Source organism: Lithobates pipiens, unplaced genomic scaffold (genome assembly GCF_037356315.1).
Source record: "Lithobates pipiens isolate NorthernLeopardFrog02 unplaced genomic scaffold, aLitPip1_a1.2 Scaffold_18, whole genome shotgun sequence".
In the NCBI taxonomy this organism is placed as follows: domain Eukaryota; kingdom Metazoa; phylum Chordata; class Amphibia; order Anura; family Ranidae; genus Lithobates; species Lithobates pipiens.
Genome location: NW_027507758.1, coordinates 150,204,449 through 150,348,627, shown reverse-complemented (window position 1 = coordinate 150,348,627; position 144,179 = coordinate 150,204,449). Strand labels below are relative to the sequence as shown.

Sequence of the window (144,179 nt, the reverse complement as noted above, 5' to 3'; positions counted from 1 at the left end):
GCCTCGCGGCCCCCCCCCACCCCAAAGCACCTTGTCCCCATGTTGATGAGGACAAGGGCCTCTTCCCGACAACCCTGGCCATTGGTTGTCGGGGTCTGCGGGCGGGGGGACGACGACAGCGGCGACAGAAGACCGGGCCACCGCCTGTAAAAGAGCTATAAGAAGGCGCGGTGGCCCAGCAGAAGAACTGAAGAGGGGGACAAGACCCCCGAAGTCGGAAGAGGCCGGCGGCGAGGAAGAAAGCCGGGCTCCTCCACTAGCAAAAGAGCTAGCAGAAGATAGCAGAGGAGTCCGGCGAGAAGACCCCCGAAGACGGAAGACCCCCGGAGCTGTGCAATTAACTATTTTTACCCTGTGTTGTGTTTTTTTTTGTACTTTTTTTTCACAGGTGACTGGGTAAGGGTACATTGTACCCCATACTCATTCACATAGGGTGGGGGGCCGGTATCCGGGGGCCCCCTTATTAAAGGGGGCTCCCGGATTCCGATAAGCCCCCCACCCGCAGACCCCGACAACCCTGGCCATTGGTTGTTGGGGTCTGCGGGTGGGGGGCTTATCGGAATCCGGGAGCCCCCTTTAATAAGGAGGCCCTTGTCCTCATCAACATAGGGACAAGGTGCTTTGGGGTGGGGTGGCCGCGCGGCCCGCCCCATGTTGAGGGCACGCAGCCTGGTACGGCTCAGGAGGGGGGGCCGCTCACTCATCCCCCCCTTTCCTGGCTGGCCAGGTAGCGTGCTCGGACAAGGGTCTGATGTGGACCGGGGGGAACCCCCACGCCGATTTTTTTGGCGTTGGGGTTCCCCTTTAAGTCCATACCAGGTGGCGGGGCCAGCGACGTCTCCTTCACGGGCCCCGCCTACCTGGAGACCAGCTCGAAATGAGCGGACTTTTCTCCGGGCGGGAAAAGTCAGTTCATTTCAAAAGTACGGCGGACTGGCATACGCACGGCCGGATTGTCCGCCGAAATGCGAGTCTGGCGGGAAGATTGGAGTACAAAACTACTTTCTAAGTCCGCCGTACTTTCGGGTCAAAAAAGTCTGCCGGAGGCTACACACGGGGGGATTGTCCGGCGGACTTGAGTTTGCCGGACTTTTCCACCCTATTGTTTAATCGTGTGTACGCGGCATAACAGTGTACATTGGCTGTCCCCTCAAAATAACTCAATACACAGCCATTAATGTCTAAACCACTGGCAACAGAAGTGAGTACACCCCTAAGTGAAAATGTCCAAATTAGGCCGAATTAGCCATTTTCCCTCCCCTGTGCAATGTGACTCGTTAGTCTTACAAGGTCTCAGGTGTGAATGGGAAGAAGGTGTGTTAAATTTGGTGTTATCGCTCTCACTTTCTGGAAATTCAATATGACACCTCATGGAAAAAAAACCTCTGAGGATCTGAAAAAAATAATTGTTGCTCTACATAAAGATGGTCTAGGCTATAAGAAGATTGCCAAGACCTTGAAACTGAGCTGCAGCACAGTGGCCAAGACCATACAGAGGTTTGACAGGAGAGGTTTCACTCAGAACAGGACTCGCAATCGTCGACCAAAGAAGTTGAGTGCACATGCTCAGCATCATATCCATGTGTTGTCTTTGGGAAATAGACATATGAGGACTGCCAGCATTTTTGCAGAGGTTGAAGGGGTGGGGGGTCAGCCTGTCCATGCTCAGACAGACGCCGCACACTGCATCAAACTGGTCTGCATGGCTGTCGCCCCAGAAGGAAACCTCTTCTAAAGATGATGCACAAGAAAGCCCACAAACAGTTTGCTAAAGACAAGCAGACTAAGAACATGGATTACTGGAACCATGTCCTGTGGTCTGATGAGACCAAGATAAACTTATTTGGTTCAGATGGTGTCAAGAGTGTGTGGCAGCAACCAGGTGAGGAGTACAAAGACAAGTGTGTCTTGCCTGCAATGAAGCATGGTGGTGGGAGCGTCATGGTCTGGGGCTGCATGAGTGCTGCCGGCACTGGGGAGCTACAGTTCATTGAGAGAACCGTGAATGCCAACATGTACTGTGACACACTGAAGCTGAGCATGATCCTCTCCCTTTGGAGATTGGGCCGCAGGGCAGTATTCCAACGTGATAACAACCCCAAAAACACCTCCAAGATGACCACTACCTTGCTATAGAAGCTGAGGGTAAAGGTGGTGGACTGGCCAAGCATATCTCCAGACCTAATCGCTATTGGGTTTCCAGACCTAATCCCCCCATCTGTGGGGCATCCTCAAACTGAAGGTGGAGGAGCGCAAGGTCTCTAACACCCACCAGCTCCGTGATGTCACCATGAAAGAGGACTCCAGTGGCAACCTGTGAAGCTCTGGTGAACTCCGCGCCCAAGAGGATCAAAGCATTGCAGGAAAGTGATGGTGGCCATACAAAATATTGACACTTTAGGCCAAATTTGGACATTGTTACCAGCGGTTTAGACATTATTGGCTGTGTGTTGAGTTATTTTGGAGGAGACCACACATTTACACTGTTATACAAGCTTTACACTCACTAATTTACATTGTAGCAAAGCATTTCTTCAGTGCTGTCACATGAAAAGGTAAATTATTTACAAAAATGTGAGAGGTGTACTCACTTTTGTGAGATACTGTATATACACCAATGTCCATAGACAATAAGAAAATAATACAACTCAGTGCACAGAATAAAGTCAAACAGAATGTTATGAAGTAGGTGTAAAAAACTGCAGCTTAAACACCAAATTCCTCCACTAATGTGATTAGTGCCAACTTCACTCCCTTAAGAATAAAGCTCACCAGATGTTGTTGCCATTCACTCTGGTATCTGGTAAAAAAAGCTTATGTGTTATATTGCAACTCTTCTATAGTCCACCAAATTTCATCCAGGTTATAACATTAATCTCCTCATGTGAGGATAAAAGCCGAACAGAGCCTCCAATAGTGTAAAACATCTTAAGGTAACCGTTTATTTATAAGTAATGCACCGAAATCATAAAAACATCTGAATCACCTTTGAATAAACAATCTCAATCATGCTGGGTGCCACCGTGCTGCGATCTCACCATCCCTTCATTCGCACTCCCACAGTTACCGTCTCGGCGTCAGGGCATAGTTGCCGTATCACCATGCTCCGATGCATTTTGTCTCTTATGACTTTGTCATAGGGGGTCTACTGTGAAAAAGTTTATTAGTACTCTACTGTAAAAATTTGATTTGTTATAGCATAGAAACATAGAAACACAGAAAAGCGACGGCAGAAAAAGACTGAGTAATCCGTTGCCCATTTTTTTTTGTTTGTTTGTTATTTATTTTATTTAATTTTTTTGTTTTATGGTTCACCTATTTTATTGGGTGATCAAATACCACCAAAAGAAAGCTCTATTTGTGTGAAAAATTATATAAATTGAATTTGGGTACAGTGTTGCATGACCGCGCAATTAGCAGTTAAAGTAGTGCAGTGCTAAATAGCAAAAAATTGCCTTTTTATGAAGGGGGTAAAATCTTCCAGAGCTCAGGAGGTTAAGGAGGAAGTGTTTTCTTTCCACCTCACTGATATTTTATAAACACTTGCCAAACGCACTGTACAGCAGGGCTTTTTTTCAGGGAGAACGTGGGGGAACGCAGCACCTCCAGCACTGAATGCATGTAATGGCATGGAGGTGTGGGGTATTCTCGAGGGTCTATTGATGTTGGCTGCTGGAGGATCTATTGTCAGGTGGGGATCTGATTTTGTGTGAGGGTCTGTTGTTGCTGGGGGGGGTCTTATGTTGCTGGAAGGGATCTACTGTTGAGGGAGTGGTCTATTTTTCTATTTTTACTGGCTACTGTAGGATCTATTGATGCTGGCTGCTGGGAGATCTGTTGTTGCTGCTGGGGGGGGGTCTAATGTTGCTTGGGTGGATATTTTGTTGTGGGTGGTTCACTGTTGCTGCAGTGAATCTATTGTTGTTGGGGAGGAGTCCATTGATGCTGGGGGAGTCTATTGTTGTGTGGGGAACTTGGTTTTGTATTTTATAAAAGGGGCAGTACTGGTAGGTGGGTAGGGGGTGGAAGCAAGGGACGGTGGTCAGAGGTTGGTAGGGGGCAGAGACAAGGGGTGACTCAGACGGGGGGAGGGGGGGATTCCTGCACCTATTCTCCAAGTGAAAAAGCCCTGCTGTACAGTAAATGTGTGATAAATGCACCATGATTGCTACAGGCGCATTTACGGAGCATTACCATAGCCTTGAATGATAGGAGTTGACAGCCTTCAATGTCTCCCGGTCTCTACACGTAGCATTGTTTTTGCCACACAACCGCGCAAAGCGACACAAAGTCTACATGTTTTTAAGTGTGAACAGCTCTGTCTGCTGATCATATTATACATTGTAGACTGCTATGCTAGGCAGTGAAAGAGTAGCAAAAACGCACTCTAAGTTGTTGTTTAGACTTGGTTTTCCATCTCAAGTGTGATGCACGTTCAGATCGCTCTTCAGACAGCAATAGACAATAGGTGAGAAGGTTTTGTATTGCCTACTCACCATCGGTTCTAACCTCCTAATTACCAGTCAGCTGTGCCATTACTGCGTGTGTTGTGCACCTTTGCGTGGTGGTCTCAGCGCAGCACAATTCACTTGAACACTTGAGTGCGACAGAGGGTATAATTTCTGCCGCAAAGAAAATCATTGTGACTGCGCCATCTGTACACCCCTGGCCGTTGCCTCAGCAGCAAGAGGTTGGGAATGTGGTAAAACGTGTCTCAATTGTTGGGTTTTACTGCACCCCAACTGCAAGTGTAAATGGGCCCTAACATAGGTGAGCACAGCCTATTGCATTAGGGCGTGCACCTCAAAGTTCAAACACATGTGTGTGTGCATATGCATTTATACTGATAGTGTCAGTAGGGCAGTAGACGGTGTCAGTCATTTTTTATATATTTTTAATTTTTTTTTACAACAACAAAAAAAAACTATTCCTTTTTTTTTATTTTTTTTTTACTTTTTTTTTTAGGAGCCCTGTTAAGGGGCTTTATTGAAATATCAGGGGTCTAAACAGGGGGAATGTCTGCCACATAGGGCACACCTGGCACACCCTGTGCGCATACCTATGGCCCTAAATGCCTATTCCTAATGCCAGTGTGAGCAAGGTCCAAATGTATTGCATACTTCTACACAACCTTTTTTTTTAAATTCTCCTAGCCGAGCTCTGCTCTTCCCACCTAAGCAATACGTCATTTGCCATTAATTCCTATGGAAGGGCAACACAACAACAAAGCCTCACCAAATTGTCAAAGTAATAGTGAACATCATTTTTTCAAATGAAAGAAAAAAGAAATATTTTCTTTGAACAGATAATTCTAGGCATAGAAGTAGGAGAAAAAAAAGGGGATTAAAAGGAATTATTTAGCGATCACTTTTATGTACAAAATAGGGATCATTAAGGATAAAAAGAGACTGGGTATTTAAGTTGTCCATAAACAGCATGGCAGCAAAGGATTATCAATAGTCAGAGAAATAGTGGCGCTTATTAACAAAAAAAAAAAAAAACAAGTCAGAGAAATAAAGTTCAGCTTCACTTTGATGTAGTAATGTCAGCGCTTTCTTTATTATAAAGATTAGAGGGTTGACCTCGTTTTGTATAGACTTTTTAGATAAAACCTTTTTGCAAGGCCTCATTAGGCGTTACTTAGCCTCATCAGCTGCCATTAAATGTTGTATTGTACACTGTGGTCATTGGCATCTGCAGAGTGCGGAATATACAGATCAGATGGTGAAAGGCGAGGTCATTCTGTCCCAGAGAGAATTGCGGATCTATTGAAAAAAAAAACACCTGCGCCAATGTGAGTACCTAGAACTGTGAGATTGATAAAAGATTGCAGCTGCTGTCTATTACCTCAAACCAGAGGTGTAAATATGAACAAATAATAACTAAACAGTGCTTGCTGTGCAAGCATTGAGGAGCTTTTAACTCTTTTCGTTGTCTTTTTTGTTTTTTCGCACACATGCTAAAATGCCTTTTTTTTACATGAAAACGCACAGGAGAAGTGAAAATAATAAACATTTATACTCGCCTATATGGCTGCAGCATTGATCTGATGCGGCAGTTGTCACCCACTGCCTCTAAGGCAGAGAACTGAGCAATCATGTGACATCTGATCGTTCAGTTCTCAGGTCTGCTTTAAGAATACAGCAGCGACTGTAAGTCATCGCTCTCTGCTCTGCCACTTCAGTGCTAACTGGAGTCCAGGGTACAGGAAGGGATGGGAGAAGCTGGCTCAGACTCTCAGGAGCATGCTGAGGGGCTGAACCAGCTGCCAATCAGGCATCTAGGCTAGATCCTGACATTATTGTCAGGATACTCTGAGTCTTGATTGCATAGCTCCCAACTGTCCCTGATACCGAGGGACTGTCCCTCACTCAGAACATCCCTCTGTCCCTCTTTCCTCCTCATTTGTCCCTCATTTTGGTCTGATCTATATAGTTGTATATAAAATGCACTTTTTATCTTTCAAGAAGTGTTTGCCAGTGCTAAACTTTTCATTCAATTTCTAAATTGCTGCATTTGTAAATTTCAAAAAGCCAGTATAAAGGAATAGTAGTGGTAAAAAAAAAAAACATTTGCAGGTTTAACTAATTTTTTTTTGTTTAATTCTCCCTTAAGAGGGGTATGGCAGGGTGTATGTCCATGCCTACATACTTTTGCTAATAGGTGTCCCTCGTTCCCATCTCAAAAAGTTGGGAAGTATGTGTTTGGCTCTGTGACGTCAGCTGACAGTGGACTTTAGCCCGCTGTTGGCCGGTTCTGAGCCAAATTAGTTCAAAAGTAAGTGCACTTCTGTGGCCCACATGAGAATTATGACCAAATAAGCTTTGGCCATACTGGTCTTTAAAACCCCCTTTGCACCGAGGGCATTTGCAGGCGCCACAGCGTTAAAAATAGTGCCTGCAATCTTCCCTCAAACAGCTGCTCCATTGTCTCCAGTGTGAAAGCCTAAGGGCTTTCACACTGGAGTGGTGCGCTGGCAGGAAGATAGGAAAAGCCCTGCCAGCAGCTTCTTTGGAGTGGTGAAGGAGTGGTGTGTTTAACGGTCCTCTACCGCTGCTCCCAAATGAAATCAATAGGGCAGCGCGGCTATACCGTCGGAAAAACGCTGATATTGCGATGCATTGCGGGCAGTTTTCAACCCTTTCTCGACCGCTAGCGCGGGTTAAAAGCATCCCGCTAGCGGACAAAATGCGCCGCAAATCCGACGGTAAACTGCCACTAAAAATAGTGCCATTTTACCGCCGACGCTATTGATGGCACAGTGTGAAAGGGGTCTTAAAACCCCAAGACATTAAATATTTGTTGAAAGCAGAAGACCCATAGAATGGTGTTTTTTTGTGGACACAAATACAATACAACCTTCACATTTTCTTTCAATTATGAGACACTGAGTTGAGCAATTAAATACCATAAATAAATATTGTATTTTAGGTACCCATGTGCACCATATTCATTAATTTGTGTGTGTGGGGGCAGGAAGGGCCTTAAAACTTTTTTTTTTCCTTTTCTAACCTTTCCATTTTTTTTATTTTCACGAAACTTTATTTTAATAGCATATATGGAGTGACAAGTACACTTTAAGGATGCATCAAGTATCTCTTGAGTCCAGATTCTGAGCAGGATGTTGGTCTGATTTCTGGGAATGTCCTGGGGAGACTGTGACTGTTGGCAACTATGCTCTTGAAATTGCTGCAACCATTGGGAGAAGTTACAGGAGGTGAAACAGACACTAAAGGTTAAGTATGCAAGAGAAGGGGGCGTGGCCGGGATGGTGGACTGAGCAGACGCAGACGTGCTGCCTGAGCTCTGCTGGTGAATCATCCGTTTAACTATCCGTTTGCGGTGCTAACTTTTACCAGAAATCCGTGTATGCCTTCAAGAAGCTCGGGGGGTCCCAGAAGGGCCAAGAAGTTGAAGTTCCTCTCGCCCGCTGAGCATTTGGAAGACCCGACACAGCGGCCTGCTTCGGTGTGCCTTAGCAATATGGCGTCGCAGACAGACTGCGTGGAGGACGCTCCACCTGGGATCCCGGAGGTGATGGAGGCTATTACGGCGTGCCAGGCTGCTCTGACGAACAAAATCGAGGCCGTACAGCTAGACGTTGGGCTGCTGCGACAGGATATCGACAAGATACGCTCCCGGATTTCGGCGGCGGAACAGCGGATTGGAGATACGGAGGACGCGGTGACCAACCATGAGGCTTCCATACGTGCGCTTCAAACGAAGGTCAGAGCATTGGAATACCGAGCGGAAGACGCCGAGAACAGGAGCCGTCGTAACAACCTTCGTATTGTGGGGCTCCCGGAGGGAGTCGAAGGTAGAAATCCGACCGTCTTTACGGAGGACCTGTTGCGTTCGGTTCTCCCGACCGCGCAGCTGTCTCCGTATTTTACCGTGGAGAGAGCACACCGGGTCCCACCGAGGCCCGGCCCGGAGGGCGCCCCTCCGCGTACGATGATCCTGGGGCTGTTGAACTTCCGCGACAGGGATGAACTTCTTCGCGCGGCCAGATTGGCGGGTGACATTTCTTATCAGAACGTTAAGCTTATGATGTTCCCCGACTATACTCTTGAGACACAGCGACAACGCAGATCGTTCAATGCGGTCAAGGCCGCCCTGAGGAGCAAGAACATTCGGTACAGCATCCTGTTTCCAGCCAAGCTACGTGTGGTTGACGGTGAGACTGTGCGGATCTTCACCAGCCCCAAGGATGCTAGTGCCTGGCTGGACACCCTTCCTCGTGGGTGAGCTGTAGCTGGAGTGTCGGGAGTTAATCTGCTTTCCATGTAAACTAGGGATGAGCTGGACATGGACTGCCTAGGGGGGAAGCTTTGCCTCTGTTTCTTTTCCCCGTTCAGTTCTGGAGGGTGCCTTACTTTCCCCCCCCCCCTTTTTGTTTTAGTTGTGGGGCCTAGCAGCCACCTCTGGATGTCCCTTCTATTTTTGTGTTCTTCCCTCCTGTTTTGTTCTCTATTTTGGATGTGCTGGGCTCCCTGGGGTGGCACTAATTACGCACTTTTGCCTGGAACTTATTGCCCCGGGGCTTTTGTTTTACTCCTGGGGGTCTCCCTGTACTTTTTCTGGCATACTGAGACATTTTCTTTTGTTTTTCTATTGTTTTTATTGGCACTTATATATTTTTATATTTTCTTATTTTTCTCCGTACTCCAGCATCTCGGGACGGAGATGTTGACTGCAGTTTTTACTCTTCCTATTCTTCCACTGTTTTGTGGTTGAGACTGGTGGTGCAACCCTGAGCGGGTGCGAACCCGCTGCCATTAACCCTATCTGAACTTGTTCATGTTGGTTATTCGGGGGTGTATGTGCCCTCCACTGTTGGGAGGTGCACGGGGAGGGGGGCGGGGGGGGGGACGCCTGTTGCGAACCATGGGTTACTGGGTTTGGGAATGTTTAAGTTTTGTTTTATTAGTTTGGTTGATTTGGGAAGACATGTGTGGGTTTTATATGTGGGCTGTTTATCTGCTAAGACGTGGAAGATCCTGATCGGATGGCGGAGCGGAGATCATGGCTGATTTGACAGTTCTTTCTTGGAACGTCCGTGGCCTCAATTCCGCCATGAAACGTTCCCTGGTATTCAAATTTGTGCACAGATACACCCCCAAAATTTGCATTTTCCAGGAAACGCATCTTATTGGTTCCAAGATCTTAGGTTTGAAGAAGGCATGGGTGGGAGCGCATTACCATGCCTCCTACTCTAGCTATGCCAGATGTGTTAGTGTGTTAGTGCACAAATCACTGGACTTTCAGCCTATGCTGATCAAAACGGATCCGGAGGGTCGCTATGTTTTGATTCATGCGCTGATTGCCGACATCCCCTTTGTTATTGTGGGCCTGTATTTGCCCCCCCCGGCAGATAGCGCCCTGCTTTACACTGTGATGAGGGTGGTGGCCCAGTTGGGGGTGGAGCGAGTGCTACTGGTTGGGGACTTCAATTTAGTTATGTCTAACACCTCGGATAGACTTCATCCCTCCCCTGTGTCCAGTTGTGGATTGTCCAACTGGGCCTCTGCATTTGGGTTAACGGATCTATGGAGGCACTTCCACCCTTCTGATGCACAGTTTACCTGCCTGTCCGCTACCTATCGGACATTGTCCCGGTTGGACATGGCTTTTGCGTCCTCCGCTGTGCTTCGGGAGACGGTCTCTGCGGAGATCCTCTCCCGGGGCATATCGGACCATGCTCCCTTGCTGGTGTCGGTTGGCGGGGGTAGGGCGTCGGGACCGAGACTGTGGAGGCTGTCGAAGTACTGGATTGAGGAGGTGGGCATCCGGGATGAGATCCTATAGGCGTTGTGTGACTTCTGGTTACACAATGAAGGTTCTGTCGACCCTTTATGTGTCTGGGATACATTCAAGGCCTGGGTTAGCGGTGAATACATGCGAAGGATTGGTAAAAGAAAGAGGGAATATGTGCAGTCTCTGCGGCAATTGGAGGAACGGGCGCGAGATCTGGAGGGGAGGTTTGTCACCAGCCCGCAGCCTAATAATTACTCCCTTTGGCAGGGTGCACTTCGGGAGTTATCGCTGCTCAGGATTGACCTGACCAAGAAGTCCATGTTATCCAGTGCCCAGAGGGTGTTCGAATATGGGGATAAAAACGGGAGGCTTTTGGCCTGGTTGGCCAAGGGACAGTGTCCGGTGACCCACATAGGACGCTTGAGGGATGCCGGGGGTGCCCCCCTGACCACCCCTGAGGCGATTAACGACCGATTTCTGCACTATTATCGGGGACTCTACTCCTCTAGGGTCGGTTACTCGGAGGCGGAGTTGGCTGGGTTCTTGGATGGGGTGGACTTCCAATGCCTGAGCCCGGCTCGGCGGGAGGACCTGGAGCGGGATATTTCTCTTGAGGAGGTGCAGATAGCGATGGGGTGTATGCAGGCGGGTAAGGCCCCGGGACTGGATGGTCTCCCAATTGAATTTTATTCTACACATCAGGAATTATTAGTCCCGCGGTTGGTCTCCCTTTTTTCCCAGTTTGCGGATTTGGGCTCTCTCCCTGAGTCCATGTCTGAGGCGGTGGTGGTGTTGGTGCCCAAACCCGGTAAGGATCCTGAGGATTGTGCAGCTTATCGGCCCATTTCGCTGCTTAATGCAGATGCTAAGCTGCTGGCAAAAATCTTAGCATGCCGATTGATGCAGGTGCTGGAGGACCTTGTCCACCGGGACCAGACGGGGTTCATGCCGGGGAAGGGCACTGATATCAACATTCGCAGGCTCTTTCTTAATTTGGACATGTCTCATGACAACGCGGGCACTAGAGTCATAGCCTCTCTGGATGCAGAGAAGGCTTTTGATTCGGTGGAGTGGGCCTACCTCTGGGAAGTGCTCCGGAGGTTTGGGCTGGGTCCTAAATTTTTAGGTTGGCTACGGTTGCTTTATGGGAGTCCGAGGGCCAGAATTCGCACGAACGACACCCTCTCCGATTTTTTTCTCCTCCAGAGGGGCACCAGGCAGGGGTGCCCGTTGTCGCCCAGCCTTTTTGCATTAGCCCTTGGCGATTTTAATTAGGGACTCAGCGGAGGTCAAGGGTCTTAGAGTGGGACCTCTGGAGGAGAAAATCTCGCTATATGCGGATGATGCCCTGTTGTATTTACAAGATGCGGGGGCCTCGCTGCAGGCTGCCCTGGATATTTTCACCGAATTTGGCAGATATTCGGGCATCCAGATTAACTGGTCTAAGTCTATCTTATTCCCTCTGGATCCGCAGGCGAGGGCGGTGCAGACACCGTCCCCGCTGGTTTGGGTAGAAGAGTTCAAATATCTGGGAGTGTTGGTCGCGAGGGAGACTCGGACATTTCGTTGGCTTAATCTTCAACCCCTGGTAGCGAAATTTAAGGACCATTGTGTTAAGTGGAAAGATTTACCCCTGTCTCTATTGGGTAGGATTAATATTTTCAAGATGATGTTCCTCCCGCGCTTTTTGTATATGTTCCGCAACTGCCCGGTGTGGCTCCCTAGTTCTTTTTTTTAGGGAGCTGGAGGGATACCTGAGCACTTTTTTGTGGAGTGGCAGGGCCCCTAGACTGGCTAGAGCTACCCTGCAGTTGCCGGTCCGGTGTGGGGGCTTGGCTTTACCGAACTTGCAGGTGTATTATTGAGCGGCGATTCTAGTGTCGGTGAGGTGGTGGTTTGAACAGTCGGGGGCTAATGCGGCGGTGGGACTGGAGGCGGCGGCCTTGGGTTCCAGGCGAGAGCTCGGGAATCTGGTGTACAGGGGTCCTAGGGCGTATCGGTCTCTTCCGTCGGCTACTGCGACCACCTTGCAGGCTTGGGCGGTGGCTAGAAGGCGCTTCATTCGGGAGGATCGATACTCGCCCTTTGTTCTGTTGTGGGGTAATCCGGGTCTTCCCCACTTCCGGTCGGTTCCGGACCCGCAGCTGTGGGCCCGGTACAATATTCGGACCCTCAGGGATATTTATGCCGAGGGGTCCTTACTGCCCTTTAGAAGTCTAGTGGAGAGATCGGGGCTTCCTGGGTTCATGCTGTTTCGTTATTATCAACTGCGACATGCGGCCAGGGCACAGTTTCCCAGGCCTATTGTGCTGTGCGCGGACCCAGGTGGAAGATGCCCTGGCGCAGGAATCTCTCAAAAAGACCCTTACCACGCTGTATCAGGTTCTGTTGCGCTCCGATTCGCCTAGGAAGAACACCCTCTGGGACAAGTGGCGGGCGGACATCCCTGGGTTGGATAGGCAGGATTGGGAGGAGTGTTTTGAGGATGGGTCCCGGCTGCTGATCTCCTCTAGGGACCGGTTGATACACACGAAATTTTTACACCGCGTGTATTTTACGCCGCAGAGGCTGCATAGAATTTATCCTCATCGGTCCCCGGAATGCCCCAGGTGTCATTACCCTGAAGGCACTTTTCTACACATGTTTTGGGATTGCCCCCGAATTGCTCAGTTCTGGAGGGATGTTTACGATTGTATAAATATTCGCCTGCAATTGGCAGTTCCTATGACGCCTGAGTTCGCCCTCCTGGGGATTCAGGAGGATGAACAGCGTCCTCGGTACAGTAAGCTGTTGCTTTCCCTCCTGGTGTTTTACGCCCGGAGGGAGATTCTCTGGCACTGGATATCGTCCTCGCCCCCTACGGTGGAATTGTGGGATGCTGCGGTTAATGCTGTCCTCCCCCTATATAAGCTGACTTATCTGGTTAGAGGGTGCCCGCAGAAGTTTGACCGGGTGTGGTTACCTTGGGTGGAACAGTTTTGAATTCCTGGGGTGTTGACGTTGGGCCTCCCCCCCCCCCTTTTTTCCCTTCCCTCCCTCCCCGCCCCCCCTCCTTCCTCCGCATTTGTATTTTTGGTAAGGATATGTTACGGGTCTGTCTGTGAGCCTGTTGTTTAGGACCATTCTCTTTTCATGTAGCTTTGCTGTTCTGGCTCGCTTGTTACGTTATGTTAATTCTGGATATCTTCTGTGCTGTACCAGCCTGCTGTGATGTCTGTATATTGCTTGCTATGTTCTGTCTTCTCAATAAAACCAACCGTGTTGTTAAAAAAAAAAAAAGTATGCAAGAGAAAGCGGCTCGCTTCTAAGAGTGCTGCCTTAAAGGAGAAGTACAGCCAAGGCTCGTTTGGCTTTACTTATGTGGATCACAGGGTTGCAGTTTGCTCTGCACTCCTGTGACCAGTTTTCAGAAGCCTGCAGTTGGCTAATGTCACAGAGCCGAACCAGGCTGGGGCAATATCACCACAATGAAGTTGGGATCTGCCCACATGCCTTGATAGACACCCGGCTGGCTGCTCCCGCCCCCCTCCACTGCCCAGTGTTCCAGTGAGTGGGTGGAAGAGCAGGCAGCTTTCTGGTCAGGGAGCCCTGAGAATTGAGCGATTGCCAATCGGCTCCCAGTCTTAGTCCTTGTACACGCGGTCGGAGACTCCGACGGAATGTTTCCGATCGGAGCGTTTTGTCGGATATTCCGACTGTGTGTGGTCTGCATCGGACTGTTTCCATCGGAATATCCGACGGACCAATTTTTCAAACTTGACGGTAAAATTTTCAGACAAAATGCTCCGATCGGACATACTCCGATCATGTGTAGCCTACTCCGACGGACAAGGTGCCACGCATGCTCACAATCAAATTCGGACACGGAAGCACTCGCTCAGGTAAAACTACTGCTCGTAATCGATATAGCACATTCGTCACGCTGCAATGTTAAAAATTCTTTCATGAAGCGCATTCTCCTGTTCTGCATGCTGCAAGAATGAACTTCTTTTGATGCTCATAGTCACACACACTTCTCCCGAACGTATTTCTTCAGTCTTTTTTACTCATTTCAGCAATACAATATTTTAAATCGTCACATCTACACATTTTGTTTTTTATTTTTTATTTTTTTGTTTTTTGGGGGAATTTTGTGTGTTTTTTTTTTTAATAAACATCTCCTTTTTTGACAGTTTGCTCATCTTTGCATTTTTTGGGGTGTGTTTTGTGTGTCAACTTACCACAACAACATTATTATCTTTTTTGTATTTTCTTTTTCTTTTTTAATCTACAGGAGGTTGTTTAGTGTTGGTGCCCCTTGTTATTCATTTCACTTTGTATTTTTGAAATGTACCTGCCTGCTCACAAATAAACTGTCCTTTTTGAAGTCAAACACATACGCAAGTATTTCTTCAAACAAAAAAAACTTTATTTAGGTGTCAGTAACAGATAAAGAGGGAGGCAGCGATGGAGAAACTGGGGAGAATAGCGAAGCCTTTGGCCCCCAGGGCACACATCAACTATTTAAACGCAAAAATTGGTGGCCTGAGGAGTACATGTCTGAGGGAGAGAAGTCTGGTCCTGAAGTCCAAGAAACCCGGAACAGCAGCAGATGACATCTATGTTCCCAGGCTGTGGTACTACAACAGGGTACATCTTCTGTCAGACCAGACTGAACCCAGGTCATCACACTCTGGTCTTCCTTCCACGCTTCCTTCCAGGCTGTGGCTGTGGTGCTGGAGGTGTGGCAGAAGGAGGAGGAGGAGGGGCATGGGCCAAATCAGACAAGTGTGTTGTTTGTGTGATTTGGCCCAACAGACCCTTGTTGAGGGCGTGTATAATTATCTCCTCACACAAGAGCTGTTGCCTCTCCTCGATTTTCTCCAGTTTGCACGCAGCCAAACCGGCAAAGGCCTCTTGATAGGTGGAGGTGGCTTGGAGGGCCGCAGAAGCCTCCCTGATCAGCCTCAGAGCCGACTCCTCCACATTCCCCCCTTTCTCGCCCTTTTGCGTGGAAGGCGGAGGGGAGGGACCTGGTATTCTGTCAGGCTCCTCCGCCCACCCACCGCCTGGCTGCCGCTTACCCCCGCCTCCTCCTGGCTGCCACTTTCCCCAGCCACCTCCTTGCTGCTCCATTCCACACCCTCCTCCTGGCTGATGTCTTCCTGTGTATGAAAAAGGGACATAGTTTTAGTTTTTGGTTCATCAAACACACACAATTTTCACATCAAGATTGTTGCAAATTGTTAACCAATAGAAAAGACTATCATTCTGAGCCCAGCATTTTTCTTTCTTGTCCCAAAGGTTTTGGCCATTACTGTCTATTGATATGTGAAACACTTTCTAAAATCAGCAATTAGTGAGCACAAATCAAGTTAACATCATTCATTTTTACTCCCAAAATATGTACAACAATACTATACCTGGCTCAAGTTGGGCTCCCCCAGTTCTTCCTGAGTGGAAGGCCCAGGTTGGGCGTCGGAAGACTCAGTGGGTGTGGAATGTAGCATAGGACGCGTGGAAGGAAGGGTAGAGAGGGATTCTCTGACCTCAGCCTGGTCTGACAGAAACTGCATCCTGTTATAATACCACAGCCTGGGGACATAAACGTCATCTGCTGAAGCTCCAGATTGCATGGACTTCAGCACCTTCTTCCTCTCCTTCAGATATGTACTCCTCGGGCCACCGATTTTCACTTTTAAATAGTGGATGTCTGCCCTGGGGACCACTGGCTTCACAAACTCAACCAGTTTCTCCATCGCTGCTTGCCTCTTTAGTCTGTTACTATAATGAGGGTGCGTCGCTTGCCACAGGCAGGGCAGCTCCCTGTATTTATCGATGAACAGAGGGAGGAAACTATGATCATTGAAACCATCCATAATATCTGCAAGACACAACACAAGACAAACCCTAATGTCAGGCTAAACTCCACTAAGGCAGGCCTCAATCTAGAAGCAGTCTAGTCTAGTGATGTACCAAGTTCAAAATGTTACCTTCGTTTGCACGATCGTCACGTCAGCTTTTCCCTCTGTTCACAGATCGTACGTACGACACACGTGTTGCATTTTATATACAATGCGCATGCGTGAAACGCCCCTGATGTTCTTTCTAGACTATTCCCCGCCCCTTCGCTTTTGGCGCAGTGGGGAGAGCACATGGCGGAGAGAACGCAGGTGCGCAATCAGAGTTCCACTAACGAGGAGGGGGGTGAGGAAAGCCCGGAGCCTGAATCGTCCCGATCCTGGAAGAGAAGATTTAAGGCCTAAAATATGTCTTTTGGAGAGATGTTGGAGATGGTGGACATATTGAAGAGGACCGACTATGATGGGAAGTATGGACCTTACCCAAACCCAAATATCAGAAAGGCCAAGATCATGACTAAAGTTGTGAACATGGGCGTCCGCAGCAGGGGGCAAGGGAGGTCAAGTGCCCCCCCTGGAATCCCCAAGGTGTTGCCGCCGCTGCCGCCATGCTGCATTTTTTTTTTCTGAGTCCGCTCTCTCCTCTGGATCACAGCGCTTGATGGCTCTGTGTTCGACGGCCTCTCTGTAACACAGTCCCGCCCCCCAGACCAGCTCATGTGATAGAGAGAATCAACGTTCCGCCTATCACATGAGCTGGTCTGGGGGGGGGGGGCGGGACTGTGTTACAGAGCTGCCGCCGAACACAGCCATCCAGCGCTGTGATCCAGAGGAGTAGATGTCCATCCGTGCCACAGTGCCTAGATAGGAGGATCGAGGGGGGAGGGGGGGCTGCAGTGCTCTCCTCTACCACTACACTCTCCTGCCCCCCAGTGCTCTCTTCCATCACCGCACTCTCCTGCCCCCCCAGTGCTCTTCTCTTCCAACACCGCACTCTCCTGCCCCCGTGCTCTCCTCCACCACCACACTCTCCTGCCCACCCAGTGCTCTCCTCCACCACCGCACTCTCCTCCCCCCCCAGTGCTCTCCTCCACCACTGCACTCTCCTGCCCCCCAGTGCTCTCCTCCACCACCGCACTCTCCTGCCCCCCCCAGTGCTCTCCTCCACCACCGCACTCTCCTGCCCCTCCCAGTGCTCTCCACCACCGCACTCTCCTGCCCCCCCATGCTCTCTTCCACCACCCTGCTCTCCTCCACCACCGCACTCTCCTGCCCCCCATGCTCTCCTCCACCACCACACTCTCCTGCCCCCCCAGTGGTCTCCTCCACCACCACACTCTCCTGCCACCCCCTCCAGTGCTCTCCTCCACCGCCACACTCTCCTGCCCCCCCAGTGGTCTCCTCCACCACCACACTCTCCTGCCACCCCCTCCAGTGCTCTCCTCCACCGCCACACTCTCCTGCCCCCCAGTGGTCTCCTCCACCACCACACTCTCCTGCCACCCCCTCCAGTGCTCTCCTCCACCATCACACTCTCCTGCCCCCCCCCCACAGTGCCCTCCTCCACCACCACACTCTTCTGCCCCCCCCCCCCCTCCAATTTTCTCCTCCCCTGTTCTTGCTGCTCTCCAGCTCTCCCCATCCTTCTCTAGCCACCATCCCAGTGCTTTCCCCCCCAGTGCTCTAGCCCCTGTTCCTCCCCAGTGCTCTCCCCCCATTCCCCCCAGTGCTCTCCGTCCCTGTTCCCCCCAGTGCTCTCCACCCCACCCAGTGCTCCCCCCCTGTTCTACCCCCCACAGTGCTCTCCACTCCCCCCAGTCCTTTCCCCTACGTGCTCTCCCCCCTGTTCTCCCCCCAGTGCTCTCCCCCCTGTTCTTTCCCCCCCAGTGCTCTCCACTCCCTCCAGTGCTCCCCCCCAGTGCCCTCCACTCCCCCCAGTGCTCTCCCCCAGTGCTTTCTCCCCCCAATGCTCTCCCCCCTGTTCTTCCCCCCAGTGCTCTTCAGCTCTTCCCATCACTCTCCAGCCCCCACCCCAGTGCTCTCCAGCCCCCCTTACTCCCCACCCCTGTTCTTTCTGCCCCCCCTGGTGTTCTCCAGCCCCCCAGTGCTCTCTACCCTCCGTGCTCTCCACCCCTGTTCTTTTTGGCTCCCCCCAGCACTCTCCACTCCCCACCCCTGTACTCTCCACTCCCCCTGCATTTTGCGCCCACCCATGTGCTCTCCACCCCCCATAGTGCTCTCCAGTCCCCCATGCTTTCCACCCCTGTTCTTTCTGGCCCCCACTGGTGCTCTGCAGCTCCCCCCCCATTGCTCTCCACTCCCCCCTGCTCTTTGTACCCCCCCCAGTACTCTCCAGCCCCCGTGCTCTCCACCCCTGTTTTTTTGCCCCCCCAGTGTTCTTCACCACCCCACACTCTTAGCCCCCCCGTGCTCTCAGCCTACTGTGCTCTCTACCCCTGTTCTTGTTGGCCCCCCCAGTGCTCTCAAGTCCCCCCCAAGCGCTCTCCGCTCCACATCCCTGTGATCTCCACTCCCCCTCGCTCTTTGCCCCCACCCATGTGTTCTCCAACCCCGCCAGTACTCTTTGCTCCCCCTTCTCTCCAACTCCCACTCAGTGCTCTCCACTTCCCCAGGACCAGAGGGCAGGCTGACTGGGGCCAGAAAATGAGGATGCCTGAAGGTGCAGGTGGCCAGGGACCACTCCATCTCACAGCAGACAGATCCTCTGGAAGGAGCACCATCTCCATCCAAAACGAGAACAGACCCTGCCTGCTGCTGCCCGTCATGGATATCCTGCTGGCATGCAAGGTACTGTACCGAGCATCAACAACACACCTTCCCACAGACAGGGACTGCAGACTGGGACATGGGGCACAGGAGGGGCTGCAATGATGGGCACCGTGAGACTGCATTCATGGCACAGTAAAGCTGCATTTGATGGACACAGTGAGGCTGCATTTGATGGACACAGTGAGGCTGCATTTGAAGGGCACAGTGAGGCTGCATTTGATGGGCAGAGTGAGGCTGCATTTGATTGGCACAGTGAGGCTGCATTTGATGGGCACAGTGAAGCTGCATTTGGTGGGCACAGTGAAGCTGCATTTGGTGGGCACAGTGAGGCTGCATTGGTGGGCACAGTGAGGCTGCATTGGTGGGCACAGTGAGGCTGCATTTGGTGGGCACAGTGAGGCTGAATTTGATGGGCACTGGTGAGGCTGCATTGAGCTCTTGCATCAAGTCTGCAGTCTCTGTCCATCTCCTGTAGCATCTGAGTCTGGAGAGGAGTCAAGAGTGGGAGCACCGCCGGGATGGGGGTCATGGGAGAAGTCAGACTTGTGTGGACTGTGGACAGGAGACTATAGGATAAAATCTCCAAGCTGGAGCCGACTGACTGAGCCCTGCACAGTGCACCTGAGAGGAGGTCAGTGAAAGCACCGCCAGGCCAGTCGGGGGTCACTGATGTAAGGGGGGAGTGAATACGATAATGTAAGGGGCACTGATATAAAGGGTTTCCTCCTTATATTAGTAACCCACCCCCCTTACCTTAGAGTATTCTTTCTGCAGAAGGTGGTCCCCCCCCCACGTTCTGAGTTTCTGGGGTCCCCCTTGATGATTGATCACTTACCACTATTAACTGGAATTTGAATATATATATATATAAAAAGCCCTATGTGATTTCATATCTATATCTAATACTCTCTTCATCAAATGTGCTTTAAAATGTATGGTTTTTCCCTTTCATGAACAAGAAAATAATGATGTTATGCTGTTGGGCTGGTATAATAATGCTGTGAGGCTGGTATGAAATTTTTTCCAGGGCTGGTTTTTGAAAGCATGGGCGTCCGCAAGGTTACTCAGGTGGCTGTGTACCATGCCCATATAGCCTAGAGAATGTACATCTTTTTACATTGCAATACATCTGTTGTTACCATATTTTTATCTTGATGAAAACAGCCTATACAGTGACAGTATGAGACCAAATATGGCCACAACAGATGTATTGCAATGTAAAAAAATTTACATTCTCTAGGCTATATGGGCATGGAACACAGCTGCCAGAGTAACTTCCAATACAAAGTGAAGATGAATTATCTGTTATATAACACATATGTATTACCAGTGGAAAGATTTTCATGAGATTGTCGAAAAGGGACGGAGCATGAGCGGCCTTGAAATGATGCCCCCCCTTGGAAAAAGTTCTGCGGACGCCCATGGTTGTGAAGAGTCTTCAGAAGAATTTTGGGGTACGACGATCCAAGGATCAACTGAGAAAACGCTGGTCAGACCTGAAACTGAGGGAGCACAATCAGTACAGAAGGATCAAGCGTGTTTTTCAAAAAAGTAAGTAGTTGTCGTGTGTTCATATGAATATTCTTGCTTGCATACTGCTCCATGTGCTTTGATTTCATGTTGTGCAGTTTAAAATGGCCACTTTCATTCGTTCGTAAGAAACATCGTTCTGCCGGTAAGTATTCCAGCTTTAGAAAGTGTCCACAATAATGTTCTCACCTTTGAACTCGGCCAAAAAACACAATTGTACAACACTTCCAAGCAATGTTTCATATTCCTATTTCTGCCCTCTGTGTGCTAATTATTCCTTTTTTACATTCTCATAGGGGAGAGAAGACTAGGGAAGTCTGAGGACACCAGGGACCCCACCCCTCCCAAAGAAGGCAAAATTCCAACACCAGAAGCAGAGGAGCAGGAGGAGGAGGAAGGAGAGATCATTGAAGTTGGACAAATTGTCACCACAACAGGTGAGTGTCGGAGACCACAGCTTCCGGTAAGCTCATCAATGTATGTCGCCATATTTATAATACATGGTGTTTTTTTTGCTTTGTTTTATAGGTGATGTGGAAGAAGAATCACATTTTACCAGTGAAAGTGCCCAGACCCTGATTGGGGAGATAATGGGGTGCAATCGGGATTTAGAAAATATACAGCAAAACATCAATGATGTTAAAAATAAAATGAAGAACATAATTGATGTTTTGGGGAGAGTGTGAAAGACCCCAAAATAGCTAGGGTTTTATTTTTTTGCTTTTAAACAACAGCTTTTGTATTTTACAAAAAGCCAAATTTGGAAGATGCACACACAGTGTGTCAACATGCGCTATCTCCCATCATGGGGGATCAATGTACGTGTTTTGTGGAAAGTGGCTGAGATGAAGGGGTTGCAGCCCCAAAACATGTACATTGATCCCCCATGATGGGAGATTTCACATGTTGACACACATGTTGTTGTGTGTATCTTCCAAATTTGGATTTTCCTGGGGTGACACCCCATGTGATGAAGGCAATATCAGCCCAGTTTGTACATACTCATGTCTGATATTGTCTTCACTTTTCAAAGTTGAACTTTGTAAGTTCCTGTGTTCTGTATGTTACGCTTTGATACATGCCTGTTTACACAAAAACACCAAGTTACCCAAAAATGACCTTAAATAATGTTTTGGATACACCCAATATGTTGGTTTGTTGTAAAACCCTTTTCTAAACTCACATGTGAATGTGCTTTGATTAAAAAGTTAAATTATCAACAATGTGTGGCTTCCTTTTTCAATGCGCAAAAGCAGTATTTGGAGTAAAATTGTTGTTTTCGGTGACAATGGGTGTTATTTACTAAAGGCAACTCCACTTTGCACTCCAAGTGCAGTTTCAGGTGCACTTTTGCAGTGCACTTGTGGTGCATAGTGGATGTGCCTTTAGTAAATAACACCCACAGTGATGTGTTAATTTTCACAATCATGCCATTTTCCTGAGCCCACATATTTCTGTCATGGTGCTGAAAATGAGCAAGATTTTGGTCAGTAATGCACTACATACATTAGTTAACAAAAACAAGGTGTGTGTGTGTAGCAGACCCACAACATAATAAGATTATCTGAAGAAGAGACTGTCCCTTCATCTCGCTCAGAACTTGGGTTTGCACTGTTGTAGAAAAAGGCACAACAACAAAAAAACATAAATTTACCTAGGAGACACCTAAAACCAAGCCAAGCAGTAAATGAAAACAAAGATTATTGGAGTTTCAAAGGAAAATTTATTTAAAAAATGCCGCTCAGACATTGTCTGGTATATCAATGGCCCCCCTACCTCATGGGCGCTTTGTTCTAATTTCAAGCAAGTCTGCATCTTAGACAACTGAGACCGCATAGTTTGCTGAATGTCTTTTTAAGAAATTGTGCAGAACACAGCAGGCCAGCACAATGTGATTTATTTTATATTCCGCCATGTGGATAGGCGTTAAAAAAAGGCGGAACCGGCTGGCCAGTATTCCAAAAGTGTTCTCCACCACTCTTCTGGCTCTGGCCAGCCAGAAATTAAAAATGCTCTGGTCCGGGGTGAGGGTCCTCATCAGGAAAGGCCGCATCAGATTGTTTGCCAGGGCAAACGCCTCATCCGCGACGAAGACGAACGGGAGTCCTTCCTGATTCTCTTCTGGGGGTGGCAAGCCCAGACTGCCACTCTGGAGACGCCAGTAGAACTCCGTCTGTGCGAACACTCCACCATCCGACATCCGTCCATTTTGCCCCACGTCCACATATAAGAAGTCATAGGTCGCAGACACCACCGCCAACATCACGATACTATTAAACCTCTTGTACTTAAAATAGTACGACCCCGAGTTGGGTGGTGGGATGATGCGGACGTGTTTCCCATCAATTGCACCTCCACAATTGGGAAAGTCCCAACGACTGGCAAAGTGGGAGACCACAGTCTGCCATTCCTGTGGCATTGAAGGAAACTGTGAAGTGAAACAAGACCAAAAATTAGTAATTTTGCAAATCAACATTGCAAGCAGATTAGACACCAACATTTTTGGCCAAGATCAGTATAACATTTTGGGAACTGAGTATTTAAAGCCTAAAGTATAAGGTCCCTATATCAGAGTCATCACCCCCCATCCCTTCCCCACCCCCCATCCCCTCCATCTGATGGGCCCTTGCTAAAAATGAGGGGGGGATGTTTTGGACAGGTAACCCTCTCCACTTGATTGAAAGCTGAATGCCTAAATAATGTGTGATACTTTGGGAAGCCCCTCCTTACTTACACTATTGGCAGCCCATTGGACAGGTAAGAGGTGTCATAATACCAAAAATTTTAAAAAATGGAAGCACATTTTGACATTCTGCTATTACATATCAAGATAATAATAAGGGAAAAAAAAGATAGCATTTGAAAGTATTGAGGCAGGCCCTTGCACTACATGCTTTGGTGAACTCGTCCATAAATGTGACCATCAAAAAGGTAGGTAGAGTGGGTATTGGGTTTGGTAAAGTCAGCAGATAGAGGATTGCTATCAGCTGACCTAGCAGTTGGGGGGAGGGGGGTTCCTAATGAGTTTGGCACAACCAAAAAAAAGTCACTCTGCATGAATTGAAGCACACACATAACATTTGTAGACATTTTAGGGGGTGTTTAGGGGAAAGCAATACTATGGAGCTGACAAAAGACATTGGTAAGTGACTAGACTATAGTTTTATGGGCCCAGAAGAGCATGGTAGGGAAGTTAGTGAGGCAAATATGCATGAGGACAAAGGGGCAGAGCATATGAATTAGAGCATATTGCAATGATGGTAATTAGGGAATGAGGAAAGAAATGCAATACATTAGCAATCATTAAATACATAGAATGTGATGTTAAAGGATAAAACTTACCTTCATATAGTCCTTCTGCAGGACCTGAATGATGGCAGAACAGGTCTCTGGAATAATGATCCCCAGAGCCTGGGGGGAGATGCCTGTGGAGAACTTGAGGTCCTGAAGGCTTCTCCCTGTCGCCAAGTAGCGCAACGTGGCGATGAGCCTCTGCTCTGGAGTGATGGCTTGCCGCATGCAGGTATCCTGTCTGGTGATATAAGGGGTCAGCAAAGCCAGCAGACGGTGAAAAACGGGGTCCGTCATCCGGAGATAATTCCTGAAATGATCAGGATTATTCTCCCGGATCTCACGGAGCAAAGGCATGTGCGAGAACTGGTCACGCTGGCGCAACCAATTCTTGGTCCACAAACGCCTCCCCTCCCTGTTCATGGACCGGGCTTGTGTCAAAGTAAGAACCCCAACACGAAGCCCCTGCACAGCACAAACTCTACGGCGAGTACGTAGACAAAACATGGTTTGAAAACGGTCGGCTGGTCAGAACGGACAACAGAAAGCACTGATAAACAGCAATGCCTGAAAGAACGACCTGAATAGCAGAAGCAAGCAGACAATAAGCAATGCAAATCAAAGCGTACTATACCAAGATATAGTCCACAATGAGAAACTAATGCTTACTGACTACACGCACTGATTATCAGATACGCAAAGACAAGCAGAAACTGAAGAGCAGTAGCGAACTGAATCACAAATCTGAAAAGCGCAAATCGTCTCTCACCAACTTCTACTAACACGCGATACACACGAGATCAGCAGAAGGAGCCCAAAGGGTGCCGGACGTGGTGCTGAACTTCCTTTTTCTAGTGCAGCTGTACGTGGCTTACGTCACCGCATTCTTGGCAACCTTAAATTCCGATAACTTGGTCTGACCGTGTGTATGCAACATCACTTCCGGACCTCGTCCGGAAATTAATTTGGTTGTCGAAATCTCCGACCGTGTGTACAAGGGCTTAGAGCTGGCGGGGCCAGATGCTGCATTGAACCAGTGCTGCATCCACCTAGGTAAGTATGATTCTGAAAAAAAAACTTCTCTTTTAACACTGATTTCACATGATCACAGCCTCAGCCTGTAATGCAGGCATTAGCGAGTGTTGTACTGTGACTGCTCCCCAAAGGCCTCATTCACACGAGGGCTGAGGTTAGGGTGACCACATTTCCAAACTCCCATTCAGGGACAATTTTGCCAAGGACTGCGACTGCGGGGGGGGGGGGGGGGGGGATTGGTTCCATTGAATGTAGTCTCGGGGTTGATGGGATTGGCGGCGAGTGATTTGTCGAGGGGAATGGCTGGTTTTAGCACTTCTATCACCCCAACACCATGCTTGAAATTTATTTCTATTATCACATTAAGGCCCCTTTCACACTGGGTAGGTGCGGGCTTCGGCGGTCAGTACTGTGGACCCCCCCCACAGTACTGACCGCCCCCTCAGTACAGACGCTCCCACTATGTAGAGACCCCCCCCCCCCCACAGTACTGACCCCTTCCACTTGTGCTAGTAGAGAGGTGGAGGTCAGAAATGTGCTGGGGGGGTGCTTTTTACCTTTTTCCTGATCACTGTCCCCCTCCTCAGTCTGTCTATATACATATGTAGCACTAACCCCTGAAGGAGCTGCTGGTTATTTTTGGGCTTACCGTTACCTTCCGTGTCTCCTTGTTGCACGTCTAGGGAATGTCCCGTGGTAGATGGCCCAGTAACTTGGGACTGACAATAGATCCAGTTGAATGCATTTTTATTTGCAAACTTCAACCATTGAACAGTCTTTCAACTTAAGATCAGAGGGTTGGGAAGGAATCCAGGTACTCCCATTGTCAAAGTCTATAGACGTTAAGGAACTTGCTTACTTTGACTGCATCCAGAGAATAGCCATTTGCAGCTGGATGAACACTCAGGTTGGACAGTCCCTCTCTCACAAGGCCTAGCAGCCAACAAGGTGCTTACTCGGGAACAAAGTCTTTGTCACAGACGTTGTTACAGAACACGTGGGAAACTAAGCTGTAGATCACTTGTAGGATACCTGGATCTTTCAGCCTGCTTGGCGATATCCACAAGACCGGATTCTCACAGTTACTTCAGCCCTACCAAACTCACACATGGTGTCCTTCTAAAGAGTCCTCCCCTCCCCTGGAATGCTCGAAGTCCAATGGGTCTCTCCCAGACCAGAGACGGCACCCATCCACCTCAGAATCCTCCTCTAGTTTCCATGCCTTGGGCTAGCCAGCCCTGAGGCATTAAAATCGGGTGGAACTGCACCCCAGGCCATAGCCTTCCTGGGGGCTGGTTAGGAGGACCAGGACCATGTAATCAGCACAGCATACTGGACCAGAACCCCGGAACCACGTGACAGCCACATCTTAAATACCCTCTCCCAGAGGGCACAGCGAGAGGGCCACTCCCACTGACCTGACTCCGAAAGAGAGCAACTTAAGCGCCTGACCATACCATAGTTCCACGCCTGCCCCCAGAGACAGCACCCCCCTGTGACCAGGCTGAACATCTCATGGCCCAGTCAGACTGACGCAAATTTAGGCAAATAGACCCAAACCAAACTGTAGATTGGGTAAAGTTTTAATCTTTGAAAAACATAGTGGGTGCTCTTCAGGAGCCCGCCACTACACATAAAATAATATAAGCTTAACAACAGACCTCAGATCAGTGTCCCTCCTCTGGCTCCTATGTACATGTAAACAGCCAAGGAGGGGCAGGCGGCTTCGACCCGCTCTGCAGTATGAGGCAGGGGTAGAGCCACGGACATCTTAACCCAGACTGCAGTACAGGTGTTCTCTCCAGCATGGTGGAGACTGGAGAGTGTTAGGCGTGGGAGGAGAAAGTTAACTTCTCCTCCACTTTGCATGCTGGGCAAAGTCGCGGCTCTGAGGTCACTGGTTGCTAAGCAACCAGTGGCCAGAGTCTCAGGTGGAGCTGATGGTGGGGTTTGCTCGCTCTGTCAATTTCATTCCGGGACACTGTATTGTCCTGGGAATGAAGGTGCCTGGGACAGACCTGCTAATTGCGGGATTTTCCCAGGCAATCCAGGACACGTGGGCACCGTACACTGAAGAGGTGGCACTGAAGGACACTGATAGGCTGTACTGGTGGGCACTGATGAGGTGGCTCTGAAGGACACTAATAGGCTGCACTGGTGGGCACTGATGAGGTGGCACTGAAGGACACTGATAGGCTGCACTGGTGGGCACTGATGAGGTGGCACTGAAGGACACTGATAGGCTGCACTGATGGACACTGATGGGTTGCGTTGGTGGGCACGAATGGACACTGATGGTCACTTATAGGCTGCACTGATGGGTTGCACTGGTGGGCACAAATGGACACTGTTGGTCACTGATAGGCTACACTGATAGGTTGCACTGGTGGGCACAAATGGACATTGATGGTCACTGATAGGCTGCACTGATGGGTTGCACTGGTGGGCACAAACAGACACTGATGGCCACTGATAGGCTGCACGGATGGGTTGCACAGGTGGGCACAAACAGACACTGATGGTCACTGATAGGCTGCACTGACAGGTTGCACTGGTGGGCATGATTGGACACTGATGGTCACTGATAGGCTGCACTGATGGGTTGCACTGGTGGGCACGAATGGACACTGATGGTCAGTGGTAGGCACTGATGAGGTGGCATGGATGGCCACTGTAGGCTCCATTTACTTGGCACTGGTAAGGCTGCATTTCATTGAGTGGGGGGTTGGCACAAAGCCTCACCCCCTTGAAATGAGTTTTTGCAGGTTGTAGGGTTGCCACCTGTTCGGGATTCACCCGGACAGTTCAGGTTTGGAATCATGCTTCCAGGTTTCAGACTGTCTGAGACCCGGACACATTATTCAGGCTGGACTAAGTCTCTCCCCTTTTCTCTCCTGCCTCTAAGTGAGTACGCTAAGGTAAATCAGGGTTCTCAGAGCACTCATTACATCAGAGCTCCTCCTTACATCAGAGTCCTCTTTGCATACCAGAGCATCCCCTATGTTAGAGTCTGCAGAGTCCCCCTTACAGTGAAAGGGAACTCTGCGAGTTCAGATGTAAAAGGGGGAACTCTGTGAGTTCAGATGTAAAAGGGGGAACTCTGTGGACTCTGATGTAAAAGGGGGAACTCTGCGAGTTCTGATGCAAAAGGGGGAACTCTGTGGACTCTGATGTAAAAGGGGGAACTCTGTGGACTCTGATGTAAAAGGGGGAACTCTGTGGACTCTGATGTAAAAGGGGGAACTCTGTGGACTCTGATGTAAAAGGGGGAACTCTGTGGACTCTGGTGTAAAAGGGGGAACTCTGTGGACTCTGGTGTAAAGGGGGAACTCTGTGGACTCTGGTGTAAAGGGGGAACTCTGTGGACTCTGATGTGAAAGGGGGAACGCTGTGGATTCTGATATGAAAGGTGGACTCTTGTGATTAACTTCATATGATTAGAAATGTTATTTAAGAGCAACATCTATGCATATTTTATGCATACTATGAAAAAAAAATTCTGTGCGACGCTGAAGTGTTTGGGTTTGACTTGAAGAAAAGGTGGCAACCCTAGCAGGTTGGGATGTCTGCATATTATTTCTCCTTTTTTATTCCAGTACTTTTATTTCATTGGAAACACACTGTATAATAGGAAGACATCCACCTCTGTATAATATAGTGTGTTATTAGAGGAAGTATAAATGAAGAGATGACAGAAAGGGAGGGATTATACAGGACATCAGTGTGTCAGGTTCTATACACAGATCTATGCTAGATGACAGTGACCCGGAAGTAGTTTGTGCCGGAAAGGGCGGGGTCTAGGTGAGCGTGTCCCCGTACATGCCGTGTCCTGTCACCTCTCCGGGATGCCATGGAGGATCGGGCGGCTGTACAGGACACGAATGGGGAATACGGAGCACAGGTCACCCCGAAGGACAAGCTGCTTCTCATTAAAGGTGCTGAGCTTCCCCCATCCATAACACTGACATATAGATTACAGCCTGGTGCCAGTACTGAGTCTGCCCACACAGCCTCTGTCCGGTTTGTACAATAAATAGGAGTCCTCGTCAGTATTACATTGTCACCAAATAAAAAGTGTAAAGTTCCATTCATATCTGTGCATGCAATTAATGTAACGTACGAAAAAAATGCACAACTGATTTGCGGCACCATTGTAAACAACAAAACACACGTAAAGCATTGCGCCCATAAAAGGTGCGGGTGTTTCTTTGCTGCATTTAACCACTTCAGCCCCAGAAGGATTTACCCCCTTCCTGACAGGCCGTTTTTTTGCGATATGGCACTACTTCGCTTTAACTGACAGTTGCGCGGCCATTCGACACTGCACCCAAACAAAATTGTCAGTTTTTTCCCCACAAATAGAGCTTTCTTTTGGTGGTATTTAATCACCTCTGTGGTTTTTATTTTTTGCGCCATAAACAAAAAAAATTGTGACAATAATCTCCCAAAAAAAGTAATAAAAACGAATTTCTTCATCAGTTTAGGCCAATTCTACATATTTTTGGTAAAAAATAAAAAATGCAATAAGTGTATATTAATTGGTTTGTGCACACGTTATTGAGTCAAAAATAGGGGATAGATTTATGGCATTTAAAAAAATTATTTTTTTACTAGTAATGGCCGTGATCTGCGATTTATAGCGTGACTAACATTACGGCTGACAGATTGGACGCTTTTGACACTATTTTGGGACCAGTGACATTTATACAGCAATCAGTGTAAAAATGCACTGATTACTGTATAAATGACACTGGCACGGAAGGGGTTAACACCAGGGGTGATCAAAGGGTTAAATGTTCCTAACTGTGGGAGGAGGGGAGTGACAGGGAGTAGAGAGATATCGCTGTTCCTGAACGCTAGGAACTAGGGATGAGCTCAGGCGCGTTCGCATGGAACACGTGCAGAGCCCGCCATGAAGTTGGTGCAGCGCTGCGCTAATCACAGGCAGTGAGACATTGCTCGATCTCTGCAGCCACACATCGGGGCAATGTCTCACTGCCTGTGATTAGCGCAGCGCTGCGCCGACTTCCTAGCGGGCTCTGCACGTGTTCCATGCGAACACGCCTGAGCTTATCCCTACTAGGTACAGACAATCTCACTCTACTGCCCTGACAGAACGGGGATCTGTTTTTTTTACACTGGCAGTCCCCCATTCTGCCTGTCTGTGGAGCAATCGTGGGTGGCCAGCGGACATCGAGTCCACCGGACCTGCTGATTGGGTCCCCCCAGCTAAGGAATGGGACAGCCCACAGATCGTTGTGTATGCGCCCGACGTACAATGACGGCGATTCATGCAGGAGAGCCAACTTTCCGCAGTACAACTGTGGCGGCTGGTCGGGAACCAGTTAATGCACATAGGACAGCCCATTCAAATGAAGCGGTTACAAAAAAAGCGCAATCGTGGAACATGGAGGCCTGATTGGGGCCTTAGAGTAGTATATAAAGGCAGGTTTACACCAGAATGCGGTGTGAGAAAGGGGACTTACATTTGCTAATCCTCCACCACACGCTAAACGCACTGCCATGCGATCTTCTGCAGGTGTCAATATATTCTTAACGACATTCAACGTGCAGATCGCAAATGTAGTGCCTTTGCCTGCATCAGATCAAATGGTATTGCAATATCATGTGATTTGGTGCTGCACAATTTTTAAAAGTGAATGGACTACTTTTTATGCGACTCCCTTGAACTTTTCAACCTTTTGCCACATTTCAGGTTTCAAACATAAAGATATAACATTTTAATTTTTTGTGAAGAATCACCAACAAGTGGGACACAATTGTGAAGTGGAACGAAATCTATTGGATATTTTAAACTTTTTTAGCAAATAAAAAACTGAAAAGTGGTGCGTGCAAAATTATTCGGCCCCTTTACTTTCAGTGCAGCAAACTCACTCCAGAAGTTCAGCGAGGATCTCTGAATGATCCAATGTTGTCCTAAATGACTGATGGTGATAAATAGAATCCACCTGTGTGTAATCAAGTCTCTGTATAAATGCACCTGCTCTGTGATAGTCTCAGGGTTCTGTTGAAAGCGCAGAGAGCATCATGAAGACCAAGGAACACACCAGGCAGGTCCGTAATACTGTTGTGGAGAAGTTTAAAGCCGGATTTGGATACAAAAAGATTTCCCAAGCTTTAAACATCCCAAGGAGCACTGTGCAAGTGATCATTTTGAAACGGAAGGAGTATCAGACCACTGCAAATCTACCAAGACCTGGCCTCCCCTCTAAACTTTCAGCTCAGACAAGGAGAAGACTGATCAGAGATGCAGCCAAGAGGCCCATGATCACTCTGGATGAACTGCAGAGAACTACAGCTGAGGTGGGAGAATCTGTCCATAGGACAACAATCAGTCGTACACTGCACAAATCTGGCCTTTATGGAAGAGTGGCAAGAAGAAAGCCATTTCTCAAAGATATCCATAAAAAGTCTCGTCTAAAGTTTGCCGCAAGCCACCTGGGAGACACACCAAACATGTGGAAGAAGGTGCTCTGGTCAGATGAAACCAAAATCGAACTTTTTGCCCACAATGCAAAACGATATGTTTGGCGTAAAAGCAACACAGCTCATCACCCTCAACACACCATCCCCACTGTCAAACATGGTGGTGACAGCATCATGGTTTGGGCCTGCTTTTCTTCAGCAGGGACAGGGAAGATGGTTAAAATTGAGGGGAAGATGGATGCAGCCAAATACAGGACCATTCTGGATGAAAACCCGTTGGAGTCTGCAAAAGACCTGAAACTGGGACGGAGATTTATCTTCCAACAAGACAATGACCCCAAACATACAGCAAAATCTACAAAGGAATGGTTCACAAATAAACGTATCCAGGTGTTAGAATGGGCAAGTCAAAGTCCAGACCTGAATCCAATCGAGAATCTGTGGAAAGAGCTGAAAACTGCTGTTCACAAACGCTCTCCATCCAACCTCACTGAGCTTGAGCTATTTTGCAAGGAAGAATGGGCAAGAATTTCAGTCTCTCGATGCGCAAAACTGATAGAGACATACCCCAAGCGACTTGCAGCTGTAATCGCAGCAAAAGATGGCTCTACAAAGTATTAACGCAAGGGGGCCGAATAATTTTACACGCCCCACTTTTCATTTTTTTATTAGTTAAAAAAGTTTCAAAAATCCAATAGATTTTATTCCACTTCACAATTGTGTCCCACTTGTTGGTGATTCTTCACAAAAAATAACAATTTTATATCTTTATGTTTGAAGCCTGAAATGTGGCAAAAGGTTGAAAAGTTCAAGGGGGTCGAATACTTTCACAAGGCACTGTATGTTGTGGAATGCTGCATTCTGATAAAAAAACAAAACAAAAAAAACAACACACATTGAAGCAAGGCTACACTGCATCTGAGCACCACAAATCCAAAACACTATTACCGTATATACTTGACAATAAGCCGACCCGAACATAAGCTGAGGCACCTAATTTTACCACAAAAAACTGGGAAAGCGTATTAATTCGAATATAAGCCTAGGGTGGGAAATGCAGCAGCTACTGGTAAACAATGCCCATCTGCAGCCTCACTGTGCCCACCTGTATCATCAGTGCTCATCTGCAGCCTCACTGTGCCCACCTGTATCATCAGTGCCCATCTGCAGCCTCACTGCGCCCATTTGCAGCCTCACTGTGCCCACCTGTACCTTTGATTACAAACAGCGGGTGTCTCCTGCTGTGTCATGCAACTGCAGTCTTAACTGTTCAGCGGCCATCCACTGTAACAAAGCCCCGCCTCCTTGTCTATAAAAGATGTAACACTGATTAGGTTTCTCAGCTTTGTATCAGAGTTCCATCTATCATGGGCGAGGAGGAGGCGGGGCTTTGTTACTGTGGACGGCCGCCATACAGTTTAAACTGCATGACACAACGGGAGACCCTCACTCAAGTATAAGCCGAGGGAGGCTTTTTCAGCATAAAAAATGTGCTGTTAAAATCAGCTTATACTCGAGTAGATACAGTAAATTCATTTTTAATATTTAAAGCAGACTCTCCCATCCATCCTTGTCTCCATGCTTTATTTATGTCCGTGGCCTTCTTGAGTAAGGGCAGGTGATTCCGGTAGAATTTGCTTTCTGGAATCCATCTACCCTTAGCTCAGGTAGGAGGGTGTGTTTAGCTGAGAAAGCCCCTCCTCCCCTCTTGAAGACTCTTGGGATATATGGCATCATTTGACTGGACCTGGAAACCAGGAAGTAACTGAAGAAATTTAAAAGAAAAAAGTTTAAAACAAGTAAATACTTTCCTATCTATTTACTAATGATAGCAGCATGAGGATAAAAACTAGTCAATGTTGACTGAGAGACTGAAGTTCTGCTTTAACACGTGAAGTAAGGCACATCAACGTGTTTGATTTAGTGCACTGCAAAAGTGTGACCCCCAGCCTAAGGGCTCATGCACACAACTGTTTAGGGTTGCCACCTAGATCAGTATATTTCTGCAGTGTTTCCGATCAGCCACATGGAATGCTTCCCTGCAGTTACGTACGGATGTGCACCCCCTGGGTGCAAACAGTCTGTGGGGGAATTTATGAAAACGAGCAACGGTGTATGGCAAGTGGTTTTGTACACTTATATATACCCAGTGAAGTGACTTGCCTTATGTGATACACAGAGATGTGATACACAGAGATTAAACAAATCCTCCTACATAAGTTGTACCTGTTTATCTACCTGTTTACTTGTTTATCTACAGTAAGGATGAGCTCCTGCGTGTTCGCGCCCTCCACGTACAGAGCCCCGACAGGAAGTTGGCAGGGCGCTGCACTAATCACAGACAGTGAGACATTGCCCCTATGTGCGGCTCAGGAAATGTCTCACTGCCTTCGATTAGCGCAGCGCTGTGCTGACTTCCTGGCGGGCTTTGCACGTGGAGTATGCAAACACTCCTGAGCTCATCCCTAATCAACAGTCTTACTTCTGGGGGGGGGGGGGAATCTTTTTTTTTTTTTAAATATATTTTATCTGAATTTTGATGAGAAATACAGAAAAGGAAGGGCAGATCATTTTGCACCATGGCATGTCTATGCCCCTGTACAGCTGCCTTTGCAGCTTAAGATTGGGGGGAAGGGGCGAAGGTGTAGGATAAAAAACAAAGCTAAACTGTCTAATTGTAAGCTAGGTCTTAAACTGAAGTTCTTTTTGTGTCCTAAGGTTCATTAATTGAAATACCTGCTGATCCTGCTAGTCAATGACCATTCCTTTGCAGAGTGACGATGCAGTGAACTCACTGTACAGGTTGTTACCTTGTGTGGTGGCATCCTGAGGAATGCCAAGGAGGAGGGTTAATATTGTTGTCACCACTAGAGTTGAGCTTAGGTGTCCTCCAAACTCATCTCTAACCCAAACGTCCACTTGTTTGTACTCCAATGACTTACGGGCTGGGTCACTCATTCCCCACCCCACAGACACGTGAGCACATTCAATCAGAGGAAGTATTGTATTCATTCATAAAATACAAAGCTTCCTGTGAATGGACGAGCAGCACTCAGCTCGACTCGATTTTGGCCTGGGATGGGAAGTCCCTGTCTGTCTGCTGGAACACAGCGCTGTATACTGTGTTTAGCTGAGGCTACATACAGTTCACATAGCATTGACAGCCGCTGCAAGTGTTGGTGAAGGAAATCGTTTATTTGGACCAAGCTTAGTCCAAGCAAACTATTTAGAGTTCACTAAAAGATGGAGTTCAGGCTTTAAATACAGAAGCCTTTGTTTGACAGCAGCACCCATGTACATAATCCTTTATACTGCACGCAAGCCCTTTTTTTGTGTTCTAAGTAAGCTTTTATGAGAGATACCAGGAGGTTCCCTCCACCAAGCACTCTATGAAAATGCTAGTTGCTTGGCTGGCTTATTGACCCTCTTGCTTTAGTGCTTTGATCCCATACCCAAAACAAATATGTAGGTAAAGACTTCTCATTATCCTGATGTGCATACTTGTTCCAGCCCAGGGAATTAGAAAATATTAAAGCCTTTGGGTAAACAGGCAGGTACCATTTTAAAGGAAGAAGTCAGCTATGACAGCTCCCAGAATTTCAGTGTTACATTTTATTTAACTGGCTTATGTATTCTGCATTTATATGCACATTTTCACTGTAATTTTTATCAAACTTTTACCAAACCAGTTAAAACATTATTCACATGGGCTCTGTGTTAATCTATGGGGATGCAGCAGCTGTACGGACACAACTGCTCATCCTAATTTGACAGGAATGCAGGGATGGGGGAATAGTTCTGAATTTAGACAGTGTGCATTTGGGGCCACTTACTGTCCCCTGCACACCTGCAAATTTGGATGAGCGGTTGTGTGTGTACATCTGTTTTGTCCTCATAGTAACACAGTCTATCTGTATGCCGATCTAACTGGAAAAACAAATGGCCCATTCACGCTGTACAGCACCTTTGTACATGAGCCCTAACTACAGTCTGACCTGTAATTTGCAAGGAATAAAAAATTTGTTGTAATCAGGGCTTTTTTTTTTTAAGGGGAACTTGGTGGAACTCAGTTCCACCACCTCTGGCTCAGACCCTTTGGTGCCTGCTCACCACAATCACTTGTAAACACAGAAGTCTGGTTTCTGTGTTTACAATTGACAGCTCTGCACTCTGTGTGTAACCCCCATGAATTCTGTATGTAATACAATCCTGATATTTAATGCCTGTTAAGACCCTTCTACTGTTTGTGAAATATGACCCCACTCACTATTTGATGTGATTTGGAGGGTGTGTGGGGGGGAGGGGTTTTGGGGGGATTGTGGTTGAGTTCCAGCACCTATTGTTTGAGAAAAAAAGCCCTGGCTGCAATATATTTCATATAGCATATTAAATCCAGTTTTTATTTTTATAACAGGAGGAATTTTTCTTGGCACTGTTGCAACAGCAGGAATGCTTGCAGGTTTTGGTACAACACTGTCTCTTGCAAAGAAGAAAAGCCCTCACTGGTTCAGTAAGGTATGTGTTGGTGCATACATGCAGGAAAGCCTGTAACACTGAAACTTTATATAAAGTGACCACTTGAAGACAAACATTTTATACCCTCTTCCTGCCTAGGCCATTTTTCAGTTTCCAGCACTTTGATATTGTGCCTGATAGGGCTGAAATAACTAATCGATTATGAAATGAATCGATTATTATTTTCATAATCGATTAATCGGCCAGTAACACAATGGGGTTAAAAAACTCAAATTAGCACTTTATAGTACAAAAAGAGCAAATAATCGCTACTGTAAATATTACTTTCACTGTAGCACAGTAAAAAAAAAAAAAAAACTCTTGCAGTAGCGATTATTTGCTCTTTTTGTACTATGAAGGTCTAATTTTTTTTTTTTAACTCCATTATGTTACTAAATGTCTTAGGCCTGGTTCCCACCTATGTGTTTTTTGGTGCTTTTTGCAGAAACGGACTACAGTTCATTTAACGTTCACATCTATGCTTTTTTCAGCTGCTGCATATTTGGAAAGGGTCAAGGAGAAGCTGCAGAAAAGCATGTAGTGCGTTTTTTCAGCAATTTGTGTTTTTAATCTGCCGAACAACAAATTGGCCAAAAGAAAAGGCATTAAAAAAAAGCCAAAATGCAAATCACAGCAAAATCATGTGTGCAAAAATCAACATGCACAGCAAAAAGCACTGCATAAATTGATCAAAAGCAAACGGCATAGGTTTGTACCGAGCCTTATTGTCAGAAACCATGAATCAGACCCAGACAGTACAATTAAATCACACTTGTTTATTAATAAAAAATAAAAAGGTAAAAAGAGTAAGCATAGTCAAAGCATAGCCAGAGTCCAGTAACCGGATTGAGTAGTAAGCCAGTCCAGAGTTCAATAACCAGATCAGCCAGGCCAGAAGTCAGGGATCCAAGTGGAGCAACAGCAAACAGGATAAGGAGTCAGAAGGGATGTTAACAAGCCAGTCTTTACGCAGGAGATGGTTTCTTGTGATGTGACCAAGGCGAAGGCAGAGATGATGTAAGCTGGACATTTTTAAGTAGGCAGGTCAGACGAGCAGGATCAGGAACAGCTGGGTAACTGTGGAGAGAGATGAGAGCTGGCAATTAGCCGACAGCTGAGCAGCCAGCACAGAGAAGGAAGGGCTAAGCCAGCCCTGACACTTATGCTGGGCACACAGATCAATTTTCAGACGAGAATATTCATGCAAAAAAAAATCTTTGTACATTCATTCGCTGAATGAGAGAATGTTTGAAATTTTCACTTGATTTTAACATTCTGTTTTAAAATGAATGTAATTTATGAATGAAAACCACATACACAGTCTGAAAATCCCTTTGACCAAGAAGTTAACTATTTCTAAATTTTCCCATCACTGTGGTTGAAAACAGACATCGATTTGACCCCACTAACCATTCGAAAATCGAACGTTCTTAAAATTACCTTTTTGTTTTGAAGGAAGACATTGTTTTTGTATGGTCAGCATATAATATTACATTTCTGTTTGAAAATCTGCAAAACAATCTTTTTTTTTTTTTGTTTAAATAAATAAAATTTGATCGGAGTCTGATTATGTTTATCAGATTCAACCTCTAAGGCCTGATTCACACTTATGCATTTTTAATGCTTTTTGCATTTTGCAGATTTGCACCACAGTCCATTTACCATGTTTTCCTATGGAACACGTTCTATAGTGCAAATCTGTAAAATGCAAAAATCACTGAAAATGCATAGGAGTGAAGCAGGCCTAATAGTATCTAGAGAATATCTCTTCTGTCTGTTATTCTCAGAGTGGAATAAAGATTTTACTCTCTAACCATATAGTTGGTTATTTATATTTACCCCTGCGCATAGAGATATTTAGGAATAAATTTCCTTTTTTTAAATTTTACATATTAACTAAATTATACACCACACTTTTTTTTAAAGATTATTAACCGATTAATCAAAACAATAATGGGCCAACTAATCGATTATGAAAATAATTGTTAGTTGCAGCCCCAGTACCTGACAAATACTTGCTCATGCAACACTGTTTCCAAATTAATTTTATATATTTTTTTTAAAAAGAGCATAGTTTTTGGCGATAGTTAATAACCAATGGATTTTTTTTATTTTGTTTCACTATACAAAGGAAAAAAAGACCAAAATAAATTGAAAAAAATCTGTTCCCCTTACTTTCTGGTTTAAAGCTACAAATAAAAATGCCAGGAACTTACCCCTTTTTTTGGAAAGTGGACTTCTCAAGGTGGCCGTTTTTTTGTTTTGTTTTTTTGTTGCCACAATTATTTAGAAATGAAAAACATGCTGGTACAGGTTACAGTAGTAATGTAGGGGGTCAAAGGGAGGAACAACTGACTGCATCAAATAATTTGATGGTGTAAAATTCTGTAGCATTTGAGATTTCTATTAATTATATCTGTGTTCAGTGGCTTGGGCAGCAGAAGAGGTTATAAGCAATTTCATTTTAGGGACAGCTTTATTTTAAAGCACAGCTAGCAATTTTAAAACACAGAAAATTTAATTTAAGATTTATATCTATAATGATATCATTCAGTTTATGAATTATATTTTTATATTACATATATCTCACACTTTATTTATATTTTTCTTACATTTACATGGAGACCAAGCTGTCTTAAAATGCAGTTACAGGGGTGGGGAGAAGCGATCCCAGAAGTGCTTACAATTGTCAGCTTTAATTATTATGATTTGATCCTCTCTCCCCAACACACCCAAAAAAATATTAATAATCTGTTGCTGTATCTGCTTTGCTTGAATTAGACTTTAAATAAGAACTAAAGACAATTTTTGTTATGTTTTAAATAAAGAAATGGAGGCTTATAACCCCCTTTCAATTTTCTTTTTGCCATCTGTGTCTCATTGGGGAGATTTCCCTTCTTATCCTATTTCATAGCCAAAACAGGGTTATCAGAACGAGTGTCCCCATTGGAAGATTTCCCCTCTATTTCTGTTCTGGTGACCACTCAAAATTTGTGATTTTCTTTCACACTCGTTGATAAAAGTCACCAGGACAACTAGAGAGGGGGAATGTTCGTAATGGGGATAGACAGCAATAAAAAACATACAGGTGCTCTAATCCTTCTCCACTCTATCAAAAAATTATTCATTACATTTTCCCTAGAAGCAATTGAGGAGCTTTAAAATAAGTCATCCACAACCTCTCTAGCTGCTTGTACTATGAAGTAATTAATTCATGGAAAACACAATAAAGGTTCTAAAGTCAGTTTCATTTGGTTTCCAACATCTTAGAAAAACCTGATTACAATAGAGGGCTGATAGGTTGTCAGGGTTTGGTTGCAGTAGAAAATATTGGAATAAGAGCTAATATTTTTGTACCTGTGAAATTGAACTGTTTGCCAACCAGCCGCTGCTGTTTCACTGAGGCAGAATGGCACGGCTGGGCGAAACAACGTTACCTTGCATCGCTTGGTCATTGAGCAGCCAAATCGTCCGGAGCTGAAGTGGTTAAAGAAACATGCAAATTCAAATTGAAAGGAAATTGCCTTTGCAATCAATAGGCCCCATGATTCTAAAAATGTTGAATAATATAACTGATATACCTGTAGGCCATTTGCTCCTCCTCTACCGAAACCTGGCTGAAACACTCCAATAGAAAGTTTTGCCCCATGCTGACCAAATGCTAAGATGCTGTAACAGTTGGACACCTGCACCCAATTTTATAGGAGCGAGTGTTCTTCTTGTTCTAAACTTTGTGTAGGTGTCTTTCCTTCTCCCCAGAAGAAGAACGCTCCTTCCTGTGATGCTAAGGTTGAGCTTCTAATGGTTGCAGCATATTAGCAACAGGGCAAAGCTATCTATAGGAGTTTTTCAACCAGTTTTCTAAGGGGGTATGCAAATGGCCCACAGGTAGGAAAAATACAAGGGGTCTTTAAAAAGTTTCCACACTATATTTATTGTAGTTAAAAAAAAAAAGTGTGGAAACTTTTTGAAGTACCCTTGTATATTATACAACACTTTTGAAAGCTGCAGAGCTTCACTTTACCTCCTAGGTCCTCTTGAATGCATAGGCAATTTTCTTTCAGAAGTGAACTTTTTAACTAAGTAACCACTACCAAGTCACACTACTCCCCATGTTGCAAGCCCTGATGAAGGGGGCAAGGCTTAGCCCCGAAATATATTGGCTCTGTATACACTTTTTCATCTGATTTTACATCGCTGTACTTGCCTCCATGGGTAATGAGCTGTGAGTTGCCCAAGCAGCCAGTGTATTGGTCCAGGGATTTCAGATCACATTCTTTCTGCAGGTCTTCTGCGACAGGTAATTCTGAATGGTCAGCGCCGGAACAGATTTCAAATACTGGACTGCGACAACCACGTTACGTTGGCACTGACAGCTCAACACGGAGATAGGTACAGCGGAAAGTGAGGGGAAGGGTGTACAGTGTACATTTATTTCTTTATCATACATCATGAGACACAGAGCCACAGTAATAACTGTATGGGCTATATAGGCCACCTTTAGGTGATGGACACTGGCACACCCTAGACAGGAAGTTTAACTCCCTATATAACCCCTCCCCTTACCAGGAGTACTTTTGGCGAGTGTCTAAGGTGTTGATCACGAGTAAAGATGTGCTGTGCTGAGCTCCGCTGGAGTAATTCTTGCTGAGGAACGCCATGCAGCAGGATCCATTCAAAGTGTCTTTTCAGGCCGAATTGAATGGTACCTGGGCCTCGTGTCAGAAGAAAAGAAGTTTAGCCTGTAACGCTTCTCCTTTTAGAGAGCTGGACCCCTGGATCCAGTACTTTGGTTTTTTTCAGCCACATTGTTTCCTGGTGGGGTGCTATATGGGTCCAAGGGTGTGGGGCCCCTGATGGTTTTCTAATGGAGCCCGCCATTAGGGGTGAAGATTGGGTCTGTTTGGTTTACCACAGAACCCTGCAGCAGGATACGTTAAGTGGGGATTCCTAAGTATTTTTTAAATTCTTATGGGTTTTCTCCTTTAACCACTTCAGCCCCGCAAGAATTTACCCTCTTCCTGACCAGAACACTTTTTGTGAATCGGCACTGCATCGTTTTAACTGACAATTGCGCGGTCATGCGACGTGGCTCCCAAACAAAATTGCCGTTCTTTTTTTCCCCCACAAATAGAGCTTTCTTTTGGTGCTATTTGATCACCCCAGCAGATTTTATTTTTTGCACTTTAACCACTTTCAGACCGGACCAATTTGCTGGTCAAAGACCAGACCACTTTTTGCGATTCGGCACTGCGTCGCTTTAACTGACAATTGCGCGGTTGTGCGACGTGGCTCCCAAACAAAATTGACGTCATTTTTTTCCCACAAATAGAGCTTTCTTTTGGTGGTATTTGATCACCCCTGCGGTTTTTATTTTTTGCGCTATAAACAAAAATAGAGCGACAATTTTGAAAAAAACGCATTATTTTTTACTTTTTGTTATAATAAACATCCCCCAAAAATATATAAAAAAACATTTTTATATAAAAAAAACATTTTTTTCCCTCAGTTTATTCTTCTACATATTTTTGGTAAAAAAAAATCGCAATAAGCAATTATTGATTGGTTTGCGCAAAAGTTATAGCGTTTACAAAATAGGGATAGTTTTATAGCATTTTTATTAATAATTTTTTATTCTTTTTTTTTTTTTACTAGTAATGGCGGCTATCAGCGATTTTTATTGTGACTGCGACATTGTGGGGGACCCATCGGACATTTTTGACACATTTTTGGGACCATTGTCATTTATACAGTAATCACTGCTATATAAATGCAGTGATTCCTGTGTAAATGAAACTGGCAGTGAAGGGGTTAACCAGTGGGTGGCAGTGTAGGGGTTAAGTGTTCCTAGGGGTGTGTTACTAACTGTGGGGGGTTGGGCTTTCATTTAGTGAACACTGATCTCTGCTCCAATCACATAGAGCAGAGATCAGCGTCACTAGTTGCTAGGCAGAATGGAGAAATGCTGTTTACTCGGCATTTCCTCCATTCGGCCGCTCCGTGAGACGATCGCGGGGATGCCCGCGGCGATCGAGTCCGCGGGTCCCGCGACCGGACTCACGTTGGTCCCGACCAGCGCGGGAGCGCGCCGCCGCCGGCGCGCTCCCGATGGCAGGGCGGCATTGAATATTGGACGTACCTGTATGCCAATATGCCTGCCCGTGCCATTCTGTCGACGTACTTCGTCGTGCGCTGGTTGGGAAGTGGATAAACAAAAAAAAGAGCGACAATTTTGAAAAAAACTCTTTATTTTTTACATTTTGCTATAATATCCCCCAAAAGTATATAAAAAAATGTTTCCCTCAGTTTAGGCCGATACGTATTCTTCTACATATTTTTGGTAAAAAAAATCACAATAATCGATTATTGATTGGTTTGCGCAAACGTTATAGCGTTTACAAATAGGGGATAGTTTTATGGCATTTTTATTAATAATTATTTTTTTTAAATGGTGGTGATCAGCGATTTTTATCATGACTGCAACATTATGGCGGACACATTTTTGGGACCATTGTCATTTATACAGCAATCAGTGCTATACAAATGCACTGATTCCTGTGTAAATGACACTGGCAGTGAAGGGCTTAACCACTAGGTGGCAGTGTAGGGGTTAAGTGTGTCCTGGGGCGTTTTTCTAAATGAGGGGGCGTGGCTGTGTGTGACACATCACTGATCTCTGCTCCGATCACAGGGAGCAGAGATCAGTGACACTGTTACTAGGCAGAATGGGGAGATGCTTGTTTACATTAGCATCTCCCCGTTCTTCCTCCCGTGAGGCGATCGCGGGTATCTCCACAGCGATCGAGTCCGCGGTACCCGCCACCCGACTCACGGAGCTTGACGCGGGGTTGCGCGCACCTGCTGGCCACCTCTTACAGGGCAACGTACAGGTACGTGATTCTGCCTGCCGACATATGAGGCGGTCGGCAAGCGGTTAAGTAAATGTTGTCATGCCTAAAGTCGCCACCGGAGGCTGTCAAGAGTACGTACCTGTTTTGTGCTTGTCAGTCTCGATATGTGTCCGTAGAAGCTGCAGGATTCCTCCAGTCCCAAGCCTCAGGTAAGATGTTGGAAGGGGGGTTTTCAGCTTCCAGAGTCATTTATTATAGAGTCTGGAAGGCATATGTTTCCTGGTGGGAATCCAGGGGTTGGCATTCCAGAAAGTATGTCATAGGTAGAATCCTTGCCTTTCTGCAAATGGGATTAGAGATGAAGCTGGCCTTGAGTGCTATCAAAGGCCAGGTCTAGGCCTTATCGGTATTGTTTCAACGACGACTTGCTTCGCATTCTTTGGTCCATAGCTTTATACAGGGGGTAACACGGCTTAGTCCACTGGTTAGGTCACCCCTGAACCCTTGGGACTTGAATTTAGTTATGTCGGCATTACAGAAACTGCCTTTTGAGCCAATATGACACATTCCCTTGGTCCTTTTGACAAGGAAGCTAGTTTTTGTGGTAGCCATATCTTCTGCAAGAAGGGTATCAGAATTAGCTGCTCTTTTTTATAAAAAGCCATAATGAATTATTCACAGAAGTAGAGTAGTATTGCGTCCTCATCCTAGTTTTCTGCCGAAGGTGCTTTCAGCTTTTCATCTAAACCAGGATATTGTTCTACCTTAATTTTTTCCAGAAAACTGTTCTACGGAAGAAAAGTCACTACATTCTTTAGATGTAGTAAGAGCAGTCAAAATCCATTTGGAGGCGACTGTTCAGATTTGGAAAACTGGTGTTTTGTTTGTGTTGCCTGAAGGTCCTAGAAAAGAACAGGCAGCGTCAAAATCTACTATTTCTAAGTGGATTTGGCAAGTAATTATTCAAGCTTATGATTTAAAGAGGAAAGTTCCACCTTTTCAACTCAAAGTGCACTTCACCAGGGCTGTTAGTGCTTTGTGGGCAGTGCATCACCAAGCCTCCATGGCTCAAATCTGCAAGGTCGCAACTTGGTCTTCAGTCCATATGTTCACCAGATTCTATCAGGTGGATGTAAGAAGGCATGAGGATATCGCCTTTGGGTGCAGTGTGCTGCAGGCAGCAGTATAGGTCCTCAGGTCTGATGGCACCCTACTTTTTGTTTGTGTCTCCCTCTCCTCAGATAGCAGTGCTCTGGGACATCTCATACAGAATAATAATAAAGAAAATAAGATTTTTATAACAGCTTACCTGAAAAATCCTTTTCTTGGAGTACATCACGGGACACAGAGGTTCCTCCCCTCTTTCTGGTTACACGTGTATTGCTTTGCTACAAAACTGAGGTACTCCCGGTAAGGGGAGGGGTTATATAGGCAGTTAAACTTCCTGTCTAGGGTGTGCCAGTGTCCATCACCTAAAGGTGGCCTATATAACCCATACAGTTATTACTTTGGCTCTGTGTCCCATGATGTACAGTGGTGTGAAAAAGTGTTTGCCCCCTTCCTCATTTCCTGTTCCTTTGCATGTTTGTCACACTTAAGTGTTTCGGAACATCAAACCAATTTAAACAATAGTCAAGGACAACACAAGTAAACACAAAATGCAATTTGTAAATGAAGGTGTTTATTATTAAAGGTGAAAAAAATCCAAACCATCATGGCCCTGTGTGAAAAAGTGATTGCCCCCTAAACCTAATAACTGGTTGGGCCACCCTTAGCAGCAACAACTGCAACCAAGCGTTTGCGATAACGTGCAATGAGGCTTTTACAGCGTCCTGGAGGAATTTTGGCCCACTCATCTTTGCAGAATTGTCCTAATTCAGTTACATTAGAGGGTTTTCGAGCATGAACGGCCTTTTCAAGGTCATACCACAACATCTCAATAGGATTCAGGTCAGGACTTTGGCTAGGCCACTCCAAAGTCTTCATTTTGTTTTTCTTCAGCCATTCGATGGTGGACTTGCTGGTGTGTTTAGGATCATTGTCCTGCTGCAGAACCCAAGTTCGTTTCAGCTTGAGTACACGAACAGATGGTCGGACATTCTCCTTCAGAATCTCTTGGTAGACAGCAGAATTCATAGTTCCTTTTATCACAGCAAGTCTTCCAGGTCCTGAAGCAGCAAAACAGCCCCAGACCATCACACTACCACCACCATATTTTACTGTTGGTATAATGTTCTTTTTATGAAATGCAGTGTTCCTTCTACGCCAGATATACTTGGACACACACCTTCCAAAGAGTTCCACTTTTGTCTCATCGGTCCACAGAATGTTGTCCCAAAAGTCTTGGGGATCATCAAGATGTGTTGTGGAGAAATTGAGACGAGCTTTGATGTTCTTTTTGCTCAGCAGTGGTTTTCTCCTTGGAACTCTGCCATGCAGGCCATTTTTGCCCAGTCTTTTCCTGATGGTGGAGGCATGAACGCTGACCTTAACTGAGGCAAGTGAGGCCTGCAGTTCCTTGGACGTTGTTGTGGGGTCTTTTGTGACCTCTTGGATGAGTCGTCGCTGCGCTCTTGGGGTAATTTTGGGCGGCCGGCCACTCCTGGGAAGGTTCACCACTGTTCCATGTCTTCGCCATTTGTGGATAATGGCTCTCACTGTGGTTCGCTGGATTCCCAAAGCTTTGGAAATGGCTTTATAACCCTTTCCAGACTGATAGATCTCAATTACTTTCTTTCTCAATTGTTCCTGAATTTCTTTGGGTCTCGGCATGATGTGTAGCTTCTTAAGGATCTTCTGGTAGACCTTACTGTGTCAAGCAGCTCCTATTTAAGTGATGCCTTGATTGTGAACAGGTGTGGCAATAATCAGGCCTGGGTGTGGCTAGAGAAATTGAACTCAGGTGTGGACAACCACAGTTATAGTATGTTTTAACAAGGGGGGCAATCACTTTTTCACACAGGGCCATGATGGTTTGGATTTTTTTTCACCTTTAGTAATAAACACCTTCATTTACAAATTGCATTTTGTGTTTACTTGTGTTGTCCTTGACTATTGTTTAAATTGGTTTGATGTTCCGAAACACTTAAGTGTGACAAACATGCAAAGGAACAGGAAATGAGGAAGGGGGCAAACACTTTTTCACACCACTGTACAATAAAGAAAATATGATTTTTATTACTGCTTACCTGTAAAATCCTTTTCTTGGAGTACATCACCTGACACAGAGGTCCCTCACCTCTTTCTAGTTACACGTGTATTGCTTTGCCACAAAAATGAGGTACTCCCGGTAAGGGGAGGGGTTATATAGGGAATTCAACTTCCTGTCTAGGTTGTGCCAGTGTCCATTACCTAAAGGTGGCCTATATAACCCATATAGTTATTACTGTGGCTCTGTGTCCTGTGATGTACTCCAAGAAAAGGATTTACAGGTAAGCTGTTATACAAATACTATTTTTTTTTCATTTTATTTGGAAAGGTTAAATAAGCATTTAGAGGAATGTAAGAGAGAACATAGTTTTCCCTTTTTTACTCATGGCCAAATGCAGATTAATGCACAAAAAACTGAGCATGCATAGACTGATCCTTCCAAAAACAATAGATTTTCTGTTGTTCATGTATTTTGTCTCCACCGAAAAATGCAGCACAATGTGTCACAAACCTCTTACGTGAATAAACCCTAAAGCTAAGATACAATGGCACCCTTGCTATTGGAAAAAAAAGAGGTTTTGATCTCCAAACTGTGAGCTTTCTTTAAGGTAACAGCTGTAAAAATGGGTCACAGCCAGGAACTGCTTGTAGCTGATAAAGTAGATTCTTACACAAATGGTTGGATGATCTCCTAAAAGAACAGCATGTAAAGGAATGCATTCAGTTCTAGAAATCCAGTACATAGTACAATGTTTGTGGCAGTAATTTGCCTCTAGGGTCCAGACAGGAATTTTTTTTTATGTATTTCTGGATGAACTATGGTTTCTTGGGATGCAGTGATTTTCTTTTTCTGAGAATTATTTTGAAGGATAGCTCTTTTATATAAAAAAAAAAAACAAACAAAAAAAAAACCTCACAATGCAACGCTGTAAAAAGCTGACTGATTTGCTTATAGGTAACTAGACGTTAAAGTGATTGTAAAGGCTCTTTTTTTTATCCTATAAAAAATAATAAACATGTTATACTTAAATGCTCTGTTGCAGTGGATTTGCTCAGAGCAGCCCAGATCCTCCTCTTCCCTGGTTCCTCTTCAGCTCTCCTGGACCCTCCCTCCTGTTGAGTGCCCCCACAGAAAGCAGCATGCTATGGGGGCATCCGAGGCGAGTCACAGCTCTCTGTGTCCATTTAGACACGGAGCCCCGACCCGGCCCCGCTCCCTCTTCCCCTGATTGACAGACTTTGACAGCAGTGGACACACTCTTGAACATTGCTGGACAGAGAGAAACCATAGGTAAGTCTTAGGGGGGCTGTGTGCCTTCTGCACACAGAAAGCTTTTTATCTTAATGCATTAGGATTAAAAAAAAAACTTTCTTTATTGTACATCACGGGACACAGAGCAGCCATAGTAATTACTATGTGGGTTATACGCCACCTATAGGTGAATAAACACTGGCACACCCAAAGACAGGAAGTCCCCCTCTATATAACCCCTCCAATACAGGAAGTACCTCAATTTTTTTGCCAGTGTCTCAAGGTAATGGTCACGGTGGATTGAAGTACTATAATATAGACAGCCCCGTTGGAAAAATCCTTACCAGTATCAAGGGGCTATGCAGTCAGATCCATTCAAAAGTGGCAAAAGAAAGGACAAGATGGATGGTACCCAAGCCTTGAGGAAGAAAAAGCAAGGTTTTTGCCTCTAATGCTCCTCTTTGGAGGGCTTGACCCTAGGATCCAGGCCCCTGGATACATGAGTAAACCAAAGCTTGTTCTGGCAGGGTGCTGTACAGGTCCAAAGGTGTGGACTCCAGTATGCAAGGGGGACCGGTCTCTGAAGGTCTGTTCAAAGACCTGGCCTGCCATGATGGGTGAAGATTGGGTCTGGCTGTGTATTCCAGCAGTGTCCTGCAGCAGGAATGGTAAAACATTTTTTTAAAAAGGGCACCGCTGTCAGGATCTGAGTATCCTAAGCACGCTTCCACAGTACTATCCTCCCCTGACAGGCCAGAGGCGACTGGCCAATCTGAGCCATTGAGGCTGTCAGGCATAGTGGCTACATTTAGCATTTCAGCCTTGGCATACATCACTAAGGACGATCTGGCTTCAGCATTACCTGGGTTGGAGGGAAAAATAGCCAACACGATTGCGTCTATCTCCCAGTCTGGGAAAAAACAGGAAAAGTTCCATTCTCCCCCTCCTGACCTTCCAGTTTTGGAACAAGAATGGGCAGATGACATTGAGGTGCCGTTGGGCGACTGGGAAGAAGGGCAGGCAGATGACTCCTCTAATGAGGATTCAGTCTCAGAGAAGCCCTTCTCAGCCTCGCAATCCCAAAAACTGCTAGTCCAATCCCTTACATAGTTACATAGCAGGTTGAAATAAGACATAAGTCCATCAAGTCCAACCTGTGTATGTGATTATATGTCAGTATTACATTGTATATCCCTATATGTTGCTGGTCAATCAGGTGCTTATCTAATAGTTTCTTGAAACTATCAATGCTCCCCGCTAAGACCACCGCCTGTGGAAGGGAATTCCACATCCTTGCCACTCTTACAGTAAAGAACCCTCTACGTAGTTTAAGGTTAAACCTCTTTTCTTCTAATTTTAATGAGTGGCCACGAGTCTTGTTAAACTCTCCCTTCTGCAAAAAAGTTTTATCCCTATTGTGGGGTCACCAGTATGGTATTTGTATATTGAAAATATTACCCCTCTCAAGCGTCTCTTCTCCAGATGCCAACGGACCTTATTTTGTACCGTAAAGGTTTATGGGGAACTGTGTCAAATGCTTTTGAAAAGTCCAGATACACCATGTCTACGGGCCCTCCTTTGTCTAGATGGCAACTCACCTCCTCATAGAAGGTTAATAGATTGGTTTGGCAAGAACGATTCTTCATGAATCCATGCTGATTACTGCTAATGATACCGTTCTCATTACTAAAATCTTGTATATAGTCCCCTATCGTCTCCAAGAGTTTACATACTATTGATGTTAGGCTAAATGGTCTGTAATTCCCAGGGATGTATTTTTTGCCCTTTTTAAATATTGGTGCTGCATTGGCTTTTCTCCAATCAGCTGGTACCATTTCAGTCAGTAGACTGTCAGTAAAAATTAGGAACAATGGTCTGGCAATTACTTGAATGAGTTCCCTAAGTACCTTCGGGTACCTTCTGGTCCGGGTGATTTATTAATGTTAAGTTTCCCAAGTCTTATTGTAATTTTGTCCTCTGTTAACCATGGAGGTGCTTCCTGTTATGTGTCATGAGGATAAACACTTCAGTTTTGGTTACTGAAGCCCCCTGATTCCCTCGTGAAGACTGAGGAGAAGAATAAATTCAATACCTTCACCATCTCCCCATCCTTTGTAACCAGATGTCCTTCCTCATTCTTTATGGGGCCAATATGGTCTGTTTTAACTTTTTTACTGTTTACAATACTTAAAGAATTTCTTGGGATTTTTTTTGCTCTCCTCTATGTATCTTTCATGTTCTATCTTAGCCGTCCTTATTGCACCCTTACATTTCTTATTGCATTCTTTATAACGTCTGAATGCTGATGATTATCCCTCAACCTTATATTTTTTGAAAGCCTTCTCCTTTGCTTTTATATGCATTTTTACATTGGAGTTAAGCCATCCAGGACTTTGGTTTGCTCTTTTACATTTATTACCCAATGGGATGCATTGGCTAATGCCCTTATTTAATATGCGCTTAAAGCAAACCCTACTCTCTTCTATGTTCTTTGTTTCTAAGAGTTTATCCCAATTTATGCCTTCTAGCAAGGCTCGTAGTTTAGGGAAGTTGGCTCTTTTGAAATACAGTGTCTTTGTATTCCCCTTATGTTTCCTATTTGTGTGATTTATACTGAAGCCAATTGACCTGTGATCGCTGTTACCTAAATTGCCCCATATTTCCACATCCGCGATCAGGTCTGTATTGTTGGTAATCAGTAGATCCAGTAACACTTTATTTCTAGTTGGTGCATCTACCATCTGCCCCATAAAATTGTTCTGCAAGACATTTAGGAACTGGCGAGCCTTAGATGAATGTGCTGTTCCCTCCACCCAGTCCATGTCTGGATAGTTAAAATCCCGCCATTATGATAACACTTCCCATCCTTGATGCTAATCCAAATTGTGATAGGAGATCTGCCTCCCCTTCCTCCCTCAGGTTAGGGGGCCTATAGCATACTCCCAGTATTATTTTCCCCTTAGCTTCATCCCTTTGGAGCGCTACCCATAAGGATTCCACCTTCTCCCTAGCTCCCTTAGTGATGTAATCTCTCTTACAGAATTGGTTCGTTCTGCCTACAAGTTGCCCCCAGCGGAGATGGCTGAGGCCCCCTTTTCTTCTTTGAGGCCTTTACAGAATCCACATGCTTTCTCTTTACACCCACTGCTGGAGCAACTAATATATTCAGACTGGGATCACCCAGATAGGTATTTTGGTTCCTCCTCTGAAATTTTCTCTTCTTTATCCCATGGAGAAAAAGTTCACTAAAAAGTGGAGTTTTCCAGCAGTAGATGCTGCTATTTCTTCTGTGAATAGGAGTCTAACTTGTCCAGTAGACAGTGGCCATGTTTTCAAAGATCAAGCCAATAAGAAGCTGGAATCTTTACTTAAAGCTTCCTTTTCTATAGCTGGTTCAGCAGTACAGCCTGCAGTGGCAGCAATAAGGGCTTGTCACTCCTTAAAAGACCAGCTCAAGCAAGTCATTAAAGGTGTCCCTGCTCAAGGGGAAGTGGCCCTTGAGTTATGAGAGCTGCCAAGGGCCTTATGTTTGTGGTGGATGCCTTCAAAGATTCTATTCAAGAGGTGTCCCTCCTGCCCTCTTATCTCTGCATATGCGCAGAATTCTCTGGTTGAAGCATTGGTCAGCTGAATTTCCATGCAAAAAGCTATTGGCAGGTTTTCCTTTTCATGGGGAATGGTTGTTCTTAGACAACTGTGATAAGTATATCCAAAACATTTTAGGTTACCAGTTAAAAGAGGGAATAAGCGTCCTTCATTTAAATGTTCTTCTTCCCCGGCACCAGGTGCTGCAGCCTCCAGGCAGTTTTGACGGCCTCCACTGCTGGGTTCAAGAGGTAAGCCTCAAGGCCAAGACCAAGGCCAGAAGAAGCCCTGGGGGCAGAAGCATACAAAACTGATTCCTAAGGCCTCCTTATGAAGGGGTGCCCCCACTCGGTCGAGTGGGGAGAAGGCTTCTGTAGTTTTCAGGAGCCTGGCAGGAAGAGATCCAAGACAGATGGGTCATCTCCACAGTATCTCTAGGCTACAATCTAGAGTTTCCACCATTTCGTTTTCTAAGAGTGAATGTTCCCAGAGACCCGTTAAAAAAGAAGTCTTTGGTCCAGGCACTGGACCGGGTGACGTCGCAGGGTGTGATTACAGAAATTCCAACAGAGGAGCAGGGCATGGGTTTTTATTCAAATCTCTTCACGGTGCCAAAACCGAATGGAGATGTCAGACCCATTCTAGATTTCAAAGATCTAAATCAATTCCAAACCATTTGTTCCTTTTGCTTGGAGTCAGTCTGGTCAGTTGGTCAGTCGTGTCCTCTCTGAGGGGAGGAGAATTTCTAACATAAATAGACATTAAAGGTGCATGTGCCAATCTGCCCCGTTCACCAGAATTTTCTTAATTTGAGGTGGAACCGCGCCCATTTCAGGTCGTAGCCTTGCCCTTCGGGTTAGCCACCGCCCTTCGGGTTAGCCACCACCCCCGGGTGTTCACAAGAATTCTGGCCCTGGTATTAGCAAAATTAAGGGTCCAGGGTATATCAGTAACGGCATACCTAGACGACCTGCTGCTTATAGATCAGTCGGTTACACGGCTAGACTGCAGTGTGTCCAGCACGGTCAAGTAATTGGAACACCTGGATTGGAATCTCAACCAAGAGAAGTCAGCCTTATGGCCAGTAAGAAAGCTAGAGTACTTGGGTCTGGTTATAGACACAGTCCAAGAAAGGGTCTTTTTGCCTCAGGCGATGGTCAGGGCTATAAGAGACCTGGTCCGTGTGGTCAAGGGAAAGAAGGATTCCTCCTTTCACCTTTTGCATGAGGTTGTTAGGGAAAATGGTGGTTTAGTTTGAAGCTATTACCTATGCCCAATTTCATTCAAGACTGTTGCAAAACAGTATTCTGTCTGCTTGGAACAAGAGGATCCAAGCCTTGGACTACCCAATGTATCTCTCCCCAAAGGTGCATCAGAGTCTCATTTGGTTAATGGCCAGAAATTTGAAGAAGGGGAAATCCTTCATGACAGCTCATATGCGGAAGACTGATGCTTTGTTTGTGCTACCAGAAGGGCCCAGAAAAGGCAGGCAGCTTCAACTTCATCGACTATTTCACAGTGGATTTGTCAGGTTATAATTCGGGCTAATGATTTGAAAAGAAGGGTTCTATCTTTTCAAATTAGAGCACGCTCTACCAGGGGAGTGAGTGCATCATGGGCAGTGCGTCATCAGGTCTCTATGGCTCAGGTTTGCAAGGCTGTGACTTGGTCATCAGTACATACATTTACTAAATTTGACCAGGTGGATGTAAGGCGGCAGAAGGATGCAGCTTTTGGGCACAGTCAGCAGCAGTGTAGGCAGCAGTATAGATCCTCATGTCTGATGGCAGCCTACTAATGTGTGTCTCCCTCCCCTGAGGGGAATTGCTTTGTGACCTCCCAGTAATTACTATTGCTGTTCTGTATCCTGTGATGTACGGTAAAAAAAATATGATTTTTAATACAGCTTACCTGTAAAATCCTTTTCTTGGAGTACATCACAGTACACAGAGGTCCATCCCCTCTTGCTGGGATATACATTGCTTTGCTACAAAACAGAGGTATTTCCTGTAGGGGAAGGGTTATTATAGAGGGGGACTTCCTGTCTTTGGGTGTGCCAGTGTCCATTCACCTATAGTTGGCTTATAACCCACATAGTAATTACTATGGCTGCTTTGTGTCTCGTGATGTACTCCAAGAAAAGGTAAGCTGTATTAAAAATCCTATTTTTGCCTTTACAACCCTTTTAAAGCTGACCATACACTAGTAGAATTTCCTACTATCAGACGAAAATTCCTATCAAACATTCATTCCTAGAACAATCTCTCTTGACATTGACAACTAATTTGTTCAAAAGCCCTTAAAATGTCATCCAGATCGGCTCTTTGGATGTAATCTCAGACGTATTGAACAGGTTTCATCACAATTTGTGTAATTTTTCGCTAAAGAAAACCACATTCAAAGTTTTGTTCTGTTGAGAAAATGTTTACATTCTTGCTCCTGTTTATTTTTTTCGGAACTACGGTTGAAACCGAATATCAATGTGAAAATCAAACATTCTGAAAACCATTGAGCAAAGGCTGATTGGACATATTCAAATATAATGATAATGAATGCAACTGATTGTGACATATGCACAAAAAAAGATTAGAAAAATACCCTGACAAATAAATCCACAAAGACATATACAAATACACTATGGCAATATCATGCAAAAACTTTATAACAGATGTACAGTGACAATCTTTGGGGAGCTGCATTTTAGTTAAAGTGATTGTAAAGGCAATTTTTTTTTACCTATAAAAATAACAAACATGTCATACTTACCTGCTCTCTTGCAGTGGATTTGCACAGAGTAGCCCAGATCCTCCTCTTCTCAGGTCCCAGTTTTGTGCTCCTGGCTCCTCCCTCCTGTTCAGTGCCCCTACAGCAAACGGCTTGCTTTGGGGGCACCCAAGCTGAATCATAGCTCCCTGTGTCCATTCAGACATGGACCCCCGACCCCGCCTCTCTCTCCCATGGTTTACAACCCCTTTAACCACTTGAGACCCGCGCTATAGCCGAATGACGGCTACAGCGCGGATCTCCTTTGCCGTGCCCCCCACGAGCGGCCTGCGCGCCCCCTGAGGGGTGCGCGCGGTGCGCTCTGTGATCGGCTAGTCTATGAGACTCGCCTGATCACCGATCAGAGCAAGGGGTCGATCCCGACCCCTTATCACGTGATCAGCTGTCAGCCAATGACAGCTGATCATGTGATATAACGGAGCCGGTAATCGGCTATTATTAATCCTCGCGCTGACAGCGCAAGGAGAAAAAAAAAGAGCCGATCACTGGCGGCCGTGATCGGGACATCAGTCCCGATCACGGCCAGCCCTGCCAGTGCCCACCTGCCCCCTGCCAGTGCCCACCTGCCCCCTCATCACTAAAGATGATTAAAAAATAAGTGCCCCCCGTCAGTGCCACCCAGCAGTGCCCATAGTGCCACCCAGCAGTGCCACCCAGCAGTGCCCACAATCTACCTCAACAAAGGTGCTTCACCCCAGTGCCACATATCCGTGCCCATCAGTGTCATCTACCAGTGCCCAGCAGTGCCGCCCATCAGTGCCCAGCAGTGCCACTTATCAGAGCCACCTATCAGTGCCCATCAGTCCCATCTATCAGTGGTACCTATCAGTGCCCCTTAGTGCCACCCATCCGTGCCATCTTATCTGTGTCCATCTTTGCCCATCATTGCCGCCTTATCTGTGCCCATCGGTGCCGCCTTATCTGTGCCTATTAGTGCCGCCTTAACTATGCCTATCAGTGCCCACCAATGCAGCCTATCAGTGCCCACCAATGCAGCCTATCAGTACCCACCAGTGCAGCCTATCAGTGCCGCCTCATCAGCGCACTTCAATGAAGGAGAAAAATTACCTGTTTGCAAAATTTTATAACAAACTATTAAACGTGATATTTTATTTTTTATTTTTTTTGCATTTTTTTTGTTTGTTTAGCAAAAAATAAAACTCCCAGCTGTAATTAAATACCACCAAAAGAAAGCTCTATTTGTGGGAAAAAAATGATAAAAATTTCATTTGGGTACAGTGTTGTATGCCCGCGCAATTGTCATTCAAAATGCATCAGCGCTGAAAGCTGAAAACTGGTCTGGGACTGAGGTGGGTTTAAGTGCCCAGTAAGCAAGTGGTTAAGTATATTTTGTTAGAAAAATACTCAGAATAGATACTTTGGTATTTTATCCTTTTAAGTGAACCTCTCGTATATCCTTTGATTGTACAATAATGCTAAGTGTGTGTGAAAGTTGATAGCTATTCTTGACTTTCCTGTGCTGCCACTCAAGCCTTTTCCTATGGTCCTGCTTTTCCTGTATTAGAAGCTATAACGCCACACAGGCAGTGGAACCCTTTCTTTGTTAAACTGATCACTTTATGGTAGTTGGATTTTGAAGCTACCCTTAAAGTGGTAGTAAAGTTATTTTTCTAAGTTGTGCCTACAGGTAAGCCTATAATAAGGCTTACCCGTAGATACAGTAAATATCTCCTACACTTGAGGTGTTTAGAAGATATTCACACTGCATGCAGCTGGTGACGTCGCATGCGCTCTGAAGGTCCGGCATACCGTGCCAGATCTTCAGAGCTCCATTCCGAAGCCAAGGGCTCCTGTGTGCGTGCGTGGAAGTGCCATCATTGCGACCCCAGCCACTCATACAGTTGGAACATACGAAGCCGGAAGGAACACGGGGGGAAGATGGAAGCCCTGTCAGGGGATTTTTTTTTTAATGCTGCGGTTTACTTTTGCTTTAACAGTAGATGAGAAGGATATGGTTTATGCACTTATATTAAAGAAACCGCTGCACACCTGGGCCGATCCTAATAAGGATTTGAAAGCCTCCGTCAATGCCTCTCCTCAGACCATGCCTTCCAACGTGTTTCGCCTCACCCACCGGGGCTTAATCACAGAGGGGTGAGAGCGGGCCAACATAATTTCTACATCTGCTGTGAGGACTGAATCGGTGAAACGTGCATGTGATTTCAGTAAAAGGTGTGAAAGAATGAAAAAAAATACAGAAATGATTGTATTATTTTTATTATATTATTTCTGCATATTAATTTATTTCTGTATTTTTTTTTTATATTAATTTTTTTCATATTTATTCTCATTTGTTTATTTTCATTTTTCAGTTATTTTAATTTTCACATTTTCTTTGTTTAACTCTCTTCTTTTTTTCCTCATTTATCCAGGAGGCAGTTTTACTTTATATTCATATTCTTTCATCACGCGTTTTACTGTAATCACATGCATGTTTCACCGATTTAGTCCTCACAACCGACGATGTAGAAATTTTGTTGTCCTGCTCTCACCCATCACCTCTATAATTAAGCCCCAGTGGATGGGGAAAACGTGTCGGAAGGCGTGGTCTGAGGAGTGCCATTGACTGAGGCATTTACATATACACATCCTTACTAGGATTGGCTCAGGTGTGCCTTGATTTTTTGCTTTAATGTTCACCATTGATTGGATGAGTTACTTTTCACGCCGGCATCCCTGTAATCCTGTGCATTAAGGATGAGCTTAGGCATCTTTGCAACCCGCACGTGCATAGCCTGCCAGCAAGTCTGCACTGCACAGCGCTGATCACAGGCAGTGAGACATTTTCCCGATCCGCGACTGCAGAGATTGAGAATGTCTCACCGCCTGTGATTAGCGCTGTGCAATGCCGACTTCCTGGCAGCTCTCCACGTGCGGGTTGCGAACATGCCTGAACTCATCCCTACTGTGCATCAGCAGGGCTTCACACCTCAGAGCCAGAGCGGCACCAATAAGCATACATGGATGTATAATGCATTAATACCAGTGACATATATTGGTGACTATAAGGGTAGAGCAACAGGATTTATTTAAATGTCCAACCTAACTCAAATGTTTGCATGGGGTCAGGTAAATTATTATTTATTTATTTTTTGAACGGAAGTTCAATATTAATGGTTTCTGTTTCTTTTTTAGGGTGCTACTGCCACAGCTTCCTTGCCAGAAAGTGGTGCATCCCTTGCCTTGAGAGCTTTAGGTTGGGGATCGCTGTATGCCTGGTGTGGAGTGGGACTTCTCAGTTTGACTGTGTGGAAAGTACTTGGAGTACACAGTGTGAGTATTTAACAAGGGTTAACTATGGTATCCTTCAATATTGAATGTTCACAGGTAGCTTTCTTTTGTTGTTAATGCTTTAAAATAATTACATTTTATCTAAACGTAGAAGAAAAGTAAAATATTTGAAGCTTAACTATCCTTTGATGTGGTGGTTGCATTAGTTTTATTTCTTTAGGGTTTTTTTTTAACCTTTATTTTTACCTGGTGTTTCTGCCATTAACATCCTTCCTGTCCTAGGATGACAACACTCTATTAGTACCCTATATCAGGACTACTGAAACAGAACTTCGGAATCCTCCCAGTTTCCTCTTCTTTGTAAGGTAGAAAGGCAAGCTTTTATAGTCCTCAGAGAGAGCTGGAAACAGTGAGCAGAAATCATGGAAACTCAGCTGATTTCTAGCATGATCAACAGGGTTTTTTTTTTTTCATTTATTAAATAAATATAACAAAATGCGTTCAATAGTTTACCCCTCCCTGCCTGCCCTGCTGCCCTTATAAACAGTTCTGAACACCCAGGGGGCAGGAAGCATGGTAACACAGTGGTCGCATGATCAGTAACCGGTCCTGCCAGTTACTGATAGTTAGTTTGGGCCAAGAGCCATCTGTGAGAGCTCAGTCTTTGTGCTAGGAGCACACAATGAGCGCGCTCTCAGAAGGTAAGCATCAACTACCCAGCAATGCATATGTATGGGGATTAAAGCCCATCCATATGTTGACTGGTCATAAAGGGGTGAATGAACCAAATAAGTTCATTGTTTAAGTCTTGGTATGGAAGAGGACCTCTATTTCAAATATCAAGTTTGGCTGTTGAACAAATAATTATTAGCATAGTTTTCCCAATGTGTAGTCTTCAAAAAGAACCCTTAAATCAAGACTTTAATGGTACCATATTCAACACATGGATAATGCCATTTTTTTTCACTGTAAAAATCATGTTTGTTAGTACACAACTATAAAAATTCATAAAAACATAATGTATTTAATTTATTTATACAATACAAGCCCTTTGAAGGGTATGACCAATTACCACCTCACTGGTCCCATGCAGTGTATGCCCCTTCTTTCCTCCTTTCCATCTTCATCCTCTTTCCTTATACTTGTTTATTTCTCCTTATTTCCATTGTGTACTAGCGTGTATGAAAAAATTGCATTCCATCAGGAGAATTCAAAAGGAATGTGGTAAACAACCTTTAGAATTTTGTCGGGGCATAGTACCAAAAATATCAGTGCTTTCACTTCATTCATGTCTCTGTCAGAGATAGGTACATGAATCTATCAGTGCCATACTGGAAACTCGTTTCTCATTGCTTTGCCTCCCTCGTCAGCCACTACGCCCATCACAGTGATAGGAGCATGGCTAAGGAGTTTTGTACTATCCCTCCCCAGCCACTACTGCCGTCACACCAATAGGTGCATGGCTAAGGAGTTTTGTATTCTTCCTCCCCAGCCACTATGCCCGTCGCACTGCTAGGTGCATGGTTAAAGCGGGAGTCCGCCGTTTTTTTTTGTTTAAAAGCCAGCAGCTACAAACACTGCAGCTGCTGACTTTTAAAATAATGACACTTACCCGCCCAGCGCTCCCGCGATGTCGGCACCCGAAGCCGATCTCTCGATCGTCTCTCGGGTGCTGCCGCCGCCATCTTGGGTATGGGAATCAGGAAGTGGAGCCTTGCGGCTTCATTTCCCGGTTCCCTACTGCGCATGCGCGAGTCACGCTGCGCAATAAGGATGGTCCCCTCTGTCTCTGGGATCCTTGTGTTTCCCAGCAGACAGCGGGGGACTTTCGGAAAGGGGCGTAGATTCTGCGGAAAGGGGCGTACTTTCTGCAGATATCTATGCCGGAAGTGGGTGCAGATACCTGTACTGTACAGGTATCTGCACCCCCCTCCCCCCTGAAAGGTGCCAATTGTGGCGCCGGAGGGGGGCAGGGTTCCAATGAGCGGAAGCGCCACTTTAGGGTGGACCTCCGCTTTAAGGATTTTTTGTATGCTTCCTCTCCAGACACTACGCCCGTCACACTTATAGATGCATGACTAAGTAGTTTTGTACTGGGGTAAACTGAGTCTTTTGGGGAACTGGTGTCTGGTGTAAAAAAAGGTTCACAGTTTCTGCTTGAACCTCTTTGCTGTCTTTAGTCACAGGGCAATATTCATCCTAGGGCTGATTCTCTAGAATCTCGCCAAGATATTTGTTCTAGGTAAGGTCCTGGCCTGCCCTTTGGCATCGGCTGTGCCTGCTTAGAGCACAGGCGCCCCTCCATCACTGATAAAAATGGCGTCACTCCTCTGACAGAGGAAATCATTGCATATAGGGGTGACCTTGCTGTAGCCAGGGGTTTCTGGAATCGGTGAAAATAAAGGATTCTGCCTGTTTGTCACAGTTTTGTTTCCTTCTCACTAAAAATTCAGGCGATTTGCAGTATAGGAATGGAATTCCAGTGCAGGGCCCTGTCATTCATCTTATCCACAGTCCAAGTATCCTTGAGGGTCTTGGTCTGATTTCCATGCCTTTGGAGATCCAAGAAAGGAACTATTGTAGGTTACCTGGACAATTTGTTCAGCGTCAGAGGGACAGCCTGTCTCTCATAGTACACTCTTTGCAGAGGTGTGGCTGGATTTTTATCTCCAGAAATCAGTATTGATGTCAGCTCAGAAAATGGGCTATCTCATGCCTGATTAAAAGTGGTCCTGCATGGCTCCAAAACCCCCCTGTTGTTTTGCTGTGATGTGATGGTCAAATAAAGCATTGGACCCTTTTTTGTGTGCTGGTGACATATCCTTTGCCTTTGCCTCCAGCCGGTGGTCGCTGGAGCCCCCTCTTACCTAACAGCCTTTTCCAGGTATGTGTGCGTTGGGAGTATTTCTCTGAACTTGACTATAGACGCTGTCCTTGCAAGGGTACTTCTTCCTAGATGTGCCTTGCATTATGAAATCAAGTTGTTTCAATCAGAACCCTATGTGATAGTTTGCTTGTTTGAGGTGTTTCTTTTTAGTTTACAGCAGTATGTTCTGTTGGCACGAGATGGGAGGAAGCAGTCATGGGATTCTGCAATCTCCCTACACCAAATCCATAAACAGGTGGATTTCTCACCTAAGGTTGGAGATAGAAAACTTTTTCTTCAGCTTTTATGGAGAATGTTCATGACAGTAGCCAGCTTAAAGTGGTTGTAAAGGCATTCAATGCATGAAGGTAAAACATTTCTGTGTGCAGCAGCCCCCCTAATACTTACCTGAGCCCCCTCTCAATCCAACCATTGGCGCATGCTGATATTAATCCCAGCCAGTGAGCCAATCAGGAGATAGAGGGGGCAGGGCCAGACCACGGCTTCGTGTGAATGGACACACAGAGCCGTGGCTCGGGAGCACATCTGCTTGGGTGCTCCCACAGCAATCTGCTTGCTGTGGGGGCATCCGGCAGGAGGGAGGGGCCAGGAGTGCCAAGAAGGGACCCCAGAAAAGGAGGATCTTAGCTGCTTTGTGCAAAACCATTGCACATAGCAGGTAAGTATTATTATTATTATTATTTTTTAAAAAAAAACAGACTTTAATATCGCTTTAAGGGTCCATGCACACTGGCTTAAAAAATATTCTGCTCCTAGAGGCGTTTATCTTTTTCTAAAAAAAAAAAAATTATGCCTCTAGAAGCAGCTAATGTTTATGCTTTGTATCTATGCACATTAGGTCATCTAAAGGCGTTTTTTAAGCTCAGCATTTAGAAGTTAGCAAAAAGAAAAACCCCTTTGGTTTGCATTTTTGAGATAATTTTTCTGGCAGAAAAAAACACTACATGCTCCTAAATGCTGATGTCCAGCTCTTTGTTTTTTTCTTCTTAATGTTTTGTTGTAAAAATGCTTAAAAATGCTAACACTCCTAAACGCTGCTAGAAGCTGTGTTTTCTGGCAAGGTAACTGACGTTTTTTCTTTAAAGCCAGTTTGCATGGACCCTAAAAGGTTGTGGAGGAGTTCTGGATCACTTTTTCTGCTGCAAGTCTTTCCATTGAAGCTTGAATTGGACAAAGTCTCAGCTGTGGCATACATCAGTCATTAGACAGGCACCAAAAGCTGGGCAGACTAAGAACAGTGGACGTCATTCTGTCTTGGGTGGAGCTCTGTCTCCTGTACATGTTGCCGGGTTAGGGTTGGCTGAGTTGTCCACCAGAACAGGGGTCTTAAACTGGCGGTCCCCCAGCTGTTGCGAAACTACAAGTCCCATGAGTCATAGCAAGATTGACAGTTGCAAGCATGACTCCCACAGGCAGAGGCATGATGGAACTTTTAGTTTCGCAACAGCTGGAGGATTGCCAGTCTAAGACCCCTGCTTTAGAAGCTCAGGTCTGTAAGGCTGCAACCTGGCCTTTTTTAGTCACACCTTTGCTTATTTTACCAGGTGGATGTAAGAGCCACTAAGGACGCTGCTTTTGGTAGCAGTGTTTTCTGCAGGCTGCTGTAGAGTTTCTTTTTTTTTTTTTTTTTTGGCCTGTTGGTGGTGGCTGTCTCCCTCCCTTCGTGAGCATTGTTTCAGGACATGAGTAATGCGTACACACGACTGGACTTTCCAGCAGACTAGGTCCGATGGGATGAGTCCGTTGGACAATCCGATCGTATGTGGACTAATCCGATCGTGTGTGGACTAATCCGATCGTTCTTTGTTATAAAAATCCGATGGACCTATAAATAGAACATGTTTCAAATCTGTCCGACGGACTCAATTCCTATCAGGAAAACAGTTCATCTGTATGCTGGTCCGACGGACCAAATACGACGCAAAGGAAGCTATTGGCTACTAGCTATTGAACTTCCTTTTTTAGTCCCGTCATACCTCATCACGTTCAAAACGAACGGACTATCAAACGGACTTAATCCGTTCATGTGTGGCCAAGTCCATTCGTTCGGAAGTCCGTTGGAACTCTGCTGGGAAGACCGTCGGACCTAGTCGGATTTTCCGGTCGTGTGTACGTGGCATTAGGAATAAGATTGTGGCTCTATGTCCTGTGATGTACGATAACGAAAACTGGATTTTTTGTACTTACCTGTAAAATTTCTTGGAGTACATGATGGGACACAGGGGTATTAGGATTTTTTTTTTTTTTTACCAAAGACATATAGGAGAATATATTATGGCTTAAATTTATGAAGAAATTCGATTTTTAAAAAAAAAACTTTTTATTTGATATATTTTATAGCAGAAATGTAAATTTTTTTTTGTTTTTTTTTTCAAAATTTTCAGTTGTTTTCGACTTTTCGTTAATCTAATAAAACCCAGTAGTGATCAAATGCCACTGAAAGCAAGCTCTAATTGTGTGAAAAAAATTATATAAATTTAGTTTGGGTGCAGCGTTGCATGACCACACAATTACCATTTAAAGTAGTGCAGTGCCATGTAAAAAAACGGCCTGGTCATGAGGGAGGTAACTACCCTTGAATTCCCCTGAATGTGTTTTGCCTGATTACGTGTTTTTAGAAGGTTTGTCCCTCTCTTGCTGTAATCTTTATTTTTTATTTTTGAGTTACAGTCCTGGGAATTATTTCTGTCTGGTATGACATTTTGTTATCACTACCAAGTACTACTTTCTGTTATGTGATGCAGTTTGTGATCCTTGCCAAAACCTCTAAGTGAACCTTGGAACAAAAACGAATATAGAGAGGGTGTGTTTTCCTTTTTTATTCAGGAACTTGTACATGCTGGGAGATTTTCCAGCATCAGATTACTAGCAGCAGAGTAAACATACTTTGCTAAGAAATGTACTGTTCACACTGCCAATGATGCCTAGTTGATGTCAACATCATGCAAACATCTTGTAAAGTTTCTACTGGGGATTCTCTAAAGAACTAAGCAGGTGTAAATCGTGACTAGGTATGTGTTCCCTGTGTTAATTTAGAAGTTAAATGTTCTTATGTGTAGGTGATTGGTTCTCAAACCCAGAGCCAGTCACCTCTGAACAGTCTGTGCCCCAAAACTCCAGGCTGGTACCTGCACCTGCAGATCCTCACTGGTCAGTCTCTTCATGTGGTCGGCCAATCAGGGCCTTCTTAATAGCATCATGGGCGCCTGGACAAAGTAATGCTCTGGGGCCCCTACAATGGAGACAGCGCAGGTAAACAGACATCAAGTCGGTAGGAGACAGACAAGCAGAGCTTCCCCTTTTAGGTGGAGCACCGCATTAACTATATGAACAATCATTCTGTACAGCAAAGAAACAGTGGGAAAATACTACATACATAAAGTAACAAAGCTGTCCTTTGCACATAATATATCTGCTAGATTGATGCCTCCCCAGCACTCTGGCCCCTCTACATCCCAGATATCCCCCCCCCCCCAGCACTCTGGCCCCTCTACATCCCAGATATCCCCCCAGCAGTCTGACCCCTCTACATCCCAGATATCCCCCCAGCAGTCTGACCCCTCTACATCCCAGATATCCCCCCAGCAGTCTGACCCCTCTACATCCCAGATACAGTGGTGTGAAAAAGTGTTTGCCCCCTTCCTCATTTCCTGTTCCTTTGCATGTTTGTCACACTTAAGTGTTTCGGAACATCAAACCAATTTAAACAATAGTCAAGGACAACACAAGTAAACACAAAATGCAATTTGTAAATGAAGGTGTTTATTATTAAAGGTGAAAAAAAATCCAAACCATCATGGCCCTGTGTGAAAAAGTGATTGCCCCCCTTGTTAAAACATACTATAACTGTGGTTGTCCACACCTGAGTTCAATTTCTCTAGCCACACCCAGGCCTGATTATTGCCACACCTGTTCACAATCAAGGCATCACTTAAATAGGAGCTGCTTGACACAGTAAGGTCCACCAGAAGATCCTTAAAAGCTACACATCATGCCGAGACCCAAAGAAATTCAGGAACAATTGAGAAAGAAAGTCATTGAGATCTATCAGTCTGGAAAGGGTTATAAAGCCATTTCCAAAGCTTTGTTAATCCAGCGAACCACAGTGAGAGCCATTATCCACAAATGGCGAAGACATGGAACAGTGGTGAACCTTCCCAGGAGTGGCCGGCCGCCCAAAATTACCCCAAGAGCGCAGCGACGTCTCATCCAAGAGGTCACAAAAGACCCCACAACAACGTCCAAGGAACTGCAGGCCTCACTTGCCTCAGTTAAGGTCAGCGTTCATGCCTCCACCATCAGGAAAAGACTGTGCAAAAATGGCCTGCATGGCAGAGTTCCAAGGAGAAAACCACTGCTGAGCAAAAAGAACATCAAAGCTCGTCTCAGTTTCTCCACAACACATCTTGATGATCCCCAAGACTTTTGGGACAACATTCTGTGGACTGATGAGACAAAAGTGGAACTCTTTGGAAGGAGTGTGTCCAAATATATCTGGCTTAGAAGGAACACTGCATTTCATAAAAAGAACATTATACCAACAGTAAAATATGGTGGTGGTAGTGTGATGGTCTGGGGCTGTTTTGCTGCTTCAGGACCTGGAAGACTTGCCGTGATAAAAGGAACTATGAATTCTGCTGTCTACCAAGAGATCCTGAAGGAGAATGTCCGACCATCTGTTCGTGTACTCAAGCTGAAACGAACTTGGGTTCTGCAGCAGGACAATGATCCTAAACACACCAGCAAGTCCACCACCGAATGGCTGAAGAAAAACAAAATGAAGACTTTGGAGTGGCCTAGCCAAAGTCCTGACCTGAATCCTATTGAGATGTTGTGGTATAACCTTAAAAAGGCCGTTCATGCTCGAACACCCTCTAATGTAACTGAATTAGGACAATTCTGCAAAGATGAGTGGGCCAAAATTCCTCCAGGACGCTGTAAAAGCCTCATTGCACGTTATCGCAAACGCTTGGTTGCAGTTGTTGCTGCTAAGGGTGGCCCAACCAGTTATTAGGTTTAGGGGGCAATCACTTTTTCACACAGGGCCATGATGGTTTGGATTTTTTTTCACCTTTAATAATAAACACCTTCATTTACAAATTGCATTTTGTGTTTACTTGTGTTGTCCTTGACTATTGTTTAAATTGGTTTGATGTTCCGAAACACTTAAGTGTGACAAACATGCAAAGGAACAGGAAATGAGGAAGGGGGCAAACACTTTTTCACACCACTGTATCCCCCCCAGCACTCTGATCCCTCTACATCCCAGATATCCCCCCAGCACTCTGACCCCTCTACATCCCAGATATCCCCCCAGCACTCTGACCCCTCTACATCCCAGATATCCCCCCAGCACTCTGACCCCTCTACATCCCCGATATCCCCCCAGCACTCTGACCCCTCTACATCCCAGATATCCCCCCCAGCACTCTGACCCCTCTACATCCCAGATATCCCCCCCCAGCACTCTGACCCCTCTACATCCCAGATATCCCCCCCCCCAGCACTCTGGCCCCTCTACATCCCAGATATCCCCCCCCCCAGCACTCTGGCCCCTCTACATCCCAGATATCCCCCCAGCAGTCTGACCCCTCTACATCCCAGATATCCCACCCCCCAGCACTCTGACCCCTCTACATCCCAGATATCCTCCCCCAGCACTCTGACCCCTCGACATCCCAGATATCCCCCCCCAGCACTCTGACCCCTCTACATCTCAGATATCCCCCCAGCACTCTGACCCCTCTACATCCCAGATATCCCCCCCCAGCACTCTGACCCCTCTACATCCAAGATATCCCCCCCCCCAGCACTCTGACCCCTCTACATCCAAGATATCCCCCCCCCCAGCACTCTGACCCCTCTACATCCCAGATATCCCCCCCCAGCACTCTGACCCCTCTACATCCCAGATATCCCCCCCCCCCCAGCACTCTGACCCCTCTACATCCCAGATATCCCCCCCAGCACTCTGACCCCTCTACATCCCAGATATCCCCCCAACACTCTGACCCCTCTACATCCCAGATATCCCCCCAGCACTCTGACCCCTCTACATCTCAGATATCCCCCCAGCACTCTGACCCCTCTACATCTCAGATATCCCCCCAGCACTCTGACCTCTCTACATCTCAGATATCCCCCCAGCACTCTGACCCCTCTACATGCTAGATATGCCCTCCCAGAACTTTGACCCCTCTACACCCCAGATATCCCTTCCCAGCACTCTGACCCCTCTAGGTCCCAGATATCCCCCAGCACTCTGACCCCTCTGCATCCCAAATATCCCCTCCCAGCACTCTGACCCCTCTACATCCCAGATATCCCCCCAGCACTCTGACCCCTCTGCATCCCAGATATCCCCTCCTAGCACTCTGACCCCTCTACATCCCAGATATCCCCCCACCACTCTGACCCCTCTGCATCCCAGATATCCCCCCACCACTCTGACCCCTCTACATCCCAGATTTCCCCCCAGCACTCTGACCCCTCTTCATCCCAGATATCCCCCCAGCACTCTGACCCCTCTACATGCCAGATATCCCCTCCCAGATATCCCCCCCAGCACTCTGACCCCTCTACATCCCAGATATCCCCCCAGCACTCTGACCCCTCTACACGCCAGATATTACCTCCCAGAATTTTGACCCCTCTACATTCCAGATATCCCCCCAGCACTCTGACCCCTCTACATCCCAAATATCCCCCCAGCACTCTGACCCCTCAACATCCCAAATATCCCCCCAGCACTCTGACCCCCCTGCACCCCAGATATCCCCTCCCAGCACTCTGACCCTTCTATGTCCCAGATATCCTCCAGCACTCTGAACCCTCTGCCTCCCAGATATCCCCCCACCACTCTGACCCCTCTATATCCCAGATTTCCCCCCCAGCACTCTGATACCTCTACACCCCAGATATGCACCAGCACTCTAACCCCTCTACGTCCCAGATATCCCCCAGCACTCTAACCCTTCTCCACCCAGATATCCCCCAGCACTCTGACCCCTCTTCACCCCAGATATCCAGGCAACACTCTTATCCCTCTACACCCCAGATATTCCCCCAGCACACTGACCCCTCTACATCCCAGATATCCCCCCCCGCACTGTTACCATATAGCATAAGATACCCCTTGTATTGTGACCCCACTACATCCCTGATACCCCCTACACTGTGGCCTCTCTACATCCCTGATACCTCTAGCACTATAGCCAGCCAAGCTAAAACAAGCATTGCTTCCCCTATACACCCCAAGACCCCCCTCAGCATTGTTTTCCCCAATACACCCTTGATATCCCCCAGCACCATTATTCCATCCATGTAGTACCCCCTTTTCCAGTGGAGATACAGTTCATGTAAATTTGTTCATGCCCACCTCCAGCACTGGACTTGCCTATACCAATCAAGCAGGCAAAAGGAGGGGCGGAAGAGGGAGCATGTCTCTGGGTATTCCAAGCCCTCTGGTGCAAACAGTGCTGGACATCTGGGCTCACCATGACACCATCCACAATGCTACTTCCGCAGGTAGGCTCTCAGTGCTGCCAACTCAGCAGTTCCCATTCTAGCTCCTACCTCTGAGTCCCGAGCATTCAAGCTGCATGGGGCGGGGTCAGAGCATCACTGGCTCTCGCTGTGAAATAATCGGTATCGTTTTGCACAGCACGGCTGACCGCTGCCAACCTACCTCCCCTGTGTATCCATCACTCTCAGTGCCATCATGGGGCCCCCAATTTTGGGACAGCATGGGCTCAAGGACCAGCTGCTTTGGGGGAAGTGCAAGGGCCCCCCATGCAGCTGGGGCCCTGGGCAGTGCCCAGGTGTGCCCACTTATTAAGACAGCCCTGCGGCCAATAGCTGTGCCAAGTTGGAGGAGTCTGAAATTATATGTTTGGCTGGCAGTGTCAAAAGCAACCAGGTAGAGCAGACCTGCTCCCCTTCATCACTTCCACCACCACTCGCTAAGCATCAGACCATCGGAAGGGGATGGTGGCCAAGGGTGAGGTCATACTTGATTAACTGGACCGACACTGGAGTAAAAAAAAGATCTGCAATCTAATTATCTCAGTGCAATTAGAAGCTGCACAGGACCCCTTTGTCAGGTGCAAACCAAATATGGTGTGCAGTGGGAATTTATTGACTGAGTGGGTAGTGGGTGCCCATGACAGAGCCAGGGATGCTGAGGAACAACTGTGAACAACCAGCCCTCAGGTGGCACTGCTGATCTGCGGAGGTGAAGGGAAATCATTGACCAAAACTGACTGACAAGAACACTGATGCCTCCTGGTGCACAGCCAGTACCAAACGGGACAGACCAAAAGGTTGCACAGGGGCCTGGCTGAGGAGACACAGTTGCTGTCATACCCTTCACACTCCTCTCCTACACATATTGTCTATCATCATCTTCTGCATTCTATTTCTGCACATACTGCCTGCCGTCGTACCCTCTGCATTTCTAACCTGCACATACTGTATTGCTGGCCAATATAAGCTCTGCACTTCGCCTTCAAATCTTTTCCAGAACACCTTTATTGCTCATATTTCCTGCCTTAAAGTGGAGTTTTGCTTAAAAAAAAAAGTTGCCAGCTACAAATACTGCAGCTGCTGACTTTTAATAATCGGACACTTACCTGTTTCGGGGTCCTGCGATGCAGGGAGCGAAGCCCTGCTCATCTCCCCCTGCTCTCTGCGGCACCCACATTGTAACTGTGGGCGCCCAGCTGTGGCTCCACAGCCGGGCACCCACTGCACATGCACGAGCGGCGCAGCATGCTGTGACTGGCCAGGCAATCATCTGGGACCTGTGACATGTCCCAGATGATTGCCAAGAGGGAGGGGGAGAGAGGTGATCTTCCTTCCGGTGCCGCAGTTCCCTGGGAGGAAGTGGGAGCTGGAACCATCTATAAAGAGGGTATCCGCTCCCCCCACAAAAAAATGACATGTCATATGTGGCATGTCAGGGGGTCACCTTCCCTTAAAGCGGAAGTTCCTTTTTTGGGTGGAACTCCGCTTTAATGTCTTTTATTATTCCTTTATGTAATTCTTGCTTTCATACCCTCCACATTCATCTCCTGTACATAATGGCAACTGTCATACCCTCCTCTCCTGTACATACAACCTGCTGTCATACCCTCCTCTCCTGTACATACAGCCTGCTGGCATATCTTCCACCCTCCTCTTCTGTACATACAACCTGCTGTCATACCCTCCTCTCCGGTACATACAGCCTGCTGGCATATCTTCCACACTCCTCTCGTGTACATACAGCCAATTGTCATACCTTCCACACACCTCTCCTGTACATACTGCCAACTGTCATACCTTCCACACTCCTCTCCTGTACATACTGACTGCTGTCATACCTTCTGCACATCTCTGCCTTTACATACAGTTGCTGTCATACCTTCCACACTCCTCTCCTGTACATACTGCCAGCTGTCATACCTTCCACACTCCTCTCCTGTACATACTGCCAACTGTCATACCTTCCACACTCCTCTCCTGTACGTACTGCCATCTGTAATACTTTCCATACTCCTCTCCTGTACATACTGCCATCTTTAATACCTTCCACACTCCTCTCCTGTACATACTGCCTGCTGTCATACCTTCCAGACTCCTCTCCTATACATACTGCCATCTGTAATACCTTACACACTCCTCTCCTGTACATACTACCTGCTGTCATACCTTCTGCACATCTCTGCCTCTACATACGGTTGCTGTCATACCTTCCACACTCCTCTCCTGTACATATTGCCAACTGTCATACCTTCCACACTCCTCTCCTGTACATACTGCCAGCTGTCATACTTTCTGCACTCCTCTCCTGCACATATTGCCAACTGCCATACCTTCCACACTCCTCTTCTGTACATACTGCCAGCTGTCATACCTTCCGCACTCCTCTCCTGTACATACTGCCAGCTGTCATACTTTCTGCACTCCTCTCCTGTACATATTACCAACTGTCATACCTTCTGCACTCCCCTCCTGGTCATACTGCCAGCTGTTATACCTTCCACACTCCTCTCCTGCACATATTACCTGCTGTTGTGCGCTCTGCTCTCCTCTCCTGTACATATTGCCCACTGTCTACAGCGCTCATATTCTGTACATACTGCCTGTTATACCTTCCACACTCCTCTCCTGTACATACTGCCAGCTCTCATGCCTTCCACACGCCTCTCCTGTACATACTGCCAGCTGTCATACCTTCCACACTCCTCTCCTGTACGTACGGTTTGCTGTCATACCTTCCACGCTCCCCTCCTGGCCAAACTGCCTGCTGTTGTGTGCTCTGCTCTCATCTCCTGTACACATTACCCACTGTCTTCAGCACTCATATTCTGTACATACTGCCTGCTGTCATAACCTTCATGCTCTTCTCCTGCACAGATTGTCTTCTGTCATGCCCTTTCACTCCTCATTCATATACAGCTTGCTGTCATATAATTTGCACTGTTCTGCACATGCTGCCTGCTGTCATATCCCCAACACTCCTTTCCTGTACATACTACCAGCTTGCATACTTTTTACACTCCTCGCTTCGATATACTGAAAGCTAAATCTTTTTTTTTAGCATTGTTTGCAATATTCCCAACCTTGCCTATCGTGGAATAAGCGCACTTTTGCTCGTTACTATAAAATGGAAAGCTAGCTGAACTGTTTTCTACTTTTAGGGTAAAATGAAGAGATGTTAGGACCTCTGTTAGCTATTATTGTTTTCTGTGTACATGGTGGGATTTTATATAGAAATAATGCTCATGCCCTATCCATGTTAAAAAAGTTTTGCTTTAATTTATATGGACAGGTCAAGAGAGCATGATTTCTGCATAGACAGAATGGAAAGCATTGGCCTAACAGTCGTCTTTATTTGTTCCACTTCTCAGCAGCATCTCTTAATATACTTGTATATCATATAAAACAGACCACACATGTTTTCCTCAGTGGTAAAATAAAGCTTTCGGTCTAAAGAGTTGTGTTTAGAATGTCATAAGGTGAGTCATCTAGCCTTCACAGACATAAATTACCTAGAAATACTTTGAAAAGCCTGGAAGATATATTTTCATACTGGCTACATCTGGAGGCCAGGAAACATTTTTATTATGCTGCAGCAGAGAGCTTTCTCCAGGACTAACATTAAGGCCGTCTCCTCCCTTTGTCCTATTTAGCCTGGGTGTATGATATTGCAGCTGAAAATATCTCATTACAGAGTACTTGAGGCATGAAAACAAATGTCCCAAGAGAACCGCGTATATGAAAGGTTCCAGGCAGAAGTGTTTATCTTGATGTCATGGTTACTTCTAGGAACAAAATGGGAATAAATAACTTTGTAAAGCTATTTACCCAGCGTATATACGAAAAAAGGGAATTGCTTTATATACAGTATATATATATATATATATATATATATATATGTGTGTGTATATATATATATATATATATATATATATATATATATATATATATATACGTTGTGGTCAGGGCAAAACATTTAGAAAAAAGTTAGAAAAATATTGCTTATGAATATATTGTATTCTCAGTTTCAGCCAACCAATGACGCTTTAGATTTTGTTTATATGTTTACCTGTCTAACCTTACCTGCTTTTTTAGAGTGGAGCTCCAGTTGTTTTTTTGGTTTATTAAAAGTCAACAGCTACAAAAACTGTACATGCTGACTTTTAATAAACACACACCTTTCTCATGATTCAGCGATGTGATCACCCTTCCCACCCCTTCCCATGGGCTCCTCTCCCCGGTGCTGGAATTTCAACTGTGGGTACCCGGCTGTGACACATTGCAGCTTCAAAGCCGAGGGCCCACTGTGCATACACGAGTCGGCCTATGCAATGTGAATGGTCCTGCATTCTTCTGGGACCTACAAAGTTCCAGAAGACTGCATGGAGACAGTAGAACTTCCAATCAGATTGCCTAGTGGGCACAGGTACCTGTCAGAACCAGGTACCTGTCCCCCCCCCCCCCCCCCCAAAAAAAAGTGCCATTTGTAGAAAAGTAGGGGGGGGTGGAGGCCTTAAAGTGATACTTCTCCTATTAACCACTTGCCAACCCGCTCACAGGGGATATACTACAAGTAGGTTTCATAGCAAGGCTCCACGGCATACTCCTGGTTTCTAACCCGTGCTGTGATTGGACACAACATGAGTTTCTCAGCAGATTTCAGCCAATAATTTGGGCTGAAACTTGCTGATTGGCTGTGGCCAACCACAGCACAACGTTCTGTGTTTACAACAGAACTCTGTGTGCATACAGATGATCTGTCTGTTTCTTCTCTCTCAAATCTACTCTGATTTCAGGGAGAAAAAGCAGACAGATCTGTTAGTAAAAGCGGCACACAGTTAACCCCTTGATTTCATTTGAAGTTAACCCCTTTCCAGTAAGTGCCATAAGTATAATATTAGTACAGTATTATCACTGTATTAGTGTCACTCAGTTAGCATCCCCCCTAGCCAATGTCAGTTAGTATTAGATTGCCCGCCACTATCAGAACTATACTAGTGTCCCCAATAGCATAGTGTCCGCAAAAGCGCAGTTTATTGTTTTCATTTTTTTTACCAAAGACATGTAGCAGAATAGATTTTTGCCTAAATTTATGAAGAAATTTGATTTTATTGGATATGTTTTATGCTATATTAATATTTTACAAATATTCTGTATTTTTTCCTGTTATATAATAAAAAATAAACCCAGTGGCGATCAATTACCGCCAAAAGAAAGCTCTATTTGTGTGAAATAAAATTATATAAATGTAATTTGCGTACAGGGTTGCATGTCTGCGCAATTGTCAGTTAAAATAGCACAGTGCCGAATAGCGAAAAAACCTTTCAGAGGTCAATTGGTTAGATTTAAAAAGTCCGGTTTCAGAGCTCATCCATTTAAAGCGGAATCGAACTACTCCTAAATGACCTCCCCTGAGCAGTTCCAGGTTGCCATTTAAAAAAGATGTTCCGCTTGTTTCTTCCAGCGTTTGGGAACTGGCAGAGACTGCCGCATATGTGCATGCATGGCGGAGTTCTGCACACGTGCGCACAAATGCCTCCAGCTCCTGGTGGATGGGCACTGTAGTGCCCAGTGCCCCCTGGGATAGCTGTGCCTGGAGGCAGCAGGGGCCGGCCTAGGCCAAAAACCTAGAAGTGCTGCCTTGCAGCACAAAATGGTAATGGGTAGAAAACAGAAGAAATTATTCATTCCTATCTCAACCCCCTCTTTTCCTCCATGTTCAGATAGCTTCATTCAATGTTTCATTTAGCGAGAGAAAGTCTGATGGCAAACAGCTTCTTCTATGCTCTCACTTTATGAATCATTTGTCAATGTTGTACCCTGTTTTTTGTAAAACAAAGATGGATGAACTTGTGTTCATTGATCTCAGGCTAAATGTACCTGAAAGTGCCAATCCACAAGGCAGTGGCTGTGTAAGCAGCATATCTGCAAGTTTGGTCCCCAATCTGCATGGGCTAAGTAAGGATATAGGTGGCATTAGGGCTCAGAGACCATTAGTATCTCAATAAAGATAACTTTCAACTGCCTCTGTTTCTGTCTCTTAGGAAAATAGAGAATCATTTTAGGGCTATAATTTATGTTTAATGCTAAAGTGATGAGCAGTGAAGATTTGTAAAGTGGACCTTGACCCTCCAGTTAAAAAAAATACATGGTGAATGCATCTTTTTATGTACATCCCAAAACACTATTTAGGTATTTTCAACCTAAAAATGTTTTTGGTTAAACGTGCTTTATTTGGCACTTCATGGTCCGCTGCAGCACTGGTGTTGTGGCAGAAGGTCACGTCAGCAGCGTCTTCCAGGAAGATCTTTAACATGCGCTGTATTAGATCTATCTCAATTTGCATTCAATAGCAAACTGACTTATATTTGTGATGCATGCACGGTTTAGGTTTTTTGTACAAAGCATGCACCATACTATATTCAGTGATCTTCTACTGCACATTTGCCAGCACTGTACAAGATCTTGCTTGGTTTGCTATTCAACATAGACTGAGACATGGCACATGTGGGAGATCAGGCAAGACGTCATGGTTGGACCAGCGCCGAATCGGGAAGTAAAAGCTGGCTGCTGATGATGTGTTTTCAAAAGATTGTGCCACAGGTTTTCTATCCACAGTGGTAAACACACTAAAGAAACTGCAATTAAAATAAAAAAGGCAAGTAACCAATACAAAATTGAATGGATTTTGTAATCAGATTGTAATACTCTTGTCAGGTTAAGTTGGGGGGAGGGGGGTGCCTCTTTAATGCATTACCCATCATTTTGGATGATATAGTTATTCACTGCTTTGCAAGTGCATGCATTTTTATTTATTTTTTGACTTGATATTTTTTTTAAATTCTTTAACTGGACTGTCTTGTCTTTTATTTTTAATGAGTGATGTATAGAGGGAATAATAAATAAATAATATATACAGTGCCTTGCAAAAGTATTCACCCCCCTTGGCATTTTTCGTGTTTTGTTGCCCCACAACGTGGAATTAACATGGATTGTTTGAGGATTTGCATCATTTAATTTACAGAACATGCCCACAACTTTTAAAATGTATTTTTTTTATTTTTTATTGTGAAGTAAACAACTTTAGATAAGTCTCTATAAGCTTGCCACATATTACCACTGGGATTTTTTCCCATTCCTCCTGCTCCTTCAAGTTGGATGGTTTGCGCTTGTGAACAGAAATCTTTAAGTCTGACCACAGATTTTCTATTGGATTGAGGTCTGAGCTTTGATTAGGCCATTCCAACAAATTCACGTTTCCCCTTAAACCACTCAAGTGTTACTTTAGCAGTGCGTTTGGGGTCATTGTCCTGCTGGAAGGGGAACCTCCTTCCTAGCCTCAAATCGCACACAGAGTGGTACAGGTTTTTCTCAAGAATATCCCTGTATTTAGCACCATCCATCTTTCCCTCAATTCTAACCAGTTTCTCAGTCCCAACTTCTGAAAAACATCCCCACAGCATGATGCTACCACCACCATGTTTCACTGGTGGTGTTCTTAGGTTGATGTGATGCGTTGGGTTTAGCCAGACATAGCGTTTTCTTTGATGGCCAAAAAGTAAAATTTTAGTCTCATCAGACCAGAGCACCCTCCTCCATACATTTGGGGAGTCTCCCACATACCTTTTCGCAAACTCAAAACGTGCCATTTAGTTTTTTGCTGAAAGTAATGGCTTTCTTCTGGCCACTCTGCCATAAAGCCCAACTCTATGGAGCATACAGCTTATTGTTGTAGTTTAGACATTAATGGCTGTGTGTTGAGTTATTTTGAGGGGACAGCAAATTTACACTGTTAAACAAGCTGTACACTCTTTACATTGTAGCAAAGTGCAATTTCTTCAGTGTTGTCACATGAAAAGATATAAAATATTTACAAAAATGTGAAGGGTGTACTCACTTTTGGCAGATAGTGTGTGTGTGTGTGTGTGTGTGTGTGTGTGCATGCATGTATGTATGTATGTGTGTGTATATATATATATATATATATATATATATATATATATATATATATATATATATATATATATATATATATATATATATATATATATATATATATATATTTATTTTGTATGTGTGTGTATTTATATATATATATATATGTGTGTGTGAATATATAGACAGTGTACATATTATGCATTTCATAACTTTCTGCTCAAGGCTTTTAACCTCTTTCTGTCAGCGCTATAGCCAAAAGATGGCTACAGCACAGGCTTTCAGCTCTGGGAGGGTGTCCATGGAAATCCCCCCAGAACCCCATCTCCCACACACCCCTCTGGGTGCTCTGTGACCGCTGTGTCCTATCACAGCTTGTAACATGTAAACAGACTTGCCGGTTACCGGCAGTCTATACCAACCATGCTGTGTCTGTATGACCAAAGGAGAGCCGTTATCTGGCGAGGCTGTCAGTACGTTGTTTACCTGTCAAGTTTATTGACCACCCTGCTATTCTTTTCCTTCACCCAGTTGAAAAAAATCCAAGGGAGAACAGTGCATACACCCGCATTAGAAATGATGACATTTGCTCCTAAAATGTACAGTATGTATGTGTATGTACTGTATATTTAAATATTTAATTTATACATATAAATAATATATACTGTATATAAGACAAAGCTGGTATTAGTGGTAAAATGCAAGGGATTTCCTATCACTTCTAGTTTTATTATGGAACAGGAAGTGAAGGGAAATCTCCAGAAGTGTGGCAAAAAATTGACAGGGGTCATACCTCTCTTTACGCTATCCAAAATGAAAAAAAAAAAAATGTTGGCTTTAGTTCTAAATTAAAATTATTAATTGGAATTTTTTTTACTTTTTTCAGATGTGGAAGTAGTTCTACAGGGTGTAAGATGTTTCACTCTATTTAAACCCAAGTCTTATTTTGAAAAGCTGTTTTTCTAATTAAAAAAACTATAAAAATACCGTAACCCAAAAGGAGCAGAGCAGCCAGATTTTTCTTTAGCAAATCTATTGGGAAATGTTGGTGTTGATCTTTAAATATATAATGAGATGTGAAAAATTATGCAGGAAATAATAACTTAAATAGAAGAAGGATTTATATTTTAAAGAATTACAAATTCTCCCCCTGGATCAGAACCATTGTACATTCAGTGTACCATGCTAAACGTTATCATATGCCACACGTGCCTTGGAGAGGACGGCTCATATCAAGTGTACATGTGCTGCAACATTGGGATAATCGCTTTACAAACAAGCCAAAGGAAACGGTGTGTATTTGTTTCCTGAGCTATTTTTGTCCCAGCAAGCCCTAAGAGATGCAGAAGAAAAACAGGAACATGCCTGTTTCTGATCGCCTCGTTCCACAGCTAATCCGTGTAATTCATTACCAGCGAGTCAGCATCCTATTCCCTGCAGTCATACATGAAAGACATGGCCAAGTTAGAGACGAATCCCCATTGGCCCTCATGACGCTGATGCCACTCAGTGTTCTACTTCAAAGACATAATCACTAGTTCCCACATGAACAGCGTGAAAGCATTTCCACCAGTTACAAGACAAAAATAGCAAGCTAATGGAATGTTGGGCTGAATTTTTTTCTTTTCTGCAAAAAAAAATATATATATATTTATAAAGCAATCTAACATTTCAAAAAAAATGCTTGTATTTCCTCAAGTGTCAATAGTTTCTATTACGCAAACAGGAGTTAGAAGATCATTTTTTTATTTTACGTATTTAGTATGATTACCTTTTTTTTTTTTCTTCTATTGGTAGTCGTTGGTATGCATTTTTAAATCTGGACTAGGTTATCAGGTTTGTTCTAAACATTTATTTGTAGTGGGCAGGGGTCCTTCCTTTCTTGATATGGCTATAAAAATTGTTCAGCTTTTTAGTCAAGGTTGCGTTTTGGCAACTAAATTGAATCCACTCTTAAAAGAACCTATTGGAAGACTAGAAAAGAAGTCAGGGCTGAATTGCTTTAGCTGGCCATACAGTAGAAGAATTTCTTTTTAAAACTTTCATGCTATAAATGTTTGGTTTTTGAATTGTTAGTGCAGTCAAATCTATCTTTGCTTTCTACCCCAGTGATGAGATTCGAAGGCTCAGAATGGAAAATTTTGAAGAGGAATGGAGTGGTTTTCAGTCAGGAAATAATACGTATTCCAAAATAGAATACGTTCGGAAAATTAAGAGAGAAGGATCAAATCATTAAAAATACCACGTCCCAGTAATTATCAGAAAATGAAGAAAAGGGGGGCCAAAGAAGGGGCTGGGGGGTAACCAACCCCGGGACTTTTAAGGTATCAAATCAAAAAAACATTAATTAAATTAAATGTTTTTTTGATTTGATACCTTAAAAGTCCCGCGGTTGGTTACCCCCCAGCCCCTTCTCTGGCCCCCCTTTTCTTCATTCCAAAATAGAATATTGAAAGCAAATTTAATTTTTAATGTACTGAGGAATTCTTATGTGAACGTTCATTTAATATCTACTAGTTCAGGGATGGCAAACCTTGGCACCCCCAGATGTTTTGGATCTACATTACCCATGATGCTCATGCACTCTGCAGTGTAGTTAAGCATTGTGGGAATTATAGTTCCAAAACCTCTGGCTTGCCAAGGTTCGCCATCACTGTACTAGTGTATGGCCTGCTTTAGTCTGCTCTCGGTTCCAATACTCCACTAGGATCAGCAGAATAAATATGATTTGAATATTTTACATATAGACATTGCCAAAACCCTGGTTTTATATGCTGTGTTCAGTTCAACCCAGCATCACTGGCATATACATTTTGTCCACTGGGCTTCCTAAGGTATGTTTTAGGGCTCTTTCAAATGGGTGGACTCCGCCATCAGATCTATCCGCCGATCGCCGATGAGTAGGTGGATGACATGTCCGCTTATGCAGAGTGGACACAGCCAGCTTTCCTCTATGGGGGCAGTCAGATATAAATGGACCACCTTACATCCAACTGCCATCTGATCTGATCCACCAGAATGATGGGGAATGGATCCCCCATCCGTCTTGTTTTTGGCGGATAGGATCTGATTAGATCTTGGCAGGTGGAAACATGTCTGTTTTACATCCACTGCTCCATAGAGGGCAATGGATTGTCCAATCGGGTCCCCCTAAAAAATTGATAGACGGACTCGCCCATGTGAAAGGGCCCTTATATGCAGAAACATTCCAGGAACGTCAAGCAAATTTCAGTTTATAAATATGAAATTTTACAATATTTGTGGTAGGCTGAATGGGAACTTTTGACATGGGAGGCAAATCATTTGGCTGCTTTCAGAGTACGTATAAGTGAAAGTGTTGAAAAGCTTGGTATGGTCTCAGAGGGTGATAATAAAGTACTTAAAGTACTTTATGAGCTAGACGGACACCTACACAGAGCAGAGGGAAGTACACCTTTAAAGTAAAAAAAATTAAAGCTGAAGTTTACCTTAACATAAAAAACCCTACAGCTTTTAGTCACACTAGCAACTGGTAATGACATTCTTCCCACATTCTGCAGATAGCTAGATCATGAACAAATCTCCAATGCCTGTCCTATTCCTGTCTCTGAAGTTCCTGACACTGCAGTGGTTAACAGTTCCTCCTCTTCTATCCAAAAAAGTTCTTTCATTGATTACACTGCTTGTAACACAATCTGTGAATGGGGGAGAGTCTAATCACCTGTTGGCTGGAAATTAAAATACTGAATATTATAATGAATTATTATTATTTTTATTTTTTTTACCAGACTACAAAAATTAAAGCATACTTTGCTGTCTATAATAAATACAAATACAGATGAAACAACAACAGTAATGCTGCATATCTGTAGTCATTTTCTTTCTAAGTCATATTGTTTCTTTTTGTTACGTAATTCATTTGGCATCCTAGAATTAGTCATAAATTATCTGTTATTAATATCAGTGAGAAATCCATCTTGTCATATGATCGTGGTCATTTGATGTTGCCCAGCAATGTGAAAAACAAGCATTCCTCCTTCCTATTGCTTTTCAACGTTTCTGCCCTCTGTGTAAAGTAAACTCAGTAAACAGATTTACAGAAACGAGATAAAAAATGCTAATTTTATTCGGTAATCTGTCATGTTTATAATGAAACAAACATTACATTTCTGATGCAAAGCCTTGCAAAGTTATTCACAAATGAAATACAGTTTATTTGTAATTTAAATATTTTTAATGCCATGCTACAAAACAAACAAAAATTTACATAAACACAGTAAATAATAAAAGAAATTAATAGCTATCAGGAGAAAGAGAGGAATATGTTTAGGCTGAATAAAGTTAACGAAGGGTTAATAAATGTTAAAGATATCAATATTTATTAAAACATATCCTGTTCAAGATTTATAAAACTGCTGTTCTCTGTACATGAATGTACTAATCAAAATACAATGTAACATTATTGTTGCAATGTTTGTTTGTTTTTTGAAAAGCCAGTGGTGTGTGAAACACACCCAAAAACTCCATCCGGGGCCAAAAAAAAAGTGCACACACACACATAAAGAGTGACACAAAACGTGCAATGGGTGTACTATGGTCCTCCCAAGGAAGGACCTTACCCTGATCCCCCGTGGGCATTAGGCTCCAGACAGGGACAGACTGAGGTACTCACAATGGCCCCCCTGGCTGTAACCAGTCGGACCCCGTTCTCTGAAGGGCAAGTAATTGGTGGGCTTCCCCCAAAAGGAGACCCCATGAGAGAGGACGAACCAAGCCAGAAGGCCATGTCCACCCCCTCCCAAGACTTTCAGGGTAGGCCCGAGGACCCACACCCTACCAGTCACACAGTAACAGTGTACACATCAAACAAAAAAAAATACAATAAAGTGATAAACACGGTGGTAAATATAAAAAATAAAGTGGGCAGAAGGAAGTGGGAAGAGAAAGTGAAAGTGGTCATTGTGCAATACAAACGCCGGACCTTACAATGTATTAAAGTAGAACCATAGGCAAAACTTTGGATAGAGTAAAAGAGGGTTATAACCCAGTCATATTTTTTTGCCATCTGTGTCCCTTTGAGGAGATTTCCCATCACTTCCTGTCCCATAGCCAAAACAGGAAGTCTCTGCAAATTAAAGGAATCTCTTGGGGCTCCCCAGGACTCCAGAACTGGTCTCAATAACACAATTTCCCCTCTATTACTGTTCTGGGGACAACCCAAAATTTGTGATTTTCTTTTACTTTCACTTTCAGTGATGATTGTAAACAGGAAAAATAGGAGGAGATTTACTAAAACTAGGGCACCCAGAATCCGGTGCAGCTGTGCATGGTAGCCAATTAGCTTCTAACTTCAGCTTGTTCAGTTTAGCTTTGACAATAAAGCCTGGAAGCTGAGTGGTTTCTGTGCACAGTTGCACCAGATATTGCACACTTTAGTTTTAGTAAATCTCCCCGAAAGTTGCATAGTTTGTCACGTTGAAAAAAAGACACAAGTCCATCTAGTTCAACCAATAAAAAAAAAAAATAAAAAAAATCACACAATCCTATAGAAACAATCCAATACCCACACATGATCGAGAGGAAGGTGAAAACCCTCAGCAAAGTGTAATCCAATTTGCTACAGCATGGGGAAAAAATTCCTTCTTGATCCCCTGAGAGGCAATCAGATATTCCCTGGATCGATTTTACCTACAAATGTTAGTACCCAGTTATATTATGTACATTTAGGAAAGAATCCAGGCCTTTTTTAAAGCAATCTACTGAGCTGGCCAGAACCACCTCTGGAGGGAGTCTATTCCACATTTTCACAGCTTTTACTGTGAAGAAACCTTTCCGTATTTGGAGATAAAATCTCTTTTCCTCTAGTTGTTAAAAGTACCCCCTTGTCCTCTGTGATGACCTTAAAGTGAATAACGCAACACCAACTTCACTATATGGGCACCTTATGTATTTGTACATATTGATCATATCCCCCTTAATCTCCTCTTCTCAAGAGAGAATAAGTTCAGTTCCTTTCAGAATCTTTCCTTATATCTGAGTTCCTCCATGCCTCTTATCAGTTTGGTTGCCCTTCTCTGCACTTTCTCCAGCCCCTCGATATCCTTTTTGAGAACTGGTGCCCAAAACTGAACTGCATATTCCAGGTGAGGTCTTACTAATGATTTTTACAGGGGCAATATGATATCTCTCTCTCTGCAGTCCATACCTCTCTTAATACATAGTTACATAGTAGGCGAGGTTGAAAAAAGTCCACCAAGTCCAACCTATGTGTGTGATTATATGTCAGTATTACATTGTATATCCCTGTAGGTTGCGGTTGTTCAGGTGCTTATCTAATAGTTTTTTAAAACTATTGATGCCCCTTGCTGAAACCACTGCCTGTGGTGCTAGTCAGGTCACATGATATTGGCATCACACATGTGTATGTGTATACAGGCTGCATTAGAAATCTCCACCTTTCTGAACTCTCAGCACTGGAGAAACTATGCAGTTTATCACTGACCATGGTACACAGATCAGCCAAAATGGTATTTAGTGGCAATATTTTAATGTAAAAAAAAGATTTATAAGAAGTGGGCACTGTGGGGGGGCAGATGAACTATTTTCATATTACTGGGTTTAGTAACACTTTAAGATAATGATTCACCAGAACCCCCAGATCCTTCTCCACTATGAATTCCCCCAGTTGTACCCCCCCCCCCCCCCCAGTATGTATGATGCATGCATATTCTTAGCCCCCAAGTGCATAACTTTACATTTATCAACATTAAACCTCACTTTCCACATAGTTGCCCAATTAAACAGAGCATTGAGGTTGGTTTGTAAGTTGGAGACATGTTATTCCACTGCATATTTAAATCCCAGGCCCTATATAATTTATAAAGATATTAAAAAGTAAGTGTCCCAACATTGAACCTTGGGGTACACCACTGATAACCTTAGACCATTCAGAGTAAGAATCATTAACCACTACTCTCTGAATTCTGTCTTTTAGCCAGTCTTCTGTTCATTTACAAACTGATGTTTCCAAGCCTGTAGACTTTACCTTACACATTACCCGTGTGTGGGGAACTGTGTCAAATGCTTTTGCAAAATCCAAGTATACTGTACATCCACAGCCACCCCTCTATCCAAGGTTTTACTTACCTCCTCGTAAAAAGAAATCAGATTTGTCTGACAACTTCTGTCTTTCATGAATCCATGCTGTCTATTGCTTAAAATATTTTTTTGCAGCAAGAACTCATCTATGTGGTCTTTTATTAAACTCTCCAGTATCTTCCCGACTATAAAAGTTAAACTAACAGGGCTATAGTTACTTGGTAAAGACTTTGATCCCTTTTTAAATCTAGGCATCTCATTGGCCCTATGCCAATCCAGTGGTTCTATTATAGTTATTAACGATTCCCTAAAAATTTGAAACAATGGCTTTTGAAATGACAGAACTCAATTCTTTTAGGATCCGTGGGTGGATACCTAAGTGGTTAATCATCTGCATTGTGTAAAAAGTCTGTTTGATCGTGCATGCGCAGATTCTCCCCTTCTTCCACTGACTCCAGAAAAGGTCTGGATAGTACAGAGCCTTTCGAGTCAGGCTACACATGCTCGGTTTGGTGTGTATTGCTAGAGAGTTTTTTTTTTTTTGGAGAACGTGTATGTGATCAGCACAGGGCCAATCAGCACTGTCCAGACAGAGGGTCAGGGGTCCTGGATCCTGATAGGTCAGCTTAGTGCAGAATGAAAACTCTTACAAGCTATAACCAGGAACTGATAGAAACCACAAGACTCCTATATACTGCTGATTTTTTATATTTTTTCTGTATGTGTTTGTTGCTTACATCTAACATTAAATGTAAATCATGTTATGGTCACTGCTACCCAGATGTTCTATTTACATGAATATTGGTAATAAGCTCTGCATGGTTTGAGATTACCAGGTCCAGCAGCACATCTTTCCTAGTCGGGGCCTCAATAAACGGGACCATACAATTGTCTTGTAATAGCTTTATAAATTGAGGGTGAAAGGGTGAATCACCTTAAAGGGGGCACAGACCTCAACCCCCCCTCCCCCCCCCAAAAAAACTTTCAGGTATTTTTATCCCTCTTCAATCGAAAATCCAAATAAAGTTATGCCTTTATTTTGTTATACTTTATTGAATAAAGTGTTCAAGCAGTGCTCCTGAAACACAGATCATCTTGCAGTTTCTCCCTAAAGAACTTCTTCCAGTGATCTCTGGAGTGCAAGCAGAAAGTGGCTGTAAAGAGGCTGTAAGTATCCGCAAAACTAAGTTGCAACTAACCTACAAAAGTGAAAAGTTTATTTAACCCCATTTCTGCTGCCCAGTTGCATGTATGTCTCAGCACAGAGGTAGGCTTTATTCCTTGCTGTCACACATACATGTCACTGTTTTGTGTTGAAAATGCACTCAATTGTGGGTCCCCAGCTATGTGACAGAAGCTCCTTGTCACATAGTGACAGTTGGAAGGTGGTAGGATAGACCCCTGGGAGACACTCCATGGGCACTTCTAGACTGAATAGACCTACTGTCTCAGGGCCCAGTCTACTATCCCAATTCATGGTCGCTGACTTTAATGGCTTGGCTGTTGAAACCCAAGTCCTGGGAGCAGGGCAGGCATCAGAAATTTTGTTGCCCCTTACACAGCTTTAGGCCTCCCCCGGGGCCTCCCCCCCCAACATGTGTGATCTCCTCATGTTTTCTCCTCCTCTCTTCAACTGACAGCTGATAGGCACGGGGGGGGGGGGGGGGTGTCAACGGCTGGGCCCCTGGGGACATGCGGGCCCCTTACATCTGTAATGCCTGTAATGCGGCCCTGCCTGGGAGGGCATTGTCTATTTGACTCTGTTATTCATATGCTGCCTTAAGCTAGGAAATTGACCTCTCACAGGATCTGTCTTTGCACTTGGAAGGTTTATGTGGCATGCTGCGAGGCACAGAAGTTGGGCCTTAGATGATACTCCTGGGATGTATAGTATACTGTTCTTTCTGCAGTCTGAGCTAGAGCAACATTTTGACCTTGTGAACCCTAAAGTCTTAGTCCCTTTCTCGCTCAGAGATTGCTAGCCTCTCTGGATAAAGGCCTTTGTTTAGGGTGGATCTGACATAGCTCCCCCCCGTTCGTACACCTGTCTCCCCTTGGAATCTCAACTTCTCTTGGCCGACTTTACTTGTAAGGTAGTTTTCCTCATGGCTATCATGTATCCTAAAAGGAACCGTTCCCCGTTTGTCAATAATCCTCGGGACTCCGTTCTTCCTTCAGTGGTTTCCTCCTTCCACCTTATTCAGGTATGGGGACTTCCCTTCCTGTTCCTGGAACAAGATCACAGAAAGTTTTGTAGTTTATGAATAAATACAAGGCTTCATCTGATTGTCAGATGACTTCACCATCTCCACCTGAGCCAATCTGGTAGCCTTTTATTGATGAAGTACAAAGCTTCCTCTGAATTGCTGAGCAGTGCTCAGCCCGACTCGATTTTGGTTATGGAATGGAATAGAAAGTCCCCGTACCGCTGGCAGAACACAGCACTGTATAATGCAGGCTGAGCAAACCAATAGCTGTGATCAGTGTCTGACAAGCCACTGATTAGTACTATTCACTTAAAAGTTGACCCGTGTCTCCACTACTTTTTGCTGCTCCACAACCCGTAACCGCTTTGCTGTGCTCTAATGGTACTCTTCCGCTCTTTTGCATGGATCTCCCACAGCACTGCCTCCCTCCCCCCACAGCACTGATCCCCTGTGATTCTCTTGCAGCTGCCAGCTTCTCCTCTTCCCTCCTGCCGGCTTTGGGTGCTGCAGGAGAGCCACAGAGGAATAACTGATCCCCCAGGGAACCCTCCCTGCAGCACTGCTGGCCAGCTTCCCCTCCTCCCTTCCTTGCTGGCTGCAGCTGCTACTGGGGTGGTGGGAGATCAGGGTCAGAAAGGACAGTGGGGGGGGGGGCGGTCTAAGTGCCTCGTAAACTTCTCATGTTTACCAGCCCCTTCCTGAATGAGCACAATGAGCGATTGGTACTGATCGCTCCTGTGTTCATTCATCATTGAAGCCTAGCAAACTTAGTAAACAGGAAGGCTTTGTACAGAGGCATTTATCCATTCATCTGCAGCTGAGACTTTGTCTGAGCAAATGCCCTCAGTTCCTTTTTCCAAAAAGAGACAACAGTTTTGCAAAAGCCCCCCCCCCCCACCAAAAAAAAATGTAAAAAGGAGATTGTAACAAAAGAAAATTAAATGAAAAAACAAAAAACAAACAAACCTATAAGGCTTGTTCACATGGGGCATAATATGTGCATCCCCGTGCAGGCAGTCCCGTTTATGTCAATTGGGATGCGGCAGCTGCATCAACACAGCCGTTGCTCTTAACTTGATATTCATATGAGTGCGGGTGCATGTCCCTGAACTCCCAGTGTCTGCGTTCAGTGGTGTGCACCCAGATCCGAATGGATGTCAGATTGGAAGCAGCGGCTGTGTCCGTGCAGCTGCTGTGTCCCAGTTAACACGAATGGGACTGCATGGGGATACATGCAACACCTTATCACCCCTGTGTGTGTAAACACAGCCCTCACAGGGGAGTACACTTTAGTATGCCCCGTGTGAATGAGGTCTTAGCAGGAATTTAGCAGGAACTGTGTAATGCTGGGAAAACACAGATAGAAAGTCATTTGAAAAAGCATTCGGTAAGCCCAAACGTTTGACTTTAGAAATGTTAGTGGGCACATTTTCATTCTCAAAATGCAAGTTTTATGCCAAAAGAAAGATCCGTCATATCGGGATTTTTTTGTGTAATCAAAAGATTTTCTAAACATTAGTGGGGAAATCAATCGTAAATAGTTGGAAAAAATTTGCAGTGCATGTGCATTGATCATAAATCGACAAAAAGTATACTTATGTCGTTAACGATTCATAGTATGTGTAAAATAATTTGATACAATGATGGTGTTAACGCACAATCGTTGGACAGATCTTTATTAAAAACGAGGGTTTGCTTGTGCTGATAATAGTTTTAGTGTATTGTTTGTGAAAATAATGATTTGCTAAACAGTTGCACAACTATTGCGGGGCCTAAAAAATTTGTAGCACATTTTTATATTCTTTAGGTAACGTGGTTTCAGAAAATGTGTGGTTTATGGGATCTTTTACAAACTCTTAAGACCCCTTTCACACCACACCGCCCATAGCGTGGGTGGTAAAACGCCGCTATTTTTAGCGAAGTTTTACCGCCGCATTTCGGCCGCTAGCATGACGCTTTTACCCCCCGCTAGCGGCCGAGAAAGGGTTAAAACCGCCGGCAATATGCCGCAATAGCGGCGTTTTGCCAGCGGTATTAGGGAGGAGCGGTAAACACACTGCTCCTTCACTGATCCAAAGAAGCTGCTGGCAGGACTTTTCCCTGACGTCCTGCCAGCGCACCGCTGTAGTGTGAAAGCCCTCGGGCTATCACACTACAGACAATGGTGCAGCTTTTTTAGGGCAGATTGCAGGCGCTATTTCTAACGCTATAGCACCTGCAAAACGCCCTGGTGTGAAAGGGGTCTAAAAGCTGGAAACTAAAAAATTATAACCTCCAGATTTTTTGACTAAATTGCTTATTTGATGACAATAATGCTATACAATTGGGCTTGACAATTATAAAATGCAAATAAATGAGCATAGATATGACCACCCAATGTACTGGTGAACACCAAAATTTGTGCAATGTCCAAAGAATAAATGTATAGATAATGTCCAAAAATTCATCAATTGAATTAAAATAGTACTAACTAATCTAACTATTAAGTTATAATTAATTATAATCTATGCAATGTTTAATTATATTGTTTAAGGTGCTCTAAATCAAATTCAATCAAATTGATAGAATGCCATATGCCAATGCTTCCACTAGGTGTCATATACTATGTATATGGAATAGTAAAGTAATAATTTATAAATTAAATTTTTTAGTATATTAATTTAGTTTAGTACTAATTAGTTGAGAATTGGGTCTAATAGTATATTGCTCATTTGAGCTTAAGCAAATTGTTCACAAATTGTGAGGATTGAATTGAATTGGATTGGAGCTCCTTTATTGGGTGGCAGTATATAATCATTGGAGGTGATGTGTCTGGTCATGTTACCCCTGATGACATCAGACGCACTGACAAAATGCATAGGGTGTGGTCGTGCGTGACATGTCACTTCAGCGCATAGTGGAACATGTCCATTTGTTCTTTTATACTTTGTACACAAATGGTTTTAGCGCTTAATTTTAATAAAACTCCTACGTACGTCACCATGGGAGACTTTTTCACTTTTTGATCCTGACATCCGAAGATTTGGCAGGTATCCTCTCTGATCATCGTTTGGAGGCTCCATTGCCTGGTATTGTGACGAATCATGGGAACATCTTGCATCCTAATGCTGTATATGACTTCTGTAATGGGGTCATGTATATCTGGTGAGTAGGCTGAGTGACCGGTGTTGGTCGTGGAAGATTAACAGTCACTTGTTTTTTTGGCACTACTATTGAAAATCAATTGATGAATTTTTGGACTTTATTTATACATTTATTCTTTGGGCATTGCACAATTTTTGGTATCCCCCGAAACATTGGGTGGTCATTTCTATGCTCATTTATTTACACTTTTTAATTGTCTCGCACAATTGCATAGCATTACTGACATTGTCACCCACTGGGGACACCCAGTGGTTGTTCACCATATTGCACTTTATTGTATTATATATCCTAAGGGTGCATGGTTCATCACCAATTTTTCACTTTATAGGCATCAACCTTACAACGAGCAGCCCCTAACTATATAACTCTTTATTTATTCATTTTTTCACACACCTTTTGCGCAGGTCGGGAATAACACAGTTACTCCCCCAGTCACAAATTGCTTATTTACAGTTTTTTAAACTGATTATTTATAGCGTGTCTTTGATTTTCACAGTTTTGCAAAAAGGCACAATTTAAAATGTACAAGTATTTGTTATTTATCCAATACAATTTTAGCTTTTATATTTATTCCGAATTTAGCAGGAATTTTGTAAGTTTTGCTGTGTTTGTATCCACTAATAATGGTTTTAGTGTATTTTTAGAAAAAAATATTGTTTTGGTAAACATTTGCTTGAATATCACAGGTCCCTAAAAAAAAAAAAAATCCAAAAAAAAAATCATTAATACCGTATATACTCGAGTATAGGCCGACCCGAATATAAGCCGAGGCCCCCAATTTACCCCCAAAAAACTGGAAAACTTATTGACTCGTGTATAAGCCGAGGGTGAGACATGGCTGTCCATCCCTGTGTGTGTGTCCGTCCATCCCTGTGTGTCCATCCATCCCTGTGTGTGTGTCCGTCCATCCATCCCTGTGTGTGTATCCATCCATCCATCCATCCATCCCTGTGTGTGTGTGTGTGTGTGTATTCATCCATCCATCCATCCCTGTGTGTGTGTGTGTGTGTGTGTGTGTATCCATCCATCCATCCATCCCTGTGTGTGTGTGTGTGTATCCATCCATCCATCCATCCCTGTGTGTGTGTGTGTGTGTGTGTGTGTGTGTGTCCGTGCAGCCTTGTGTGTGTGTGTGTGTGTGTGTCCGTGCAGCCTTGTGTGTGTGTGTGTGTGTGTCCGTGCAGCCTTGTGTGTGTGTCCAGCCTACCTGTGTCCCAAGCCTCCGTCCCGAGCCGCCGTCGTCCCGAGCCTCCTCCGACCCGTGCCGTGCCTCCTCCGTCCCGTGCCTCCTCCGTCCCGTGCCGTGCCGTGCCTCCTCCTTCCCGTGCCTCCTCCGTCCCGTGCCGTGCCTCCTCCGTCCCGTGCCTCCTCCGTCCCGTGCCGTGCCGATGGATCGCCGCTCTTCTCGGCGGCCATTCTACAATTCAAAATTCCGCCTCCGCCTGTGATAGGCGGAACACTCAATTTCCCAGCAGCCTGTGTTCCGCCTATCACGGACATCCTCTCATACTCGTCCGTAGTATGAGAATGAGCGGATGTCCGTGATAGGTGGAACACTGACTGCTGGGAAATTCAGTGTTCCGCCTATCACAGGCGGAGGCGGAGAAGGAGGCGCGGCTTTTAAATTTTAATGTCCGCCGTCTGTCTGCTCGATACGCTGATCGAGCAGTCAGACAGCGGTGACTCGAGTATAAGCCGAGGGGGCACTTTCAGCCTCAAAAAAGAGGCTGAAAATCTTGGCTTATACTCGAGTATATACGGTACTTTTTTTTTCTACTGGTCATATGCTTTCAGAAAATGTATGGCTTGGGGGGTCTTTAACCACTTAAAGACCAGCCTCATTTTGAGATTTTGGTGTTTACATGTTTTTTGCTAGAAAATTACTTAGAACCCCCAAAAATTATATATTATTTTTTTTCTAACACCCTACAGAATAAAATGGCAGACATTGCAATACTTTTTCTCACACCCTATTTGCGCAGCGGTCTTACAAGTGCACTTTTTTGAATAAAAAAATAAGACAACAGTAAAATTAGCCCAATTTTCTTTTATATTGTGAAAGACAATGTCGAGTAAATTGATACCCAACATGTCACACTTCAAAACTGCGCCCGCTCGTGGAATGGCGTCAAACTTTTACCCTCATAAATCTCCATAGGCGACGTTTAAAAAATTCTACAGGATGCATGTTTTGAATTAGAGAGGGTCTAGGGCTAGAATTATTTCTCTTGCACTAACGATCGCGGCAATTCCTCACATGTGTGCTTTGACCACCGTTTTCATATGGGGGCGTTACTCACGTATGCGTTAACTTCTGTGCGCAAGCTCGCTGGGATTTTATTTATTTTTACACAGTTTTTTTTTTAAAAATGTGGGTCACTTTTATTCCTATTACAAGGAATGTAAACGTCCCTTGTAATAGCAAAAAGCATGACAGGTCCTCTTAAATATGAGATCTGGGGTCAAAAAGTCCTCAGATCTCATATTTGGACTTAAATGCAATCAAAAAATAAAAATAAATTGTCATTTGAAAAAATGACATTGAAAAAAATGTGCCTTTAAGAGGTATGGGCGTAAGTGACGTTTTGACTTTGCTTCCGCCCTGCTATGGTATGGAGACGGGTGGGGGCCATCTTGCCCTCACTTGTATCCATACCAAGCAGGAGACAGGACCCGATTGCCTCCGCCGATACCGATGTCTCTGGTAAGCGTCGGAGAGCGCGGGAGAGCGGTAGGAGGGGGGTGGCATCTCGCCCTCTGCCGATAACGGTGATCTTGTGGTGAATCCACTGCAGAGACCACCATTATTGTAAACATGACTGGCGCCTGAAGAGATGGATACCTTGGTTGTGGCAGCAGCTGCTGCCGTTACCAACATATCCCTCTTCAAAAAAGGGACGTACATTGTAGTGCGCTGTTCGTGAAGTGGTCAACAAACTCTAAAGACTGTCAGTGAAAAAAAAAAAGCCAATGGAAACATTTTTAAAAATGGTCTGGCCACCTGAGTTTAAACGTGGAGCACAGGGCCTGGCAGCAAAAGGGTTAAAACAAAAAGCGGTAAATGTTCTAGCATTTGTTTCACTTGTAAAGCAGTTACAGTCTCAGAAGAAAAGCCTGTCTCATGCCAGCAGGTAGTGGGAACTATGGGGAAGCAGTGGTCTTATTACAGAGGTCTGCTATGCTCCCTACTAAGGACAAGCTCCACGTTGATTGGAAAGCTTCTTCCTTTGACTCAGCAGGGGTCATGTCAGACCTTTGCAAAGAGATTACTGCTTCTGCACAGAGAGTGCAAGAGCCCTACTCTTCAGCATGCTGGCAAGGGGCAGGTTTTTCTACATGGCTGTGGCTGCTTTATAAAGAAAACTGAAGGGATACTAAACATACAATGTTTAATTGTCATTATCCCTTTTATTTATGTGTAAAGATCATGCCACTGTATTTAATTTAATATAAACAAAATCATCTAGTACTTTATTAAATCAACTTTGTTTATCAGTCACATGACGTTTCCCAGGTCTGTCCCATCTACAGGAAAAGATCTAAGGGAAGAGTTTCTAGTACTTTGCTGATGTATGTTCTGAAGCAGCAGAGCTTGTCTGGAGTATGAATCTGTGTTTGCACAGCGTTTATTGGTGCAGTGCTGGTCACATGATGAAAAAAAGCTTTCATCATGTGGCTGCTCTAGGCAAAAAAATGTTAATTACAGATGACACAAAAAGCAGCTAGCACTGGAGTCCAATACAAAAACTCTAATGTACTAAAGTGCAAAAGAGTGCAGTGCTAATAAATATTACCAGAGAGAATTAATATACTTATTTAAATAATAAAAAACAACTTAAACCAAATGTCTCACCAAAGTGACGTGAAATGTATAAATCAATGATGTTGAATAGTATATAAAAATTATATAAATAATTAAAATATATAATCAAATATAAAGTAGTGGTGAAAAAATGCTCATAAGTGTATGCAGGAAACGGGAAGCCTTTGGAGACGCCGCGATCTCCGTTTATGATTTTATATGCGCAAATCTGATGTCCCATTTGTAAGTGCATCTTTTTATTATTTAATAAATAAGTGTTTGAACGATTACACTATGGGGGCAATTTTTGTTTTTGTTTTCTGAGCGGCATGCCTGCCATATCAATCAAGCGAGCTGCCTGACAAGCTGTTGTAGGTACTGGGGATACCTGAGAATTTTCCCCTGTGCTTGGAGAGACCATTGCAGTGTGGTCATTTGGAGTCGGTAAGGGTTACCATTACTCACTTGTGGATGAGCTCAGGCGTGTTCACATGGAACACGCGCTGAGTCTGCCAGGAAGTCGGCGCAGCGCTGCGCTAATCACAGCCAGTGAGAAATTTCCCGATCTCTGCAGCTGCACATCGGGGTAATGTCTGACTGCCTGTGATTAGCGCAGCGCTGCGCCGACTTCCTGGCGGGCTCTGCACGTGTTCCATGCGAACACGCCTGAGTACATCCTTAGTCACTGGTTTGGATTCAGTCACTGGTTTGGATAAAGGAATCTGTCTTCACTCACCTGGGATTGGATTGTGTTTTTTTGTACTTTATGCAGACTTTTGTGTCTTTTTCCTTTTGTGCACTTTAACATCCCTCATGGAATTGGACTTTTTTTCATTTATCAATTATTATATATAATTTTTATTAATTTTATGCATATTATTTATATGGGTCAGGTAGTGTTTTTTGGCATTTAGTCTTTTTTAACACTTACCAGGATGTTTATGAATTTTGTATGGTGTCTGCTTTTAAGTTTTACACTTATGAGCATTTTTTTCACCACTACTTTATATTTGATTATATATTTAAATTATTTATATAATTTTTATATACTATTCAACATCACTGATTTATATATTTCACGTCACTTTGGTGAGATATTTAGTTTAGGTTGTTTTTTTATTATTTAAATAAGTATATTAATTCTCTCTGGTAATATTTATTAGCGCTGCACTTTAAAAAGAAATAATAGCAACAAGGTGTTTTAAAGCGTATTACCAATTTATATTTCAAATCAAATGTTTACTAATTTTATACGATAACGTGGTGTAGGCGGCATTTACGTTGACTGACAATAGCGTTCTCTTTTTACATAGTAAAGGTATCTGAAGGAGGACGTTCTTCCAATCACAGGGTTGTCATGCCCCACTAGCCTGTGTCTATAGTGTATACAGTGCATCCGGAAAGTATTCACAGAGCTTCACTTTTCCACATTTTGTTATGTTACAGCTTTATTCCAAAATTGATTAAATTCATTCTTTTCCTCAAAATTCTATAAACAATACCCCATAATGGCAGCGTGAAAGAAGTTTGTTTTAAATCTTTTCAAATTTATTAAAAATAAAAAACAAATCACATGTACATATACCGTGTTTCTCCAAAAATAAGTGCTACCCCGAAAATAAGACCTAGCGTTATTTTCCAGAATGGCTGGACTATAAGCCCTACCCTGAAAATAAGCCCTAGTTTAAAATGCTTGTAAAATCCTATAATCGACTCTATTACAGTCGAATATAATATAATTGTGGGGAAGAGAGCTCCGACAGGTCACAGAAGCACAAAGCAGCGCTATAATGAAGGTATTTGACACAATTATATTACAGAAACACACACATTGTACATTATATACTACTGTGATAGAGTGGATTATAGGATTTTACAAGCATTTTAACCTTGTTCACACTGGGGATTCCTGCCAGGCAGGGAGAGAGAAGGGGAGTGAAGACAGCACATTACATGGTAATACCTACCCCGAAAATAAGCCTTTGTCTTTTACTGACAAAATTAATATAAGACCCAGGCTTATTTTCGGGGAAACACGGTAAGTATTCACAGCTTTTGCAATGACATTCAAAATTGAGCTGAGGTGCATCCTGTTACCACTGATAATTGCTGAGATGTTTCTACAACTTGATTGGAGTCCACCTGTGGTAAATTCAGTTGATTGGACATGATTTGGAAAGGCACATGCCTGTCCATATAAGGTCCCACAGTTAACAATGCATGTCAGAGCACAAACCAAGCCATGAAGTCCAAGGAATTGTCTGTAGACCTCCAAGACAGGATTGTATCGAGGCACAGATCTGGGGAAGGGTACAGAATTTTTTTTGTAGCATTAAAGATCCCAATGAGCTCAGTGGCCTCCATCCGTAAATGGAAGAAGTTTGGAACCACCAGGACTCTTTCTAGAATGGGCCGCCCCGGTCAAACTGAGCGATCAGGGGAGAAGGGCCTTGGTCAGGGAGGTGACCAAGAACCCGATGGTCATTCTGACAAAGCCCCATTGTTTCTCTGTGGAGAGAAGAAAACCTTCCAGAAGAACAGCCATCTCGGTAGCACTTCACCAATCAGGCCTGTATGGTAGAGTGGCCAAACGGAAGCCACTCCTCAGTAAAAGGCACATGGCAGCCTACCTGGAGTTTGCCAAAAGGCACCTGAAAGACTGTAAGACTATGAGAAACAAATTTCTCTGGTCCGAGGAAACAAAGATTGAACTCTTTGGCCGAAATGGGAAGCATCATGTCAGACTTCACGTACCTGACTGATGAGCCCGAGATAGCAGGGGAAGGCCTCCCTTACGCGTCTGGTTCTCGGCCCCTGGTAGTATGGACAGGAGGCACGGGAGCACAGATTGGTATGAGAGCCTGGTGGGTTGTTGCAGGAGAAGAGGCCCAAGGGCTTGATGCAGATGGGTCGGTGGTCTCCAGGCAGCTGGACGCTAGCAGCGGATGCAGAGCAAGAGCTGGTGAGGCAAGTCCAGTCACAGGCACGGTCAGCAACAGACAGGCGGAGCAGTACAAGGGATCAGGCAAGTTCAAAGTCCGGGTCACAGGCAGGGTTGGCAACAGGCAGGCAGCGCGGTACAGTGGAGCAGGCAGGTTCAAGGTCAAAGACAGGCCGAGGTCAAGGGCAGGCAGCAAACAGGACAAGCCAAAGGTCAAGCCGGGTAGTCAGGGGATCAGGAGCTTCAAAGCAAGGTAACGGGTGCTAGGGCACAGGGAGCTGCAGATCGGACAGCACCGAGTACACTGCGGGGAACACCTAAATAGGTCGATTGGCGCCATGCGTGCGCCAAAGCGCACCAGTGCACGCACACGGGCACCCACGCGCACAAGCACGCGCCCGCTTATTAGCGCACACAGGCAAGTGCCAGCGAGCACCCCAGAGCGCCAAGTCGCACGTCCGTTCTGGGCATTTCCCTGACACATCATGTCTGGAGGAAACCAGACACCGCTCATCACCTGGCCAATACCATCCCATGTTTTTCAGTGGCAGGAACTGGGAGACTAGTCAGGATCGAGGGAAAGATGAATGCAGCAATGTACAGAGACATCCTTGATGAAAACCTGCTCCAGAGCGCTCTGGATCTCAGACTGGGGCAAAGGTTCATCTTTTAACTGGACAACAACCTTAAGCACACAGCCAAGATAACAAACGAGTGGCTATGGGACAACTCTGTGAATGCCCTTGAGTGGCCCAGACTTGAACCCGAATGAACATGGCTGTGCACGAATGCTCCCCATCCAACCTGATGAAGCTTGAGAGTTCATGCAAAAAAGAATGTGAGAAACTGGCCAAAAATAGGTGTGTCAAGCTTGTGGCATCATACTCAAAAGGACTTGAGGCTGTAATTGGTGCCAAAAGTGCTTCAACAAAGTATTGAGCAAAGGCTGTGAATATTTGTGTACGAGGGATTTTTTTTTTTTTTTTATTACATTTGCAAAGATTTCAAACAAACGTCTTTCACTTTGTCATTATGGGGTATTGTTTGTAGAATTTTGAGGAAAAATTTAATTTAATCCATTTTGTAAAAGCCGTAAAAACATAACAAAATGTGGAAAAAAAGAAGTGCTATGAATACATTCCGGATGCACTGTATGTGCTGGGACTACCAGGGAGGTGAAGCCTCCATCAATCAACATCTATACCATCCGCATAAGATGTAGCAATAGGAGGACATGGTGTAGGAGGGAGGGAGGAGACTGTCATTTACTACTCCATATACGCCCACATTTCTTAACTCTTTAGTCATGAGGGGACTGGCCAGATAAGAAATAAAAAGGAAATTAACAGATTAAAAGGGAACTGAAACTGGAGCATGCTCAGTAGGCATAGCAATGACTGGTCTACACAATCTCAGGTTGCAGTGGGGGAAACAGACAAGGAGGGTGGAACAGTACACAGCAGAATCACCCAGGATTTCCTTTTACTAATAGTCACTGCAGTACTTCTGCCTCTTCTGAATTACACACTTTTATTCACTGGAAGTTCATAAAAATATTTTCCAAAATATGCACAAAACAGAAACAAACATGAACAAAGTCAAGGAGAAATATATTATTTATTTATTTATAATAAAAAAAAGTGATGCCGTTTTAATAACAGTGCCTACAAACCCTAAGTATTATTTTCTTAGAATTTAGTTTAACTTCAATGAACAGAGGCAAAGCTATTACCACCGTCAAGGTGAATAACCTTGCTTTTATCAGCATTTCATTGTACTTGCCATTTAACTGCCCATGTTGCTATTTGTTCAGATTGTTCTGTAATATGCCACTATCCTGCTGAAATGTAATCCTTTGCTTAATTTTGTGTCTTCAGCAGAATATGGCAGCATTACTTGTCCTTCCATCTATTAAGCTATTATTAAAACAATGAAAAATTGCTGTACCCAGCACTGGTAATTGGTGTATATCCCTAACCATTTATCTTCTGTCTTTTTGTAAACATTTTATTTCTGTAAGAGCATGTAAAGTGACTGACTGCATAATATAGGTAATTCAAAAATACATGTTCTTCCGTAATATTTGTAAGCTCTTTTTTAATACTGTATTTATTGGCTTATAACACTCATTTTTTCCCTTATTTAAAATTATTTTTTTTTCCTGAAACTTCCCTCTTAAAATTAATGTGGATGTTATACGCCGATAAATAGGGTACTAGGATATTATGAGGGGCAGAAACAAAGACCTATGTAAATCTTTTTTACATCAGTGGTATTCTTTTAGCATTCAGTTTTTTTGCAGGGATTTCCTCTCACTTCCTGTGTGGATATGGGACAGGAAGTGAAATTACATTTCTGAAAAAAAAAATATCTGATTGGGGTTATAACAAAAAAAAAAGTTTTGCCTATAGTTCTACTTTAACTCACGGCCCTCTTTATAGAGAGGAGATGTGAAAAAATTTCATCAGGGATTTTATTTCTATGTGTGGTCCCATTGGAAAGATTTTTGCTCACTTCCTGTGCTTGTGATGTCTATATAAGAAAAAGTGAAGCAGTGGTACAGGAAGGCACAGCTGGTTTACTGCATAGTGGTTCATTGACCTGATAAAAGAATGTGCATTAGCACTAACCCTGGTATGTACTAAGTATGGGAGCTGGAGAGTCGCCATTACAGCCACAAAACGTACATTATCAGAGGAGAATCGGGAGCCGCTGCAGAGTTAGTTCTCTTCTGACCTTTTTTTTAACCTTTTTATAGCAAAAAAAAAATCCTAGTACTACAATAAAAGATAACTAAAAAACAACACATTATAAGCTGAACCCAAGAGTCATTGTATTCTCTTCAGCATATTCTATTTTTATTACTACTGAAACTCTTGTCACCTTTTCTTTTTTTTTTTTTCTTTTTTTACACAATGTATTAAACATAATGAAGAAAATGAAATGCTGTTCCAAGAGCACAGTTTTATTAAATGTAAGGACTAACAATGAACTTCTCTCATTTGTTCGTTCCATTTTGGTCTGTTAACCACCTCAGGGCTGGGCACTTTTACCTCCTTCCAGCCCAGGCCAGCTTTCAGCGCTGTCACACTTTGAAAGACAATTGCACGGTCATACAACACTGTACTCAAATTAAATGTTGATCATTTTTTTGAGACAGTTAGAGGTTCTTTTGGTAGGATTTAATCACGACTGGGTTTTCAATTTTTTTTTTTGCAAAATAAATGGAAAATAAAACAAAAATTTTGAAGAAAAAAAAACCCTTTTCTTAGTTTCTTTTATAACATTTTGCAAATAATTAATTTTTATTTTTTTTCTCGTGCGCTGATGAGCACTTATGAGGCTGCACCGATGATGGGCACACAATGATAGGGACTGATGAGCTGCGCTGATGGGGCTGCACTGATAAACAGAGCACTGATGATCAGTGCCCTGATTATCAGTGTAAATTTTGCACTCATTGTGCCCTGTCAGATCAGCTTTCATTTCCTCACACAGAGACATGCTGTCTCTCTGTGAGGAAAGGAGAGACAATAACTGGCAAGCCCAGGGGAGGACTTCCAGGAACATCCTGCTTGAAAAGTGCAAAAGAGAAAAAAAATGTTCTGCCAGAAATTTTGCACTTCCTGTTCTCTCTGCCTGTGCTGCATTCTTATTAGCATTTGAAAAGAGGTGGTGTTCTGTAGTCCTGTCCTAGGGTGACAAGGCTGCTCCTACCTAAACACAGGACCATGTGTGAGCTTTGACTCCCTAAGACAGGGAGTGTGTTATTAGCAGGATTCCAAAGGGCTGCGGTATACAGTGCCTTGCTAAAGTATTCGGCCCCCTTGAACTTTTCAACCTTTTGCCACATTTCAGGCTTCAAACATAAAGATATAAAATTTAAATTTTTTGTGAAGAATCACTAACAAGTGGGACACAATTGTGAAGTGGAACGAAATCTATTGGATATTTTAAACTTTTTTAGCAAATAAAAAACTGAAAAGTGGTGCGTGCAAAATTATTCGGCCCCTTTACTTTCAGTGCAGCGAACTCGCTCCAGAAGTTCAGCGAGGATCTCTGAATGATCCAATGTTGTCCTAAATGACTGATGGTGATAAATAGAATCCACCTGTGTGTAATCAAGTCTCTGTATAAATGCACCTGCTCTGTGATAGTCTCAGGGTTCTGTTGAAAGCGCAGAGAGCATCATGAAGACCAAGGAACACACCAGGCAGGTCCGTAATACTGTTGTGGAGAAGTTTAAAGCTGGATTTGGATACAAAAAGATTTCCCAAGCTTTAAACATCCCAAGGAGCACTGTGCAAGCGATCATTTTGAAATGGAAGGAGTATCAGACCACTGCATCTACCAAGACCTGGCCGTCCCTCTAAACTTTCAGCTCAGACAAGGAGAAGACTGATCAGAGATGCAGCCAAGAGGCCCATGATCACTCTGGATGAACTGCAGAGAACTACAGCTGAGGTGGGAGAGTCTGTCCATAGGACAACAATCAGTCATACACTGCACAAATCTGGCCTTTATGGAAGAGTGGCAAGAAGAAAGCCATTTCTCAAAGATATCCATAAAAAGTCTTGTCTAAAGTTTGCCACAAGCCACCTGGGAGACACACCAAACATGTGGAAGAAGGTGCTCTGGTCAGATGAAACCAAAATCGAATTTTTTTTCCCACAATGCAAAACGATATGTTTGGCGTAAAAGCAACACAGCTCATCACCCTCAACACACCATCCCCACTGTCAAACATGGTGGTGGCAGCATCTTGGTTTGGGCCTGCTTTTCTTCAGCAGGGACAGGGAAGATGGTTAAAATTGAGGGGAAGATGGATGCAGCCAAATACAGGACCATTCTGGATGAAAACCTGATTCTTCACAAAAAATAAAAATGTTATATCTTTATGCTTGAAGCCTGAAATGTGGCAAAAGGTTGAAAAGTTGAAGGGGGCCGAATACTTTCGCAAGGCACTGTATATAAAAAAAAAATGGGTTTAGCTATGTTTTGAGTCACTATTAATGCCCAAATCTAGCCAAAGCATTTTAGAGTCTTTGTTGACAGGCTTCTGTTTGTGTCAGATCTATTTTTCCCTGATACAAATCAAGGGCAAAGCAAAATCAACTTGATGCAGGTCAGATTCGCCTGGCAATGAGTTCTGAATAGGCTCAGACGTTTCCCATCAATGCTAGCCCAAAGCCTGTTGTTACAGGACCTAAGTGTACATATTTTTTTTTTCTTCACTAAAAGTTAAAGCATTAATAAAACCAGGACCCTGCATTCACTATATCTGATCTCCCACAGTACACAGAACATGGAAATGCAATTATTTTAGTAAATATAAACTTCTAGATACCTTTTCTCATCAGCAGTATATAGCAGGCTTGTGACTTCTATCAGTTCCTGGTGAAGAAGTTGGAGTTTTCATACTGCACAGTGCTGTCCTATGAGGCTGCAGGGCTTCTGACCCTCTGTCTGGACAGTGCTGACCACATGCATTCTCCCAAGAAAAAAAAAATCTCCCTAGCAATACATACCAAACTGAGCATGTGCAGCCTGACTCCAAAGGCTCTGTCTTATCCGGACACGGGGAATGGGCAGGGAGGGGAGGATTTGTGCATACAAGATCAAGCAGCCCTTTTACACAATGCAGAGGATTAATCCCTTAGGTTCCACTTAAGTGTGTATAACAAGCATGCTTTACTGCATATACAGACGGATTTTACTGTTGTGGATTTAGTAACACTTTATTTTTTCAGTCCAGTTCTGAGGTCTACCCCCTTCTTGGTGCAAGCAGTGCAGATACGATAATAATGATAAAGACAAAAAACATAGAATAATGAGCATCACATGATTTATATTTATGTAATCTCTTCTACTTTCTGCAGCTTAAAGAATTCCGGGAGAAAATGCAGTCTATATTTCCAGCTGTGCCTAGAACCCAAGAGCAGCCTTCCACTTCTGAGCCATTCAGCCTGGAAAGCCTCCTTAAATCGAAATGATGTTTCGGCACGTGCCTGATGGTATCAACTTTATAGTCTGGTTAGCCAAGCAGCTTTTGAAGTTACTTGGCTACACGCTATATTGCATGAAGTTCATTTATGAATGATGAGTGTGCATTTAATATATGCAAAAGGACTTCTGGACCCTTACGGATATTCTTCTACGCATATTTGTTTCCAAATGGAAATGTACTACTACTTCTTTAAGAAGGCTGTTATAAAAGGATTATTTAACAACTGTAATAGTGTAAACAGTGGGTTACCTTAGTGACTTCTGAGTGCTTAAAATGAATTTCCAAAGCCAGGCATCATCAAATAACTGACTTCATGAACAAAAGAAATGATTGAACTCTACAGCTATGAGTTTAGAAAAAAGAAGAAATTAACAGCTCAGACTTCCCTCTCAATTTATTGCTTTTACCTGCTAGGCCCTCTCGTCCTTGGCGGATAAAGGAGAAGCAGTTTAGGGTCAGCAATGAAAGCTACTTGTCTACCTTTTAGGAAGTATGGATAATTGTAGGAGCCACAGTACCAGACGCTGTTCTGCTTCTCCCAAGGAAAACCCTGGTAATTGCAATTACTGAAAACCAGGAACCAAATTTCCTACATTCAACCTCCTATAAACACAGTGAGAGGGATTTATTAAAGTTAGATCTAAACTTGATTACTAAAATTTCATACAAGCTGCAACACTGTAATGTTGTTTTAAAAGTTTTTCATTCTCTTTTAAAATCTGCAGCTTTCATTTAAAAAAAAACCTGGTGATCCTGTTATGAAGGACACTTTGTTTGACAACTGTCTCATAAATGTGTTCCCGTGTTGCCACCTTGTAATATGCACCACTGGTTGAGACTACAAGTGGCCATGTTAAGATAGCACTGCATAGGCATGGCTCACCATTGTTACTACCAGGACATCAGAACAGAGCAATGCTATCCATATTGACTGTACAGTGCCACAACACTGTGTGATTCACTTCCAGTTTAAAGTCCTGTAGTTGAGCTACAAGTTTTGGGTTCCCTGAAGAAGTCCTGAATTGCAAAATGTGTAGGGTAAAATCAGTTTCATAATTTCGGCTGGAATTGAGACACGCAGTGCAGCAGCAGTGTACACCTCAAATGGCCATTTATATTTGAACGTTATGTTGATAGTGCTAAATACATTATGAAAATGTAAAGTTACATATTTTTTTCTGATTTCATAATAAAAGTAATATTATCCTATGAATGCTTCTGTTTTTTTCTGTATCTCAACTGAGAATTACTAAATTATTAAACCAAGTTTAACTGGGGCTACCCTTTGGTGGATTATGTGAATTACAATTGCACATTTAAGGGGTCTTTATTTAAAACATGCATTGCATAAATGTCAGAAATATTCATGATGCAACCTGAATGAAATGTCACAAATTTTTTTAAGAGAATAATGCTCGTATCATGGGCTCCATATAGTGGCCAAAATGTGGTATCGTTTTTTGTAATACCTCAGTAAGAAAACTTTACAATATTTCCCTCCAGGGCAGTAGAGCAACCAAACTGGCCCAGAAGAACCTGGTGACAGACATAATCAGGCTACTAGAAGATGACCCCTGACATCTCTCCCGTAGACCAGACCCGTTTTTATTAAATCCATCCAATAAAAGGAAACAATACCTGTATTTACACTTGTAATAATTACAGGTATTGGTTCCTTTTATTGGATGGATTTAATAAGATCATATATGTTTTATTTTTGAGACATCGTGGTGCCAGATTATTTTTCTCTTTGGATGCCTCAGTACTGGGGCCATCCGAGCACGTGTCTCTATCTCATCCTGTTGATCATTAAGGGCTATTTTGGGGTTGCAACACTATTTCAATAAATTGCTCTTCATTGCCTGGACATAGTCATAACTGTTATTGTCTACCTGAAAGGAACGGTTTTTATCAGGACGATGGACTTCATATTTATCCTACCCTCAAGACCTAGCAAGGGACAGCCTGCTTCCAAGTCCACCATTACTCAATGGATAAGACAACACGTTGCTTAAGCTTACAAGCTAAAGGACAAAACTCCCACTGCGCTTTTGCGCACCCAGTCTTTCCTGGGAATTCTGGCACCAAGTCTCTGTAGCCCAGCTTTGTAGGACTTCCACTCTGCTCCTCTGTTCATACCTTTTTAGAATTTTACCAGGTATACGTCCAATTTTCTGCAGATGCAGTTTTTGGCTGCAAGGTTCTTGGGTGGTTGTCGAGCCTGTTAGCACAGTTGTTAACCTGGTTGTTACCCACCCTTCTCATTCATTGCTTGGTTATGTCCCAGGGTCTGTGAATACTTTGCCTGTGTTCTGTACTGTACAATAAGATGAATTTTGGTTTACCTATATAACTATATATTTACTTATATATTGCATATTTTAGACTACAGTATGAGACACAGGACATTCCTTCAATTTCTGGGGTTACTTTGCATTGCCTGTTACAAAACTGAGGGCTTGCAGAGTTGTTTAGGATCATAGTGGAGGTACCCAGGGGGCATATCTTCAAAAGCTTTTTCCAGTATACAATCACTTGAAGGTACCTATAAGTCAGGGTCTATGAATATTCAGTCTGTGTCATGTACTGTACTCTACAGTGCCTTGAAAAAGTATTCATAACCATTGAAATTTTCCAAATTGTCATATCCCAACTAAAAACAAAAATTTATTTTATTGGGATTTTATGTGATAGACCAACTCAAAGTGGCACATAATTGTGAAGTGGAAGGAAAATTATAAATGCTTTTCAACATTTTTTATAAATAAATATCTGAAAAGTGTGGCGTTCATTTGTATTCGCCCCCCCCCCCCCCCCCCGAGTCAATACTTTTTAGAACCACCTTTTGCTGCAATTACAGCTGCGAGTCTTTTTGGGGATGTCTCTACCAGCTTTGAACATCTAGAGAGTGACATTTTTGTCCATTCTTTGCAAAGCTCAAGCTCTGTTGGATTGGATAGAGAATGTCTGTGAACAGCAATTTTCAAGTCTTTGCCACGGATTTTCATTGGATTTAGGTCTGGACTTTGACTGGGCTATTCTAACACATGAATATGCTTTGATCTAAACCATTCTATTGTAGCTCTGGCTGTATGTTTAGGGTCATTGTCCTGGTGGAATGTGAACATCTGCCCCAGTCTCAAGTCTTCCGCAGACTCTAAAAGGTTTTCTTCTAAGATTGCCCTGTATTTGGCTCCATCCATCTTCCCATCAACTCAGACCAGCTTCCTTCTCCCAGCTGAAGAAAAGCATCCCCACAACATGATGCTGCCACCACGTTTCACGATGGGAATGGTGTGTTCAGTGTGATGTGCAGTGTTAGTTTTCCATCACACATAGCGTTTTGCTTTTAGGCCAAAAAGTAACATTTTGGTCTCATCTGACCAGAGCACTTTTCTTTTTGCCGTGTCCCCACATGGCTTCTTGCAAACTGCAAACAGGACTTCTTAGCCCTTATACACACGGTCGGAGATTCCGACAACCAAATTCGTCTGAGTAATTCCGACGGATTAATTTCCGGAAGAGGTCCGGAAGTGATGTTGCATACACAGGGTCGGAGTAAGTTGTCGGAAAATCTGATTGTACATAACGTGATGGTGTTATTCCGCTACAATGGGACTACGTTCAGGCTAGTAGCCAATAGCTTTGGTCTAGGAATTTGATCTGAGCATGCGTGGCACTTTGTCTGTCGGAGTAGGCTACACATGATCGGAGTATGTCTGATCGGAGCATTTTGTCGGAAAAATTTATTGGCAAGTTGGAAAAGTTGGTCTGTCGGATATTCAGACAGAAACAGTCCGATGCAGACCACACACAGTTGGAATATCCGACCAAAACGGTCCGATAGAACATATTCCATCGGAATCTCCGACCGTGTGTACAAGGGCTTATGGCTTTCTTTCAACATTGGCTTTCTTCTAGCCACTCTTCCATAAAGGCGAAATTTATGGAGTGCACGACTAATAGTCCTGTGGACAGATACTTCCACCTGAGCTGTGGATCTCTGCAGCTCCTCCAGAGTTACCATGGGCCTCTTGGCTGCTTTTCTGCTGAATGCTCTCCTTGCCTGGCCTAGTTTAGTTCAGTTTAGGTGGATGGCCATGTCTTGGTGGGTTTGCAATTGTGCCATATGCTTTCTATTTTTGCATGATGGATTGAACAGTGCTCCATGAGATGTTCAAAGCTTGGGATTTTTTTTTTTTTTTGCATAAACATTTTATTGAAAACATTTAAATATGGCATATACATAGATGACTCTATGAGCCCAGAATAATAACACATGTATAATACAGCCGAACAGAAATATAATGTAACATGTCTAAACATCTCTAAGCAGTAAGCTTATTTTTGGATGGGGTAACAATGTTTAGGTGAACATACCCCAGTAGAGAGAGAGAGACAAGAAAGAAAATAAAGAGAGAAAAAAAAGGAGGGGGAGGAAGAGGGCAAAGGCGAGTTGAGAGGGGGTGAGGTAGTCACCAACTACCCTCTTCAGCTATTAGTGGTCAGAACATTAAAGTGTGTCACATCATTAGCATGAGTCCGGTTCTGTCTTTAAGGATCACCCCAGTTGGGAGTCAGTTTGTACTATTTGATATAGTTGAGATCTTTTGAAGGTTGTCCAGGCTTCCGAAGTAGCAGTGAATTTGGAAATATTATCCAAGGCAGGTTAGATCAGCGCCTCCATCTCAGCGACACGATTTATTCGATTAAACCATTCAGTCATGGAAGGCGGGGATGCAGACCTCCAATGGATTGGTATATAGATCCTAGCAGCATTAATCATGTGCATGGCAACCGACTTATAATATAGTTTTTTTTAGGAATTTTAGCTAGATGTAAGGGATACTGTGCTGGGCAAAACTCCAGCGTGACTTGTCAAGTAGTGTACTCTGTGCCAGAAGGGTTGGTGTGCTGGGCAGTCCCACCAAATATGGAGAAATGTACCTGACTCTGCCACAACGCCAGCAGTGATCAGAGAGGGGGAGAATTTATGAATCGGGTCCAGGGTTCTATACCAGCGGGTTTTCAATTTGTACCCGTTTTCCTGAACAGATACATTCAAGGACCCTTTGTAAATGTACAAATGAATGCGGTCCCAGGTCTCCTCGTCTATCTCCAAGCCCAAGGCAGATTCCCAATAGGTACGTTCTGAGCGTAGAAGTGTGGAGGAGTCCAAAAAAATAAGGTAGTAGGCGTATAGGTAGTGTTTGCAGTTTGTATAGTAGCCAGGGGAGGATCGTAATTTTAAGGATGGATGCTCGACCAAACCAGGAGATGGTGGGTTTTTCCCATTTTTGGGGATCTTGGCGTATATTTTGTAATAACATCTGGAAGTTTCTGCTGTAGAGCTCTGCTAAGTCAGCAGGGAGTTGGATACCCAGGTAGGTTATGGCTCCCGTTTTCCATTGAAAGGGGAAATTAAGTTGACATTGCTCAGCCAGTTCTGTGGGTAGGGACACGTTCAACGCAAATGCTTTGGAATAGTTAATTTTTAGGTTGGATAGGAGTTTAAAGTGCACCAGAATTTGCAGAAGATTGGGTAAGGACGTTAGCGGCGAAGAGAGAAAAAGTAGAACATCATCCACAAAAGCCGCAATCTTGAATTCTCATTCCCGTATACATATACCTTTGACATCTGGATTGGCTCGGATGCAACGGAGGAGGGGTTCTAGTATATAGTGCCTTGCGAAAGTATTCAGCCCCCTTGAACTTTTCAACCTTTTGCCACATTTCAAGCTTCAAACATAAAGATATAACATTTTTATTTTTTGTGAAGAATCACCAACAAGTGGGACACAATTGTGAAGTGGAACGAAATCTATTGGATTTTTGAAACTTTTTTAACTAATAAAAAAATGAAAAGTGGGGCGTGCAAAATTATTCGGCCCCCTTGCGTTAATACTTTGTAGAGCCACCTTTTGCTGCGATTACAGCTGCAAGTTGCTTGGGGTATGTCTCTATCAGTTTTTCACATCGAGAGACTGAAATTCTTGCCCATTCTTCCTTGCAAAACAGCTCCAGCTCAGTGAGGTTGGATGGAGAGTGTTTGTGAACAGCAGTTTTCAGCTCTTTCCACAGATTGATTGGATTCAGGTCTGGACTTTGACTTGGCCATTCTAACACCTGGATATTTTATTTGTGAACCATTCCTTTGTAGATTTTGCTGTATGTTTGGAATCATTGTCTTGTTGGAAGATAAATCTCCGTCCCAGTTTCAGGTCTTTTGCAGACTCCAACAGGTTTTCATCCAGAATGGTCCTGTATTTGGCTGCATCCATCTTCCCCTCAATTTTAACCATCTTCCCTGTCCCTGCTGAAGAAAAGCAGGCCCAAACCATGATGCTGCCACCACCATGTTTGACAGTGGGGATGGTGTGTTGAGGGTGATGAGCTGTGTTGCTTTTACGCCAAACATATCGTTTTGCATTGTGGGCAAAAAGTTCGATTTTGGTTTCATCTGACCAGAGCACCTTCTTCCACATGTTTAGTGTGTCTCCCAGGTGGCTTGTGGCAAAATTTAGACGATACTTTTTATGGATATCTTTGAGAAATGGCTTTCTTCTTGCCACTCTTCCATAAAGGCCAGATTTGTGCAGTGTACGACTGATTGTTGTCCTATGGACAGACTCTCCCACCTCAGCTGTAGTTCTCTGCAGTTCATCCAGAGTGATCATGGGCCTCTTGGCTGCATCTCTGATCAGTCTTCTCCTTGTCTGAGCTGAAAGTTTAGAGGGACGGCCAGGTCTTGGTAGATTTGCAGTGGTCTGATACTCCTTCCATTTCAAAATGATCACTTGTACAGTGCTCCTTGGGATGTTTAAAGCTTGGGAAATCTTTTTGTATCCAAATCCGGCTTTAAACTTCTCCACAACAGTATTACGGACCTGCCTGGTGTGTCCCTTTGTTCTTCATGATGCTCTCTGCACTTTCAACAGAACCCTGAGACTATCACAGAGCAGGTGCATTTATACAGAGACTTGATTACACACAGGTGGATTCTATTTATCACCATCAGTCATTTAGGACAACATTGGATCATTCAGAGATCCTCACTGAACTTCTGGAGTGAGTTTGCTGCACTGAAAGTAAAGGGGCCGAATAATTTTGCACGCACCACTTTTCAGTTTTTTATTTTCTAAAAAAGTTTCAAATATCCAATAGATTTCGTTCCACTTCACAATTGTTTCCCACTTGTTGGTGATTCTTCACAAAAAATAAAAATTTTATATCTTTATGTTTGAAGCCTGAAATGTGTCAAAAGGTTGAAAAGTTCAAGGGGGCCGAATACTTTCGCAAGGCACTGTAAGTATATAAAGCAAGGGGGAAAGGGGGCACCCCTGTCTGGTTCTATTATGGATGGAGAAGGCCAACAGATGGCCATTGACCTTAACCCTAGCTCTGAAGTTAGCACATAATGATAGGATAAAGGCCCGTATATGGGATCTGAGCCCCAGCAAAGTCAAAACTGCATCTGTATAGTCCCAAGCCACTCTGTCAAACGCCTTCTCTTCGTCCATTGCCAGGAAGAAGCCCTCCTGTTGGGAGGAAGTAAGCCAGGTATGTAGTTTCAGGGCCTTAATGGTGTTGTTCCTGGCTTCTCTTCCAGGGACAAATCCTACCTAGTCCAGTCACACCCAAGTCGGTATGTGGTAAAACAATTGATGTGCCAGAACTTTGGCAAAAAGCTTGATGTCCACGTTAAGGAGGGAGATTGGACAATAGCTAGCGACATTAGTAGGGTCCTTCCCTTCCTTGGGAATAACAGATATATAAGCTTCGAGCAGTCTCTTCGATCTACAAGAATCAGTGGAAAGCAAATTAAATGCTTTAAGAAAGCTTGGCACCAGAATGTCTGAGAAGGTCTTATAGTATAGGGCCGTAAAACCGCCCAGGCCTGGACTTCTACCTGGTTTTGTGGTTTTAAGTGCCTCTAGGAATTCCTCCGATGTCAAGGGAGTTTCTAAAGCCAGGGAATCATCTGTCGACAAAGTAGAGGGACTGTATTGACTCAGGAAGTCTTTAATCAGTTCCTGACATTTCAATAGGATCTGTGTCTCCTGAACACAGGTTGTATAGATTGCTGTAGAAGGAATGGAACTGATGTGTACGCGTTTCCACCAATTCCTGCGATATTTTAAGTGCTAGTGTGCATTTGTGCTGGGCCTCTAGGATATGTATTTTATCGGACAGTGCTAAGACCAGAACTTGACGTTCCTTTTTTTCGCTCTGGGGCTGAGAGCAACTGGCCTCTAATGACACATTTGTGAGCCTCCCATTGTGTCATGGGAGAGATTTCTGGTGTGTCATTGTGGATAGGCATGGTCGAACGCTTCGCCCGGCGGTCGTTTTGCGGCGAATTTCGGCTGTTTGCGGTCCGCCCGATCGGCGGACTATTGCCACTGTTCGCCCGGCGGACTTCTGTGTTTACTGTGTAAAAGAACTTTGACCTATGATGACACATCCATCATGTGGTACAGGACAGCCAATTGAGACATTACAGTACTTGGACATTCCCCCTAACTTATAAATAGACCCGATCCGGCAGCCATTTTACATTCTTTCGTATGTCACTATAGGGAGAGGTTGCTGCGTGGAGCAGGGAGAGACTGCAGTGACCCAAATCGCTAGCTATTAGGTCCACAAAAGTTCTTTTAAGGACTGGTATGGTATAGGTGTTAGGTGTAGTTCAGGATATAGGTTTGAGGCACTGCTATTCAAGTCATTGTTGCAGCAGCCTGTCTTTTGTCAGTGTAGAGAGAGGGACAGGATGCTGTGTGCAGCAGGGACAGTCAGTTTAATCATTAGCTGTTACTATTAGGTCCACAAAAGTCATTTTCAGGACTGGTATGGTAAAGTAGTACAGGATATAGTTTTGAGTGCTATTCAAGTTATTGTTACTGCAGCCTGTGTTTTGTCAGTTTAAATAGGGACAGGCAGGAAGCTGTGTGTGGCAGTGAGGGACAGTCAGTTTAATCAGTAGCTGTTACTATTAGGTCCACAAAAGTTCTGTTCAGGACTGGTATGGTAATAGGCTTGTACACATATAATATTCTTTCTTCCAAATGTAGAAAGAATATTATACTTGACTCCTGCCCTTCTGCTGCAGTAGTCCTTTATGAGTATAGGGACTGAGGTACAGTCTGCTAATCACAACCTACTAGTTCCACAAAGGTCCTTATAAGGACTGGTAAGGTATAGCGTACTACAGTACATAGGGTTGAGTGAGGTACAGTCTGCTATTCCTTAAGGACTGGTATAGGTCCACAATATATAGGGTTGAGGTGCACTACTGCTGACTGCTGCCCTATACTGCAGCAGTCCTTTATCAGTATAGGGACTGAGGTACAGTCTGCTAATCACAACCTACTAGTTCCACAAAGGTCCTTATAAGGACTGGTAAGGTATAGTGTACTACAGTACATAGGGTTGAGTGAGGTACAGTCTGCTATTCCTTAAGGACTGGTATAGGTCCACAATATATAGGGTTGAGGTGCACTACTGCTGACTGCTGCCCTATTCTGCAGTAGTCCTTTATCAGTATAGGGACTGAGAGTTTTGTCACAGGGTCATTTAAAAAATGACAGGCAGAGGAAGAGGCAGGCCCTTCCGCAGGGGTGGTAGGGGTAGGGCAGGAGCAACAGGCTTGAGCCAAAGTGGGAAGTTGCAGAGTTCAATTACTTTAAAGGACGCACCAGACTTGGTTGAGTGGCTCACTCAGCCTTACTCTTCTGCACCCTCCTCATCCTCTCGATCTGCACCCTCTTCTTCACTCTCTGCTATGTGCACCCCCAAAGACACTACCACCAACAACACCACCACCACATACCTTCCGCTTGAATCACAGGAATTATTTTTCGATCCATATCAAGACATTTCTGATGCACAGCCACTCTTGGCATTGGATCAGGAAGAGGCGGTAGCAACAACCGCCACTCAGCAGTCTGACGACAGTACCCAGATCAGCCCAAGGAGGAGGTTGGTCCTCGGTGTTGCTGCCTACTCCGAGATCTCTACTTATAGCGGTGGGGAAGGTGACGTCGATGCTGACGTGTCTAGTGATGTCACGTGGGTGCCCACAAGAGAGGAAGAGGAGGGGAGTTCAGAGGGAGATATGGACCATCAGATAGGGAGGAGAAGCAGGAATAACTTACATTGCACAGGAGGGACAAAGCAGACTGCTAATGTATCAGGAGCGAGTCATCGACCATGTACGGTCACATCTGGCGCTCCCAGGACGCCAACACATGGCTCCGCAGTGTGGACTTTTTTTTAACGTGTCCGCTGCTGACAATAGTGTTGCCATCTGCAATCTTTGCAGTCAACGCATTAGTCGCGGTAAGCCCAACACTCACCTAGGGACGACCGCCTTAAGAAGGCACATGAGCTGCCATCACCGAGCCCAGTGGGAGCAACGGAACACACAAAGCCACACTCCAGGCTCTCACCGTCCAGCCTCATCTTCTACTTCTCCTTCTCCTCTCTCCTCACAATTGTCCTCCACTCCACCTTCCATCACCCCAAGCTCACATTTTTCTGCAAAAAGGCAGGCTTCCGTGGGCCTAATGTTCGAGCGTAAAAAAATGATGACGCCGGATAACCCTCTTGCCCAACGGTTGACGGCTGGCTTGTCAGAACTGATAGCCCGCCAACTACTGCCATATAAACTGGTGGACTCGGAGGCCTTTCGAAAATTAGTGGCCATTGGAACACCACAATGGAAGGTCCCAGGAAGGAAGTATTTCTCACAGAAGGGCATCCCAGAGCTATATGCCCATGTTCAGCGGCAAGTGAATGTATCTCTGGCACACAGTGTCGGTGCCAAGATATATCTGACCACAGACACGTGGTCTAGCAAACACGGGCAGGGAAGGTATATCGCTTTTACTGCCCACTTGGTGAACCTTCTGACGGCCGTCAAGCATGTAACCCGTGGCACCCGTGTAGATTTGGTTTTACCGCCACGGATTGCATGCAGGCCTGGCTCTTCTTCTCCTCCTCCTCCTACTCCATCCTCCTTCCTCTCCTCCTCGGCTGACTCCTCCTTTTCCGCTGCTAGCGTCTCTTCCGCTGCGCCACCCAAGCTCCCCAGAACCTATTCGACATGCCAGATGAGACGTTGCCATGCCGTGCTGCGTCTGTTGTGCCTGGAAGCCAAGAGCCACACTGGCCCGGCACTCCTTTCAGCTTTGCGTTCATAGGCAGATCAGTGGCTAACACCGCCCAATTTGACAGTTGGTAAAGTGGTGTGTGACAACGGTGCCAATCTGCTTAGCGCATTGAAACAGGGCAAAATTACACACGTGCCATGCATGGCACACGTTTTAAACTTGGTCGTGCAGCGATTCGTTGTCAAATACCCTGGGGTCCAGGACATCTTGCGGCAGGCAAGGAAAATCTCAGCCCATTTCAGAAGATCTTACATGGCCATGGCTCGCCTTGCTGACATTCAGCGGCGACACAATCTGCCGGTCAGACGTCTTATTTGCGATTGCCGACGCGATGGAACTCAACCTTCTATATGCTTGATAGGCTGCTCCAGCAGAAACGTGCAGTTAACGTCTACCTGTATGAACTCTGCGGCAGAACAGGTTCTGGGGAGCTGTTTTTTTTTTCACCGCGCCAGTGGCTGCTCAAGCGCGACGCATGCAGACTTCTGCGGCCATTTGAGGAGATCACCAAACTGGTCATTAGCAGCCATGGCGCCATCAGTGACATGGTACCTTATGCCTTCTTTATGGAGCGTGCATTGCGTTGTGTCATTGATCAAGCTGTGGAGGAGCAGGAGCGGGAAGATGAGGAAGTCGAAATGCTGGATGAATTCCCAGGGGGGGCTACTCTATCTGAGACAAGTGAACAACAGGAGTCTGAAGAGGAGTCAGAGGAGGATGGTGCCGGGGCGGATGAAGAGGAGCAAGAAGAGCATGCTTTAAACCTTTCTGGGATCCCTGTTGTGCGTGGATGGGGAGAGGAGAATGAAGAGGACGACATTATCCTGGATGATGAGCAGGAGCCAGGCCACCACACCGCTTCCAGTTTAGTGCAAATGGGAGCCTTCATGCTCCAGTGTTTTAATAGGGACCCCCAGTATAAAAAGCATAAGGGTCAAGGACCAGTACTGGGTGGCAACGTACTTAGACCCCCGGTACAAACACAAAATGGCGGAAATGTTACCGCCGTCACAGAGGGCTGTCAGAATGGAGCACTTCCAGGCCTTGCTTGGAGAAATGCTGCATTCTGCTTTTGCATGCGCTGGCAGAGGAGCAATTCCCACTCCCAGAGAAGGAGTTGCGGGTACCAATCCAACAGCGCCTGCAAGAAGAGGGCGGTTTGAAGATGTGTTGGTGACTTCTGATATGAGGTCATTCTTTCAGCCGACCCATCGACAAGTGTCATCCGGATCCAGCATCAGGGAACGCCTAGACCGGCAGGTGTCCGACTACATCGAGTTAACGGCCGATGTGGACGCTCTGAGGAGTGATGAACCCCTGGACTACTGGGTGGGCAGGCTTGACCTCTGGCCAGAGCTTGCCCAATTTGCAATCGAACTGTTGGCTTGCCCCTCGTCCAGTGTCCTGTCCGAAATGACGTTCAGCGCAGCAGGGGGGATCGTGACCGATGAGCGTACTCGCCTAGCTCACGACAGTGTTAACTACCTCATGGATCTCGGAGGAATTTAACACATGTGACCAGTAGACCATGTATATGTCTATAAACAATTTTTTTAATCGAGCACAGACCTTCTTTCTTCATTTGGCTCACTTCCTTGTCCAAAAAAAGCACACCGAACTATGTGCCCGTACCCTCCTGTTTGAAGAGGTTGAGCGGTGTCATATTTCTACTGGGGCTGCTTATTATGAGGAGCTCCCACCATCCCTGTGCTGTGCTGACTTCCTCCTGGGGCTGCTTATTATGAGGGGCTCCCACCATCCCTGTGCTGTGCTGACTTCCTCCTGGGGCTGTACCTCTACCGTGCATATTATGAGGGGCTCTCACCATCCCTGTGCTATGCTCATTATGAGGGGCCCCCACCATCCCTGTGCTGTGCTGACTTCCTCCTGGGGCTGCTTATTATGAGGGGCTCCCACCATCCCTGTGCTATGCTGACATCCTCCTGGGGCTGCTTATTATGAGGGGCTCCCACCATCCCTGTGCTGTGCTGACTTCCTCCTGGGGCTGTACCTCTACCGTGCATATTATGAGGGGCTCTCACCATCCCTGTGCTATGCTCATTATGAGGGGCCCCCACCATCCCTGTGCTGTGCTGACTTCCTCCTGGGGCTGCTTATTATGAGGGGCTCCCACCATCCCTGTGCTATGCTGACATCCTCCTGGGGCTGCTTATTATGAGGGGCTCCCACCATCCCTGTGCTGTGCTGACTTCCTCCTGGGGCTGTACAGTACCTCTGCTGTGCATATTATGAGGGGCTCCCACCATCCCTGTGCTATGCTCATTATGAGGGGCTCCCACCATCCCTGTGCTGTGCTGACTTCCTCCTGGGGCTGCTTATTATGATAGGCTCCCACCATCCCTGTCTTATGCTGACATCCTCCTGGGGCTGCTTATTATGAGGGGCTCTCACCATCCCTGTGCTGTGCTGAATTCCTCCTGGGGCTGTACCTCTGCTGTGCATATTATGAGGGGCTCCCACCATCCCTGTGCTATGCTCATTATGAGGGGCTCCCACCATCCCTGTGCTATGCTGACTTCCTCCTGGGGCTGTTTATGGTGCAGGTGTCAGTGCTGTATATCACGGTGCTGGTGTCAGTCCTGTATATCACGGTGCCGGTGTCAGTGCTTTATGTCACACTGCTGATGTCAGTGCTCTCTATCACGGTGCTGGTGTCAGATCACTCTATCACGGTGCAGGTGTCATTGCTGTATGTCACGCTGCTGATGTCAGTGCTCTCTATCACGGTGCTGGTGTCAGTGCTTTATGTCACACTGCTGATGTCAGTGCTCTCTATCACGGTGCTCGTGTCAGTGCTTTATGTCACGCTGCTGATGTCAGTGCTCTCTATCACGGTGCTGGTGTCAGATCACTCTATCACGGTGCAGATGTCATTGCTGTATGTCATGCTGCTGATGTCAGTGCTCTCTATCACGGTGCTGGTGTCATTGCTGTATGTCTAGCTGCTGATGTCAGTGCTTTCTATCACGGTGCTGGTGTCAGATCACTCTATCACGGTGCAGGTGTCATTGCTGTATGTCACGCTGCTGGTGATCATCTCCTGCACCCTCTTCTTTGTCTACCCTGACCATCCCTCTCCTCCATTGCCTTCATGCGCTCCACAGTCCTGAATTGTCACAATTTCACATATAAAAAAGAATGCTTGTAGTTGTCGATCCCAGATTCACCTCATACATGTGTTATGTCATTGGCCATGTGGTGGGACTATGTTTGCACAGCTAGTAATTAGTTTGTGGCTGCAAATTTGACCTGTAGGTTTGCAAACTTCGCCTCCCATTGAAGTCAATGGGGCCTGCCGCGAACGTTAGGGTTGGCGAACTATCGGCCGCGTTCGCGAAACGTCCCGTCGGAAGTTCATCCATCACTAATTGTGGAGAAAGAAGGCCCCTATCTCTTCTTTAAAATTTCCTAGGTCCCCAGGGTCAACGAGAAGGGATGCATTTAGTTTCCATAGTTTGGTAGCGGTGACCACCTCATGAAATAGCAAGGTAATTGTGATAGGATGATGATCAGACAATGTCAGGCTCTCGATAGAAGCACTATGGAGATAAGATAGGTAATCCAGTCTTATGTACCGATTATGTGTCTGGATCTAATAGTTGGTCCTTAATGTCAAAAGATAACGCTTTAGAGAACAGTATAGAAACTTGCTTAGTCTTAGAGTCAGGGCAGGTGCCATGATAAGCCGCGGGAAAGCGGTCATTATGGAAGCGTGGTGTTGCGTCAGATTTAAAATGCGTTTGTTCGATAAAAAGGATTTGTGCCCTAAGTCAGTGTGCTTCTGCAAGGACACGGCTGCGCTTTTCAGGGATGTTCAATCCTTTAGCATTAAGAGAATAAACTTTGAGGGAGAGAGAGGGGAGCTGAAAGCGCTGAATTAAGCAACATGGTCTACGTTATATAGTAGGTAGACTGGGATGGGCCTCTAATCAGACAACCGAAGCCACATGAGGCTGGAGAGAGTAGTGGAGGAGGGGAGAGGAAAGGGAAGGAGTGGATAAGGAGGACAGGGGAAAAAAAGGAGGGGAAGGGGGGAAAGAATTGAAGAGAACGAGGTGAGAAAATCACAGATTGACTTTTGGACGTGGAGACAGGCCTGCTATTCCACCTAGCCGAATAGGATAGGGGTAATATTGGGATAATGGAGGGGTAAGCCAGAAACTTTCAAAGGGGAGCCTGCCACTCTGAGGTGGGATAGGAGTCGGTAACACCGGAATAGTAAGTAGTATCAACAAACTAGGGCTAACAATAAGAAATAGTTACGTACAAAACAGCTTTAGCAAGTAGAAGTGAGGAGGGTCAGAAAGGTGATCTCTAGTAAGTACAGGTTCTGTTTCTAGGCCTCCCATCTTGCTTGGGATATTTTTTTTTACTTCTTCACAACTTTATCCCTGACCTGTCTGGTGTGTTCCTTGGCCTTCAGGATGCTGTTTGTTAACTAAGGTCCTCTAACAAACCTCTGAGGGCTTTGCAGAACAACTGTATTTATACTGAGATTAAATTATTTAGGTAACTTCTGAAGGCAATTGGTTCCACTAGATTTTAGTTAGGGGTATCAGAGTAAAGGGGGCTGAATACAAATGCACGCCACACTTTTCACATATTTATTTGTAATAGAATTTGAAAACCATTTATAATTTTCCTTCCACTTCACAATTCTGTGCCACTTTGTGTTGGTGTATCACATAAAATCCCAATAAAATACATTTACATTGTTGCTTGTAACGTGACAAAATGTAGAAAATTTCAAAGGGTATGAATTCTTTTTCAAGGCACTGCAGAATATGGACTTTACAGCTAAGTCAAAATTTCTCTTTTTATATGCCTCAAAAACACATGAATTTGATATCAATATAATCAGCAAAGCCTAATATTTTATAACAATATATCTTTAGGTTCCCCACTTCAAAATGCCCGATAGAGGAGTAGTCAGTAAACTTATATGCATGCAGGTTTATCAGTACTTGTACGAAAGAATTTGTAAACCCAACATTTCATATTTCTGATATATGCTTGCTGTACCATGTGATTGTATAAAAAAAGTATCCTGTTCTCTTTGTATTGCTTCCATTTGTGTGTTCCTGTCAGTCCCATTGCTTTTTTTTAATCAAAAACTTACCACACTAGACATGAGAGCACAGCATGGTAAGTTTTCTGGCTGTGCTGAGAACTCAGTGGAAGATCAGTGTGCTGCTGATTTTCCTCCTCTAGCTCTCTGAGCTCCATATGCAGCTGAGAACAGAGGACATGTAATCACTGTTAAAAAAGGGGAAGGGGTGTGGTCAATATAAGGAAAAGTAATAACAAAACACTGCGCTAATCTTAAAAAATAAAATAAAACAAATACAAAAAAAGAGCTGCTAACACAACACCGGGGTATCAAGTGTAAAGTAAACAATATTATAAAAAAGTGTAGCGCTTCTCATAACATCAATCTATAAAACTCATAAATCTTTCATGTAAATGTAAGATTACACAGTAAGATAGTGCTCAAAATATGTAAATTTTTGACATAAATTGTATGTGACACAAAAAATGTCCAAAATAAGTGAAAGGAAAAAATTGACCAAATGAAAAGGGCAAAATCCCAAAAACACAAAGTCTTTAGTATGTGATATCTTGGTGTGATCCAAAAACGTGAAGTAAATTGCACCTCCTTTCTAAGATTCATATACAGTTCCCATCACCAAACGAATTGGAGGCTTACCAGAGATGTTGGATCCTCACAAATATACATTTGGGGGATCATACAAGCCTTTGCAACTATGTGCAAGTCCTCACAGCAGCCGTTGACCAAGGGGACCCCAAGTCTGGATGATCTTATCACGGGTTACAAGATGTTTTAACTCCAACCAGATATATCCCAAAAAACGGTTTAGGAACATAAGAAAAAGAAGCAGGGACCAAACATAGCGTAATTCCGTTTTTATAGAAATAGATAAAAAATAAAAGTACAAAACTCACATGTATAAAGTAGTTTGTGCGCTTAACAAGATAAAACAAGGTTGCAGCAGAGTCCCGACGCGTTTCGTCGTATAAGACGTCTTATACGACGAAACGCGTCGGGACTCAGCTGCAACCTTGTTTTATCTTGTTAAGCGCACAAACTACTTTATACATGTGAGTTTTGTACTTTTATTTTTTATCTATTTCTATAAAAACGGAATTACGCTATGTTTGGTCCCTGCTTCTTTTTCTTATGTTCCTAAACCGTTTTTTGGGATATATCTGGTTGGTCAATATAAGGAGCCTTTAAAGAGCAGCTCTGGTGGCACTGTCCTTTCTGGCGATCCTGCGGACACAGCAAGTCAGAAATCTGGCACCCCGTCTGCCTTCCCAACCTGCTGACAGCATCCTGCTTCTCCAGCGATGGTGAAAATCGGGCACAGAGTGCCAAAGCCAACAGGGGATCTCTTCTCTGTCTCTCTCTGGTGGCTAAAAAGATGGCGGTGGTCCGGCGGCTCCATGTACTCTCCCACAGAGGGAGAGCACAAGAAAACTGGGGTATGTGACGCAGCCCCTTCTATGCCCAAAAAGGTAGCCAGCCTGAAACTCAAAGCTCCCTCTAACATCAGGGAGCATTTTTCTGAACACTTTCCCTCCTCCCCTTTGGAAAGTCCTACAATGGGAGCTGCTTTACAGTCAAGTCAGCAGGGGATGGAATGGGGAGAGGAGGGGGGCAACCGTTATGACACCTGCATGCCTGCTCCAGTGCCTCCCACAGACTCTCTTGATCCTTCTACTTCACCACAGGAGGAATTAACCCTTAAACATATGAATGGAAGCCATTCATACATGTCAGTCTACCCTTACTGCTCAAATTGATTCAGTCAAATTGGACCTTTCTTTTTTTTTTTAAACATGATATGCAGAAACTCAGTGGTTGAGTGACTAATGCAGAACAACGAATTAGGGATGTGTCTTTCTGGAATGGTTTGAAGGTAAGATTTCAGAGGGCTTTACTTAAAACCACCATGCCGTCGGACACACCATCCTCTCTTTTTGGCATTGATCATGCCCATAGGTAACCATTGCGCCCATTGCCCTCTGGTACCCCCCTCTGCCAATGCTTAGGCTTCCACATTTCAAGATAGAGATCAGATCCTCCATGCGTCCCGTACCCTGGAAGAGATGACCTTTAACGGGAACCACATATCCATCTTTCCGGATTCCTGCACTGCAGTGAAAAGAAGGTTGCATGCTAGGAATATCCCTTATAGTATGCTCTATCCGGCCAAGCTCCAGGTTGTCAGCGATGGAAAAGCACACTTCTTCACTAATATCGAGGATGTCTGCGCTTGGCTTGATGGCCTGGTGTGAAATTCCTGTTTATCTCTACTGCATGGTGAAACATGTTCCTGTCCCTTTGATGGCGTTAATCATTTATTATGTCTACGGTTTGGCTTGCTGTGTCTCAAATATTCCCTTTTAGGTACTATTTGTGATGTAATTTTCTTTCATTACTTGTTGATGTTTCTCAAGTTCGCCTCTTCATTAGGAGTACATTTTCTACTACGCTTTTTAATTTACGGTACTTATACTAGGATTTCCTTTGGGAGGTCAAGGGGCACGCACCCTACTAGTTATGAAGGTTTTGGGAAAAGGCCTGCTGTATTTCTTTCCTTTGGGGCAGGAGGAGGGGTTGGGGGTTCTTGTTTTTGTACTGTGTATTATACAGATACTACACTATTTATGTCACCTGGGTGATTGTAAATCAATTATAATCTTAGCTAGGTTGTTGTATGGCCATTCACCCAATCTGGTTATTTTCAGTGGTAAAGTATTATGCAATTAACTGTGGTGTTTTGGAAAGTTTGGGGGTCTGAATTCCAATATGAAAAGATTGCTTGTTTTTTCCCAACTAAGACAACTGGGGCTTATTTTCCTTCAAGAGACCCCCTTAATGGGCTGGCTCTGAAATGACTGAATGTAGCACATGCCTTTCACACCACATACTCCTCTTACTCCAGAGTAGTTTCTATCCTAATTATGAACACCTTGACGGTTTGGGTAGAGGAAGTTTGTACTGACCCACAGGGCTGTTTCCTAATATTAGTAGTCTGCTATCAGGATACCTATTATAATTTAGTTAAAGAGGTTATATTGCCCGCTTGTTGATTAATGAGGCTTATCTGTAGATAAAATTATTATCTCCTAAACCTGCACAGTTTAGGAGATATTCACCCTGCATGCAGCTGCTGATGCTGGGAAATAGTGGGAATCAAGCATTTGGTGGTGGAGGGTCATCTGCGGATGTTCCCTGAGCTACTTTCCATTTACCCAACTGGATGTTCTTTTGATACTTGCAGCTCAGGCACCCCTTTAGCAGACAGTTCCCCCCAGTATCATACTGTAGTCTGATCCTATTTAGAGACTGCTGATCTCTGGGGTGCTAGATAAACCTCTTTTCTCCCTTTACCTGCGCCTGTCTATGGCTTATGCTGCTAAAGTGGACAGGCTATATTGTAGATGTTATGCAGATATCCCTAATTTGGAGGAGGACGAATAGGAGGATGCATAGGCTCCTATTTTAACATAATGATCTCAGCTAGGGATAGATTTGGCCAACTTAAGTTTCTCCATAGGGTGTATGGCACCCCTCGGCACTTAGCCGTCATTTGCTCATCTGTCTCCTCAGAATGTCTAAGATGCCAAACTTCGGAGGCCTCTTTTTTTTACATAAGGTGTGGTCCTGTGCATTTCTGAAGTCGTTTTATTTGCAGGTAGTTTCTGATGTCGTGATTTGACTCTTGGATTGGACCCAAAAATCTTGTTACTGAATGTTTTTGATGACTCTCATTTGAATAGCTATGCTAAGTTGTTTATTTGCTATACTTCATTCTATGTACGAAAAAGAGATACTCTATGCTGGAAATCCTCTCGGCCTCTTCAGTCACTTACTGGCGGTCAGCTGTGAACTAGGTGCTACCTTTATACAAACTGAACCAGAAGTCCCCAAAGAAGTTTGATAAAGTTTGGTCTGCCTGGATAGACTATTGGGGTACTGGGGCGGTTTGATGATACCAGCTTGTTACTATTGTTAATGTTGTGCATTACCCATTCATTAATATTTGGTGATTTTGCCTGCTGATCACTGGTATGGTGGTCCTATGTGTGCCCTTTCCCACAGAGCTGGTGGATGTTAGAGACCTTGCGCTCCTCCACCTTCCATTTCAGGATGCCCAACAGATGGTCAATAGGGTTTAGGTCTGGAGATATGCTTAGCCAGTCCATCGCCTTTGCCCTCAGCTTCTTTAGCTAGGCAGTGGTTGTCTTGGAGGTGTGTTTGGGGTCATTATCATGTTGGAATACTGGCCTGTGGCCCAGTGTCTGAAGGGAGGGGATCAGTATGTCACAGTACATGTTGGTATTCATGAAATGTAGCTCCTCAATGTCAGCAGCACTCATGCAGCCCCAGACCATGACACTCCCAACCACCATGCTTGATTGTAGGTAAGACACTTGTCTTTGTACCACTCACCTGGTTGCCGCCACACACGCTTGACACCATCTGAACCAAATACGTTTATCTTGGTCTCATCAGACCACAGGACATGGTTCCAGTAATGCATGTCCTTAGTTTGCTTGTCTTCAGCAAACTGTTTGCGGGCTTTCCTGTGCATCATCTTTAAAAGAGGCTTCCTTCTGGGACAACAGCCATGCAGACCAATTTGATGGAGTGTGTGGCATACGGTCTAAGAGCACTGACAGGCTGACCTCCCAATCCTTCAACATCTGCAGCAATGCTGGCAGCACTCATTTCTATTTCCCAAAGACAACCTATGGATATCACGCTGAGCACGTGCACTCAACTTCTTTGGTCGACTATGGCAAGGAGTGGAACCTGTCCTGTTAAACCACTGTATGGTCTTGGCCACCATGCTTCAGCTCAGTTTCAGGGTCTTGGAAATCTTATAGCTTAGGCCATCTTTATGTAGAGCAACAATTCTTTTTTTCAGATCCGCAGAGAGTTCTTTGCCATGAGGTGCCATGTTGAACTTCCAGTGACCAGTATGAGAGAGTGAGAGCGACAACAAGAAAATTTTAAACACCTGCTCCCCATTTGCAGTGGTGTGAAAAAGTGTTTGCCCCTTTCCTCATTTCCTGTTCCTTTGCATGTTTGTCACACTTTAGTGTTTCGGAACATCAAACCAATTTAAACAATAGTCAAGGACAACACAAGTAAAATCAAAATGCAATTTGTAAATGAAGGTGTTTATTATTAAAGGTGAAAAAAAATCCAAACCATCATGGCCCTGTGTGAAAAAGTGATTGCCCCCCTTGTTAAAACATACTATAACCGTGGTTGTCCACACCTGAGTTCAATTTCTCTAGCCACACCCAGGCCTGATTATTGCCACACCTGTTCACAATCAAGGCATCACTTAAATAGGAGCTGCTTGACACAGTAAGGTCCACCAGAAGATCCTTAAAAGCTACACATCATGCCGAGACCCAAAGAAATTCAGGAACAATTGAGAAAGAAAGTAATTGAGATCTATCAGTCTGGAAAGGGTTATAAAGCCATTTCCAAAGCTTTGGGAATCCAGCGAACCACAGTGAGAGCCATTATCCACAAATGGCGAAGACATGGAACAGTGGTGAACCTTCCCAGGAGTGGCCGGCCGCCCAAAATTACCCCAAGAGCGCAGCGACGACTCATCCAAGAGGTCACAAAAGACCCCACAACAACGTCCAAGGAACTGCAGGCCTCACTTGCCTCAGTTAAGGTCAGCGTTCATGCCTCCACCATCAGGAAAAGACTGGGCAAAAATGGCCTGCATGGCAGAGTTCCAAGGAGAAAACCACTGCTGAGCAAAAAGAACATCAAAGCTCGTCTCAATTTCTCCACAACACATCTTGATGATCCCCAAGACTTTTGGGACAACATTCTGTGGACCGATGAGACAAAAGTGGAACTCTTTGGAAGGTGTGTGTCCAAGTATATCTGGCGTAGAAGGAACACTGCATTTCATAAAAAGAACATTATACCAACAGTAAAATATGGTGGTGGTAGTGTGATGGTCTGGGGCTGTTTTGCTGCTTCAGGACCTGGAAGACTTGCCGTGATAAAAGGAACTATGAATTCTGCTGTCTACCAAGAGATCCTGAAGGAGAATGTCCGACCATCTGTTCGTGTACTCAAGCTGAAACGAACTTGGGTTCTGCAGCAGGACAATGATCCTAAACACACCAGCAAGTCCACCACCGAATGGCTGAAGAAAAACAAAATGAAGACTTTGGAGTGGCCTAGCCAAAGTCCTGACCTGAATCCTATTGAGATGTTGTGGTATGACCTTAAAAAGGCCGTTCATGCTCGAAAACCCTCTAATGTAACTGAATTAGGACAATTCTGAAAAGATGAGTGGGCCAAAATTCCTCCAGGACGCTGTAAAAGCCTCATTGCACGTTATCGCAAACGCTTGGTTGCAGTTGTTGCTGCTAAGGGTGGCCCAACCAGTTATTAGGTTTAGGGGGCAATCACTTTTTCACACAGGGCCATGATGGTTTGGATTTTTTTTCACCTTTAATAATAAACACCTTCATTTACAAATTGCATTTTGTGTTTACTTGTGTTGTCCTTGACTATTGTTTAAATTGGTTTGATGTTCCGAAACACTTAAGTGTGACAAACATGCAAAGGAACAGGAAATGAGGAAGGGGGCAAACACTTTTTCACACCACTGTACACCTGAGACCTTGTAACACTAATGACACCAGGGAGGGAAAATGGCTAATTGGGCCCAATTTGGACATTTGCACTTAGGGGTGTACTCACTTTTATTACCAGTGGTTTAGACATGAATGGCTGTGTGTAGGGCTGAAACAATTAATCGATGATACTCGATAATGAAAATCATTGTCAACGATTTTCATTATCGATTCGTTAGTCTGCACCTTACTCCTGTCTGTCCATGAAAAAAATCCTTCCCTCCTGTGTAATCCTGTGTCACTGTCTGTGACCAGGCACGTCCGTGCTGCTGCACGTTCGCGGCATGCCTCTCCTCCTCGCTCATTCCCACAGATCTTCTCAGCCCCGCCCGCTGCTGCCTTGATGGAACAGAGAGGCGAGGGCGAGAAGCTTTGAGGAGAGCCGAGCTGCACATTGTGGTAAGGGCTATATACAGTACAATACACTACACAGAAAAAAGATGCATACATACACAGTACAACATTCACTGACCAGTGTCCCAACTAAGTATTCCTGGGGAGGGGGGAGTGCCCCATCATTGGTTTTGCTGGGAGGGAGGGGGAATAGTCATAGTGCCCCATTGCTGTTTCTGGGAAGGGGAAGGGGGAATAGTTGCCCCATTGGTGTTTCTGTGGGAAATAGTGCCCCATCATTGCTGTGCCCGGGAGCAATAGCGCCCCGTCATTGGTGTCCCCGGGAGGAATAACGCCCCGTCATTGGTGTCCCCAGGAGGAATAACACCCTGGCATTGGTGTCCCCGGGAGGAATAACACCCCGGTATTGGTATCCCCGGGAGGAATAACGGCCCGTCATTGGTGTCCCCGGGAGCAATAGCGCCCCTTCATTGGTGTCCCTGGGAGCAATAGCGCCCCGTCATTGGTGTCCCCAGGAGCAATAGCGCCCTGTCATTGGTGTCCCTGGGAGGAATAGCACCCCGTCATTGGTGTTCCCGGGAGGAATAGTGCCCCGTCATTGGTGTCCCCAGGAGAAATAATGTCCAGTCATTAGTGTCCCCTGGAGCAATAGCGCCCCGTCATTGGTGTTCCCAGGAGGAATAGCGCCCCATCATTGGTGTCCTCGGGAGGAATAACGCCCCGGCATTGGTGTCCCGGGGAGAATAGCACCCCGGTATTGGTATCCCCGGGAGGAATAACGCCCCGTCATTGGTATCCCGGGAGGAATAACGCCCCGTCATTGGTGTCCCCGGGAGCAACAGCGCCCCGTCATTGGTGACCCCAGGAGCAATAGCCCCCTGTCATTGGTGTCCCCGGGAGCAATTGCGCCCTGTCATTGGTGTCCCTGGGAGCAATAGCGCCCTGTCATTGGTGTCCCCGGGAGGAATAGAGCCCCGTCATTGGTGTTCCCGGGAGGAATAGTGCCCCGTCATTGGTGTCCCCAGGAGAAATAATGCCCCGTCATTGGTGTCCCCGGGAGCAATAGCGCCCCGTCATTGGTGTCCCTGGGAGGAATAACGCCCCGGCATTGGTGTCCTCAGGAGGAATAATGCCCCGTCATTGGTGTTCCCAGGAGGAATGGCACCCCATCATTGGTGTCCCCGGGAGGAATAACGCCCCGGCATTGGTGTCCCCGGGAAGAATAGCGCCCCGTCACTGGTGTCCCCGGGAGCAATAGCGCCTCGTCATTGGTGTCCCTGGGAGCAATAGCGCCCCGTCATTGGTGTCCCCGGGAGCAATAGCCCCCTGTCATTGGTGTCCCCGGGAGCAATAGCGCCCTGTCATTGGTGTCCCCGGGAGCAATAGCGCCCTGTCATTGGTGTCCCCGGGAGGAATAGAGCCCCGTCATTGGTGTTCCCGGGAGGAATAGTGCCCCGTCATTGGTGTCCCCAGGAGAAATAATGCCCCGTCATTGGTGTCCCAGGGAGCAATAGCGCCCCGTCATTGGTGTCCCTGGGAGCAAAAACGCTCCGTCACTGGTGTCCACTGGAGCAATAGCGCCCCCTCATTGGTGTTCCCAGGAGGAATAGCGCCCCATCATTGGTGTCCTCGGGAGGAATAACGCCCCGGCATTGGTGTCCCGGGGGGAATAGCACCCCGGTATTGGTATCCCCGGGAGGAATAACGCCCCGTCATTGGTATCCCGGGAGGAATAACGCCCCGTCATTGGTGTCCCCGGGAGCAATAGCGCCCCGTCATTGGTGACCCCGGGAGCAATAGCCCCCTGTCATTGGTGTCCCCGGGAGCAATTGCGCCCTGTCATTGGTGTCCCTGGGAGCAATAGCGCCCTGTCATTGGTGTCCCCGGGAGGAATAGAGCCCCGTCATTGGTGTTCCCGGGAGGAATAGTGCCCCGTCATTGGTGTCCCCAGGAGAAATAATGCCCCGTCATTGGTGTCCCCGGGAGCAATAGCGCCCCGTCATTGGTGTCCCTGGGAGGAATAACGCCCCGGCATTGGTGTCCTCAGGAGGAATAATGCCCCGTCATTGGTGTTCCCAGGAGGAATGGCACCCCATCATTGGTGTCCCCGGGAGGAATAACGCCCCGGCATTGGTGTCCCCGGGAAGAATAGCGCCCCATCACTGGTGTCCCCGGGAGCAATAGCGCCCCATCACTGGTGTCCCCAGGAGCAATAGCGCCCCATCATTGGTGTCCCCAGGAGCAATAGCGCCCCGTCATTGGTGTCCCCAGGAGCAATAGCGCCCCGTCATTGGTGTCCCTGGGAGCAATAGCGCCCCCGTCATTGGTATCCCCGGGAGCAATAGCGCCCCGTCATTGGTGTCCCCGGGAGCAATAGCGCCCCGTCATTGGTGTCCCAGGGAGCAATAGCGCCCCGTCATTGGTGTCCCTGGGAGCAAAAACGCTCCGTCACTGGTGTCCACGGGAGCAATAGCGCCTCGTCATTGGTGTCCCCAGGAGGAATAGCTCCCCGTCATTGGTGTTCCCGGGAGGAATAGCGCCCAGTCATTTGTGTTTCCGGGAGGAATACGCCCCGGCATTGGTGTCCCCGGGAGGAATAGCGCCCCTTTATTGGTGTTCACGGGAGGAATAGTGCCCCATTTTTTTAATGATAGCAATTGGGGTAGCTTCAGGTGTACACTGTGACACAATACACCGACTGTAACTGCTGCAGCTGCCTCTGGTATAGGACCAGAACAACACCAGCAATTGGGGTAGCTTTAGGTGCACAATACACCGACTGTAACTGCTGCAGCTGCCTGTGGTATAGGACCAGAAGAACACCAGCAATTAGGGTAGCTTTAGGTGCACACTGTGCAGATGGCACAATACACCGACTGTAACTGCTGCAGCTGCCTGTGGTATAGAACCAGAACAACACCAGCAATTGGGGTAGCTTCAGGTGTACACTGTGCAGGTGGCACAATACACCAACTGTAATTGCTGCAGCTGCCTGTGGTATAGGACCAGAACAACACCAGCAATTGGGGTAGCTTCAGGTGTACACTGTGCAGGTGGCACAATACACCGACTGTAATTGCTGCAGCTGCCTGTGGTATAGGACCAGAACAACACCAGCAAATGGGGTAGCTTTAGGTGCACACTGTACAGGTGGCAAAATACAATGGCTGTAACTACTGCAGCTGCCTGTGGTATAGGACCAGAACAACATGAGCAATTGGGGTAGCTTCAGGTGAACACTGTACAAGTGGCACAAAGACTGTAACTGCTGCAGCTGCCTGTGGTATAGGACCAGAACAACACCAGCAATTGGGGTAGCTTCAGGTGTACACTGTGCAGGGGGCACAATACACCGACTGTAACTGCTGTAGCTGCCTGTGGTATAGGATCTGAACAGCACCAGCAATTGGAGTAGCTTCAGGTACACACTGTGCAGGTGGCACAATACACCGACTGTAACTGCTGCAGCTGCCTGTGGTATAGGATCTGAACAACACCAGCAATTGGGGTAGCTTCAGGTGTACACTTTGCCGGTAGCACAATACACAGACTGTAACTGCTGCAGCATCCTGTGGTATAGGACCAGAACAACACCAGCAATTGCAGTAGCTTCAGGTGTACACTGGGCAGGTGGCACAATACACCAACTGTAATTGCTGCAGCTGCCTGTGGTATAGGACCAGATCAACACCAGCAATTGGGGTAGCTTCAGGTGTACACTGTGCAGGTGGCACAATACATCGATTGTAACTGCTGCAGCTGCCAGTGGTATAGGACCAGACCAACACCAGCAATTGGGGTAGCTTCAGGTGTACACTGTGCAAGTGACACAATACACTGACTGTAACTGCTACAACTGCCTGTGGTATAGGACAAGAACAACACCATCAATTGGGGTAGCTTCAGGTGTACACTGTGCAGGTGGCACAATACACCGACTGTAATTGCTGCAGCTGCCTGTGGTATAGAACCAGAACAACACCAGCAATTGGGGTAGATTCAGGTGTACACTGTGCAGGGGGCACAATACACCGACTGTAACTGCTGCAGCTGCCTGTGGTATAGGATCAGAACAACACCAGCAATTGGGGTAGCTTCAGGTGTACACTGCACGGGGCACAATACACAGACTGTAACTGCTGCAGCTGCCTGTGGTATAGGACCAGAACAACACCAGCAATTGGGGTAGCTTCAGGTGTACACTGTGCAGGTGGCACAATACACCGACTGTAATTGCTGCAGCTGCCAGTGGTATAGGACCAGAACAACACCAGCAATTGGGGTAGCTTCAGGTGTACACTGTGCAGGTGGCACAATACATCGACTGTAACTGCTGCAGCTGCCTGTGGTATAGGACCAGAACAACACCAGCAATTGAGGTAGCTTCAGGTGTACACCATGCAGGTGGCACAATACACCGATTGTAACTGCTGCAGCTGCCTATGGTATAGGACCAGACCAACACCAGCAATTTGGGTAGCTTCAGGTGTACACTGTGCAAGTGACACAATACACCGACTGTAACTGCTACAGCTGCCGGTGGTATAGGACAAGAACAACACCAGCAATTGAGGTAGCTTCAGGTGTACACCATGCAGGTGGCACAATACACCGATTGTAACTGCTGCAGCTGCCTATGGTATAGGACCAGACCAACATCAGCAATTTGGGTAGCTTCAGGTGTACACTGTGCAGGTGGCACAATACATCGATTGTAACTGCTGCAGCTGCCAGTGGTATAGGACCAGACCAACACCAGCAATTGGGGTAGCTTCAGGTGTACACTGTGCAAGTGACACAATACACTGACTGTAACTGCTACAACTGCCTGTGGTATAGGACAAGAACAACACCATCAATTGGGGTAGCTTCAGGTGTACACTGTGCAGGTGGCACAATACACCGACTGTAATTGCTGCAGCTGCCTGTGGTATAGAACCAGAACAACACCAGCAATTGGGGTAGATTCAGGTGTACACTGTGCAGGGGGCACAATACACCGACTGTAACTGCTGCAGCTGCCTGTGGTATAGGATCAGAACAACACCAGCAATTGGGGTAGCTTCAGGTGTACACTGCACGGGGCACAATACACCGACTGTAACTGCTGCAGCTGCCTGTGGTATAGGACCAGAACAACACCAGCAATTGGGGTAGCTTCAGGTGTACACTGTGCAGGTGGCACAATACACCGACTGTAATTGCTGCAGCTGCCAGTGGTATAGGACCAGAACAACACCAGCAATTGGGGTAGCTTCAGGTGTACACTGTGCAGGTGGCACAATACATCGACTGTAACTGCTGCAGCTGCCTGTGGTATAGGACCAGAACAACACCAGCAATTGAGGTAGCTTCAGGTGTACACCATGCAGGTGGCACAATACACCGATTGTAACTGCTGCAGCTGCCTATGGTATAGGACCAGACCAACACCAGCAATTTGGGTAGCTTCAGGTGTACACTGTGCAAGTGACACAATACACCGACTGTAACTGCTACAGCTGCCGGTGGTATAGGACAAGAACAACACCATCAATTGGGGTAGCTTCAGGTGTACACTGTGCAGGTGGCACAATACACCGACTGTAATTGCTGCAGCTGCCTGTGGTATAGGACCAGAACAACACCAGCAATTGGGGTAGCTTCAGGTGTACACTGTGCAGGTGGCACAATACATCGATTGTAACTGCTGCAGCTGCCAGTGGTATAGGACCAGACCAACACCAGCAATTGGGGTAGCTTCAGGTGTACACTGTGCAACTGACACAATACACTGACTGTAACTGCTACAGCTGCCTGTGGTATAGGACAAGAACAACACCATCAATTGGGGTAGCTTCAGGTGTACACTGTGCAGATGGCACAATACACCCACTCTAATTGCTGCAGCTTCCTGTGGTATAGGACCAGAACAACACCAGCAATTGGGGTAGATTCAGGTGTATACTGTGCAGGGGGCACAATACACCGACTGTAACTGCTGCAGCTGCCTGTGGTATAGGACCAGAACAACACCAGCAATTGGGGTAGCTTCAGGTGTACACTGTGCAGGTGGCACAATACACCGACTGTAATTGCTGCAGCTGCCTGTGGTATAGGACCAGAACAACACCAGCAATTGGGGTAGCTTCAGGTGTACACTGTGCAGGTGGCACAATACATCGACTGTAACTGCTGCAGCTGCCTGTGGTATAGGACCAGAACAACACCAGCAATTGAGGTAGCTTCAGGTGTACACCATGCAGGTGGCACAATACACCGATTGTAACTGCTGCAGCTGCCTATGGTATAGGACCAGACCAACACCAGCAATTTGGGTGGCTTCAGGTGTACACTGTGCAAGTGACACAATACACCGACTGTAACTGCTACAGCTGCCGGTGGTATAGGACAAGAACAACACCATCAATTGAGGTAGCTTCAGGTGTACACTGTGCAGGTGGCACAATACACCGACTGTAATAGCTGCAGCTGCCTGTGGTATAGGACCAGAACAACACCAGCAATTGGGGTAGCTTCAGGTGTACACTGTGCAGGTGGCACAATACATCGATTGTAACTGCTGCAGCTGCCAGTGGTATAGGACCAGACCAACACCAGCAATTGGGGTAGCTTCAGGTGTACACTGTGAAACTGACAGAATACACTGACTGTAACTGCTACAGCTGCCTCTGGTATAGGACAAGAACAACACCATCAATTGGGGTAGCTTCAGGTGTACACTGTGCAGATGGCACAATACACCCACTCTAATTGCTGCAGCTTCCTGTGGTCTAGGACCAGAACAACACCAGCAATTGGGGTAGATTCAGGTGTACACTGTGCAGGGGGCACAATACACTGACTGTAACTGCTGCAGCTGCCTGTGGTATAGGACCAGAACAACACCAGAAATTGTGGTAGCTTTAGGTGCACACTGTGCAGATGACACAATACAACAACTGTAATTACTGGAGCTGCCTGCGGTATAGGATCAGCAGAACACAAGCAATTGGGGTAGCTTTAGGTGCATACTGTTCAGATGACACAATACACCAACTGTAATTACTGGAGCTGCCTGCGGTATAGTATCAGCAGAACACCAGCAGTTGGGGTAGCTTTAGGTGCACCCTGTGTTGATGACACAATACACCCTTTGTAATTACTGGAGCTGCCTGCGGTATAGGATCAGCAGAACACCAGTAATTGGGGTAGCTTTAGGTGCACACTGAGCACATGACACAGTACACCGACTGTAATTACTGCAGCTGCCTGCCTATGGTATAGGATCTGAAGAACACCAGCAATTGGGGTAGCTTTAGGTGCACACTGTGCAGATGACACAGTACACCGACTGTAATTACTGCAGCTATCTGCCTGTGGTATAGGATCTGAAGAACACCAGCAATTGGGGTATCTTTAGGTGTACACTGTGCACGGGGCACAATACACCGACTGTAACTGCTGCAGCTGCCTGTGGTATAGGACCAGAACAACACCAGCAATTGGGGTAGCTTCAGGTGTACACTGTGCAGGTGGCACAATACACCGATTGTAACTGCTGCAGCTGCCTATGGTATAGGACCAGACCAACATCAGCAATTTGGGTAGCTTCAGGTGTACACTGTGCAGGTGGCACAATACATCGATTGTAACTGCTGCAGCTGCCAGTGGTATAGGACCAGACCAACACCAGCAATTGGGGTAGCTTCAGGTGTACACTGTGCAAGTGACACAATACACTGACTGTAACTGCTACAACTGCCTGTGGTATAGGACAAGAACAACACCATCAATTGGGGTAGCTTCAGGTGTACACTGTGCAGGTGGCACAATACACCGACTGTAATTGCTGCAGCTGCCTGTGGTATAGAACCAGAACAACACCAGCAATTGGGGTAGATTCAGGTGTACACTGTGCAGGGGGCACAAAACACTGACTGTAACTGCTGCAGCTGCCTGTGGTATAGGACCAGAACAACACCAGCAATTGGGGTAGCTTCAGGTGTACACTGTGCAGGTGGCACAATACACCGACTGTAATTGCTGCAGCTGCCAGTGGTATAGGACCAGAACAACACCAGCAATTGGGGTAGCTTCAGGTGTACACTGTGCAGGTGGCACAATACATCGACTGTAACTGCTGCAGCTGCCTGTGGTATAGGACCAGAACAACACCAGCAATTGAGGTAGCTTCAGGTGTACACCATGCAGGTGGCACAATACACCGATTGTAACTGCTGCAGCTGCCTATGGTATAGGACCAGACCAACACCAGCAATTTGGGTAGCTTCAGGTGTACACTGTGCAAGTGACACAATACACCGACTGTAACTGCTACAGCTGCCGGTGGTATAGGACAAGAACAACACCATCAATTGGGGTAGCTTCAGGTGTACACTGTGCAGGTGGCACAATACACCGACTGTAATTGCTGCAGCTGCCTGTGGTATAGGACCAGAACAACACCAGCAATTGGGGTAGCTTCAGGTGTACACTGTGCAGGTGGCACAATACATCGATTGTAACTGCTGCAGCTGCCAGTGGTATAGGACCAGACCAACACCAGCAATTGGGGTAGCTTCAGGTGTACACTGTGCAACTGACACAATACACTGACTGTAACTGCTACAGCTGCCTGTGGTATAGGACAAGAACAACACCATCAATTGGGGTAGCTTCAGGTGTACACTGTGCAGATGGCACAATACACCCACTCTAATTGCTGCAGCTTCCTGTGGTATAGGACCAGAACAACACCAGCAATTGGGGTAGATTCAGGTGTATACTGTGCAGGGGGCACAATACACCGACTGTAACTGCTGCAGCTGCCTGTGGTATAGGACTAGAACAACACCAGCAATTGGGGTAGCTTCAGGTGTACACTGTGCAGGTGGCACAATACACCGACTGTAATTGCTGCAGCTGCCTGTGGTATAGGACCAGAACAACACCAGCAATTGGGGTAGCTTCAGGTGTACACTGTGCAGGTGGCACAATACATCGACTGTAACTGCTGCAGCTGCCTGTGGTATAGGACCAGAACAACACCAGCAATTGAGGTAGCTTCAGGTGTACACCATGCAGGTGGCACAATACACCGATTGTAACTGCTGCAGCTGCCTATGGTATAGGACCAGACCAACACCAGCAATTTGGGTGGCTTCAGGTGTACGCTGTGCAAGTGACACAATACACCGACTGTAACTGCTACAGCTGCCGGTGGTATAGGACAAGAACAACACCATCAATTGAGGTAGCTTCAGGTGTACACTGTGCAGGTGGCACAATACACCGACTGTAATAGCTGCAGCTGCCTGTGGTATAGGACCAGAACAACACCAGCAATTGGGGTAGCTTCAGGTGTACACTGTGCAGGTGGCACAATACATCGATTGTAACTGCTGCAGCTGCCAGTGGTATAGGACCAGACCAACATCAGCAATTGGGGTAGCTTCAGGTGTACACTGTGAAACTGACACAATACACTGACTGTAACTGCTACAGCTGCCTCTGGTATAGGACAAGAACAACACCATCAATTGGGGTAGCTTCAGGTGTACACTGTGCAGATGGCACAATACACCCACTCTAATTGCTGCAGCTTCCTGTGGTCTAGGACCAGAACAACACCAGCAATTGGGGTAGATTCAGGTGTACACTGTGCAGGGGGCACAATACACCGACTGTAACTGCTGCAGCTGCCTGTGGTATAGGACCAGAACAACACCAGAAATTGTGGTAGCTTTAGGTGCACACTGTGCAGATGACACAATACAACAACTGTAATTACTGGAGCTGCCTGCGGTATAGGATCAGCAGAACACAAGAAATTGGGGTAGCTTTAGGTGCATACTGTTCAGATGACACAATACACCAACTGTAATTACTGGAGCTGCCTGCGGTATAGTATCAGCAGAACACCAGCAGTTGGGGTAGCTTTAGGTGCACCCTGTGTTGATGACACAATACACCCTTTGTAATTACTGGAGCTGCCTGCGGTATAGGATCAGCAGAACACCAGTAATTGGGGTAGCTTTAGGTGCACACTGAGCACATGACACAGTACACCGACTGTAATTACTGCAGCTGCCTGCCTATGGTATAGGATCTGAAGAACACCAGCAATTGGGGTAGCTTTAGGTGCACACTGTGCAGATGACACAGTACACCGACTGTAATTACTGCAGCTATCTGCCTGTGGTATAGGATCTGAAGAACACCAGCAATTGGGGTATCTTTAGGTGTACACTGTGCACGGGGCACAATACACCGACTGTAACTGCTGCAGCTGCCTGTGGTATAGGACCAGAACAACACCAGCAATTGGGGTAGCTTCAGGTGTACACTGTGCAGGTGGGACAATACATCGACTGTAACTGCGGCAGCTGCCTGTGGTATAGGACCAGAACAACACCAGCAATTGAGGTAGCTTCAGGTGTACACCATGCAGGTGGCACAATACACCGATTGTAACTGCTGCAGCTGCCTATGGTATAGGACCAGACCAACACCAGCAATTTGGGTAGCTTCAGGTGTACACTGTGCAAGTGACACAATACACCGACTGTAACTGCTACAGCTGCCGGTGGTATAGGACAAGAACAACACCATCAATTGGGGTAGCTTCAGGTGTACACTGTGCAGGTGGCACAATACACCGACTGTAATAGCTGCAGCTGCCTGTGGTATAGGACCAGAACAACACCAGCAATTGGGGTAGCTTCAGGTGTACACTGTGCAGGTGGCACAATACACCGACTGTAACTGCTGCAGCTGCCTGTGATCTAGGACCAGAACAACACCAGCAATTGGGGTAGATTCAGGTGCACACTGTGCAGATGACACAATACAACAACTGTAATTACTGGAGCTGCCTGCGGTATAGGATCAGCAGAACACAAGCAATTGGGGTAGCTTTAGGTGCATACTGTTCAGATGACACAATACACCAACTGTAATTACTGGAGCTGCCTGCGGTATAGTATCAGCAGAACACCAGCAATTGGGGTAGCTTTAGGTGCACCCTGTGTTGATGACACAATACACCCACTGTAATTACTGGAGCTGCCTGCGGTATAGGATCAGCAGAACACCAGCAATTGGGGTAGCTTTAGGTGCACACTGAGCACATGACACAGTACACCGACTGTAATTACTGCAGCTGCCTGCCTATGGTATAGGATCTGAAGAACACCAGCAATTGGGGTAGCTTTAGGTGTATACTGTTCAGATGACACAATACACCAACTGTAATTACTGGAGCTGCCTGCGGTATAGTATCAGCAGAACACCAGCAATTGGGGTAGCTTTAGGTGCACCCTGTGTTGATGACACAATACACCCACTGTAATTACTGGAGCTGCCTGCGGTATAGGATCAGCAGAACACCAGCAATTGGGGTAGCTTTAGGTGCACACTGAGCACATGACACAGTACACCGACTGTAATTACTGCAGCTGCCTGCCTATGGTATAGGATCTGAAGAACACCAGCAATTGGGGTAGCTTTAGGTGCACACTGTGCAGATGACACAGTACACCGACTGTAATTACTGCAGCTATCTGCCTGTGGTATAGGATCTGAAGAACACCAGCAATTGGGGTATCTTTAGGTGTACACTGTGCACGGGGCACAATACACCGACTGTAACTGCTGCAGCTGCCTGTGGTATAGGACCAGAACAACACCAGCAATTGGGGTAGCTTCAGGTGTACACTGTGCAGGTGGGACAATACATCGACTGTAACTGCGGCAGCTGCCTGTGGTATAGGACCAGAACAACACCAGCAATTGAGGTAGCTTCAGGTGTACACTGTGCAGGGGGCACAATACACCGATTGTAACTGCTGCAGCTGCCTATGGTATAGGACCAGACCAACACCAGCAATTTGGGTAGCTTCAGGTGTACACTGTGCAAGTGACACAATACACCGACTGTAACTGCTACAGCTGCCGGTGGTATAGGACAAGAACAACACCATCAATTGGGGTAGCTTCAGGTGTACACTGTGCAGGTGGCACAATACACCGACTGTAATTGCTGCAGCTGCCTGTGGTATAGGACCAGAACAACACCAGCAATTGGGGTAGCTTCAGGTGTACACTGTGCAACTGACACAATACACTGACTGTAACTGCTACAGCTGCCTGTGGTATAGGACAAGAACAACACCATCAATTGGGGTAGCTTCAGGTGTACACTGTGCAGATGGCACAATACACCCACTCTAATTGCTGCAGCTTCCTGTGGTATAGGACCAGAACAACACCAGCAATTGGGGTAGATTCAGGTGTACACTGTGCAGGGGGCACAATACACTGACTGTAACTGCTGCAGCTGCCTGTGGTATAGGACCAGAACAACACCAGCAATTGGGGTTGCTTCAGGTGTACACTGTGCAGGTGGCACAATACACCGACTGTAATTGCTGCAGCTGCCTGTGGTATAGGACCAGAACAACACCAGCAATTGGGGTAGCTTCAGGTGTACACTGTGCAGGTGGCACAATACATCGACTGTAACTGCTGCAGCTGCCTGTGGTATAGGACCAGAACAACACCAGCAATTGGGGTAGCTTCAGGTGTACACTGTGCAGGTGGCACAATACATCGATTGTAACTGCTGCAGCTGCCTATGGTATAGGACCAGACCAACACCAGCAATTTGGGTAGCTTCAGGTGTACACTGTGCAAGTGACACAATACACCGACTGTAACTGCTACAGCTGCCGGTGGTATAGGACAAGAACAACACCATCAATTGGGGTAGCTTCAGGTGTACACTGTGCAGGTGGCACAATACACCGACTGTAATAGCTGCAGCTGCCTGTGGTATAGGACCAGAACAACACCAGCAATTGGGGTAGCTTCAGGTGTACACTGTGCAGGTGGCACAATACATCGATTGTAACTGCTGCAGCTGCCAGTGGTATAGGACCAGGCCAACACCAGCAATTGGGGTAGCTTCAGGTGTACACTGTGCAGATGACACAATACAACAACTGTAATTACTGGAGCTGCCTGCGGTATAGGATCAGCAGAACACAAGCAATTGGGGTAGCTTTAGGTGCATACTGTTCAGATGACACAATACACCAACTGTAATTACTGGAGCTGCCTGCGGTATAGTATCAGCAGAACACCAGCAATTGGGGTAGCTTTAGGTGCACCCTGTGTTGATGACACAATACACCCACTGTAATTACTGGAGCTGCCTGCGGTATAGGATCAGCAGAACACCAGCAATTGGGATAGCTTTAGGTGCACACTGAGCACATGACACAGTACACCGACTGTAATTACTGCAGCTGCCTGCCTATGGTATAGGATCTGAAGAACACCAGCAATTGGGGTAGCTTTAGGTGCACACTGTGCAGATGACACAGTTCACCGACTGTAATTACTGCAGCTATCTGCCTGTGGTATAGGATCTGAAGAACACCAGCAATTGGGGTATCTTTAGGTGTACACTGTGCACGGGGCACAATACACCGACTGTAACTGCTGCAGCTGCCTGTGGTATAGGACCAGAACAACACCAGCAATTGGGGTAGCTTCAGGTGTACACTGTGCACGGGGCACAATACACCGACTGTAACTGCTGCAGCTGCCTGTGGTATAGGACCAGAACAACACCAGCAATTGGGGTAGCTTCAGGTGTACACTGTGCAGGTGGCACAATATACCGACTGTAATTGCTGCAGCTGCCTGTGGTATAGGACCACAACAACACCAGCAATTGGGGTAGCTTCAGGTGTACACTGTGCAGGTGGCACAATACATCGACTGTAACTGCTGCAGCTGCCTGTGGTATAGGACCAGAACAACACCAGCAATTGAGGTAGCTTCAGGTGTACACTGTGCAGGTGGCACAATACATCGATTGTAACTGCTGCAGCTGCCAGTGGTTTTAAGGCCAGAACAACTCCAGCAATTGAGGTAGCTTCAGGTGTACACCATGCAGGTGGCACAATACACCGATTGTAACTGCTGCAGCTGCCTGTGGTATAGGACCAGACCAACACCAGCAATTGGGGTAGCTTCAGGTGTACACTGTGCAAGTGACACAATACACCGACTGTAATTGCTGCAGCTGCCTGTGGTATAGGACCAGAACAACACCAGCAATTGGGGTAGCTTCAGGTGTACACCATGCAGGTGGCACAATACACCGATTGTAACTGCTGCAGCTGCCTGTGGTATACGACCAGACCAACACCAGCAATTGGGGTAGCTTCAGGTGTACACTGTGCAAGTGACACAATACACCGACTAATTGCTGCAGCTGCCTGTGGTATAGGACCAGAACAACACCAGCAATTGGGGTAGCTTCAGGTGTACACTGTGCAGGTGGCACAATACATCGATTGTAACTGCTGCAGCTGCCAGTGGTTTTAAGGCCAGAACAACACCAGCAATTGAGGTAGCTTCAGGTGTACACCATGCAGGTGGCACAATACACCGATTGTAACTGCTACAGCTGCCGGTGGTATAGGACAAGAACAACACCATCAATTGGGGTAGCTTCAGGTGTACACTGTGCAGGTGGCACAATAAACCGACTGTAATTGCTGCAGCTGCCTGTGGTATAGGATCAGAACAACACCAGCAATTGGGGTAGCTTCAGGTGTACACTGTGCAGGTGGCACAATACATCGATTGTAACTGCTGCAGCTGCCAGTGGTATAGGACCAGACCAACACCAGCAATTGGGGTAGCTTCAGGTGTACACTGTGCAAGTGACACAATACACTGACTGTAACTGCTACAGCTGCCTGTGGTATAGGACAAGAACACCGTGAATTGGGGTAGCTTCAGGTGTACACTGTGCAGGTGGCACAATACACCGACTCTAATTGCTGCAGCTTCCTGTGGTATAGGAAAAGAACAACACCAGCAATTGGGGTAGATTCAGGTGTACACTGTGCAGGGGGCACAATACACCGACTGTAACTGCTGCAGCTGCCTGTGGTATAGGACCAGAACAACACCAGAAATTGTGGTAGCTTTAGGTGCACACTGTGCAGATGACACAAAACAACAACTGTAATTACTGGAGCTGCCTGCGGTATAGGATCAGCAGAACACAAGCAATTGGGGTAGCTTTAGGTGCACACTGTGCAGATGACACAATACACCAACTGTAATTACTGGAGCTGCCTGCGGTATAGTATCAGCAGAACACCAGCAATTGGGGTAGCTTTAGGTGCACCCTGTGTTGATGACACAATACACCCACTGTAATTACTGGAGCTGCCTGCGGTATAGGATCAGCAGAACACCAGCAATTGGGGTAGCTTTAGGTGCACACTGAGCACATGACACAGTACACCGACTGTAATTACTGCAGCTGCCTGCCTATGGTATAGGATCTGAAGAACACCAGCAATTGGGGTAGCTTTAGGTGCACACTGTGCAGATGACACAGTACACCGACTGTAATTACTGCAGCTATCTGCCTGTGGTATAGGATCTGAAGAACACCAGCAATTGGGGTATCTTTAGGTGTACACTGTGCACGGGGCACAATACACCGACTGTAACTGCTGCAGCTGCCTGTGGTATAGGACCAGAACAACACCAGCAATTGGGGTAGCTTCAGGTGTACACTGTGCAGGTGGGACAATACATCGACTGTAACTGCGGCAGCTGCCTGTGGTATAGGACCAGAACAACACCAGCAATTGAGGTAGCTTCAGGTGTACACCATGCAGGTGGCACAATACACCGATTGTAACTGCTGCAGCTGCCTATGGTATAGGACCAGACCAACACCAGCAATTTGGGTAGCTTCAGGTGTACACTGTGCAAGTGACACAATACACCGACTGTAACTGCTACAGCTGCCGGTGGTATAGGACAAGAACAACACCATCAATTGGGGTAGCTTCAGGTGTACACTGTGCAGGTGGCACAATACACCGACTGTAATTGCTGCAGCTGCCTGTGGTATAGGACCAGAACAACACCAGCAATTGGGGTAGCTTCAGGTGTACACTGTGCAACTGACACAATACACTGACTGTAACTGCTACAGCTGCCTGTGGTATAGGACAAGAACAACACCATCAATTGGGGTAGCTTCAGGTGTACACTGTGCAGATGGCACAATACACCCACTCTAATTGCTGCAGCTTCCTGTGGTATAGGACCAGAACAACACCAGCAATTGGGGTAGATTCAGGTGTACACTGTGCAGGGGGCACAATACACTGACTGTAACTGCTGCAGCTGCCTGTGGTATAGGACCAGAACAACACCAGCAATTGGGGTTGCTTCAGGTGTACACTGTGCAGGTGGCACAATACACTGACTGTAATTGCTGCAGCTGCCTGTGGTATAGGACCAGAACAACACCAGCAATTGGGGTAGCTTCAGGTGTACACTGTGCAGGTGGCACAATACATCGACTGTAACTGCTGCAGCTGCCTGTGGTATAGGACCAGAACAACACCAGCAATTGAGGTAGCTTCAGGTGTACACCATGCAGGTGGCACAATACACTGATTGTAACTGCTGCAGCTGCCTATGGTATAGGACCAGACCAACACCAGCAATTTGGGTAGCTTCAGGTGTACACTGTGCAAGTGACACAATACACCGACTGTAACTGCTACAGCTGCCGGTGGTATAGGACAAGAACAACACCATCAATTGGGGTAGCTTCAGGTGTACACTGTGCAGGTGGCACAATACACCGACTGTAATAGCTGCAGCTGCCTGTGGTATAGGACCAGAAAAACACCAGCAATTGGGGTAGCTTCAGGTGTACACTGTGCAGGTGGCACAATACATCGATTGTAACTGCTGCAGCTGCCAGTGGTATAGGACCAGGCCAACACCAGCAATTGGGGTAGCTTCAGGTGTACACTGTGCAACTGACACAATACACTGACTGTAACTGCTACAGCTGCCTGTGGAATAGGACAAGAACAACACCATCAATTGGGGTAGCTTCAGGTGTACACTGTGCAGATGGCACAATACACCCACTCTAATTGCTGCAGCTTCCTGTGGTATAGGACCAGAACAACACCAGCAATTGGGGTACATTCAGGTGTACACTGTGCAGGGGGCACAATACACCGACTGTAACTGCTGCAGCTGCCTGTGGTATAGGACCAGAACAACACCAGCAATTGGGGTAGATTCAGGTGCACACTGTGCAGATGACACAATACAACAACTGTAATTACTGGAGCTGCCTGCGGTATAGGATCAGCAGAACACAAGCAATTGGGGTAGCTTTAGGTGCATACTGTTCAGATGACACAATACACCAACTGTAATTACTGGAGCTGCCTGCGGTATAGTATCAGCAGAACACCAGCAATTGCGGTAGCTTTAGGTGCACCCTGTGTTGATGACACAATACACCCACTGTAATTACTGGAGCTGCCTGCGGTATAGGATCAGCAGAACACCAGCAATTGGGGTAGCTTTAGGTGCACACTGAGCACATGACACAGTACACCGACTGTAATTACTGCAGCTGCCTGCCTATGGTATAGGATCTGAAGAACACCAGCAATTGGGGTAGCTTTAGGTGCACACTGTGCAGATGACACAGTACACCGACTGTAATTACTGCAGCTATCTGCCTGTGGTATAGGATCTGAAGAACACCAGCAATTGGGGTATCTTTAGGTGTACACTGTGCACGGGGCACAATACACCGACTGTAACTGCTGCAGCTGCCTGTGGTATAGGACCAGAACAACACCAGCAATTGGGGTAGCTTCAGGTGTACACTGTGCACGGGGCACAATACACCGACTGTAACTGCTGCAGCTGCCTGTGGTATAGGACCAGAACAACACCAGCAATTGGGGTAGCTTCAGGTGTACACTGTGCAGGTGGCACAATATACCGACTGTAATTGCTGCAGCTGACTGTGGTATAGGACCACAACAACACCAGCAATTGGGGTAGCTTCAGGTGTACACTGTGCAGGGGGCACAATACATCGACTGTAACTGCTGCAGCTGCCTGTGGTATAGGACCAGAACAACACCAGCAATTGAGGTAGCTTCAGGTGTACACTGTGCAGGTGGCACAATACATTGATTGTAACTGCTGCAGCTGCCAGTGGTTTTAAGGCCAGAACAACACCAGCAATTGAGGTAGCTTCAGGTGTACACCATGCAGGTGGCACAATACACCAATTGTAACTGCTGCAGCTGCCTGTGGTATAGGACCAGACCAACACCAGCAATTGGGGTAGCTTCAGGTGTACACTGTGCAAGTGACACAATATACCGACTGTAACTGCTACAGCTGCCGGTGGTATAGGACAAGAACAACACCATCAATTGGGGTAGCTTCAGGTGTACACTGTGCAGGTGGCACAATACACCGACTGTAATTGCTGCAGCTGCCTGTGGTATAGGACCAGAACAACACCAGCAATTGGGGTAGCTTCAGGTGTACACTGTGCAGGTGGCACAATACATCGATTGTAACTGCTGCAGCTGCCTATGGTATAGGACCAGACCAACACCAGCAATTTGGGTAGCTTCAGGTGTACACTGTGCAAGTGACACAATACACCGACTGTAACTGCTACAGCTGCCGGTGGTATAGGACAAGAACAACACCATCAATTGGGGTAGCTTCAGGTGTACACTGTGCAGGTGGCACAATACACCGACTGTAATAGCTGCAGCTGCCTGTGGTATAGGACCAGAACAACACCAGCAATTGGGGTAGCTTCAGGTGTACACTGTGCAGGTGGCACAATACATCGATTGTAACTGCTGCAGCTGCCAGTGGTATAGGACCAGGCCAACACCAGCAATTGGGGTAGCTTCAGGTGTACACTGTGCAACTTACACAATACACTGACTGTAACTGCTACAGCTGCCTGTGGTATAGGACAAGAACAACACCATCAATTGGGGTAGCTTCAGGTGTACACTGTGCAGATGGCACAATACACCCACTCTAATTGCTGCAGCTTCCTGTGGTATAGGACCAGAACAACACCAGCAATTGGGGTAGATTCAGGTGTACACTGTGCAGGGGGCACAATACACCGACTGTAACTGCTGCAGCTGCCTGTGGTATAGGACCAGAACAACACCAGCAATTGGGGTAGATTCAGGTGCACACTGTGCAGATGACACAATACAACAACTGTAATTACTGGAGCTGCCTGCGGTATAGGATCAGCAGAACACAAGCAATTGGGGTAGCTTTAGGTGCATACTGTTCAGATGACACAATACACCAACTGTAATTACTGGAGCTGCCTGCGGTATAGTATCAGCAGAACACCAGCAATTGGGGTAGCTTTAGGTGCACCCTGTGTTGATGACACAATACACCCACTGTAATTACTGGAGCTGCCTGCGGTATAGGATCAGCAGAACACCAGCAATTGGGATAGCTTTAGGTGCACACTGAGCACATGACACAGTACACCGACTGTAATTACTGCAGCTGCCTGCCTATGGTATAGGATCTGAAGAACACCAGCAATTGGGGTAGCTTTAGGTGCACACTGTGCAGATGACACAGTACACCGACTGTAATTACTGCAGCTATCTGCCTGTGGTATAGGATCTGAAGAACACCAGCAATTGGGGTATCTTTAGGTGTACACTGTGCACGGGGCACAATACACCGACTGTAACTGCTGCAGCTGCCTGTGGTATAGGACCAGAACAACACCAGCAATTGGGGTAGCTTCAGGTGTACACTGTGCACGGGGCACAATACACCGACTGTAACTGCTGCAGCTGCCTGTGGTATAGGACCAGAACAACACCAGCAATTGGGGTAGCTTCAGGTGTACACTGTGCAGGTGGCACAATATACCGACTGTAATTGCTGCAGCTGCCTGTGGTATAGGACCACAACAACACCAGCAATTGGGGTAGCTTCAGGTGTACACTGTGCAGGTGGCACAATACATCGACTGTAACTGCTGCAGCTGCCTGTGGTATAGGACCAGAACAACACCAGCAATTGAGGTAGCTTCAGGTGTACACTGTGCAGGTGGCACAATACATCGATTGTAACTGCTGCAGCTGCCAGTGGTTTTAAGGCCAGAACAACTCCAGCAATTGAGGTAGCTTCAGGTGTACACCATGCAGGTGGCACAATACACCGATTGTAACTGCTGCAGCTGCCTGTGGTATAGGACCAGACCAACACCAGCAATTGGGGTAGCTTCAGGTGTACACTGTGCAAGTGACACAATACACCGACTGTAATTGCTGCAGCTGCCTGTGGTATAGGACCAGAACAACACCAGCAATTGGGGTAGCTTCAGGTGTACACCATGCAGGTGGCACAATACACCGATTGTAACTGCTGCAGCTGCCTGTGGTATACGACCAGACCAACACCAGCAATTGGGGTAGCTTCAGGTGTACACTGTGCAAGTGACACAATACACCGACTAATTGCTGCAGCTGCCTGTGGTATAGGACCAGAACAACACCAGCAATTGGGGTAGCTTCAGGTGTACACTGTGCAGGTGGCACAATACATCGATTGTAACTGCTGCAGCTGCCAGTGGTTTTAAGGCCAGAACAACACCAGCAATTGAGGTAGCTTCAGGTGTACACCATGCAGGTGGCACAATACACCGATTGTAACTGCTACAGCTGCCGGTGGTATAGGACAAGAACAACACCATCAATTGGGGTAGCTTCAGGTGTACACTGTGCAGGTGGCACAATACACCGACTGTAATTGCTGCAGCTGCCTGTGGTATAGGATCAGAACAACACCAGCAATTGGGGTAGCTTCAGGTGTACACTGTGCAGGTGGCACAATACATCGATTGTAACTGCTGCAGCTGCCAGTGGTATAGGACCAGACCAACACCAGC

The 144,179-nt window shown here is 45.4% G+C and overlaps 1 protein-coding gene across 1 annotated transcript; it reads left to right on the top strand.

Annotated features, from left to right (window-relative positions):
* Window positions 1–28,531: 28,531 nt before the first annotated feature.
* TMEM242 (transmembrane protein 242) lies at window positions 28,532–101,309 on the top strand. Its single transcript, XM_077486265.1, has 4 exons — window positions 28,532–28,678; window positions 35,605–35,705; window positions 56,484–56,621; window positions 99,973–101,309. The coding sequence occupies exons 1-4, from the start codon at window positions 28,594–28,596 to the stop codon at window positions 100,084–100,086; spliced, it is 438 nt and encodes a 145-aa protein (XP_077342391.1). The 5' UTR covers window positions 28,532–28,593; the 3' UTR covers window positions 100,087–101,309.
* Window positions 101,310–144,179: the final 42,870 nt, after the last annotated feature.

Excerpts from the sequence above, each read along its gene's own strand:
- TMEM242 (XM_077486265.1), top strand. The coding sequence starts at position 28,594 with ATGGAGGATCGGGCGGCTGTACAGGACACGAATGGGGAATACGGAGCA. Across the intron at positions 35,706-56,483 it reads GCCCTCACTGGTTCAGTAAG|GGTGCTACTGCCACAGCTTC; the intron begins GTATGTGTTGGT and ends TTTCTTTTTTAG. Across the intron at positions 56,622-99,972 it reads AAGTACTTGGAGTACACAGT|CTTAAAGAATTCCGGGAGAA; the intron begins GTGAGTATTTAA and ends TACTTTCTGCAG.